Here is a 144,179-nt window from a genome sequence, read left to right as displayed (position 1 = left end):
CCAGCATTATGGTCTAACAATAAAACAGCTTGTCAGCGTTCAGTTTTTTTGCAACAGCCCAGCAGTAACCATTTAACACTTGCCACCCTCAACGTTTATTTTACCAGTGTTTGGGCAAAAACCTTGGGTTGTAAACATTTTGACATGGAAACAATTGTTCGTCTTTAAAAGCCCGCAAAATATACATTCATCCTGCATTCCTAACTTACCCTTATTCTTAGTATGTATTGCAATTACCTTTACAATGCACACAATGTAACACAAACAGAATATGAACATATTTCCACCTCATAACAATATGCCTTGAACGCTAATATACACACCACCCTTCAACATTTCTGGTGCAGTATCATCTCTCAATTAAATCCTTTAAATCTCAATACTTTTGATTGTCTCTTACTAGCCCCCCCTCCCCCCACAAGAGTAAAATCTCTCAAATTGTAGTAGTTTACAAACTTTTTCAAAATTTCTCTTAAATGTAATTTTCCTTTATCTGTCATTTTCAACAAATTACCGTTTTATTCCCATTCAGCCTCTGAAAAACTTCTGTCCATCTGACAGAACATTCATCATCCAAATTAAGGGTTGGCTTATTCATTCAGTTTATTCTTGAACATCTGTACCTTGGTCAAGAGTCTGCTGACATACAGATGAAGGAAGAGCTTCTGAAGTACTTCAAAGAAAGCTTTCAGTCTCGAGGTTAACTGAGATTCAATGCATATATCCCACCCATTAAGAGTGCACATGCAGAGGCCATGTTTTCCAGGTCATGCAGAACACCCTAGATCAGAGGTTCCCAAAGTGTGGGGCCCGCCCCCTAGGGGGGGCGCAGAGCCATTGCAGGGGGGGCGCGGTATGAAAAGAAAAAAAAAAAAAAAGAGCGCTTGGACACTGTGGACAGGTTTTTGACGGGGCTCCCACATAAACGCAAAGCAGGAGATGAAGCATCGCCAAATATGTTTCCAAACCAACTTCCTTCCAAGCCAAAGACAGGAAAATATGGTGAAGCATATCTTCCCTTTGGCTTCACCTGCACAAGTGCCGAGGTAGGATCCCCTGCAAAATTAGTTTCCCTGCGTCGGGAGCAGCGCTGGGCTCTCCAAATCACGGACAAACAGTATCCCACATTCTTGATTTTTAGTTCACAAACACTTCTTGTAATAAATGTCAGGAGTAGTTAGTTATTACAAGAAGTGTTTGTGAACTAAAAATCAAGAGCTAACATGATGTTAGCTCTTTATGCAGTAAAGTTACAGCGGGATACAAATAATATCAGGCTGATCCTTCCGTAATTTGTTCCCCGGTTCAAATCACGGACAAACAGTATCCCACAGCTGTTTATGTGTTTAAACCCATTTTGCACAGAGAGACATTTTTGAAAAATGTATTGACAGCAATGTTGAATATTATTACACAGGAAAAAAAACAACTACACGTAAAATAATTACACCGTGATGCCTCTGCCTTTCTAAATGGAGGGACAGTAACTGCGTGTGTATATGTAAGCGTGTAAAACCTGAAGATAGTCAGATTAACAGTATTTTGTCTCTATCTGCCATTCTGCAATTCATCTCATGTAAACAATAACGTGGCGCACAGCGTGACGTGAAAAGAGGCACATACCTTTGACGTTGCGTGACGAACTCGTTAATCCTCGTCCACACGTAAACGCAAAAAAAGGAGTTTTAAATAATCTCCGTTTTCGGTGAATCGCAACGCCGTTTACGTGTTGACGAAAAGCCCAAACGCATAGAAACAGCTGCGTTTTCAAAAATACCCGTGTAGGTGTGGACGCAGCGTAAAAGAGTTAGTAGTATATTTTATTACTGCCTGGGTGTGTGTGTTTGGAGGATGTGTTTGTGCGGGGGGGGCGAACATTTTTCTTGTAAAAAAGGGGGGCCTGGCAAAAAAAGTTTGGGAACCACTGCCCTAGATGGTTATACCCACATCGACTGGAGGAGTGCTGACATCAGCTTTTTCGATGGTGAAGATAGCAAGGGTAATTTGTTCCAGCTCCCTCTGAACAGCTGTAGCTGTAGCTGTAGCTTAGACACAAAAACAAAGAAAAATGGCGTCCAGTTAAATTAAAAAAAAGAAAAAAAAAAAAAAGAGCCAAAGCTACCCTTTAATGAAGTAAACACAATATTAGGAACATGCACCCCAGTGCGCCACTATTTTACTACAGATTCAACAATAAATATAAATAGTTTGGATATACAAGAAGATTCCCCAAAACATTTAAACAGGTTCCATGCAAATTACAACAACAACAACACTACAACATGCAACAACATTAGTTATTCAAAATTTGGTTTAATACAGATAAAAAACTAAACTAAAATTACCAACCAATTATTCTTTGAAGAGGATGCTTGGGTCTTCATTCAGGTAAAAAGGTAGTGCCCTGAGGACACACTCCTCCCTTTTCAATAGTTTGCTTCCGTGAGAGAGTGGCAGAGATACAGGAAGAGAAAACAGATATACTTTAGGATGACACAAACTCACATTATACGCAAAATGATGACATATTTACTGCACAGATAGACATGTACACAAGACCAACTAATCATCACATGGACATGAATAGTTAACCTGTTGGGCAGGGTCTCCACCACATTATATATGTCCATAATGGAGGTATAGACAAACTAATACATCATCTTTTTTGCATTCAAAAACTGATCTTTAACATAAAAACATTCACTTATGGTTTAACCCGAAATTGAGGGATCAGATTTTACTTATGTTTAGGTAATTTTAATTTTCCAAAGTTTTGAGTACCAAACTTTGTCTTGCTTAATAGAAATGTAAGTACACTGTGCAGCTACCATACACTAGCTGTTTAAATTTGAAAGTGATCTTATTAGCCATAATATTTTGCTACCAACAGAATAACGCACCTTTGTGGTTGGGGCCAAAATTTGTCTAATTTTCTTCACTGCAGCGCCTCCTTTTTTCTTGAAGACTTTTATGAGCTGGTCAGTGTATTGGTCAAGTTGTGCAAAAAGCCTTGGAACAAGTGGAGCAGTAGTAATCCTCACAAATTCTGCTTCCACCTGAAAACATGTCAACAAACACAACATACTGTACTGTAAATATACATACTATATGTACACATATACATACTTTATAACTGAAACTAATGTAGAAAGACCTCATTAAAGCTATAATTTTAACACAAACATTTACACAAAATGCTAATGGAGCCATTACAGCTTTTATTGTTATTTATCAAGTTCCAAAAATATTGATCACAGCTGATCTGAAAAGAATTTCATACCTGAGGTCTTTGAACTGCAACCTTTACAATGGTTCAGATCTGGAGAAGAAATAACAGGGGCATTGAATGGGTCACTAAAGAAAAATTAACTTATAAAACAGTTTTGTTTTAAAAGTATAACAGTTCACATACCACATACAAGCTCAGCAGTACCACATACACCACATCAGTATAGGAGGGAGCAGGTAAAGGCAGGATCTGAAATTTATACAGTAAAACAAGAAATTCATTACTTAATTTCAAGAAGCAAATTATTGATTGTATTACAACTAAATAAAATACTACTCAGAAGAAAAGCAAGAGATTGACACTGCCATGTGCTAACTTTCTATAGAAGCAATTATCACCAGGTCTGTCGGCCTCCATTGTCTGTCCACTCATATGTCGTGAATAATTTTATTTAAGAAAGTAAGTGTGTGATTTAACAAACTGTAATTTATAACTATGCTGATATGTATAACTCCGCTAGGAAACATGCTGTATTTACAGACCATTTTACATAATACAGATTACTGATAGAGCATAACAATGGTGTCACAGTGGCTTTTGCCCTCGACTTTTGGATTTTAAATGTCACTTTATGCTATCCTTGCTATCCTATTCGATATTTATGACTCTCGGATTACAGTAAAGGAATCCCAAGAAAGCAAATGAAAAAATAACCCCATGAACCCCTGTAGCTAATCCCTTAATAAAACCAAAAACAATAAAAATGTTTCTTACACAGTCCACAAAATAAGCATGTCCAGGACCCAGTAAAACTAATGTAGAACAAGCGACGCATAAACGATATAACATGTCTTATAAGACAAGCGCAAAATATAACCATGCTCGACATGTAGATACTAAACAACACAGTCAAAGAAAAAGTGGTCTTACCTCTCAAAGAAACAGCAGCTTACGCCAAAACAACGTTTTTAAGTTAAATTTGAAGTCTTGCGCATGAGCAGGCCCAAGCCGTGAAACCTTGTTGTTCTTCGCGGTTTCATTACAACTGTTTTTGCATTACTGCCACCTAGTGGATATACAAAGTATACCGATCCTAATTGACTTAACTTAAATGTTATGCCATCAAGTAACACATTAGTATTATGTACAGTGAATAATAGACACAATTACGTAGAATTGATTAGAAAAACATATGTTAACTTAACAAAAACATATATTTTAAGTAAAATGAAAATAAATAATTAATATACACTGAACAATCCACCTCATTCATTTTTTTGAGTGTGGACCGTCGTTGATCGCCGCCATGATTCTAGCCTACGCCACAGTGTCATGTGCGCTTTTTACATCCAACACGAAAACTGCAGTCGTGTTGCTTTCGATTGTAATCAGAACTCGGAAATTCTGCCTTCCGAATAGGAAGATGTAGGTAACATCAGACTGCAGATGAGCTGCATACAGGGCTGGACTGGGACAAAAAATCGGATAATTATTTTTTAAAAGCTAGATATTTTAAATGAGAATAAGAAAGAAAAGTATTTCCTTGTGCCCCCCTTTCCCTGTTAATGCCCTACCTGGCCCCCCCTGGCAACACTTTGCTAGACCCGCCCCTGCACAGTTACCAGCTGTCAGCTACTTAGAAAAGGATCCTGGTGTTATTTGTCTCTCAGAAACAGTTCATAACTTCCCTTCAACTCATTCATGTCACCTAAAAGGTAAACCTGTTTCTCCATCACCTGTTCAGCTCTGATGATTCAGTAAGGACATCTCCTGGTTTCATCTTCATGTTTCCCTCTCACCAGATAACCAAACCGATATCATGACCAGCAGCTTTACAGCTGTGGCTCCAGCAAACATCAGCTGATACTAGAAATTAATATTAAATAAATTCTAACAACAGCTGATCAAGCTTAATCGTGCTGCTGTTGTTTTGCGCGACATCCGCTAGTTTCCTCTTTCTGGCGCAAAGTGGGAGATAAATAAGAGAGAAAAGCCGATCAGCTGATCATTGATCAGTTTCGTGATTGAAGTAGAAACAGGAGAGAATGAGAGAAGAAGAGGCAGCTGTGCAGCTTCAGCTTTGTGTCTTTTTCATTGTAGCTGAAGTCCGGGACAAACTGTGTTCCTTTTCACCTCAGTACGAAACGCGAAATATTTTCTCTGAATACGAGACGATTCTGTTTTTTAGGGGACGGTTGGCAACTCTAATAATTAACCGTATGAAGAAAATAAAGTTCAACATCAGTAACATAGCACCCACCCAGCTGTATAGAAACTCCGTCATGCTAGCTAGTACGCAGTACGAAAAAGTCAGCATACCGAAAATAAACTCCACCTAAACTTGGTTTATATCTGACTCCGATAGACTGCAGGTCATAACTTCTTACCTGAAGTTCAGTTCACCTGACACGCGGACCGGCGGCCGCTTCGGGTCTCTCCTCCTCCTGCCTCCACTTTCTCTCATCCACCTGCTGGCCTCCACCACTTGCTAATGTTACGGAATGTGTGGAAGCTCCGCGATATCCACCACACGAAGTAACGAATAACGAGCCTATCTAAATCCCAGTAATGAGTAACGCGTTCCTGGTTTTGGCATAATAACTAGTCACCGTGCTTGTTACCACAATAATAACGTAGTTACTGTAACGCCTTACTTAATAACGCGTTAGTCCCAACACTGGTATTACCAATCCCAAAGAGTTTGATGTAAGCGGCTGTATGAGGTCAAAGGTGTTAGGAAGATAATATTTAGTCAAGAACTCAAAGATTTTCCTCTAGAATATTTGCAACATCCTGCTGTACCAGAGAAAACACAGCATCTCAAAGTCTCCCTCTCACTCTCTCCCCCTCTATCACACACACACACTAGATCAGCACTATAGACAAAAACTAGAGTCACAAGTCTGAGAAAAGGAAACTTTCATCTAAGCTTATGCTATAAACTCACACCGTATTCAATAAGGCTACAAGCCCAAAAGACAAAGATAAAATATCTGTAATGTCTGTAAACATGAAACAAAAGAGAGAAGTCGCAGGTCTTCAAAGACTGACTTAATGAGTCACTATATAACATATATATATATATATATATATCTCCTTCTCTTTTGAACACCTCTTTTTAACTTTGATTACTAAACTTAATTTAACACTGCACTAGCTAAGTACTCTATGAGCACGCTCAGAAAAAGTAGTTTTACACAGTTGTTTAACAGGTTCGCAGACACTCTGTACAACTGACGTGCATACTGCCATATTGCTCCTTCATTGTCAAAAGCTTTTAGAAGAGGTGTCAGTGAAGTGTAAACTCACCGAGTAAATATTTGCAGAACTAAATTCAGGTCATAAGGAAAAATGTATACTGCATTTAAAAAAGGTTATTCTGTGGGTCACAAGAGTGTTTTCAGATCCAAGGGATCAACTCAATCAAATGAGCCAAATCACAACACCAGTCAATTCCAGGTGCTACCCTACAATAATACAGAGAAAACCCCAACAATCAAACAACCTCCTGTGAGTAAGCAATCGGCAAAAGTGGGAAGGAAAACCCCCCCTTTAACAGGAAGAAACATCCGGCAGAACCAGGCTCAGGGAGGGGCGGGGCCATCTGAAGTAGATGTCTTTCTGAAAGTGCTGTAACTAAGTTTAAGAATATAATCCACCCACTGTTATCATCTTCAATGCCCTGTACCAACATAGAGCAGAGCAGCTATCTGAACGCTACTCCAACAGAGGTCGATTATCTTGTTAATAATTTTACCTCCTCACTACGTACGACTCTGGATACTGTAGCTCCTGTGAAAACTAAAGCCTCAAATCCGAAGTACCTGACTCCGTGGTATAATTCTCAAACACGTAGCCTAAAGCAGATAACTTGTAAGCTGGAGAGGAAATGGCGTGTCACAAATTTAGAGGATCATCATTTAGCCTGGAGAAATAGTTTGCTGCTTTATAAGAAAGCCCTCCGCAAAGCCAGAACATCTTACTATTCGTCACTGATTGAAGAAAATAAGAACAACCCCAGGTTTCTCTTCAGCACTGTAGCCAGGCTGACAAACAGTCAGAGCTCTACTGAGCCAACAATCCCTTTAACGTTAACTAGTAATGACTTCATGAACTTCTTCACAAATAAAATTTTTATCATTAGAGAAAAAATTACCAATAATCATCCCACAGATGTAATATTATCTACAGCTACTTTTAGTACCATCGATGTTAAGTTAGACTCTTTTTCTCCAATTGATCTTTCTGAGTTAACTTCAATAATTAATTCCTCCAAACCATCAACGTGTCTTTTAGACCCCATTCCTACAAAACTGCTCAAAGAAGTCCTGCCATTAATTAATGCTTCGATCTTAAATATGATCAACCTATCTCTAATAATCGGCTATGTACCACAGGCCTTCAAGGTGGCTGTAGTTAAACCTTTACTTAAAAAGCATCTCTAGACCCAGCTGTCTTAGCTAATTATAGGCCAATCTCCAACCTTCCTTTCATATCAAACATCCTTGAAAGAGTAGTTGTCAAACAGCTAACAGATCATCTGCAGAGGAATGGCTTATTTGAAGAGTTTCAGTCAGGTTTCAGAGCTCATCACAGCACAGAAACAGCTTTAGTGAAGGTTACAAATGATCTTCTTATGGCCTCTGACAGTGGACTCATCTCTGTGCTTGTCCTGCTAGACCTCAGTGCTGCGTTTGATACTGTTGACCATAATATCCTATTAGAGCGATTAGAACATGCTGTAGGTATTACAGGTACTGCACTGCAGTGGTTTGTATCATATCTATCTAATAGACTCCAATTTGTTCAAGTAAATGGAGAGTCCTCTTCACACACTAAGGTCAATTATGGTGTTCCACAGGGTTCAGTGCTAGGACCAATTCTATTTACATTATACATGCTTCCCTAGGCAGCATCATTAGAAGACATAGCATAAATTTTCACTGCTATGCAGATGACACGCAGCTCTATCTATCCATGAAGCCAGGTAACACACACCAATTAGTGAAACTGCAGGAATGTCTTAAAGACATAAAGACCTGGATGGCCGCTAACTTTCTGCTTCTTAATTCAGATCAAACTGAGGTTATTGTACTCGGCCCTGAAAATCTTAGAAATATGGTATCTAAGCAGATTCTTACTCTGGATGGCATTACCTTGGCCTCCAGTAATACTGTGAGGAACCTTGAGTCATTTTTGACCAGGACATGTCCTTCAACGCACATATTAAACAAATATGTAAGACTGCTTTCTTCCATTTGCGCAACATCTCTAAAATTAGAAATATCCTGTCTCAGAGTGATGCTGAAAAACTAGTTCATGCATTTATTACTTCCAGGCTGGACTACTGTAATTCTTTATTATCAGGATGTCCTAAAACTCCCTGAAAAGCCTTCAGCTGATCCAAAATGCTGCAGCAAGAGTCCTGACAGGGACTAGAAAGAGAGACAGATTTCTCCTGTTTTGGCTTCCTTCATTGGCTTCCTGTTAAATCCAGAATTGAATTCAAAATCCTGCTCCTCACATACAAAGTCTTAAATAATCAGGCCCCATCTTATCTTAATGACCTTGTAGTACCATATCACCCTATTAGAGCACTTCGCTCTCACACTGCAGGCCTACTTGTTGTTCCTAGAGTATTTAAAAGTAGAATGGGAGGCAGAGCCTTCAGTTTTCAGGCCCCTCTTCTGTGGAACCAGCTTCCAGTTTGGATTCGGGAGACAGACACTATCTCTACTTTCAAGATTAGGCTTCAAACTTTCCTTTTGCTAAAGCATATAGTTTAGGCTGGACCAGGTGACCCTGAATCCTCCCTTAGTTATGCTGCAATAGACGTAGGCTGCCGGGATTCCCATGATGCATTGAGTTTTTCCTTCCACTCACCTTTCTCACTCACTATGTGTTAATAGACCTCTCTGCATCGAATCATATCTGTTATTAATCTCTGTCTCTCTTCCACAGCATGTCTTTATCCTGTTTTCCTTCTTCACCCCAACCGGTCGCAGCAGATGGCCGCCTCCCTGAGCCTGGTTCTGCCGGAGGTTTCTTCCTGTTAAAGGGAGTTTTTCCTTCCCACTGTCGCCAAAGTGCTTGCTCATAGGGGGTCATATGATTGTTGGGCTTTTCTCTGTATTTATTATTGTGCTATCTACTGTACAATATAAAGCGCCTTGAGGCGACTTTTGTTGTGATTTGGCGCTATATAAATAAAATTGAATTGAATTGAATTGAATCTGCCTGCAGCTAGTTAGGGGTGAGGAAGACAGGATAAAAGACGTGCTGTGGAAGAGAGCTGGAGATGAAAAACAACTAATGATTAAGTAAGTAAGTAAAATTTTATTTATATAGCACATTTCTAGATAAAAGATCACAAAGTACTTCACAAGGTATAAAACAAAAACAGTCCAAAGTTAACAAAATGCAATTCTAAAAAGATGTGTTTTTAGCTGTTTTTTAAAAGTAATCAATGAGTGCATTAAATGCAGAGAGGTGTGTAAACAAATAGTGAGAGAAAAAAGGTGAGCAAAGAAGAAGTGCATTATGGGAAGCCTAGTACAGCACAACCTAGGCATATAGTAGTGTAACTAAGGGAGGGTGTATTGTGACCGGATCCAGCCCTAACTACTGTAAACTTGATGAAATAGGAAAGTTTTGAGCCTAATTTTAAATCTAATCTCCCGAATCTAAGCTGGTTTCACAGAACAGGGGCCTTAGAGCAACAGGCTCTATCTCCCATTCTGCTTTACTCTACGAATCACAGTACCTTCTATAATTACTATTCCCAAATATCACTCATTATTTGACTACTATAAGGCATAGATTGCTCTCCTTTTATTCATATTTGTGCTTCCCCAAGTTCCTCTGTATGCATCCAGCATTAACTCCTGCTGTGCTCCCAGTAGTTAGAGGACACTTCACCAACTGCACCTCATAATTACTGCTAATCTGGTCAATGAATGCACTCTTTGCCACGGCCCAGCTCAGGTAATTAGCATATTAATGGGCTTCATGGTAATGGGATGATGTGTGAGCAGCTCTCGACAAGAGTGGAAATGAGCTGAAGGGACAAGAGCTGGGACTGTTGAGAAGGACAAATGCTTAGGCCGTTTAAATATTTAATTTCTCTCCTTCAAGTTGCTCTCTGACTTTTTTCCTCTTCTCTTAATCATTCAGGACCTGCAGTGTTGGGGAAAAGGTGCTTGTCCTTGACCTCATGGCCACCACTCCAAGAGGCACCAGGGGCGAGTGTTCAGTTTTTTGAACCAGAACTATGGTGATAAATATTAAGTCCTTTCCTTTCCTTTCCTTTCCTTTCCTTTCCTTTTGTTGATGTTTGTGAAACAGAACATGTTTTTGTTTTGTATGGTAAAATGAATTATTTGACCCCATTTGTCATTCAATTATAGATAAACACTAGATTTGTTTATTGTGGAAACATTCCAACTTCACATGAAATACAAGCACTTGTATAACTATGTGTAAGTCCAAATGCAAATATCCCACTCTTGATTCATTTCAGTGGGACACACCTGGGCTGAACTGGTGCAGGCCGTGCAGGAGCAGGTGAGGAGCAGCAGTTTAGACCTGAAGAGGGCGCTGCAGAGCTGTGGAGCCGCTGTCCTCGGTGCTCACGGAGAGACCTCATACAGTCACGGTATCTGTTAAAATATCTTTGATAGAATCACTGCAGAAAAATCATCAGTAAATACAAATGGTGTGCTGTTTAACAACAACAACAAAACAAACAAAAACTCCGGATGTTTTCTGACATTTGTCACAATTTTATGATTACATGGATGGATGGTCAATGCCTAATAAGATTTACTCATACTTTCAAATATTTGTTGACAGTAATCAATTGAATTGTGTGTAAAGTTGAAAAAATATATATTTGAAAAGTGAGTTTTGAGAGATTTTTGCATTTACATCCATGCACTGGTAATATTTTTGGACCACCCTCCAGTGGCCACTAGATGAACTGCAGCACAGAAGGAAAGATGGTCTGTAGCATTAATGTGCTGACTTTTTATTGGTGGAAAACCATCAATTATCTCACTGGTTGTCAATATTAGTAATTTCTATTAAAATATAAAACTTCTGTTATAATCTAAGCTGCTTTCCCAATTTGTCTTTAAGGTGCAGATACGGTTGGGAGAAAAAGCCACCTGACAGCAGACATCTTTGTCGTTGCTACAGGAGAGAGACCTCAGTATCTTGGCATACCAGGGGACAGAGAGTACTGCCTAACTAGGTCAACTAACACCTCTACAGCAAAAAAACCATCTAAAATGTATTGACCATCACCTTAAAATACATTTCCTTCTTTCCTTCTACCTTTCCTGGAGTTCAGTTTTTTTAATAAAACCAAATTACAACAGTCACGTCAAGGTACTTTATATTTTAAGGTAAAGACCCCACAACAATACAGATAAACAGAATATTGAATTTAGGTTATATTATAATAAAATTGTTTAAGATCCTAAAAATTGTCCTTCTAACTCAGTTAGACGGATGTTTATCTGTTTTCTTTTTACACAGCACACATGTAATCAACCCAAACTATGGCCTAAATAAGTCCAAGGTTCAATATCTGCAAAGAACAAATGGAGGTGAAAAGTAACTGAGCAATCAAGTACTCAAGTACTGTACTGCACTACAACAGTGACTGCATGGTGTAGTGGTTAGCACATTTGCTTTGTATGTGAAAAAGTCTGTTCAAAGCTGGAGGAGACACAAATCCAGCCTTGAGAGTCAGAAGCTCGTGTGCTCCAAGCGCTGGTCCCAAGCCAGAAGCAATTCAATTCAGTTTTCTTCATATAACCTAAAATAACATCAGCAGTCACATCAAGGTGATTTATATTGTGCAGAAAATAAATGGGATGGTTGCAACATGAAGAGCGTTCTGTGCCAAATCAGAAACACAAAAGCATCTGCTGTGGCAAACCCGTGGGTCACAAGGACATACTGCGATACTGTAAAATCTCAACTTTTGCAATAATAAATGTATTTAGCCTCAGAGTGAAGAGGGACATGTGGTTTTACTCACAGTTATGAAACACTGTCCACTGCCCAATCACTTTACACTTTCTTGCTTTAATCAGAATCAGAAAGACTTTATTTATCTCCAAGGGGCATTTAACATACAACAGAGCAGCATGGCATTGAAGATAAGGACAGGGCATAAACAGGCAATAAGGGTGAGATAATAAATACACAGATAACTTAAAGACATTAAGAAGGGACTGCTTTGCTCTTACTGCCTCATGATAGAGACTTGGCAGCAAAAAGTACAGAGTCTGCTATTTCAGGCTATTTGGTCGGTGTACAGTGGATCTCAGATACTGGCTTGGATTTATATAGTGTTGTTCTGTCATTGCTGACCACTCAGAGCACTTTGGACCACAAACCCTCATACAATGCTTCACTGTGTATACTTGAAGAACTTTATCTTTTTAACATCCACGGCCAGCTTAGAATCACCAGGTAACCTAACAGGTGTCTCTGGACTGGGAGGTAGTGGGAATACCAGGGGAAACCTGGGTATTCCCACCACCTCTGTGTCTCAGGCCTAGATAAGCAATTGGTAGTTCAATGGATGAATGGATCCATGTTTGTTAATGGCTGCAGATCAGATTTAGCACATTATTATCGACTGGTTTGGGTTTGATCCCGTACAAAAAGACAGACATAAAATTTATCAGGATCAACATTTTATCAGAACTTTTGAGAAACTTTTCTTCAAATAAGTCCAAAAAAGAGAAAAAAGTCCACTAAAGCAAAGAGCAAGGATTAGATAAGGTCCCCAAACTCAATGTTCTCACCCATTAATCACCTCGAGTCCTCTGAGATTTATCTTGTGACCCTTTGGAGTGTCGGACCACAAGGCTGGAAACAACAACACTTGAATAGTAAAATGTACATAAGAATAATATATTAGTCACAGAGGCTATTGCTATGCAGACTCACTTACTCAGTTTGATGATATTTGTTAAAATGTGCTTACATATTTGTAATACACACACATGTACAATATTTTAAGATTCACAGATTGAAAACTTCTTTGAATAATTCCTTGGGTCACTGGTTTGACACCAAACCCTAAAAATAACCTTCTCAGTCCTAATCCAGTACCCAATAATTAAAAAATATCATATAATGATTAAAAACTATAATATGATATAATAATAATCTGTAAAAAAAAAAAAAAAAAAAAAAAACATACACAGAAAAGGATTTTAATCCAATTTGAGTGTGTAACAATAAAAATGTCACTGGATTGGAAAAGAAAGGATCATTCTACATGTTAGTGAACCAGCGTCTCCCACTAACAAGTAGCCTGACTTATATAATCTCTCTGGACTGTAGCCATCACTCTTATTACTTTAAACATACAAGTGAATTTGACTCAGACACACCTGCATCACCCTGCATGCTGGGCATACTCACACGTGTACTGAATGTTGATTAATCACCGTGATTTTTTTTACACAGCATCTCTTATATATCAGCTATGACTGCTGCTTGAGAATGAGCCACGTTTTATAAAGTGCCCTTTATGACAATCCATTTACCCTTTACCATTACATCTAGTACACTTGATTAAAGTTCAGGCTCTGATATTTATTTACCAGTTACCATGTCGGACTAAACTAAATAAACTCCACTGATTACGGCTTTTTGGTAACACCTTAAAATTGCAGTTTGGTAATAACATAGTGGACAATGTGGCCAAAAGGGGGGACAATCCTGCAATACTATGAATTACTAAGGTAATAACAAGTAATAGTTTGATGCTAAACATGGTTTTTAGCAGAGTAATAACAGACTGAAATTCATGTACTGGGTTAACAGTGGACCAGGAGCCAGGACAATAATGTGAAACAACAAAACGAATCCTAAGAAGCAAAAAAACATTTGGTAAAGTTTTGGTGGAAGCATGAGAAGCTGCAGCCAATAGGCTGGATATACAGCAAGTTATTCATTTCTTGTTATGAACCTGTAATAGAAACAGGCAGTTCTGCAGTCTGAAGAGTAATCACCACCAGTATTTCACACCACAGTGTTTAACATATATATATATATATGTTCATTACCTTCAAACAAAGGAGAGTGTCTTTGTGAAAATATCCTGTGAACTAATGATACAAAGTTTAACTTTGTGGAAGATTTAATTTGTTTAAAGCTAACACAGCATTATAGCAGCTGTCAAACAGAATGTGACAGTGTGATGGTCTCGGGGTTTTGGGACCTCGATGACTTGCTGTAATTGTTAAAACTGTGAAATCTGCTCTCTACTGGAAAATTCTGATAGAGAACGTCTGCTCATCAGTTTGTGCCCTGAAGCTCAGGCACACTTGGATTATGTAGCAGCACAACGATCTGAAACATGCAGGCAAGTTCACCTCTGATTGGTTCAAGAAAAGAAAGTAAAAGAAAAAAATGAAGGTTTTGGAGTGGCTCAGCCAAAGTCCAGACTTACATCTGATTGTCTGAATGAGATGCTTTGGTCTGACCTTAAACAGGCCAGTCACAATCAAAAACCCTCCAATATGGCCGAATTATTCTGCAGAGAAGAGTGGAGCTAGATTCTTCCTCAGCGATCACAAATGCTTAACTGCAGTTCTTGCTGCCAAAGTTGGCATAACCAGTTAGTAGGTTTAAGGGGCGATTACTGTTTGAAATAAGGACGGGTAGGTTTGGATAACTTTCCCCCTTACTACATGAAATCATCATTTAAGTACTGCTTTTTGTATAAAAATGTTTGATGATCTGAAACATGCAAGTGTAACAAATGGTAAATGGCCTGTATTTGTATAGCGCTTTACTAGTCCCTAAGGACCCCAAAGCGCTTTACACATCCAGTCATCCACCCATTCACACACAGGTGATGGCAAGCTACGTTGTAGCCACAGCCACCCTGGGGCACACTGACAGAGGCGAGGCTGCCGGACACTGGCGCCACCGGGCCCTCTGACCACCACCAGTAGGCAGCGGGTGAAGTGTCTTGCCCAAGGACACAACGACCAAGACTGTCCAAGCTGGGGCTCGAACCGGCAACTTTCCGATTACAAGGCGAACTCCCAACTTTTTGAGCCACGATCGCCCCGTGATATGCAAAGACAAAGAAAGACAAAGACAAAGAAAAAAGAAATCAGGAAGAGGGCGCACGTCAGCTACATGTAACATATACAGTACCTGCTTGATGCTTAGTGGATCTTTTTTCATTAAATAAATCATTTGCATTAGTTTGACCACAGATGTGGTTTTCAGGCAACTTTAACACCTTCAGCTAAGTTTTATGATGTATCGATGTATCCCTGTAGATTGCTTTGTTGAAAACATATCCTTTATTGACCAACGAGCAGGTTTATGATGCTCAATTATCTTGAGTATAATTTAGGCCATTGTTCTTAGTTGACTCACATTAATTGTACTTAACATTGTGTTTGCATTAACCTCCAATATAAAAAATTAGCCATTTTATGATGAGGTTTAAAGGCTACAGAGATGCTCACCTGTTTGTGAGTCTGACCAATACTGTAATGAAGGCCTGCCTAGCAACAAAGTGTAATGTTAAATTAGTGGATCAGTCATGAAAGCCAGTCGACTGCTCAGCAGTCTCTGCTGTCAGTGGTCTCAGTCACATGAGACATTGTGATAAATGGGTACTGCAAAGCTTCACGTGGAGGGATTCTTCTGATACTGGTGAAGATGGAGCATCCCTGTCAGGATGTCCACAAACGTCCTAATGTCCATGAATGTGATAGCCCCTTCCTTTGGATAGATGTGGGTTGGAAACTGAGTCAAGTCAGCTAATAAGCTCCTCACTCCTTAGACTTGGAACAGAAACTAATACTGACTGTGTCATGATTTATACGGCGCAGCAGAAGACATCTACATGAATCAGGTCATTCTGTGAGCTGGGCACGTCAATAAAGCTGCTTCTCTCTTCTGCTTTCATTTGTTAGCAGTTGTGTATTCTTCTGGTGTCTGAAAAGACAAAATATACACGAGCAATATACAAAGGAGAGTTCACAGAACAAACACTGGGTATATTTTCCCAGAACCTCCACAATGTGCTTCCTCAACAGATAAAATGCAAACAAATTCTGCATAAAGGTTGTGTTTGGTTCTAGACATTAGGCTGAAACAGGTTACTGTGTATCTGGGCAAATTATACACCTCTGGGAGGGGGGGTGGGGTATGTACCATGTGGGATGAACCAACCTGTATCTGCCTGACTGAAGCTAGACTGGAGTTTGCGAGTTTGACTCTAAGGGGCTCCAGCACATTGAAAACATGAAGGTATTGTAGAATTATAGGAATTATTTTAGGGTTACTGTTCATAACCATCATCTTTATCATTGCATTAATTATCATTTCATCCAAGCATTTATTGAAGTGCGGGCATTAGGTTATAATTTGTATTACAGGGGTTATCATAATCAAATATTAACAGGTTTATTACAGGTTCAGTTATAATCAGTGGAATCTATAAGTTAAAGGTTTCTGAATGTTTTATATTCTTACACATAGTCTTCAGTGGGGGAGAAGCTGAGTTGCAGGCTGACAGGAAACGGTGTGCTTTTGCAGAAGCGAAACCGAAAGCAGAGCGAGTGAAAGCCAAAGAGCCAAAGAGTTAGTATGCATTTATCTTTGATTTAAGCTTTTAGTAGAGGCTTTTGAGCAAAACATTAATTCAGTAGAGTACACATATATAGTCTTGGTTCGGACATACACGTAACCACACGCACACTTAGTTAGAGGAATCACTGATAGGGGAAAGTTCAGTTTAAGGTCAACTAAGGTTCAGAAAAGCAGATGCACACTCTGTGCACGCGCAGAGACATACACACACACACTGTTAGGGTGTAGGTGAAAGTTGACTGATGAAGCAGTAGATGCACGATGCGAGAGCTGAGCTGGCTTACGGAAACCACCGGGAGAAGATGGAAGCCAGTGTACTTTTAATTGTGCCTTAAGTTGTCAAATAGAACATTTGTGGTTTTGAAGCTGATGTATGGGATGACGCAATGAGGGGGCGTCACTAAATATACTCTGATGCATATAAAACTGTATTTTGATGTTAGGAGGATGAGATTGTGGGGCTGTCTGCTTACGGAGTCCGCTCATTCTCCCACGCGTGTCATTTCATTAAAATCATCGTCTTTACCCTTTGGACCAGTGTGGTTACTTGCATTCCTCCTGTGTTTCCTTCCCTATATTTTTGAACCTTAACAGTATCTGACTGTATGTCATTGTGCAAGGTACCAAGGATACCCCTCAGTGCATCCAAGGCCAGCAGTAGCTACAAGGATAAAACAGAAAGCAATTAGTTTGTTCACATGCCGGTGTGTCAGGGTAAGGTTTTTCTTCATGGATCAGTAGTACATGTGTTCAAACCACTCAGCGAACGTCATGTTAGTAGTGACTTTAACACAGAACCAAAAAGGGAATGAAAGGAACACTCTGAAAACACATCAGATCTCAATGGAAAAAACCATGCTTGATATGAATACTGATATGTACTGGCTAATGTGTTAGGAATCCCAAAGGCATTCTATCATATTTAGGTCAGGTAATCATGAGGGCTACTTAATGGCATCAATTCCCAGTGGGATCAGGAATTGGGTTTGCATGGTCAAAAAAAAATGTTTTGTCTCATTCCCATTTCTCCTTGTTGTATGTTGAAGCTCTATTTGGAACTTTGTTAATATCCAACCATGCAAAACATGATTTTTGGCCATTTTTCAACTTAAACTTAAACTTTTGATCAGGACTATATATAGTCTACTCATAAAAAACAGTCATTGCTTAGGACCCACTACTTGGCTGTGATCTGAATAAACCCTGTCTGTCTAATTTTACAAAATGTCTTGTTATTTTTGCCGTGCTCCAGATGGTTCAGAGCCTTATGTACATATGTATATATATATATATGTACATATATATTTAGCAGCTGGATAGCGTTTGGAGCAGAGGGTCGCAAGTTTGATTCCTGTCTGGGGCGTCTGTATCCAGTAATGGTCCTAAGGCTAGACCCCCTATGCTAAGCGAGCCTACCGCAGATATGAGCGAGACAGATAAATATGAAGGCATGCCGGCTCGGACGTCGCCCGGATCAACAAGGTCCGCGTCAGGTGTTGAGGAACCAGGGCACCCTGACGAGAAGTGGGCTACTGGAACAAGAAGGCATCGGTGGGCAAGAGACGAAAACAGGGCGTTGTTGGAATGCTACTTCGCAAGTAACCCTGGTGGAAGGGGTTACATGAATAGGATGAGGGACCTATGGATTCTTCGATACCCAACATCCACAATGACGGCGGGAGCAGTTGTCAGCCACCTCCTGTACATGGATGACATCAAGCTGTATGCCAAGAGTGAACGAGACATCGATTCACTGATCCACACTACCAGGATATACAGCAATGACATCGGGATGTCATTTGGGCTGGAGAAGTGTAGTCTGATGATAACAAAGAGAGGGAAGGTAGGGGATCGAGGTACCAGAAGGCAACATTGCAGACATAGAGGACAGTTACAAGTACCTGGGGATCCCGCAGGTGAATGGGAACCATGAAGAGGCAGCTAGGAAAGCTGCAACCACCAAGTACCTGCAGAGGGTCAGGCAAGTCCTGAGGAGTCAGCTGAACGGTAAGAACAAGATCCGGGCCATCAACACCTACGCCCTGCCCGTGATCAGGTACCCTGCTGGGGTAATAGGCTGGCCAAAGGAGGAGATAGAAGCCACTGACATAAAGACAAGAAAGCTCCTTACCATGCATGGAGGGTTTCACCCCAAGTCCAGCACCCTGAGGCTGTACGCTAAGCGGAAGGAAGGGGGCCGGGGACTGGTGAGTGTCAGCACCACAGTCCAGGATGAGACAACGAACATCCAAGAATACATTGGGAAGATGGCCCCAACTGACCGAGTGCTCAGTGAATACCTCAGGAAGCAGAAACCCAAGAAAGAGGAGGGAGACAAGGAACCATCATGGAAGGACAGGCCCCTGCACGGTATGTACCACCGGCAGATAGAGGAGGTGGCTGATATCCAGAAATCCTACCAGTGGCTGGACAAAGCTGGACTGAAAGACAGCACAGAGGCACTAATCATGGCAGCACAGGAACAAGCTCTGAGTACAAGATCCATAGAGGCTGGGGTCTATCACACCAGGCAAGACCCCAGGTGCAGGATGTGTAAAGATGCCCCTGAGACAATCCAGCACATAACAGCAGGGTGCAAGATGCTAGCAAGATGCAGGGCATACATGGAACGCCATAACCAAGTGGCCGGCATAGTGTACAGGAACATCTGTGCCGAGTATAACCTGGAAGTCCCGAGGTCAAAATGGGAGATGCCCCCAAGGGTGGTGGAGAATGACCGAGCTAAGATCCTGTGGGACTTCCAGATACAGACGGACAAAATGGTGGTGGCTAACCAACCGGACATAGTGGTGGTGGACAAACAGAAGAAGACGGCCGTAGTGATCGATGTAGCGGTTCCGAATGACAGCAATATCAGGAAGAAGGAACACGAGAAGCTGGAGAAATACCAAGGGCTCAGAGAAGAGCTCGAGAGGATGTGGAGGGTGAAGGTGACGGTGGTCCCCGTGGTAATCGGAGCACTAGGTGCGGTGACTCCCAAGCTAGCCGAGTGGCTCCAGCAGATCCCGGGAACAACATCGGAGATCTCTGTCCAGAAGAGCGCAGTCCTGGGAACAGCTAAGATACTGCGCAGGACCCTCAAGCTCCCAGGCCTCTGGTAGAGGACCCGAGCTTGAAGGATAAACCGCCCGCAGGGGCGTGCTGGGTGTTTATATATAAAACCTTGATTCACTTACCACTTAAGTGGTTATTTTGAGGTTTTTGTGACAGACAAATGTGCCTTAACTGGTAATTGAATCACAATCATCAAAGGGCTCAACCAATGACGAACTGCTGTGCTTCAACAGACTGGTCTCCATATTATGGGCCCCAATGCTGGAGATATCCTCCAGGGTTTTGTGACAGCAGCGAAATGTTGTCTCACCAAAGAACAACTAGATGCCGCTGTGAGCATCCACCCGGATCTGCCCAGGTCAGTATCCTATTTTTCCACAATATTTTAAAAACAGTTTAGAAAGAACAATTTAATTTGAAACCTATTAAGGCACCACATGACAAACTGCTGCTTCTGACACCTGCTAATATTTTTTTCTTAATGGTTTTTGTCATTAATCCTCTGTCTTCCGCTTGATGTGCTGTTACACTTGGTTTTGAAGAACTGTGCTGAGAGCTCACTTTGGAGATATTACAGTGTTCATGCCCTAGAAAAGCTCTGCTGTTTGGGGTCACTGCCACAGCAGCACATTTAAATGAGTTTCCTACTTTGGATGCAGCCAGTCTGAATTATTCATAGACAATATTTAATTAAAAAAAACCTGTCGCTCAAGGCAGCAGAGATTGACCCCACAGTACATGAGCCCGTAACAGTTGACATTTTCAAAAGTTAATTAAGAAGACATTCAATGAAGTGGTAAATAGAGGTCACTGAGCCCGCCAGTGTCAGCTAAGACGAGGTTTGGGGAGTGATGGCTAAATATATATCACGGATTGATCGTTCTGCTGTAATTACTGAATGTGACTGTGTGTAATGTGAAATGTGTCACAGTGATGAACCAGAAGTAATTATGACTCAACGCAGACGTCTGTCTGTCTAAAAATGAGCCAGAACAGGTCAGTTTATTTCATACACAGGTCAAAGGTTATGATTTAGGCTTAGATTTCTGTCTAAATGAGATGACATCATTGGTCTTTGCAAAAAGTCTGTTGTTGCAAAGACAAAGTGAAACATTTTCTCACTTTTATGGATTTTGCAGTGGAGTGGTGCTCACCGCTTTGACCCAGACCCAGCGTGTGTCCGAGGCCTGGATGCTGAGAGGAAACTGCTGAGGTTAGCGCCCCTGCTGCCCGTCACAGTCTCTTACTGCAACATTACAGGACAGCGGGCACACGTTTGTGATCAGCTGATTAGTGGAGGTGGCAGAAAGGCTGGATGACCCTCCAGTGTTGTCTTCACCTGAACCCTGACAGACACGCGGGTGACGACTGATACTCTGCTGCTAACACACTCTCTGTTTTTGTGCCTCTTTTTTCTCTTTGTTTGCATTTTTTATGAACTGGTTGCTTTGAGTATAACTTTAAAATATAAAGTCCCACTGAAGCATTTTTTTGCTTCGTTGCTTCAGGGAAGATAAGATGCTCCCTAAGGTTCTGCCTTTGAAAGCCTCTGTAAGCTTAAATTTAGTAGAATATTTTAAAGGCTGCAAGATAGTGATAAGACTGGGATTTGCTGCATTTACATGGAGTAAAAGCTCTGGCTTATACTCTGTGTTTTTATTGCTTGGTACGAGCCTCGGGGGTTTTACAGACTTAATTTCATGTAATGAACTAGACAGAAGATTATAGAATTATCTAAATTAATGGTATTCTTGGTGAAAGCTATTGCTATAGTCTTTAGAGTTCCCTATTTTTACTCTTATATTCCGACTCAGCATCACAGAGCACAACAGCTGCTTTAAAGCAACGGCTGAATATTGGTGCAGGTCACTGAGTGAAGTGTCTCATACAAACGAAGGCAGGGCACATAAAGTATCTCTCTGAAGAGTTCTTTGATCCCACATCACCTCAGGTCTGCACTCTGCATTTCGATTACATTTTAAAAAGTACGTCTGTGAGCTCACAGCATGGACGTGTCCTGTGCAAGGGCATCATTTTCATTATCTTGGTGAGTTGCAGCCTGTCTCGAGTGCACAGGTTCCCATCCACTCCATGTTGTTGCACTCATTGATGCTGAATGATTAGATGCAGATTTTCTATTGCTATCCTCCCGCCCACCTTCTGACTGCCTCTGTGACAGACCTGCCTGCAAAAGATAGATATCCTCATTAGAACAAGTGCACAGGACTACCTCTTTTTGGCGTGTGCTTGAAAATGCAATTAGAGCATAATTTGATCAAAGCAAAGCAGCTTCTATGACTTTGTGCAGGTCTCACAGCAAGGTGGAGATGCCACGTAGAGGTCTATTTATCACCGGCCTCTTGGCTTGGACTTGGTTTAAAGGTTTTGCCTGACCTTCTTACAGTACGCTCTTACTCCACTAGATGGGACTGTAGCTGTATGAAGTGAATGAAGCAGCTCCGTTTGCATTTAAGCCAAAAGCTAAAAAGCTGTACTGCTTGATTTCATGAGAAGCACAAGTCCTCATATTATTGGCTAAGGTCATTATTATATGAAACAGCGTTATATTGCTAATATTCATGTGTATAAGCAGTAGTTTAGCTTTGTAGCTCTTCGAGGTGGAGCCAGCTTTAATTCCACTGCACACAGCTCAGTAGTTTAGTCCAGTGGTTTCCAGCCCACGGAGCCCAGGAACCTCCAAAGGGTCACAGGATGAAGCTGCTGTAACATGATGAGGAGGGCAGAGTAAAGAGTCAAAGCAAATCTGTGTGCTCAGATCCATCTTTTTTCTTTGCTTTGTGAAATACTCAGTCATTTAAGCCTTAAACAATCGTTTGCGTTGCTTCTACTTCTCTGTCAGAAAAACAAATCAATCAGTTGAGACATGACGACACAAACTACACACTTTGAATGCTAAATGACTATTTTTGGATTTTTGTTATGTTTTGGTTCGAGCTGTTTCACGTTTTGTGTTGTTATCACTGGTTCCTGCCTGGATGGTAATTTTTTAGACCTCGATAGCTGGTTTGCCTAGCCTGATTCGTTTCACCTGTGGGGTCTTCCACACCTGCTCCACAGTTATTCTCTATACATTCAATCAGTTAGTCACCCACAGGTGTATGTACTCCACACATTGCTTTGTTCTCTGCTGGATTATCCTGTTCTTGTCAGTGTTTTCCTCATCGTGTTTGGCATTTTTGGACTGTTTAAAGGATCCTGTGTGCTCCTCTTGTGCTTGTTTGCCTCACTGCTTGCTTTATTTGTAAGACAGTTGTCTGTTTTAACCAAAGAATTTTTTTTTTTTGGACATTAGCTCATTTGGGCCTTCTCCCTCTGAGTCATTATAGTTTTAGCCGTCCAACAGCAACAATGCTAAAGTAAAGGTAGCAGTACAATGTAAAAATAGTGGACTATAATATAAAGTCGGTCCTGCATTCGCAGCCTGTTTTTAACTAAATGTATGCAAATCTTGTCTGCAAAATGTACTTGAGTAGCTATAAAAGTAAAAAATATTCACTGCAAACCAAGGTGGACCAATGTTGATGGATTTCTGCAACACAATGAATAAACTATTTAAAAACTAAAGAATTAGTAATATTCTTGTTATTTTGGTGGACCTGGATGGTTCAGGGCCTTGTGCTATGATAGGAGATAGCACTAGATTCACTTTTTTGAGGCTTCACTTTCTGTGATTCGTTGCATTCCTTAAGTTTTAAAATCCTAATTTGCTGTAAAGTAACATAACTATAGTTTTCAGATAAATATAGTAAAGTTAGAACACTTACCTCTGCACTAAACAGACGGCAAAGTGAAAAGTAGCATAAAATGAAAAGTATAATGAACTGTAATAAAGTGTACTTGGTTACTGTGCACTACTGCAGCATAGCGACTAAAATGTAAACTGACATTGTGGATGTTCAAAGGAAGTTAAAATGACTAGATGCAGTGGACTTAATTTTATGTTATGCATTTCAGAAGGAAGCACTGTACTTTTTAAACCCACAGTACATCTATGTAACTAATACAGACAGTTACTACGGGAGAAGAACTGACACCCAAAGCACACCACAGGGGAGTTACACAGTTAGTCTGGTGGTGGTCAGAGGGCCCGGTGGCGCCAGTGTCAGGCAGCCTCGCCTCTGTCAGTGCGCCCCAGGGCAGCTGTGGCTACAACGTAGCTTGCCATTGCCAGTGTGTGAATGTGTGTGTGAATGGGTGAATGACTGAATGTAGTGTAAAGCGCTTTGGGGTCCTTAGGGACTGAGTAAAGCGCTATACAAATGCAGGCCATTACCAGTTATTGACTGATAGTTAAAATTGGCCTAACGGTGAAAATGTTGATTACACATGGATCCAATTGTAAGAGGAGTTAAAGGCTCGTAGAGGCTCAGTATACCTTACATAAGTGTGATGTTAAGACAATATAGGTAACAACATGGGAGTGCCATTAAACATGTATTGCTACATAACGGGTGTACTTGCTCTGGATTGCAGCTCATCTTGTTTACTAGCTCGTGGTATGTTTTTCATGTAAAATCGGAATCTGAACAGTATCAGCTTTAAATGCATGCTGAGTAGTTAGCAGTACAATTGCACTCTTGTATAGGCCCAATGCTACAAAATGTTGCAAACGTTTAATCTATATCGATTTCTGTTGAGACTGGTGATATTTTTATACTTTGTTCTTATTTTAAAAGTTTTCTTGTGTTAGTCATACAGCCACGACAGACATGGCACCATAAATACAAATGCCTAAACAGCAGCTTTTCGTGGAACTATGCTCGTAAATTCAAGTGCACACGTGGACGCGCTCATTCGCTCCGAGCACGAACCCCCCTCTTTTCGCCCAGCAGTGGTACGCTCCATGTTGGATGTGTTCAGCTCATTGACCGGCGGACAATCCTCATCAGTACCACCAGATCCCCGGAGCCTCCGACAGACCGGCCCTTCATTCCCGCACAAAGCGCGCGGCATCCTCCAGCCTCTCCGTCCCGCCATGAAACAGACTCTGAGCGAACTGATGAGGATGAGCAGGATATGCCGGATGATATTTGCCACTTGTTTGGGATCCTTTATTCTGGTCATCTTTTATTTCCAAAGTATGTTTCAACCAGGTAGGATCTCGCTGCTCTTTTTCTCTCGGGTGTGTGAGTGTGTGTTGATGAATGGCATCCTGCCTGGCAGCCTCCTGGCACGCCGACACATCGATTTGTTCTGGCTGTACAGTAATGCGCCCGATAAATAGTTGATGCTTGCGCGATGTAAAGGCGTAAATCACCCAGAGTGAGTACGGTGGTTTAAATCAATCTTCCACGTGAGACCGGTCGCCTTGTTGCGCGTTCGGGCGTTTGTTGGGCTGCTCTTTTTTTGGTTGAAGTGTTTCTGGGTTTGTGTGTATGTGTGAATAACCTGCGGCTGATCACTCGCTTCCCTTCAGCTGACAAGTGGCATGGATAGGATGGTGGCAGTATAGCGGGGGGGCTTTTTGTCTTCACAAACGCGGCTTGGCGATAGGAACCGGTGTACGGGGCAGCAGTTAGGTTTGGCACGCTGCGTGGGCTCTGGCATTATGATGAAACCCTCCCTTGTGGTTCTCGCTGTCGGGAGAACAAAGAGTTAGTTTCATGTGGAATCCATATCTAAGATGGAACTGTCTTTGGGGAGCGTTTAGGACGCGTGTCCTGCCTACTCTGTGCGTCTGGAGACCAGCGTTTAGTAATTTCTTGCACAAGAAAAGACCTCCTTTCCATTTCAGCGGGGGCTCAGTGATAAAATTTGCATCTAATTATGTTAAATTATGTAATCTGATCTATTGCTTTGCCAAATCTCCGCTGGATGGATGGATGGAAGGGCTGTACAGCAGCGTCTCTGTGCGCCGAAATCACACAAGTCTGCGCGTAAAGCACAGGCGCAGCGACTATTCAGGCTCAGGGCTGCCGACCAGCTGTACAACAGGTCTATTAAAGCTTTGAACGGAAGGGCATACTTTCAGAGTATTTGCTTTCTCTTAATAAACTGAACCATTCGGAGCCAGAAATGAAAATCCCAGAAAAATCCAAGTGTCTGCGCGGCTCAGCGGCTCATTTCAGATTGACTCGATCTGGCGATGATACTTAAGGTTATAATAAACATCGAGATTTAATATCTACAGGGGTTTAATGCCATCATGTCCACTGGTGAGATCATGTAGAGACGTGGATCGGTGCGCAGGTAATGATTTGGAGACATCGTTGCTCTGTGTGATGGAGCTGCGATGAAACATGAGATAAACAGAGAAAAGCTAATATCATCCAAGGGAGCATGAAACTGCACTGACCTGCTGGTTTTTTCTGTACACACACTGCCACTGTGTGAGTCACCAGTGCGGGTGCTGCTGCCATTGATGGACAATCATTTCTGTTTCTAATCTGCTCAGAATTATTACCAGAAAACACTTTTTCTTTTTATTAATAAGTCACTGGGCTTGTTATCCTTGAGAGTTTAATCTCTTTTATTTATACAGATTAAAGTGTCACTCATTTAAAAGTGTCTTTTTTAAGGATAACCTGACAAAGACGGCACCAGATATTGTGACATTTTTAAACATAAGGAAAAAACACAAATACAAGTAAGTGAACACAACAGTCAGACTATATGACACAACACATTAGGCACAAAACTGTTTCAAATGAAGTTCACACACCAGTCAAACTGACAAAGTGTTCTTTTAAAATTTACATAAAGTCCATCCACAGTAACCAGTCGTGGCAACGCATTCAGTCCAGTAAGGCTAAATGACAGTTTTGTTACTTAGAAGAAGAAAATACATTTTATTTAGGCCTCTGTGATAACTTCTGATCTATAATTATGTCTGAATACTACTAAATATTTGTCAACAATTCTATTTCAACTATATAAAACTGGTCAAACTTTAGTCTGCTGGTTAGTGTGACACTGAGCTCTGATTAATTATGATGATTTCTTATTTTCATCCATTAAACAAAGCAGTTGTTGGTCATAGCTTTATAATTAGGATGGAGTCACACATGGAATAAAATGCAAAGATTAAATTCTACCCCAAAAATAATGTAACAGTTACGGCAGTGATGATGATAAAATGATGAAATGACATGTCCTAATAAGATGTTGGGCTGTTTGGTGCTGCCAGAAGAAGCTCAAAGAGCCTTGGCTTGATTCTGCATGTCTCTATAGAAAGAGCCATACTGAGGGGCTGAAACACCAATTACTCCACATGATATTCAGGTTTTAGATAAAGATGGTGAGAAACAAAAGACACCAGCTCAAATTATAGTAAAATAGTTGCCCAGTTTTCTGTGCAACTCCAACTTTTGTAGAGAATCAGTCAACTTAAAAGTAGTTTGCAGTGTTGTGCAAAGGTGCATGTACACTGACGCTCATGTTGAAAACTCAAGTGAAAGCTCCAGTGTACTGGGTAGCAGCAGAGCAGTACTGCCTGGCTCCAAGTGAGAGTCAAATTTTTGTTAATATGGGTGAACTCAGCCTTTAATCGTCTTGATGTATGCTCAATCATCCAGGTAAGTAAATCCCAGAAAGGTTGATTCTGTTGATCTGGACGTAGAGTTTGCAGTGAGTGACTTCTTCAGTCTCAACTAGACTTTGTGACCCTTTGTGCATTTAAAATGTCTTTTTAAGACGCCCTGTTTGCGAGGATCCTGGTAGAATGATAAGATTTATTTAAAAATTACATAACTGGGGCGATCGTGGCTCAAGAGTTGGGAGTTCGCCTTGTAATCGGAAGGTTGCCGGTTCGAGCCCCGGCTTGGACAGTCTCAGTCGTTGTGTCCTTGGGCAAGACACTTCGCCTACTGGTGATGGCCAGAGGGGCCGATGGCGCGATATGGCTACAACTGTAGCTGCCTCCACCAGTGTGTGAATGAATTGTAAAGTGCTTTGAGGGTCTCGAAAAGCGCTATATAAATGCAGTTCATTATTATTATTATTAACTGTAACCTGCGGCAGGAACATAGTACGGAGAGAGACCTCTTCTCTATGTGTATCATTAAAGGAGCTTCCAGGGCGGGAATTGATTGTAAAAACTGAACCGAGACTCCATTAAACTGTTCTCAAGGACCCCGGCATCGTGCTCCAAGAGTTGTGCCAATCGCCACAGATGTTGCATCAGCTTCTGCTCAACACACACACACACACACACACACTCTTTGAGCCTTGATTGAGATTTACAAAATCATGTGATACACAGACACAGACACACACACAGACACACACACACGCACGCACGTCAGAGAAATGCACAGATTACAAAGTGGATATTTCAGGTCGTCATGGCGATAACGTGGCATTCCATCCAGGATGCTGTGATTAAAGAGGACGCGTTTAAAGCAGGGTGTTTGTGCAGGAGCTTGGTACAAGTTTAAATGCTGGAGTGTATGTCTGTGCGCGATTACACAGCTGAGACGGGTACTGGTGACTAGCATGTGTGTTTACTGTTGCTGACTTCCTTTATGACATTTATCGTTATCTCTATCTTTGCCATCTTATCCCTCTTTCTGAAATGACTTAGTCACCCTTTTGTAAGCCCTCTGTCCTTCCCCTCCCTTTCACTCCTTTACATTCCTCTCTTTCAAACACACACGCCAGCACTGTTATTGTTCTTCCGATAAAGTTGGAAGCAGCGTCTCCGTGGTTCAGGCATGTTTAGCTGGTTTAGGAATCCCACTGGGCCTCCCAATGTAAACTCTCACCTCTCCTCCAGGGCTTGCAGGATCACGACCTCTTGTAGAAGAGACAAAGGAAGGGGGAGGAGGGTAGAGTGGTGGTGAGCTGGGTAGCGGGTTTACAGTGGTGTCACACTGTAGTCTTTGCTAATATATCTACAGAATAAGGCTTAAGAGCTCAAGTGTAGTCTGAGGCAAAAAGGTTTTGGTGTGTTCACTGTGTCAAAATGTCAAAAAATGTCAAGTTTACACTCAAAAAGAAAAATCATTTGGCTTGAATGAAAGTGTGAAGAAGCATTTTGCAGCTGTCCATAGACTGGTGTTTTACCAGTGGTCTTTTCTGCTCCCAGTGCAGTTCATAATCTCTGCAGTAGAAGAGATGCCCTGGTAATACTGGCAGTGCACTGGCATTAGCCTGCAGCTCTGTTTTCAACAGCTTTTTGAGCGCACGCCAAATGAGATTCTGTTTGGAGCGTACTGCCAGCCTAGACAAAACAGGCAGAAAGCATGGCGGCACAGAAAACATTACCAGTTCTCCTGCTCAGAGGGAAGTTAAGCTGTTTGCACCTGTGTTTACTACGAGTAAATCAGGAGAACATGTAGACTGTTGTTCTAAGGTTCGATTCTCAAGGTACATAAATAATAAAAATAAAGTTTTCCCCAAACTTGAAAAATATAAATTCTCCCACATGTTAGGAGAGAGTTTTGATTATATTTGCTATGATGTGTCATCTGTCTCTCAGATATTTTCCCTTCCAAGTATCCTGGACAATATAAGTTTTTACTGCTCAGATTAAAGGATGAAGGTCTTTTTACTGTACCATTAAACCTGATTTATAGTCAAGTGAATCCCGGCTGCACGGTTTGCACTCATACGTGCTTGTTTGTCAGCGTTGCTCTGCCAGCAGCACTGAAACTGATCCTGCCTGTCCTCTCAGCTGAAACACAGGAATGACTTTTGACTCTGCACATGGGTTGTTAGAGCTTTAAAATGGAAGATAAGGAGATGTCTACACTTGAAGAAACTGACTATAGCATTAGCAGTGGGAGCAGTCAGATATTATCACAACCAAGCGGACCAATCAAAATTGTTATGGTCTTTGTTGCTGGAACATATAATTACTGTTTTGGGTCCATAGAAAGGAAGTATAGGTGGTTACTTTGATTTCATGCTGTACTTTTAATCAGGTTTTAAGAATGTTATTTGCACGGCTCATAACGCTCAGAATCGTTATAACCACGGCCTCTCTGCTTCTTCCATTTACTCTGGCATTTAGCCTTATGACATACCGTCTTTAAATGATTTGTGCAGGATGTCAGGGGCTGTCACTAATTGTTCGCAGTATTCATCTATACTGTCCTAATACTGATTAGATGATCTGTCATTATACACACACACTAGTGTGTTCTACACACTACAGCATCTGATTTACTTGGTGCATTTGCCAAACCTCTCATCACACGCTGGATAAAAAATGGCAAAAGTTCTGAAAGCTTTGGTGGAAGCTCTCGAGGGTTTTCTTCCATACTGAAATGAAATATCCAGAGTCTGGAAAAAGGCAAAGTTAATCTGACAAAAAGACTGTTGGCGTCATAGAAAAGCCCACATTAGGATGTCGCTCAAATTATTTAGGATGCCTACGGAGAGCAGTCCTGCCTGCCTGCCTGAAATATGGAGTCATGAATTTCACGCAGCAAAAAAAGGCCGTGTAGGGTTTTAAGAAGTATGTTGGTGCAATACACATTTCTGTGATCACAAATGCGACAGCCAGACGGGGAAACAGAGGCCTTTCCTGCTGAACAGAGACTGTCACAGTTCTTGTTGTTGTATAGTTTAGCTTGCTGACAGCCAAGAGCTAGAACCTCTGGCCTTCCACCTTAATCCTGTGTTGGTGCATTCACCTTCAGCCTAAGGTTACATTGTGTCTGTGACAGATCTCATCTGCCTCACCACACTGAGTTGCTGCTGGGCCTTTAAAGGCATTGTAGCTGCAGAAATCAGCATGGCTAATACGGCCGTTTGCTTCGTGGGCTTCTCGTTTGGTGTCTTTGTGAAGCGCCTCTGGGATATTTGGAGTGTATGTGTGTGTGTTGTGAGACTGCAGCCCCGTTCGCCCACTTTTTCCTCAGCCTGTGAGAGGTAACCTGCTTGTGCACCCAGGCTTCAAAGTTGCATGCTCACATTTCACGTCTGCCACAAAGCTCTTGTGCCACTGGAGCAGCCAGCTGCTCCCTGAGACAGACCTCAGTGACCTCATTAGAAATCTCAACATTATTAGTTTTGTTCCTCATGTGTTTGTGTGGGAGAGAGAAAGATCTATAATAACAACAGAGATGGAAGAGTGAACTGATTCTATCTTAGAAAGAATAGAATATCCTAGAATGTCTACAGGAAACTCGAAATTCCTCACCTTGGATGCTCTGTGGCGGCAGGTCAGCTGTAGCTGTTGTAAAGAGAGAGCGCTGAGTCAGTGGGGTCAGTGACCTCAATTATGGGGCCTTGTAATCTGAAAAAATGGAGTGCCTCTTTAAGAAACTTGCAACAAACTGAGAAGAATGCCTTTGTAAGGGCTGCTTTTGTCTAATAGTTTTATTATTTAAAATTTTATAAAACAGAGAAATATTTTTAACCAATTCTTATCTGTGACCAAAATGTGGCTCTTTTCGCCTTCTTCAAACCGACAAAAGAACTTTTTGTCATCACTGTGCCATCATGATCCATGAAGACAGTTTCTGTGTTCTCTTGATCAAACCAGCATTTTTCAGATGACGTCATTTCCACCCCAACAAGACATTAATTGTCTTGTTGGGGTGGAAAGTAGAACAGTGAGATTCCTCAAACTGTCGTGCTGGAACGGGAAAAGAAATGCGCTCTCAAGTCCGAGCTTCTGAGTTTGTCATGAGCTACAAGTTTGCTATTTCTGTATGTACCAGACGATTAGTCTTTACTTTTGAAGGACCGAGAGACACACTCAAATTTTCTATTCAAGCAACAACAGGAAGAAAAATTCAACAGTGCAAGTCATCTGCCTGTGTGTGTTTCTTTTAGCTAGTGTTATTGATTTGCAGCTTTTTTCTTTTTATTCTGGTCAGCGTGCAGGTTCATGCTTGCTCTTTGCAGTTTTGTTTTGGACAGATCTCTTCTAACGCCTGGTTTCAGGAGGGGCTGTTGGCCTTGTCTGATTTGTCTGTTTTAGGAAACATCTACAGCAAAGCATGTGTGTATTTGATGCTAACACCTGTGTGCAAGTGAGACAAGCAAGAGCAAAAGAGTTGCACCTGAGGCTTGAGCTCCCATCATGCTTGCTGCAGTTTGCTGGTCAAGTTACCCAGTGCTGGTATGTCTGTCCCAGCAGCCTGTCTACTAAAAAGCATTTATGGGCTTTAATTCAAGAGCTTCAGATGTAAAATGTGAGAAATAGACTTGAGTAAACTTTGCAGTTTACATGTGCATGATCACTTCAGGTCCTCGATGTGTGATGACTGATCACTAAAGCACTGAAGCTGGATTAACATTTAAATGCATGGTACTCAAAGGTCAGTGATGTTTTCTTTACAGTTCAACATGTTGAGAAATCCTCCAAACAGTGCACAGATTCATTTTTCTTCTGAGGACAATAACAAGCAGTTGTGGCGACTGCAGCTCAAACTGCTGCTGTAATAAATACTGTCATAACCAAACTGCTCCCTTTCTTTTAAAGCCTGTTGCCACTTCTCAGGTTTCCTGTGTATCCTTCCTGTTTAGGGTTCCTCTCAGAACCCGGCTGATGTTATCAGACAGTGCGAGGAGATGACCCAGAAACACAACGAAGCATAGCTGCCTTCTGTGTTTGTGTCTTTAATTGGATTCAGCCTCATAGCTGTGTTTGCGTACCCCCTTCTTTACCTCCAAACTTTGTGCCCTCTCCCACCTCTCTGCCACTTTATGTGTCTGTGTGTGTTGTGAGAGTGTATCCCGGATGTCCTGTGCGTGTAATCCTGGTTCTGCTGCTGTTTTCCTGCCCTGCTGAAAACATCCAGTGCATCAGAGGCGGGGGGAGGGGAGCAGGGGATCCCTGTTATGGCTCGTTCTCTGATCCCAGTGCGCCCTGATGAACTCCCACACATAACATCATGATATGTGTGATGATCAGGGATGATCAGAGTAGACTTAATGCTTGAGATTGCTCTTGATGCATTCTTACAAAGTTTTGTGCAGGAAAGTCTGTCCCTTCAGGCACAAACATGAACCCAAGGGCCAATCTTTGGAGCTCATGGTAACTACGGCAACTTACTGAGGGCCAAAAAGGTGCATATGTACAGCTAGACATATAATTTCTTTTAGCCACAGGCGCAAAAAAATAAAGCAACAGAAATAGAAAGCACTGAGTGGTAATGAGACTGGAAATGCTCTATACAAATACTACTCTATTTTCATTTAATAAAAATATGTACAGTGGTCCCTCGTTTATCGCAGGAGTTACGTTCTAAAAATAACCCGCGATAAGTGAAATCTGCGAAGTGGCCAACTTTATTTTTTACAGTTATTATTGATGTTTTGAGGCTGTAAAACCCCTCAGTACACACTTTAGACACTTTTCTCAGACAGACATGAACATTTTCACACTTTTCTCTCTTGTTTAAACACAAAGTTCAAACCTTCGTAGAAAATATTACAGACTGAAACCAAAGGCACCCGCAGGTGACGACGTTTCATCGACATTGTTGTTTGTTGGGGAGAAAACTTACAAACATACAGTGCAGCACGTCAGAGTCACACTGCTAGGGATGGAAGATTTATGTAAATTTGACAAGCTGAACACATTCTGTACTGTACAGGAGACACGGCACGAGATTGATTGACAATGGTCTACAGCCAATCAGGACGCAGAACAAGATGCGCTGTAAAAAAAAGAAGAAGAAGAAAAAAAACATGCAAAATTGCACAAAAAAAATCCGTGAAACAGTGAGGCCGCAAAAGGTGAACCGCGTTATAGCGAGAGACCACTGTATAACAATTGATTATTAACAAGAATTTCATATCCTGCTTGGCTAACTTTAGACGAGGGCTAAATTTAGGGCTAAAGGACAATGAAATGTATTGAACATACACCAGCTAAACACCTAAACACAAACACAAAAGAGGGATGGTGCCAGCTGGTTTTTATAATCTAAAGAGTGCACAGTAACTGTGTTACTGTGCAGTGTAGGCTGCACCTGTCCCCATCACAGCTGGAGGGACGTTACAGTAACACTCGAATCCAGAATAATCTGAACAACATATGTTTATAGTCAGATATGTCAGGCTTCTAGTCAAAGGTGTTATAAGAATATTTAGAATGTCTCCTGGAGACTGATCTGAGTTATAAAGTAACAAAGATTACATTCAAACATTAAAATGGTGTACAGGGCATTGCAGCTGACTGCTCCTTTAAAATGTAAACAGTATATATACACTTATGTTTGTTGACACCTAATATTAAACAAAGGAAGGTGACCGTCCTGACTCTTTAAAATCTATAGTGTGAAACTCTGAACAGTCTGACTTTGGTTCAGGCAGCAGCCGAAACCCTGACACTGAACACTCATTCACTGGAGTTGGTCACCATCTGCACGAGCATCTGGACTTCATTAGTGACACGATGAAAGGACTGCCACAAGGAAAGACACTTGAAATCACACACACACACACACGCACGCACGCACGCACGCACGCACGCACGCACGCACACACACACACACACACACACACACACACTCTTTGAGCCTTGATTGAGATTTACAAAATCATGTGATAGAAGTTTGCCACAACCGGAAATATTTCCTCTTGACATTTTGTATCAGTAAGAAAACAATTTGCACACGAACAATAACACAACTTTTATGGCCATTAACAGACACAGTGAGACATTCCCATAGCTCGGAGCAACAAGCAGGCCTATTCTGAGTGGAAACAATGGACAGACAGATACTGTCAGAGCCAACAAGTGTGTGTGTGTGTGTGTGTGTGTGTGTGTGTGTGTGTGTGTGTGTGAGGCCTTTCTAGACCAATCCGCATCTACGTTTACCTCCCCAATAACTTCACTGGAACATCATCAGCAATGCCTCCTTGCCTCAGGGCATTTGAAATGCTCCATCCCTCCTACTTTGCACAAAGGGAACTCTGCAGTCACCCAGCTTTCTTTCCCACCCTATAAAAACCACCTGATGTCTGGAAAACTAAAGTCAGTTTTATATGTGGTCCTCTGGATTCAAGTCTGTGACTGCAGCTGGAATACAACATAAAACTGTATGGCAGAAACAGGCACTCTCTAGTTTTGCACTTTTCATTTGCACAAGCTGGCAGGAGGAATCAAGCAGACCATTATCTGAGGTGCATCCTTTGTAAACTTTGACTCATGGAGAAACAAAGAAAATGACTTGTGGTGATCAAAGAATCACTTGTAAGACACGGAAGTGCTAATGTTAGCCTCAGCGGTGTTGCCTGCACATAAACATCTGCCTGCCATGCATCATAAAATACGTCTCAGAGGATGTTTTGATGGGTATTCATCCATCTTGTGTTCAATCAATTTCCCAAAGGCAAGATTGTGTCCAAAAATTCTTCTCTATATGAGTCTGTGTTCACAGGAGGATTATAGAGCAGTAAACTGAAACATGGTTCTGATGTGCCACACATCCATGTTCTGCACTGACATCTGGATTGTCTGTGGTTGTCTTTGGTTGAAAAGGGTGCCTGCTACACTAATGAAGAGGCAACACTGCAAATGAGATCTTCAGTTCACTTCACTGAACAGCTATATTTGGTTATCTGCCTTTCTATAGGCCACGTTTTCCAATCTAATTGTGCTTACTTTGGATTTCTCTAATGTTTAGCTAACATTGGTGCTTTGAGCAGAACAGGAAGCATTGCTTTAAATGAGTCATACAGTAATATGAGAATAATCAGTGGTTAATGTTTCCATTTGTAAAATTGGTCAAATTCTTTGGGATACAAATGAATAATTTCCTTACATGCAAAGCTCATTCACAGCTAAGAATCATCCCTGTTTTGTTTTATTTTTGCTCCTCCAGTTGAAGTAACTGGGCCTGAAATATCACACAGGGTTTTTTTTCCCTTTAAATAAACCATATAATTAATTATAACAAATTGCAGTAAAATATAACATCTCAAGTATGTGGAATGAGACAGCTGAGACTGTTTAATACAGACTGATATGGATAATTGTGTAATTACAGGAAAATCCAGAGCAGCCTTAAATGAGATGTGGCTGACTGGAAGTGGGGGGGTTCAGCATCACTGGGTATGTGTATTTACTAGCATGTTGATTACAGTGTAGCTTGTAGTGGGAGTGGATGGTTTCAGTGGCTCATGCACAGCGGCCCCTTGTGCGTATATGCTGGCACAGATCAACAGCAGCAGCGGAGATGGGAATGTAATCACAACACTGCTGCAGATAAATATCGATTCGGTTGTTATGTTTTAGCCCCAAGTAGTACATCAAGACGTCTGTGTTTGCCACATTTAGGCATTAGACGTCGCAGTGCAAGACTGGGGCATATTTAGGAGGTGACAGAAGTGCTTTCAGGCCTGATCTCACAGTTAGTGTTTACCCCTGGAGTGCAAGGAGCCAGAGGAGTGTGTGTGGGTTTGTGTCTGTGCTCAAGATGACCGACTAGCCATACAGTCGCTCCTGCTGCTTCCCCAGGAAAAGTCAGTGAGTGTATGCATACATGTTTCCCTGTGTGCCTCGAATCCTTGTCTTTGGAATGTCTGTGAATTAATTTAGGAATTAGGTAAAGTAACTGGACACTGTGCTGTGCTCTTTGAAAGACAGCAAACTGCAGCGTATAGAGCATAGGCTCTGTGTACACGTGAGATAATAAAGAGGGTGACAGTGTGTTTCTGGCTGCCAGATGTACTGTAGACTTTGTGGCATAAGAGAAGTGAATCATGGCTTTAATTAAGTGGAGGAAGGCTGAGTCGTGTCTCATTAAATGGCTGGTGGAGGAACATTTAAACCTGCCTGTTCTACATCAGCTACTGGGACACTTTACAGAACAACGGGAGGGAATTTCCACTCCTCCTCCTTCGACTCTTCTTCCTCTAGCCTCTCCTGACTCGCTGTGTTTGCCAGAGAAAAGGAATTATCCGCCCTGTGTACTCTTTGAACACTGCTAAATGTCATTGCCTCTTGAACTCTTCATTATATGATAAAATGTTGTATTTCTTTAAACGTAAGTCATCCAGGTCTACTAGGAGCTTTTTAAATGATTAGTAATATATACAGTTTTAGCCCTGGCTTTCTCTGAAAGTGGCAATCCCCCAGGTCTGTTAACCCTGCCACGGGGTATATTGCTCATCCTAAAAATAAATAAATACATTGTAAAACTTATACTGTGGCTCTGGCTTTGTCTGAGAAGACAGCCATAGTGTAGCATAGCATAATGATAACTACAACAATATATAATATTAGACTTAAAGACTGTGGATTTTTAGTGGGAAAACATGGGTGGTGTATATATAGGTGGCCCATATTAGCACTTACATGCTACATGAATGAAGAAGCTCACCATCCAGATTAACATGCCTGTAAACACATAACTCCACCATGGACGGTTGAGAAAGGAGGGTTGGGCGTTGGGCTAGCGACCCACCCTGTAAAAACAACTTGCTACCGAAATGGCAAATCAAAGTTATCATGATCAAGATGGCTTTGGGATAACTTGGCATCCACCAACACGCCTGAAGGACCTCGACTTCGTGGATGTCATCTCTCTGTTGGCTAACGTCTGGAAGAACATGAAGACCATGACGGCAAGCTTGGAGCAAGAGGACTTGCGGACCAGCAGGAACAAGACCGAGGTCATGAGGATCGGTTACGTGATGGCTCTTGATCCCATCAGGGTAGGACAGCAACCGTTGGAGAAGGTGAACCAAATCACCTACCTGGGCAGCATCCTTGCAAGCGACCGAGATGCTGATTGTGACGTCGTGTGTCGGATTGCGAAAGCGAGTGGGGTCTTCCAGCGGCCTCGGCTGATCTGGTCGACCCCAAAGATCAATCTGGTGACAAAATTCGTCTGCTCAACTCCATCGTTATACCTAACAAGGTCTACGCTTGTGAGACGTAGAAAACATCAGCCCAAATCACCAACAGACTCAATGTGGTCCAACAGCCATGGCTAAGTCAGATCCTGCGGGACCATGTCACCAATGTCCACTCCATGAAATTATGACTAAGCCAATGAAGGTCACATTCTACGCCAACTCCCACACCAACTGGCCAAGATCACGTGGAACCCACTCCATGGAAGATACAAACCAGGCCGCCCCCGTACAACATGGCGGAGGACTTTCGTTGATGATTTACGCGCCTTAGACATTGCATGGGATGAGGCCAATGCGCTGAACGGCGCAGGAGAACCTAAGTCTAAGTAAAAGCATATCACATGACCACACATGTTTACTGTACTTATCTCCTGAGCACAAAATCAGTAGCAACATGATAAATGATAACGGTAATGCAGAATTTAAGTGCACAACATCTGCTATCGTAGACAGCAAGGGTAATAAATAGTGATAATCATAGTCGAGGCAGAGTCCATAGTTTTCTTCTGAAAAAGTCCATGTAAGTGAAGTGAGTGAATGAATGTGTGTGACTGAAAAAATACGCTTTCTTTGGTAGTGTAAAGGTGCCTGTGATAGTACGGTTGGATAGACAATGGAGTAAATGTCTCTGAGATTCAGTGGGGAGATGGCTACTTATATTGCCACAGAATATATTTGTACTTGACAAAAAGGAAGCAAAGGAACACATTAATAAAGTATTATTTAAGAATAAAGTATGAGTATATCCTCCTTTTGCATGCATTCTTCTTTTTACTACTATAGAGAAAATGACTTTTCTACAAAATAGCTAACAGGACAAATACACGGACATGAAGTCATTATGTGTATTACTGCTTGACTGATTGTACAGCCACTCAATGCTTTACCAGGCATTGATATCACTTTTGCTTTTTACCACAGTACACTTGTTTCAATTCCTCCACAGAGCTCTCTTTGCCACTAACCATCTGAGCTCAGTGTTGCATGAGTTTTTCCAGCCTTGTTTGTTCTGCCAGCGTGGCCAGTTTGGCCCATGGAGCTGGTGGATGGTGCCACTGGCCTTGTTGTAGATTCCACTGTGCAGCATGGCAGTACGGTGCTCAGCAGGCCATTCTGACGGAGTCTCAAAGACTCTTCTCATGTCTCTACATGGAGGTCAGGGCGGACACATTGGCAAACAAATTTCTTCTCATCTCTGACTCAGCAAGAAGTATGAATATGCATGCATACAGATACACACACACACACACGCACACACACACACACACACACACACACACACACACACACACACACACACACACACACACACACACACACACACACCACTCGCCTCTATAAACCTTGAAGACAGAGCTGCAGAGCAAATTTACAAGGCAATCTGGCTGCATCAGTGAACAGAAAGCTTATTCCTTTGCTGGAGCTGATAGTTAGTGAGTTAGCAGTGTGCTATTCTTTTGGAAGTTATCTGTGTTTGTGGCAACTGTCAGATAAATACAACCACAACAAAGTATCGCAACGACAAACATTACATGCAAGCAACAAAATTCATCACCAATAATCAAAGTACCGCGATATACAATATCCCACACCTCCCATGTGACCTGGATTTGGTCTAAAGAGACATACTAGAAGATACAAGAGATCTCTTGTATGAATAGTTTGCAGTGTGTTACCGTGTACTCCTGACCTGATGGTGGTAACTGAGGAGACGGTGTGACAGATCGCTCGCAAGGCAGTGTCACACTGTTGCTGCAGACCTGCAGTTTTACTAGATATAGTTACAGTTTGAATTGAGTTTTTTCTACAAAGTAAGTTTCTAGTTAAAGAGAAATACTTGTGTTCATTTACAACTTCAATGCAGTAAACAATTACAGCTACTTTATGTGTCCTTATTTTCCTGATGTTTAACTGAAGAAAACTACTTAATCACACCAAGGAACAAACATATCTATCTTTTTTTCCATTATCTGCAATCAAACCAGCAGCCAATGCATCATCAGCAAATGTCAAATTAAATGAAATAGTGATATAACACTTCCTGTAGTGACAGTAGATGACACTGCAGCATTTACTCTACCTCCACCAAAAACCTGTAGAAACCTGTAATGGGACACAAATGGACAGCGAGGAATCGGATAACGACTTATCTCTCGCATGCCCCACAGCTGAGCCCTCACATCTTTCCACACTTAACCCCACTGAGGCTGAAAAGATTGTCCCTGAAATGAGGGAGGGACAGATCTACAATGAACAGTTACACTGCAGAGAACAAGACCATGGAGTTCAGTTTGATTTTATTTATACTGTGTGAAGAAGGCTCCCCATGTGTCTGATAGATACGATTCAAACAGTGCAATGTAGTTGCTTTAACACCAGTGGTGTTTAATCTCTGTAGCGAAACGTGATCAGTGGTATTGAATGCTAAGATGTAGCAGAACAAGCAGAGCGAGATGTCTGAAGACAGAAGGATTAATCAACGGTGAAACTTCTTTGAACAGCTTTGTAGGACTTTGGTCTAGAGGAAGAAACCATTGAATTTAACTCTGAAAAATCGATAGGAGAAAAAGCAGTTATTAAAGTTGCTGCACCTAACGATGCATCTGTGGGATGGCTGTGAATATTTTTGCTCCAATGGTTAAAACCTTATTTGTGAAGTTATTGCTAGTTAACGTTGCAGGGATGCTTGGATTGACAGAGCTCTGACTCTGTGTCAGCCTGGCTGCAGAGCTGACAGAAACCTGGGTGCTTCCTGTTGTCCTTGATCGCCGCCAAATGTCCTAATTTCACCGACAAATTATTTTTTTAAGAATAGAATAACAAACATTTTTTCAGGTCAAATGAAGATCTTCTGATTGAGTTCAGCATCATTTCCTTTGGGAGGAAATTGTGTTGCTTTAAGATGCTTTAAGGTGCATGTTTGAAAGTTACACAGGGGAGTCAAGCACCTCTGACTTGTTGCATACTTGCATACTATTAATACAATGCTCAGGCGGTTCAAAAGAAAGTTTGCTCTGATAAAGAATATGTAGGTTACAATATAAAATACACTGCAATATAAAAGTTTGTAATGAATCAAAACACAGATTAAGCCACTGAAGACAAATAAGACAGCCAAACAAAAAGGATGAAGAAAATGAATCATCCTTTGAAATGCCTTGTTTTAAATTTTACCAAGGAAAACATAAACTGTTGATCACACGTATGTGTTTTACTGGGCTGGGTTTCAGATATCTGTATAACATGCAGACGTTTGAGTGTAAAAGGATGGATTATGTCAGGGCTGTTTATGAATACAGTGCACAGTAGTCTGAGTACTTCACTGACGAGGTGAAAGCCTAAGTGTTCCTATAATATTTCATTGGATTATGTTTTCTTCTATATGAAGAAACTTTAAAGGAAAACTTACATGACAAAAGCTAAACCTGGCGAAAGATCAAAAGTATGTAAAAACTGTTTGAAAGGTGTAAAAAATGCATATACTAACTTAGTAATAAGTTGATCCATTTTATAATTAGACAGAAATATGTGGTTTTGCAGGCAGGCTTATGGTGGAACTATTCATTTACACTTTCTGTAATCTTCTTTTTCCCAGGCTAAGTGACTCTTAGCTTGTCATCTAACTTTCTGCAAGAAGGCAAATAATTGTTGTTTCAAACTGTGGATCTGTAGTTTGAAGTCCACGGGGCCAATGGCTTCTAACAGGAATATTTAAGGTGTGGCAAGCTGTTTATGCAAAGTCTTGAAAGCATTATGGCTCCTTGGGACTCTATGATATGATCTAACCTGAAAAATGTCAACTTAGACTTGGCCAAAGAATTAGCCCTCAGCAAACATCTCTGCAACCGTTTCTCACTGCAGTGATTATAGTAATTAATATCTCAAAATGAACGTGTTTATGCTTTGCTGACATGGCAATGCTACACACAGTACCAAAGACAAGGCCGAGTCTTTGTGAGTCTGCTTTCTGTACGAGAGTCAGAGCCAGACTGCAGTCAAACCACATCCAGACAAGCAGAGCAGAACATCATGATACCAACGCTTAATAACAGCTGTCTGCTCCTCTGATCCCTGTTGTAGTCTGCTGACACTCGTCTCTTCTGTTCTATTTGCTTCTCTGCGATATTTCATTTTCCACTATGTACATATCTCTCGAGTGTTAGGGCCACATTAAAAAACATATATATATTATATATATTTACTGATTATTTTGATAGTAAAGTCGACATTTTAATATTATTAAAGACAAAATGTGGAGACAAACTGGCACAGTTACTTCAGAATCGGTTTTAGGATCAAGGTTTAGCACATAAACACAGTATGATGGAAGGATGTTGAACAGATTTTCAGCTTTATTCTCAAAATGATATTTCTCATTGATATAAATGTACCAACATTAATGATTAAACCAGATTCTGAACTGTACTGTGCTCAGATTTGATATTAATGAATAGTAGTTGGTATTTGTTAATAGTGTCACTCTGAAGCATGAATGCTGATCTCAGAGCCTTCATTTTAAACACCTGCTAAATATAAAAAGAAAATCCAGAAAGCTCTATCAATGTCCCCGTCTCGTTAAAACCACCACAGCAGCAGGCACTTTACCAATGCAAAGCATAACTGTGCCTTAAAGGAGTGTAGAAGTTAAAAGCTTTCCTTTAAGTAAATATTCAGCTCTAGCAGTTAGCTGGAATTCCAGTTGTGACTCGGAATGAGGAAAAATGGGATTAAAACGTCTGTACTTTGCAGAACACCTCTGCTCCGTATCTGCCTCTTGTGCAGCTCACCGACCATAAATGGTCAAATACTGGTGTGACTGAAACTGATATTACGTTCTCCTCTCATATTTTCTGTGCTTGCCTCTGGCTTTTCCTGCTCTTTCTTTTATTCTCCACTTTGATCCCCTTTGCTTCCTTTATCTCCTGCTTCTGGGTTTCTGGTGCTTACACCATGCTGCCCAGGAGAACCTCATCGTAGTGTCTCTGAGAAGGCCCATCTGTCCTCTGCATGTGTATATGTGACAAAACTGTTTATGTAGCCAAAGGTTATCCATCTGTGTGCTTCATGAATCACTGGTAATGGTGATTAGGAGATATTTATGAGGAATGGCTGGGCATCTGTTTACTGCTGACAAAAAGGGGGAAAGGATGGAGGCAGTGATGGTGGAAAGAAGTGCAAAGAATGACAGCGAGAGATGATAGAGGATGGAGAGGAACAAATGCACAAAGCGTTTACACCTTCCTCCTACTACCAGCTTGCTTTTCAGGCAGGATGGGGTTGCCATGGTGATGGGCGTCCCAGTTGGCTGGGGGTCCTCTTGACACAGTAGCATAGCAGAAGTGTGACTTCTGATAGTGAGTCTGGAAAGGCTTTGTTGGAATCTGTTTGGTTCAAACACATCTAAAATGTGAGAAGATAGAGAGAACGAATAAATTACAGAACTGTGCCTTTATTTATGACCACTGTCAAAGCCTCATGTCAACTTTTAGGTTATAACAAGATTAGATTAATCTAACTAACTAGATTAGATTAGATTAGATTATAACAAGACTAAGAGTTGTAGCCCTGTTTACTGCATTTGTGTGTTCACCTCATGGGGTTTGAAAGGCTTTCATTAGCACAAACCTTATATATTATATATTCTACAACCCATAAATAACAGTTGAACATGTTTTACTTTGGGTTAAAATAAAAATATGACCAAATTTAGTAACATGAGGTTTCCATGTAACAACTAGAAACTGACCTTTGAATAAAGAGAGCTATACGCCACATGTAGTATGGGCCAAACCAAGGAATTTACCTTTTAAATTTACTCTTACAGTTTGCTTTTACTGCAGATTTAAAACTTTCCATGAGCAGTGACTTCCCCTTTGTTTTATTAAAGGTAGTGCTGTAAAAAAGCCCAGTCTGCTCTGGCACTTTATATTTCGATCTCACCGTGGGCAGTTCAATGCTGACATTTTTTGATCCAGGTTATGCAATTAGCAATAAACGTCAATGATTTCTGCTAAACTGGCTCTCATTACTACCATAAAAGGGCCAAACCTTGAACCAACCAGAGATAAGTGATAGAAGCAGTGATAATGTCTTTTTTGTTGTAGTCATTAATCTTCTCTGTCAACATCTATGTAAATTACTCACAGTGCAACTTGATTACATTATTTTGGTTTGGACATAAATTGTTCAAAACATTTCTTATAGATACAAACCAAGAAAAGCTTCCCCCAAATAAAAACCTAAAAAACATTTAGATATAAATATAGTCAGGCTAAAGCTTGACAGTAAGGTTTGTTTCTTGGTTTGTTTTTGTTGTTGTTGTTGTTGTGTTATCACCTTTGTTATCTCTGGTGTATAAGAATAGTGCCATATTGGTATGGACTTCATATTTGTTTTTAATTTCCTTTAAAATTTCAACAAAACTCTGTAATCAGTGTAAGAGTGGGAAAGTGGGGCTGTATGGGTACTGCTTTGAGTGACAACTTGCATAGATCAAAGATAGAGCAAGATATTGCAGTTGTTGTCAGTGTGTATAGAAAATCAATACTGATGTTGAAAAAGAAGGGTAATTCAAATGTAAAAGCCAAAACTACTTCCTTGAATGGCTATGTTGAACTCTAGCAACTGAACGCTAGCTATGCTGGTACAGTATGTATTCTGTTGGACAAGCACAGCAAGTAGTAATCTAAATATAAACATCAGTAAGGCCATACCAAAGTGAAAATTCCTTGCATCTAAAACACCTTTATTCATAAAGCTTCTTCTTTGTTTGCATCTGTCCTTTAAGACACTGCCACCCTGTGCCTGCATTTGGCTATTGTCTCTGGAAGCAGGCTTAACTCTGCTTGACTATAATTCCACTATAATCTGTACTGAATGTGAATTTTGACGTGGTTGTCTGTTTCACTTTTAGAAATGGCTTGAGCTTGTGAAGCTGAGGGACCAGCAGGTTTTCTAGTTGTATGCAGTTGTACATTACCAGTGAAAAGTTTGGACACACCTTCACATTTAAAGTTTTTTCTTTATTATAGATACATACTGAGAGCATCACATATAAAATAAGGATGATACATGGAATTATGTAGCAAAGAAAAATTGATAAATAACCCTAGATACGTTTTATATTTTAGATTCCTGAAAGTGGCCACCCTTTGCTTTGTTAACAGCGCTGCCAACCCTTGGCCTCCTTTTAATGAGCTTCATGATGTAGTCACCTGAAATGGTTTCACTTCACAGGTGTGCCTTGTCAGGGTTCATTTGTGGGATTTCCTTCCTTCTTAATGGGGTTGGGACCATCAGTTGTGCAGCAGTCAGGTTGGTACACAGCTGACAGCTCTGTTAGAATGCATATTACAGGAAGAACCAATCAGCTAAGTAAAGAGAAACAACAGTCCATCATTACTTTAAGAACTGAAGGTGAGGCAGTCCGGAAAAATTTTTTGAATGTGTCCCCAAGTGCAGTCGCAAAAACCTACGACAAAACTGGCTCACATGAGGACGCCCCAGGAAAGGAAGACCAGGAGTCCCGTCTGCTGCTGAGGATACATTCATCCGAGTCACCAGCCTCAGAAATCAAGTTAACAGCAGCTCAGATTAGAGCCCAGATAGATGCCACACAGAGTTCCAGTAGTAGAAACAGCTCTGAATCAGGCCTTTAGCTCAAATAGCTGCTAAGAAACCACCACTAAGGGAAAGCAACAAGCAGAAGAGATTGTTTGGGCCAAGAAAACCAGGACTGGACATCAGACCAGTGGAAATCTGTGCTTTGGTCTGATGAGTCGAGATTTGAGATCTTTCATTCCACCTGCCGTGTGTTTGTACTATTTTAAAGAATCTAAAATATAAAACATGTTTTGAGTAATTGCACACTTTCTTTTTCCATATGTCTTCATTCATTGTTTTGATGCCTTCAGTGAGAATCTACAATGTAAACAGTCATGAAAATAAAGAAAAGAAAAAATAAATGAGAAGGTGTGTCCAAACTTTTGACTGGTAGTGTGTGTTGTGGACAAAGCTCTGGCTGACTGGAAACTGGCATGCTGGACAAGCTGCTTCTGGGTCTGATTTTGCTGTTCTGAGATCAGTTATAATCTGTACATTTGTGGAAATGCTGCTAGTGTTACTGTATTTCCAAATCTTTTCTTATATTTGTAAATTTTTTCTCTCTGATTTTGAGTTGCAATGAGTAGGACACGTGCTTGTTTGTCTGGGTGCCATTTTGAAGTGATTTCCCATGCCTCCCCTTGCAAAGGTGAGGCTGTGGTCTGCTGTAGTCCTGAATGGCAGAGAACCGAAACATCTAAGATGCAGCTTTTATTCTGTCGCTCACTGAATCGTGCTCACTCACTCACACACATATACTAACACATGGGCACACAGAACCATAATTTCCCCTGCCATCTATTTTAAGAGGACTTGGAAACCTCAGAAAGAAAACACACACACTGTAATTTAGCGGTATATAACTGTAGTGTTGGAGGAGCAGCCAGTATTAAAGGTATCTGAGTGCACAGAGAAAAAAGGCCAGCCAAACAAAAAGAACAGAAGAGCACGCATCAATGTATGCTTCATTTATGCTTTAGTATATTGTTCCAAATTATCTTTGCATTTCCTGTAAGTTGCTTTTATAACAATTAAAACTGCACCGTCCTCTGAAGTAGTTGTTTTGGTCTTTTGTTCATAAGGAAACATATGAGTCAAGAGCATGTCCAGTAGTCTTCCTGTTTCTGTGTGGGCTGGCATCATCAGGAAACGGACATTTAAACAAAAGAACAGAAATGAGCGCTTGTTCTTTTTCTCTGCACACTGTGTTGTGTTTTCTCTGTATGTGAAAGTGGCGCATTGAGGGTTTGACACATAAAAAGAAGTGAGTTTCATAGTGGACAGCAGCTCTCATAAAGTGTCATCTATTTTGGCTGAGTGACAGTGAGCCTGAGATCTGCTGGACTAGACTTTCGTATGTATAAAGATCTAGTCACATGTTTTCTTAGCCCAAACACTCAGTGCTCACTGTTACACCATCATTAGTTATTTTTACCATGTTTGTAATAAGAGTTTAACATAGTTTTATTTGCCAGGAAAGTCAAAAGTACCACTTCAGTATCAGAATGCTAAATATATAACTGGAGAATGTAGTGACTTTATCAGCCAACCCAGTGAGACAGGTTATATGTAATGCATGTGGGAGCTAGGGATAAGTAAAAAGCCAACATCCACATGTACCAAGAAGCACCTGGTTGCTTAGTGCAGTAACATCAATAACAGGAGCTACTATCAAAGCTGGTGATGCAGAGGCTACAAGACTGTTGGAACAATAGTGAGCAGTATGGAGATAATTTAGATGAGGCCCGGCCATCTGCAGTGGCAGATGTGTCTGCTGATTGGAGAAAATTGTGTCCAGACTCAAGGTAGGCACCTAACCAAGAGCACAACTCAGAGTTGATGCTTGCAGATGTGAACAGTACTCTATGCACCAACCCTATTACAATTATCACTGAAAACAATGTGCTCCAATGAACCTAGGAGCACTTGGGTATATGACCAAGGAGGCCTCAAGAGAAAGCTCCCATGAAAAAGAAGGCTCAGGGGCAAAATCAAGGAAACCCAGAAAGATATTAGTCGTTCAACTGAAGAGCAAAAAGGTATCACAAGAGACAGTTCCCAAACGAATAAGTGGTACAGACTGTCCTAGTCCTAAATGGTCCAAACTAGTCCAAACAAAACCCACTAACACTAGGCTGAAGAGATGTTGAAGAGGCCAGTAGAATAAATGACCTGTTCTCCAAAGATCCATGCAGGACGTACTTTCAGCTACAGGAAAACTATAGCAATAGCAATACATCTGAGAGAAAAAGGCATCACACAACACCAATGCCAAGTACCTGGTGGACCACAGAGCAGACCACAGCAACTCCCAGGGCGAAAGAATCAGTCATTATCACAAAGGCAGATTCCTAGCAATCAAAGAAGAGCCACACGGCACTAGGACGCGACATTATCCACACCTACTGTGGAAGCTGAAGAAGCTAACAGCACTCTATGAATTCCTGGCAGCAAAAATAAAGGGCTGCTATCACGGAGCAGAACAATACTGGTGTTAAGGGATCCTCAAAATTGTATTACACCATGAAACTACTGGCCAATTATCTCTTTCCAAAACACTGAAGTGTCTCTCAGGCAACACAGCAAACAAACAGTGTATGCAGTCAAGATGTGAGCATCACTGAGAAAGGCACTGGAAATGACACCAGAGGGCCAAAGCACCAGCTTATTGTTGATAAAGCATCAGGACCTAAGAACAGGCAGACAAGCGTGAGCACCGTGTTTGTCTATGACTCAGTACCAAACACATGGATACTAGATGGCCTGATATTGTCAGGTATGGTATACACCAAGGTGATCTGCTGCTGCTGTTCTGCACAGGCCTCAACCACAGCAACATGGCAAAGGTCCTGTGAGACTTTGAGCTCCAAACCAACAAGCAGCTGCTGACCAACCGACCAATCGAAATGGTGGTTGAAAAGTAATTATCCCAGCGGATGGCAACATCAGGAATAACGAGAATAAGGAAAAAGAAGCACTAGGAGCTGGAGGAACAACTAGAGCAGGTGCAGAAGGCAAAGTCCAAAGCAGTCCTAGTGATAATGTGAGTATTAACTCCGAAACTGAAAGAGTGATTCCAGCAGATTCCAGACACAATATCGGAGGTCTCTGTCCTGGAGGCCTAGGAACAGAAAAGATGCTGTACAGAACCCGAAAACCTCAAGAGAACCTGAGGTTGAGGATCACACACATCACACACAGCTCAGAGGAGTTGTCTCTCCTCTGAGGGTGGTAGTTTGGGTCTTCTTCTTGACTGTGACAAAGTATTATTTTAGGGTTTTCCCCTTACAATGTAAGGGGCAACTTGTTGTGATTTGGTGCTATATTGAACTGATGTGAAAGGAAGAGGGCAAATACATGTATGTGATTAGATAGATGTTGTGTTACCATTCTTAGTGTTGCCTGTGAGATGTGTTTTTGCCTAACCAGTTGACTAAGAGATATTAATCCCAGAAAGTCAATACTAGTACGCAACATTCAAACCTCTATCTTAGCTATTTTACTTGCATTTTTGTTTAGCTAACAAGATATTGTTTCCTCCCTAAATCATGACTTCATGATGTGCTTTTACCTTGTGCGTGTGAATGGAAACAGTATCCTGGTATAATGAAGAGACAATGAAGAGGAAAGCCAAGAAGGTAATAGGTTCATTTCATTTGGTAGCATAATGAGGAATTGATTTCCCTAAATGTAAGTGGAGATGAAAGCAAAGTGGCAGCTTGCTGCTGAGCCTTGCTGGCCTCTGAAGAAACTAATGAAGAAGAAAATGACAACATGCACTCCTCCATGTGAGGGCGAGTACTGCGAGATAAACAAACTATTAAAGGAGTTACACTTCACACACAAACACCTATAAGCAAATACACAGTGAGGAAGGTTTTTTCTCACCTGCCTAGAAAACAATTTAAAGGTAATGATGAAGACTATGAATAAATTATATGACTCAACTTGTTATCTTTATAATGCACATTGCTTTATACCCAAATATTTGAAATGCACACACACTGTTTTTCTATTCACTGTTCACTGCAAACACACAAATGACCACAGACATGCACAAATACAAACCCCCAGACACACTCTGTCATAGTGCACACACATGTAATCAGTCAAGGCTTTTTTGCAGCCACACACACACTCAGACACTCACGTGCCTGTGAACGCACACACATCCTCAGCCACATACACACCATCGATTTTAGCTCTGCACAGCCATTTAGGAGTATATACACAATGCTATAGGCTCAAAGACATACACAAGGTCCAAGACTTTTTCCATTTTCAAACAGGCACCCCCACGTGCATCATCCTAAACACACACACACACACACACACACACACACACACACACACACACACACACACACACACACACACACACACACACACGCACACACACTTCCCTCTGCTCCATGCTGATTATGGCTTTTATAATTACAACCCTCCAACTGCCCAACTTGTTCACACTTCAAAGCTGCATGTCCATGATTGGAGAAGGAAAGGAGCAGCGGCGTTACACAAGACTCATCCTATGATTTCTCTCCAATCAGTCTATCATCATCTTCTTCTTTTCTTCTTTTTTTCCTCTTTCCTGAGCCTAACATGCTTTTATGGTTCAGACCTCAATGAATGCAGTGATCAAGTAATTAAACACAAACACACAACACACTTCAAATATTATTCTATAAGCTGGGGAAGGCAAAAAGATAATGCAGCAGCAGTGAGAAGATGTTATAAATTTAGAGCAAGTACATCTGTTTCAAATCCTCCTACAGAAATAAACATCCATATTGCCTCTAACATTCTCCTTTGTCATTTAAACATTTATACATAAATACTATACAAACAACTTTAGTACTTAGCTAATGAAAAAGTGTAATGCTTTAAATTTCATGATGTTCGGCAACACACTTGAGTCATTAAATGGTAAATGGCCTGTATTTGTATAGCGCTTTACTCAGTCCCTAAGGACCCCAAAGCACTTTACACTACATTCAGTCATTAGGTTAACCCCAGATATTAAAGTGGTAAATTTATGAGAAAAACTTGGATATGATCTCAGATTATGGTGCCATGAAAACATGTAAACATCTGAGATTAGTGCCAGATACATTTTTATTCAAGAAACTACATCTTTTCCCTTTATATACCTGGATCAACCTCATCTTTTTGAAGTTGAACTGAAATCAAAATCCTGCTCCTCACATACAAGGTCTTAAATAATCAGGCTCCATCTTATCTTAATGACCTTGTAGTACCATATCACCCTATTAGAGCACTTCGCTCTCACACTGCAGGCCTACTTGTTGTTCCTAGAGTATTTAAAAGTAGAATGGGAGGCAGAGCCTTCAGTTTTCAGGCCCCTCTTCTGTGGAACCAGCTTCCAGTTTGGATTCAGGAGACAGACACTATCTCTACTTTCAAGATTAGGCTTCAAACTTTCCTTTTTGCTAAAGCATATAGTTAGGGCTGGACCAGGTGACCCTGAATCCTCCCTTAGTTATGCTGCAATAGACGTAGGCTGCCGGGGATTCCCATGATGCACTGGGTGTTTCTTCTTCACTCACTTTGTATTAACAGACCTCTCTGCACTGAATCATATCTGTTATTAATCTCTGTCTCTCTTCCACAGCATGTCTTTATCGTGTCTTCCTTCTCTCACAGCAGATGGCCCCGCCCCTCCCTGAGCCTGGTTCTGCCGGAGGTTTCTTCCTGTTAAAAGGGAGTTTTCCTTCCCACTGTCGCCAACGTGCTTGCTCATAGGGGGTCATATGATTGTTGGGTTTTTCTCTGTATGTATTACTGTAGGGTCGACCTTACAATATAAAGCACCTTGAGGCGACTGTTGTTGTGATTTGGTGCTGTATAAATAAAACTGAATGGAATCTTTTTCAATTACACGTCTTTCTTTGAGTAACTCTAATCCAACAAGTTTTCATCTTAAATTTTCTTGATTTAAATATTTTGAGTTAAACCCACAAATGAGTAAAACAGAAGGGCTTACACAGACACGTGTTGCTGTAAGGCGTGGCACAACTGTTTGCGTTCAGCTGGAACTGTTGGTCATTAGATGACTGGACGTCTCTTCTCCTCTAAAGTCCGCCTGGTTGCTGAGTGAGCGCTTGTGTAAAATCAGCCCCATTACTCTTCATGTCAGCTGCATCATCACTGAAATTTGTAGTTTTTTTCTGAAAATCTTTGATTGGTTGAACTGGGTTGCTTACTGCTTCCATTTCTGCTTCAGCAGCATCAGTCGCACCACGGCACAAATAGAGCTGACACAGGAAGTTAGCTGCCATTACCACTGCTGAGTCTAGAAAGTAATCTGAACTAAGGGCAGATTTCATTTTGTTTTTCTGCTGTTGCGTTTCGATGTTTTTGGCATGAGTAAATGTGATTTTCTAACAAGTGGTTCGTTTTATTTTTCTCCTCTTGTTGCTCATTTCTTTTGTGCTCATATGGACTGTAGGGATATGTTTTTTTTTTCTTTTAATAGCTTATCAACTTAGAGTTGAATAATAAGACATAGACATTTATAGACATGAAGGTCATTGTGATTTTAGCCTTTCGGTTACTTTTTTAAACTGTATTTTTCCCAAGGTGGAATGATTAACCACTGAAAACAACAAGAATTGGATGCACAAATTTGTCACTGTCAGTAAGTGGTGCTGAATGCTCTGCGATATCTCTTAACTTGACAAGGCCAAGGTCTGTAAACCTCAGTTAGTGATAGTGATTGATACAGAGGTTTATAGCACTCATTTGTAGATTTACACAAGTTGGGAAGGTCTCCTGGAGACATTTCTAAACAGCTGAATGAATGAAAGAAGTACACATAAGTTCATAGTGATGTGCCATCACTTTGCCAAAGCCTGAATGAAGACCCAAACTGTGACTCTGAGATGATATATGGAAATGTGGTTATGTTGTTCAGCAACAACCTAGGAACCATGACGCGTGCCATGAACTGGAAACTGCTGGAATACCTGTCCACAGTTCAATATTTCCATGAACTGAGAGGGCGCTGACCAAGAGGGGAACCCTTTGACTTGACTCAAATTCTTGGCTGCCCAAACTGAAAAAGCTTTATGGTCAGCTAAGATTGAGATATCTGGCTATGCTGATAAGAAGCATGTTTAGAGTTGGAAGGGTGAGGCTTTCAAACCTAAGAGCACTATACCAACTGTCAAGCACAGTGGTGGCAGCACCATGCTCTGTTTTGGTGCCAGTGGTATTGGTACAGGGCACAAAGTGGATGGAATAAAGGACTACGTAGAAATTCTTCAATTTCAACTCAAATAGCGAGACAGTCGAGTCTTGTATATAGTTAGGTGTTGCATCAATTAAATGATCCCAAACTGATTTTGGAATGGATAAAGGAGTTTGTGGAACAGCCTTCCCAAAACCCCAACATCAACCCTGTCCATCATTTGTGGACTATGTTCGACAGGGTTGAGTTTAAGGCTGCCTCTGTTCTAGGAAATCAACTAATTTAAATGCAGCCTGACATCCGTCCTCTTCCACTTATCCAATGGAGCCTGTCCCAGCGGTCTTAGAGTGGGAGGCAGGGTACACCTTGAACAGGTCACCAGTCTGTTGCAGGGGTAACACATAGGGACAGCCAAACATTTGCTTTCACATTCACACCAAAGAGCAATTTGTGTTGTGGAATTTTCTGCAAGCCATTAGAACTGAGGTTAAACCATAAAGGAAAGATCTGAGTAATGTATATAAAAACTTTTTAATGTGGTTATAGTCCAACATTGCCTGGTACACAGAAAAGCCTCTTTTAGTAGCTAGGTACAGAGGTTGGAGTGCTGCTGCTGCTGCTAGGAGCCACTGAGCCTTTTCAGCCTTGGGCCAGAGAGCATAGATAGATAGCGTGACCAGAGCAATCCTCAGCCATGCACCTTAAATCCCCTTAGTCCACTGTGGAGGTCAGGATTACAAAACATGCCCTGTTGGACTCTCACACTCGTCTCACTGTTTTTATTATATTTCTTTACCTTCCCTCTGTGTAATAAACCTTAGGGGTGTTATCTGAATCGATCTTCCCTTCCTTTCTCTCTGTCTTCTTCAGCCTCTGTTTATTTTTTTCTCCAGATTGCCAAGCCCCAAGCTCTCGCTCTATATTTAGTCCCCGAGGCCAGCTGTGGCTCTGGAGGGGAGTGATCTGGCTGAGAGCAGCCCTCACTACGGCTCAGCTCTCCCACAATACCCTTAATCGGATGGGCCGCACCCCAGACAGCAGCATGAATGAGATGCTGGAAAGAAGAGAGGGAGAAAGAAAAGACTGCAGACTGTTGGGAAAAAGCTGAAAAGTAGATTTGAAAGAACAAGTGTGCAAATGGGGAAAATAAAGAGTGCGAGAGAAAAGTAGAAAATGAGCCCATAAAAGCAGCTCATTAGCTTTGTGTTGAAATCTCATTTTCAGAGGAGAGAAAAGAAAAGTGCTGGCACACAGATCAGCGAGGTCCACCATAGGAAAAACACAAATACTCATTTATACTTGTGAGGACTTCACCAGGCTTCTGTGCAGCTCAAGTAGCTGCTGCTAACTAAACCCTCCGTCAGACACTTGAGTCACAAAAGATGTCATTAGCATACCCTTCCTTGACAAGTTATTAGCATCATGTATAGGTTTATTTATTCTATTTTTGGCTTCATCCATCATGTAGTTTTAAAACAGAGTCCGAAGCCATGGCAGCTGCTACGGCAACAAGCTCACAAAGAAAATGGCTAGATAACATGAAACACAGATGTAGGTACCGGGTCGCTCATGGGTGAGTGAAGCCTCGAGATGAGTGTTTCTGTCATGGCTGTCTTGGTTGACAAAACCGGCTGTGAGGCGTAGGGGTGGGTCCGACTGTATACACACTCATGATTGTGTGCTTCATTTTGCGACATGGTATGACAATGGTTTATGAAACAGATTCATTTTTTTACCAAGTATTAACCAGTGTGAATAACCCAGGCCATAAACTCAACAGTAAAATTGTAACAGAGGTCAAATCATAAAGTTATTTTCCCGTTGACCTCTATAGGACTGTAAGTCTTCTTGCAACCACACCTGGTGCCATCTGGTGGCCATCAGATAGAATGCAGGTTCTTCTGAACTGGCTTCATTTTTCTGACTTCTGAGCGACTTCTGTTGTATATATGACCTAAATTCGACTATCATTTAAACTTAATGTGTAAGAATTATAACATTTACTAAACACACTCTCGTCATTAAATGATTGTTGGTTTGTTTGTTTTGTTTAAAGTGTTTTAAAAGTTCAAACTAAATGACAAATTTGCAGAATGGCAGAGAAACATGTGGAAGGGATAAAAATGTAGCATTTTTCTCATTTCATGCACTGCATTGAAAAGGTCACAGTTTCCTCATTATTCACATTTAATGATTATTTATGTTTTCTCATTATATCCAAATTTGCAGTTACTGATACACCCATTTCTCCAATACAAATAAAAGTGAGAACTATTTTGTTATACTGGATTAAAAACAAGAACAATTCAGGGATCGGATACTGAGAAAGCAAGATTAATATACTTTGCTTTATAGTGTGTTGAGCAGCCAACTTGACTAACATATTCTAGCTAAGAAGGACGTGAAAAACTTGCATACGACATCTTTAAATTATTCACATGTCAGGTCAAATATTACAGGATGACTCATGTATCTAGAACTGGATAAATGAGCTACCTACAAGTAACTCAACAAGTATTAAGTTCTAAAATCCATCAGGGAGGGCGAGATCAATGGCAGGCGAGCAGACCCGAACACAACAGTTCTTCTAAAGCAGAAAACGTTTGGTTTCTGTCATCACTGCTGCTGCCTTCACCTACATGTCTTACCCACAGCTGAATGGATCTTCGGGTGTCTAAAAGTTTTTATAGCTCCAAAGTCAAATGTCTTACATTTGTTTCCATTTTTAGATTGTGTCATGACCAAAAACTGTCAACCGCTCTGCGCTAACATTCATCTATATTTGTTCTTATATAACATTGTTGAAGGACGGCATCTAAATTTAAGTATCACTGAAATACTCTCAGAGGTCTGCAGTCAGCTCCTGTATTAAACCCCACTAAAAATCTGAGTTATATTCTTGTGGTCGGGGCCTACACTGTGTGGGCTGATGAAAAGCATTCTGGGAAGTGTAGGAAACCACTGAGCTGAGGCAAGTTGAGGTAATGTGGGTACCTCAAAAAAGTTAATTATAAGGCTTCATTTCATAAATAACTCTTGGAATGGAATGAAGATCACATTGTATACAAGCACATATTCAACATACTGACTGAGTTTTCTCTTCGTGTTCAGATGATCTGGAGCGAGGGATGCCATCAATTTAAGCTCTGCATCTGATTTTCAAACACCAGTGTGTGTGTAGGCTGAATAACTAGAATCGTCAACATTTATCATCATTTTCGTCCACCCACCAGCCCACCTACATACTGTCAATTTCCCAAATGATTTGTTACATTTGTACGTTCTTTGCGAGATACAGACTGTACTGAATAACCTACAGACCTGTCAGCTAATCTCATTTCAAATGTTAGATTGGCAGACTGATCTTCTATGACGAGAAGAAGATGAAGACCTACCAAACCCTGCAAATGAGTTTCTTGCTGCTTATTTCCATCATTTACTGTTCACCTGTAAGACAGTAGTACAGAGAATGTAGACCATAGAAATGACTTGTGTTTGCTTTCTAGGGACATTTAGTCCAGTGAATTTCTTTGACAATAGCTTTGACTTACTTAAGGTTTGTCCTTACAGGTAAAATGCTCTGAGATCATTAGATGGAAGTATTATATGATTATAATGCCGTAAACTCAAAAGCACAAGAGTAAGATGTTTCTTGTAGTTGGTTACCAGCTTTGCAAACATTTCAGGGAGGATTTGGTCCACCTCTCTGATTCTTTCGCTTTCCTGGCTGCGTCTTGAAAACTTGAAGCTTCAGATTTACTAGAGGACTAAGGTCTGGAGACCTCCATGACCTTAATATGCTTCTTCTTTTGCCACTCCTTTGTTGCTTTGGTGGTGTGTTTTAGGTCATTGTCAAGCTGGAAGGCCCATCCATGGCCCATCTTCAGAGTTCTGAGGGAGAAAGATTTTACAGTACATGGCATCACTGGGCCCTCAGTCCTTTGGAAAGATGAACCTAAGATCAACCTCTACCAGAATGATGGCAAGAAAAACAGATGGAGATGGAGTGGAACAGCTCATGATCCAAAGCATACATCACAACATGTGTAAAACACGGCAGAGGCAGTGTAATAGGCTGCATGACTGCCAGTGGCACTGGTTTATTGATGATGTGACACAGGACAGAGGCCAATGGATTCTGAGAGACATACTGTCTCTGTCATTGCCAGCAAAAAGGTTTCAACCAAGTATTAGAAATGAACATCTTACTTTCAGTTATTTAATTTGTCTGATTACTTTTAAGCCCGTGAAATGAAGGGATTGTGTCTGGACTTCATCTGCATGTGTGTAGTGTTATTTAAAAGTTGTCTCTAACTGTATGTGTATGCAGGCATGGGTATATGTTTAGTAGATACACCTGGACCTACAGTACACTTTCAAACTTTAATATTTACTGCCAAAAGTCACAAAACTCTGCATGTTCATTTACTGAGCATGAGGCACAACAACATACCTAGATTAAGTGTGTTTAGCATTATAACTGAGCTAATCTCTGGTGCTTATTTTACACCCTCTTGTCTTGATGTGTAAAGATTATACGTCAAGAAGCCGTTAGAGAAGTGTGTGCTCTGCAGAGAGAGACACTGTATATATGCATCTCTGTGCTCTGCAGTCTGCCACTGCTACCCTCTGAAATCAGACCCCCACTAATATTGGAAACCATTGGTCTATTTCCACATGCAGCATCAATGCTGTTGTGTTTGTTATTATTAACACTCTCATAACATCATCTGTACTTGTGATTCATAAAGGACACTTAACTGTGAAATAAGAAACACTTTAAGTATATTTAGCTGAAAGTATTTATGTTATGTATTTATCCAGGACTTTATTAACATCGGGGTGTTATGAAGATGTAATACATGCAGTCACTGTAATTATATGTGATAAACTTTGAGCCCTAATGATGATTCAGATTGCAGGTGTGCATATGAAGCATCAGTATTGATTACTGATATTATGTGTGCTGCACTTCATCATTGATCAAATAAAATTCTCTGTTGCATGTGAAAATCATTAAACAGGCTGCACTGACATTTATTTCAGGTTCGAGCTGCAGTCTGAGAACATGCAGTGTGATTTAGTTTAAAGTGTCACACCAGCACCGCCCATTAATCCCAATTAATTCCAGTTCAACTTTATTTTCACCCCAGCTTCAGTCTGGGGATCAGCAAACATGACCCCAGGTCGAGCTGCTTCTCACAAGGATAAAGATACAAAGTGAAAAGAGACTCCCTTTGACAATGTTTACCTCCCTGCTGCTTAGCTCTCAAAGGTGCGTGCACTTCCACACAAACACAGAAATAGACTTTGAGAGACAGTGACGGACTTTAAAAGTGGCCTTCAGGTGAGATATAGAGACAAGATCCCTGCAGCATGAGAGCATAATAATCTGTCTATGTGTCTATGAGCCATCCCTCCACCAGAACGGCTGACGCTGAAGTGACATTGGCTTCTGACGGGGAGAAATACTGTCTGCTTCACTGCCTTGTACTGCCCTGAGACACACACTCTGTGCTTTGTCAGAATGTCATCGGATATTTTACACCCTGCTTTTCTGCTGACTCGGGATTTCCACTCCCCTTCTCTCACTCCCTCTTTTGCTCTTTCCCTTCTGAAAGACTCACTTTACCACAGCCGGTGACGTAGATCAAGGCGTCGTGTCAACAGACCGCTAACGCCAAGGTGACGTCAGCCAAACAGGCTCTCCCACAAGGGACAGTTTGTAAGCTGGAAGCACAAAGCCTTGCACCCCACAATCACTCTGTTAATGGTTATGTATGGATGTCCTGTAGTTCATTAGGCCAGAAAAATCAATAAGCTCCAAGAAAGTTACTTAATTAAGAAGATTTTGCACATTGTAGCCCATTAATTACAAACAAACACTTTACATAAATCTAAAGTACTTTACAAACCGTGCTCTGCAGTTGGTTGCCATTTATTTCATGTCTAAAACACATTTAGACAGAGTTCCAATAGTTTTACTGCTTCAGCAGATTTAATACGTATTTGTAATGTAATCCAACTTCTTCCGTCTTCTACAGCCTTACTATTTAATCACGTGTCATTGTGGTGTGACATTTTCTTCTCCCATTGCATGAACTGACTGAAACTGTATTGAAATGTACAGTATGATTATATTTGTAAGCTCAAACGCTCGCCTCTTAGGAATCTTCTTAATTTGCAAAATGTATTTATGTGAATATTTACTGGTGTAAAAAAACCATTAGTTCAGATGATGTCAAAGTAAAGCAGCTTTAGCACTACAAATAACCACGATAACCTCAGTTCTAAACTGTGTTTTATGAGTCTCGCTCTAGGCTTGGATAGAAAGGATTAATAATAATCTTCCAAGGGTAGCTGACTTTCCATTTATCTGATCATTTTAACCCTTGTATGGTGTTCGTATTTTTGTTACTCAGCCAGTGTTCATGGGTCTGGTGGACCCGCTAGAGTTTTGACTTTCCAATTAACACTATCAAACAATTTTATGTTAAATTACTCAACAGATGTTTACTTTATCCCAATTACGAGCCATGTGAACAGCAAACATGGTTAATTTTTTCCTTTTACCTTTGTTCGATCACATTTATGAATTAATGTGCTTCTCGTTTTTTGTCAATAAAATGTTATAAAAAAAATAAAATCAGTTCTAATCAAGTGTACATATCCTTATACCATATTTTGCAGGTTTTGATGGTATATACTGCCTAAAGGGGCAACGGCCTCTAAATGGCATGGGTCTCACAGACCCGAACACCATACAAGGGTTAAGCAACCTCCTCTGCATTTTTTATAACAACGATTATTTTACTTTTTCAATTGTGAGCAGTTTGATTCATATAACATTTATGTGAGTAAATGAAAAGTAGTTAAAATGCTGCAATAGGAAATAGGAGCAAGATTTCTTAAATGATAACGATCATTTTATTTGTATGAAACCGCCTGAAACTCAGCTCAGGTCAAAGGTCTTCTTCATTAGAAAGAAATGCAGTTATGTACATTTGTCTACCTTCATGGTTTTTGGTGTAGATACAGAGGCCACTGCTTGGTTTGATGACACCTATTTTATAACAAAATCCAGGAATAATAATTCTTCCAACATTGGTTAAGGCTTGATCTATTATTAGCATTTTTTTGCAAAAGAAAACTTGAAACTTTGACCTTTAAATGGAGTGTCCATCAATCAAGCCACTGTCATTAAATTAAGCTGGGACTCATGGCCAAGATCAGTTATGCGTCCAGACTCTGGCAAGGTGTATGAAGAGCAGGTCATTCTGGCCATTAGCTGATCTTGCCACGTGGACCAAAAGGAGAAATTCACTTTTTGAAAAATGGCACATTTTAATTTGATATTCCTGTAGCAGCAGCTTTTTATGAATGCACCTCCTCTGCAGAAGGATCAAACTCAGCTGGATGTGGATTTAGTGCCTGAAGGACACTCCAGCAGTGCAGGGACATGGGAAACGTTTGAGCTAAACTATGATTTTGCAATGATGCAATTCAAAAGCTGCGCTTGCGGTCCTGTTGTTGGAGACCTCCAGCGTGGCAGATGGCTTGGACTTACGCGGTGCCCCAGAGCACTATGGGAGGCCTGCATGAAACAATGCACTTCTCCACAGGGTGCAGGTCATAAACACAACAGCTCGATGGTTTGATCCAGGAGCGTGTGAGCATGTTTGCTCTGCTAGGCATCAGAACAATAAGCACGGCCTCATAATATGTGAAAAAAGTTAAGTGGTGTACAAGAACTAACAAAAATGCATTTCTACACCCTTAAGGGATTATGTAGCACAAAGACTAGCCTAGCACAGGAACAGTCCCATGGAAACATTTTTCATGTGTGACAGTAAGTTTGTTCATTGTGACCCAAATTTCCAAAAACCTTCACTGGGCACTGGCTCCATTTTACACTTAAAGGTTAATCTAATCATCATAAATGTTAGATTATCCTTCTGTGCAGCAAGCTGTTCAGTGCATCTGTAAATTCAATGCATCTTTAATTTGTCCGTGTTTTAGCTGACTTATAGTGTCATGGCAGACTTTATTAAGCCTGCTTGTGAAGTTTTCAAACTGTAATAAATTTCAAAATTTACAGTCTGAAAGTCAGTAAGTGTTGTAAGTTTACAGGGATGTTGGGGACAGAGATGTAAACCTTTCCTCAAACACAGAAAGCTGCACCAAAAGGTGTTTTATGTGTATGCAATGCTGAGCAATATCGTTGTCTTCATTTCTGAGACTGAAGTGACACCTTTCAGTGGATATAAGTCTAAAAGTTCTGGCTATGTGTATGCCTCCTTAAAAATACTGAAAATTGATCTAATTGCAGTGTGCAAAGTGCATATTTTAGCATTTTCCAGCTCATTGTTTCTTTTTTATTGCAGCCATTTCACTCTTTAGATTCCCTTCCCTGGCTTTCATCAGCTGCCAGTCACAGCAGGAAACTATTTACAGCCAAAATCATTAAACTCTGTGTACACTGCCCACCCAGTAGTAAAGAGATCAGGGACAACCTTATCTACAAGCAGGTAAAGATATAGTTGTAGAACTTTTAACAGTTAAATTTGGAAAAAGCCAAACTGCAGCTAAAGGCAGTGGGTTTGCTTCATCGCATTCATGCATGCATCTTTCTGTTTAATGTGAGCTAACAGTCTGAACAGAGTCCAAATGGAACTTTTGCTCTATGCATATCTTTGCTTTGGGGGTTTGAGCGCTTTATTTCTGCTGCCATATGGCTGACACGCTAATTCAATTTCAGTGTGTACTGGTCTGTACTGTATTTCACATATGTTGCCCCAGAAGGGAGGATTCATAACTGCCATGTCCTCAACCCATTAAGTCATTGACTGTCATTAGGACTATAAAGAGCTTTGTGTGTGTGTGTGTGTGTGTGTGTGTGTGTGTGTGTGTGTGTGTGTGTGTGTGTGTGTGTGTGTGTGTGTGTGTGTCTTACAAAGTGCTTATCCCCAATTCCTGATGCGGCTCTTGTGTGGGAGTCGGCTGGGTATTAACCAGCTTCATTTTTAATTATCCTGTAATCAATGTGTCCACTGAACCACATTAAGAAAGACTGCAAGGTCAGATGTCACAGCTCCACAGAAGTACACAGAGGATGTGGTGAAGCACAGGTAGCCTTATTTTACAAACTGTGTAGTTCTGACTTTGTGTATCCTTTGGTTTCTGAATGACTTTAATGTTTTTCAGACCAAGCCTCAGAATGCTGATAATGTTGGCTGTAATGCAAGCATTAGAAACTGGCACACTTTGGCTACGTTGAATGAATTGCATGAATCTTTCATTCCCTAACTCACTACCGAACACTTTTGGCTGAGGAACAATTGATTAAATGCTGGGCATCCACAATTATCAGTCTTTTACCACAACAACCGTCCTGACAGAGGCAGATGCTTAACTTCCAAAGAATGTCTGTAGTGACTCTAATGAGTTGTATCTCTGCTGTTGTCTGATGCTCACTGTGTAATTGCTGCAAGAAGACTTTGGGACAAAGCAAATGACTGTCTGCGAGGGTTAACAAACTGCTTTTTACCAAAAAAAAAAAAGAGTTTGATTCCCTTCAGAGGAATCGAGCTTGGGCTAGTGTTGGACCAGGGTCAGGCCCAGCAGGTGTGGGCTGTAGAGCCAAGCTGCCCATCGTTTGCCAGTAGAACAACAGAAGCCAATTAACCGAGCCAGGCTTAGAAAATCGTACCCTTCAGCAGCTACACCTACACTTCCATTTCTCTCCCTTTCTCTTTGCCACCAGCGACTTTTCAGCTGCAACTTTTTTTAAACAAATGTGATCAACTATTAATTTCCAATGCATTGAATTGAATTATCGACCAGTATGAGCCATTTGCTGATCTGTTGAAACACATAACAGTCAGCTAATTTCATGGTGACTGACAGGAACCTCCAGAAACCAGTTGCAAGTGGTCTGGGAATATCCATTTCTTCCTAGAGACTGGTGGTAACCCTGTTGGTCATTGGCCAGTGTCTTTGCCGGTGTGACTAGGCTGACTAGACTAGTGTTAATCAAACAGGCTCAAAGCCTTTGTTGATTCATAGTACAGTTCAAGTCATAGATCTATTATTATTAAACTTTAAATTTTTAGGTTAGTCTGTGTATTACCCAGGCTTTCTGTCTTACCTGTTGTGTATTTCTTGTCTGTGTGTTTCCTGTTTTTCAAGCCTGTGATGTCATGTCTGTGTCTCAGTGTTTCCTGTTTTATTTTGAAAGTCTTGTGTTTCTTTGTTCAGTGTGTTTAGTTTTACTCTTCCCCTGTGATGTTGTTATGTTCATTTGTGTCAGCTGTTTCTCCCGGTGTTTCCACTTTCCCCGATCACCTCCTGTGTGTATCTAGTCTGTGTGTTTTCATTCAGTTGTCAGGTCGTCTGTTTTCCTCCCTTCATGTTACGTCAAACGTTCAGCTACTTCATGACTCAGTTCAGGTGATGCTCATGTCTCATGCTCATGTGTCTTTCCCGCATGCTCCTGCTCTGAATTGTGCTCATGTCTTTTTCATAGTCATCAATCCAGTCTTTCCCAATTTAGGTTTTAGTTTTCACTGTTGTTCATTTTTGGCCTTTTTTGTATTCATGTTTTTCGTCCCAAATAAACGACTCGCCTTTTGTTGTAACTCGGTTCCGTCTCCTTCCGTGTCTGCACTTGGGTCTGCATCATAATTACACTGGCGTTCCTCGCCGCGACAGGTTAGGTGGAATTAAGATAAAGAGGATGGTGACTAGTGGTTCAGGTTCAGCGCTCTTGAATATAAAGAGATTTACAGACATGGAGCTAAAAAAGCATGGCAGGAGGGCAGCACTGCTCGTATAACATATCCATCTTTATGGATATATTATACCTTCATCCAATTCCCTGTGGAGAAATTTGGGTTACATCATCATAGCAGTGGTAATAAAATGTGTTCAGGGTAGCATAGTGTGCAACTCCGTTTCATGCATTTACATTTAAATCAGCAGCATAGAGCCTGGTAGTTTCACACATTACTGGCTCCTGGACTACTGGAAATGTTGCCGTTTGCTTTGGTTTCAGCACTTCTTCGGTTACCTTTCTACACTGTTGTGGTTGAAAGATTTCATCTGTTATTGAGGATTTTAGCATCACAGAGTCATTTAAAAGCTCCACATGAGGAAACGTCTTGCAAAACAGTGTCTTAAATCTAGTTTTCTTTTAAGTGATGCTGAGACAGTGCTCCGAGTTAACCCTTGTATGGTGTTCGTATTTTTGTTACTCAGCCAGTGTTCATGGGTCTGGTGGACCCGTTAGAGTTTTGACTTTCCAATTAACACTATCAAACAATTTTATGTTAAATTACTCAACAGATGTTTGCTTTATCCCAATTACGAGCCATGTGAACAGCAAACATGGTTAATTTTTTCCTTTTACCTTTGTTCGATCACATTTATGAATTAATGTGCTTCTCGTTTTTTGTCAATAAAATGTTATAAAAAAAATAAAATCAGTTCTAATCAAGTGTACATATCCTTATACCATATTTTGCAGGTTTTGATGGTATATACTGCCTAAAGGGGCAACGGCCTCTAAATGGCATGGGTCTCACAGACCCGAACACCATACAAGGGTTAAAGACATTGAATACTGACACAAAATGCGCCTCTGAAATGCAGATTTCTGGACAATATGCTTGAGTGCATACATGTAAAAGCACATCTCGTCAAAGGGAACACAGACCCAGAAACACTGAGTGATATGAATTAGATTGAAATCACAGCACGCATGCTGGAAGCTGTGTATGTGTTTGTGTCTACATATTGCTGCAGGGAAGCATGTTTAGATTGGACAGACAGCTACAATACTTTGCTGTTCAATATTTCAAAGGGGGTTGAGGCTCCAGCAACACTTGTGGTATGAATCAACTTTATTACTTGACCAACACACTTTGGCCTGTGGCCTTTGTCAGGGTCTGTTAATATTTCATGCAGCCACTTATAGACCTGGGTACAGATGATAATAGGAATAAAAGTCAAAATCTCAGTATTGCTCCCTAGAGGCCGAAGCTTTACTTAAATAAAAATGCTGAGAAATAATTTTTTTCACAGGGTCTCACTATGGGGAGAGAAACAAGGTCATGAATAGTAAAGTTTACCCATCAGGCAGCACGATACAACTCAAACAGGGACGTCAGTATTTCTGACTTACTGTTAAAGGTTAATCAGTCAAATCAAAACATTATGTTGATTATGTTGCATGTAAAGATCACAGAACATGATCTCCTGACTCTGCTGTTTCCCGTAGCTCCCTCAGCTGTGTCGTCCATTCAGCATGTTGTTGTTTGTGTGCCCTGCAGTTCTCATGTTCTGGTTTATCTCGTTTCTGTCACTGGTTTTTAGACGTTGCAGACTGCTTTTCCAATGACAGACAAAGTGAGCGACTAGCCAGTCACAATTAGAAACATTATCAGTAGGTGAAGGCCAAAGACAGATCTCACAGTGGAGATTCACTGTTTACTGGGTGCGTTAGTGTTTTATCTTTTACAGCATTTTTTGGTTCCAAAACAAAATCTATGTAGTTTTAAGTGTTTTTGAATTTCTCTGAGGACGGTTACAAACCTGGCTAATACGCATGAACTTTGTTTTAGATAATCACACGTCAGATCTTTTGACAAACACCTACCACTGCAGAAATGAACAGTGAACATAGACATCACAACATCACCCAGTCAAGGCCTGTGGTCTCATCTCTCCAAGGATGCTGACATACAGATGCTGTGTGTGCACATGTGTGTCTGCTTTCTTTGTTAAGCTGTTTGCTGATCAGTGCGCTGTGTAAGGTTGTAACCAGTAAGTGCTGTCGTACTTACGCTGATGAGGCTGATGACTATAATGAAAGTGGTTCACGTGGTGTGTGTGATGTGTGTGAGCATGCACATGTGTGTGTCTGTTTGTGTGCTACAGAGCTCAGATGGTTCTCTGTTCTGTAGCTTTTTTGTTTTGAATACCTGGTGGATATTTTTGTATCTGAGTTATGGGTGGCTGTAGCTCAGGAGGCACAGAAGGTCATCTGCTGATTGGAAGGTTGGTGGTTCAATCTCTGGCTGCCCTTGGGCACGATACTAACCCCGAGTTGCTCTCTGATGCATCCATTGGAGTGGGAATGTTAGTTAGAAAGCACTTAAAAGTAGAAGTAGTAGTAATAGAAGACAGTGTGAGTAGAAATGTGCCATAGAAGAATCAGTGTGTCTACCAGTTAGCACTGCTTGTGTCAGTCTGTGTTTGTATTTTCATTGCAGCAGCGCTGACCTCTCCTACTGTTAATCTGACACAGTGAACTGAGCTCAGTGTAAAGAGTGTTTAGCAGTGGTGTCCACCACTATCTACATCTTTATGCAGCACTTCAAGTATTAACTGGTTCTGCACTGTGGAAACATCATGCACACATGATCCATACCATTCTGTAATGGAGCAGCCATATATTTTTAGCATGAGTGGCCCCAGTGGACATAACAAAAGCAGAGGAACTTCAAAGAAATGAAGAAAGATGTGCTTAAAACATAAAACCAAGCACTGATGATTATAAACTCTTCGCCCACCCAGCAGGAAATGTAAATGCCAAGCAGGCAGTTCTTAAAAATGGCACACTGAAAGGCTGAGTCTTAAAAGAGGCTTAGACTGATTGACAGAGGTGTAAAAACTGGATGCACAAAGCTGATCTACGAATACCAAACACCATGATCTACTGTCCAGGATCTTTTTCCACCTTAATTGTCCCTTTTTGGCCAACATGCATAAATCAAAGAACATGTAGAAAAACAAGTGATCATAACTCCTCCAAAACGCTGCGCTGGTGGGTATAAGCTTGGGTTCTGTGTCTCAGTTTTCTCAGACACACACTCAAAAAGTGTTAATTCTGTACACACTGTATTTGTTACTACATAACCAAACTAAATATGAATGTTTAATTTTAACATGTTTATTTAAATCTAGTAACTTTGTTTCGTTTAATATTGATACATTGACTTCATTTAGTGAACAAGCATGTTATAAAAGATTGCCTTCCCTGGTAGGAAGAGCTGCCAGTCCGACTTGGGATTGACTAATTGGTACCTCATGGGTGGATTAATGGATGAATGGACAGATGTGATTTTCACATACTGATCTGTGGGTTTTTTGAACATTTTTCAACAAAAACAGAGTTGTGGTTGAATCAGTGGTAAAAGCATAAACATCTTTAATTCACATGGATCCTTCCCAGGGCCAGATTCCTAGAGAAGTAGGAACAAATTCATTCGTCCATTTCCTTAACCACTCATCCACACTAGAGCCTTTCCCATCTGTCACTAGGCAAGAAGCAGGGTACACAACTACTCACACTTAGGTTCCCAGTTCCTGCCGACTAACATGCATGTGTTTGGGATGAATGGAGAAAGCCGTTGCAGGCACAGGGAAAATATGCACTAAACAGAAAGACCCCACAGCTTTGAATCCAGAACCTTTTTCCCATGAGTGTTGAACACTGCACCACCACACTGAAAGGTGAAAACTCTTAAAGATGTTCAAGAAATGACAACTCTTAATTTCATGCCCTCAGATTGTCAACAGCGGTTTGGTCCCAAACCTGTGGTTTGTTTATTTGCTACTCTTAACATTATGTTGGGATGACTGCAGCTCAGGAGGCAGAGCAGGTTCCAGTCAGACAGCTGGTGGTTTGATCCCAAGTATCCTCGGGTAAAATACTGACCCCAAGTTGCTCTCTGACCCCGTTTTTGGATGTGACTTTTTGATAGAAATCACTTTGGTGAAGACAAAAGTGCTTGTATGACTGAGTCAATCAGGCATGTTGGATAAAGCAGTATAAAGAGTGCTCAGGCAGAGTAGAAAAGTGCTGTTATGTGTTTCAACAGATCAGCAAATGGCTCATACTGGTTGATAATATCAGCTCACCAATAAATCAGTTGGATAATTTAATAATCATAACAAAAACACTGTAGAACTGTAATTTAGATTTGTTCACTGCAAAGAAGTTAAAGCCACTGTGTATGAAGAGAAAAAAACACTTCCCAGTTTATTCTGAACTTGTCCAGAGTGGTCAGCCAGTCAGTATTCAGCTCAAGTCTCCAACTGTGATGCTTTCAGAATAAATGCAAGACAAAGTTTTTCTTGGTAATATTCATGCAAATAGAATCACTGAAGAGTTTTTGGGAAGCTAAAAATATTCTTCCCTAACGGCCAACAGGAGAATCAATTTACTGTAAAATATTCACAACTTACCAGGAGGTCATATAATTTTGCTCTCTTTCCTCAAGCGTCAGGTTCATCCTCCATTTCTGACAGTCTGGCGTCATGACGGTCCACAGCACAGCTACTGGAAAACCTGTGCTGATAGACTTTTGGAGCCCAGCAAGAAAGCTTTGAATGAAAGCAGAGTCACAGAGTCTGGCATAAATTTGTCTCTTTACCTTTCACCTCATACGAACTCGTCTGGCATAAACACAGTAATAGATTGGCTGTTACTCGGCGGACTCGGTACTCGTTGTCCACCTCCGTCTTTATAACCTTCCACTACACAAAAGTCCTAAACTGAAGAATCAATTTAGGAAGTGCAGGACATCCCTGCCTACAGGAGAAAAGTTCCACTGTGAAGCAGCTCCGATATTATCACTGAACTCATGGAGTGTGTTGACCAGCACACACTGATTATGTATCAGCCTGAGTGTGTGAGGGGAGTGGGATGTCTCCAGTGCTTCTGGCCTTTGCGGGAGCTCCAACCTCCCATTAGCAGATGCATTTAACTCTGAGCTGTTAGCACAAATGCAGCTCTCACTCGCAGGAAGTCGCTGGGGCATTGCTCCACCTGTGCCTCGTTCATCTTACTCTTCTTGCCACAGGCGAGGCTGCAGTCGCTCCTTATGTTCAGTTTGAATGGATAACTCATCTCTTTACCACTCACGTCACGTCTCCCTGTTCTGACTCATCTGTCTTCATGTGGCGATCCTTTGTCTCACTAAGGACACTGAAATATTCACTTCTGCTTCATACATCTGTTATCACACCCCTGTGGCTTTTCATGCTTGGCATCTATATTGTGAGTCGGTGATTTGGGGAGAGTCACGGCTTCTTTAAGCTTGCAGTTGCTGTTAAATTCTCCTGACGCTGTACAAAGCTGGAAAGTAATGTAAATGCAATAGAAGCTCTATTTGTGAGACTCCCTCAGGTTTTCTGCCTCCAGCCTGGCAGAAAACTTTAGGAAGAAGAGTTTTTCTAAATAAATGCTGGTGATAAAAACAATCGCATCCTGGAGTATTAGCACAGAATTTAGTCTTTAATATTGTCGAGTACACAGTGTTAGTGTGTGTTACTGTTGTGATCGGCTGTAGCACATCTTTAGGTGTGTTTGCAGCATGGCTCTATAGAACATCTGCTAACTGCTGTCATGACTTTTGATTTTAAGTTTTGCGATCAACAAATGTCAGTTTTATCCATCCTAACATTCTGCTGTGTTGTGCTTGTAAATCGTGCCCTTGATAACGGAGCACAACTTCAGTTATTTGAACCAAGCCAGCTCGCACATGCCTTGATTATTGCCGCTCAATATCTCCCCTTCTTGAAGGATTCTCATGGTCACAAACCCTCATGAATTTCTCACCAGCTTCTCTCTTCTGAGAGCATTTCTCCAACAAGATGTTTAATGCAAAAGCCCTTGGAGTCCAGGCAGCGAGCACCAGGGAAGACAAAGATCATTTTACCCCATAGCAATGTTGGGAATTTAGTGGCATTGCTGGTGCCTTTTCCTGTCTGAATTATTCATCTCCTTGCGTGCTGCCTGTGTCTGCCGGTGTGTGTGATGGTTTGCAGATGACAGCTCAAATTGTCAGCTTGCCTCAGAAACCTCCGTCTGATCCCAGCATGTCTTTCTTCTTCACTTAGTTGACGTTTGCTTCCATACATGCTTTTTTATTGAAGGGTGGAGTGTGGGGAGGTGGAGGGTGAAAGATGTGAAATGTGTGGATGTGTGACTCCCACAGGGCATGTGTGAAGAGGTTCAGTGAGTTCAATTTGAGCTTTCCAGCCTGTATCCAGGCAGAAGTGTCTCCGTCTCCTCCACTGTCTGACTCGCACCGTCTCTCTCTCTCTGTCTCCTCATGTGTCTGACCTGCGTGTCTGAGCCCGGGGAGCTCCAGGTTTTTTTGTGTCTGCTCCAATGCCCCTGGTTGGCCTCACTCATGTGACTGGCTCTGTCTCCACACTTGGCCACCTTTCAACCAGATTAGGCTATATATGTGTGTGTGTGTGTGTGTGTGTGTAGGTGTGTGTGTGTGTAGGTGTGTGTGTGTGTGTGTGTGTGTGTGTGTGTGTGCATCTTGAGGGGGAGGTGGAGTATAAACAGTCATCATTCCTGCCATTCATCAAAACCTACATGAATCTCCGTCTCCCTCCACCTACTGAAATCATTATTACATTGCAAAATGTTATGATGGAATACTCTCATAAACTTTCTGTTATTTGCATATTTATTTGCTAACTTGTTTATTCAATAATCATTTTGGAAAAAAAAACTCCAAATAAGTATATGATTTCATTTGTGGGAGATTTCCCATCATGCACTGGTCTAAATTCAGGTTCCAAATCTTTCCTTTATAAATAATTAAAGTCTGGAGACTCTAAAAGTCTGGCATGCAAACCATCAAGTTTCCTCTGTCTCACTGAGTAATGCTCAGTTTCCATGCTGACACTTACTCAACACATACATAGCTCGACTATGATACCAGCAAAACACGTGTGGTCGGTTGCCAAGCAAAGACTTAAGTGGACGTTTGAGGTCTTCGTTCCCATCTGAAGGCCACTGAGTACGAATTCCTTCCCTTTTTTGTCGCGGGAATGTTGAGTCATGCAGCGAGCTGTGACTCAGCGCTTCTGGAGCAAATGTGTAAGCAGCATGGTGGCATCATGGACAGTAGTCTGCAGCTGCACATGGGTTGGACTTTAATACTGATGTGTGAAGGTTTCATAACCGTTGGATTCATATGATAACAAGAAATCTCACCAGATGCACATGAAAGTTAAAAAACAATAAGGAATATTTATGACATATTTCTGGTTGAACGCAGCTCTTAGATTTGCATTGATAACACACACACGACCGTCACACACACTAAATATGCACCGTGCTGCTTTTCTTATCAAATGTCTTTATTTGACACTGTCAGCTGAAAGCTTTGCTCTAAGAGCCACTTCAACACGTAGAAACACGCGAGAACGCTCCATTGACTGAGGAAGGTGTGGGTGACTAACAGTGAGGAATACTGACACTGAAGGCGCACCTGCAGGCTGTGGCAATGAAGTGGTGGAGCTGAGCCTTTATGTTTACATCCCAGCATGAGGTCATGACCTCATGTTGCAGATGCAGGTGAGTAAACTGACTCCACAGAGTCAGAAGGTCACAGGTTAGGAGAGAGGCCAGTGGAGATGGTTTAGGGTGCCTAAGTGACTCCTGTTGTTTGTGTGCTTCCTGCCTGGAGTCGTAAGCAGACGTTGGGGATATCAGCCACCTGTACTGATTGGAGGTGTTTTTCTTTCAAAGCTGGGATAAAATATGCATAAAGTTCTTACAGATACATCCGATTGCAGGGTGGGGATGTTAAAATTCACATCCTCGTGTGAACTGGTCCCTTGTATATGAATGAAGTCGTCAGTGTCAGTAGAAGATGGCTAAAAGGCAATAAAAAAACAAGAGTGTTACATGTTGTTCACTTTTTCCACTCTCTGCCACCTTAGAGATATCAGTGTTACCAAAATATGAATCTATAGTCGTTTAGTGCAAATTATTAATATTGTATTAATTCCCCCATCGATTTTTTAATTATTCAGCTAATGAATAAAACTGGCCTTGAAGCTATAAATGTAATATTTATTATTTCTGAGACAAAGGCCTCGTCTAAAAGCTTCTAACATAATGACTTTATTTATTAATCCTGTAGTTCAGGATCCATGAATTCCTCTGGTAGATGTTTTTGGTGCATTGAGGTGAGAGCCAGTGCAGAAGTGACAGCGATCAACATCAGTACTGGATGTAGAAACAACACATCGGGATTTGATTCTGGTTCCATGTGCATTATCTACGTGTGTGTACTGCAGCAGTCCGGTTCATGTTCCTAGAGTAATGCATCAGGGATGGGATTCCTCATGCTGAATGAAAGAAAACTGACGGTAGGATGATGCCCAGGTTATCTGCGTGGCTCCTCCTGACCGGCTGCCACTTCTTTGTGTTTCATGCTCTGTTGTGCTCAGTGACAGCTCTCATGTGTTAAAGGAGGCCTGAAAAGTCTGGACCACTGTTCATGTAGTACAATGTAGATGTTTTTAGAAGCTGTCAGGTGCTGTCTTTGTCTGTGCTGCTCGTGGATTCAGCAGAGTAGGCAGAACAATGATCCGACTGAGGGCAGCTCTCCAAAAGTGATCAAGACAAATGCTTTTTTTCTTACGTAATATTAATAATTGTCAAGCTAGATTTGTTTTGGATTTTCAATGTGACTTTATTAGAAGTAGTCTTGATTTTTGGACATTCTGCTCAGACACCACGGGTCGGTTCTTGTGATACCCTCCTTTGTGGCTGTCCATAGACAGCCATGGACATGTCTGCTGTTCCACTCATTTTCAGTCCAGTCTTTACAGAAGTTGTTTGTTTCTTAAGCCTCTTGATGACACTGACCTACAGATCATTTAAGCATAAAGAGGCACCTAACTTAAAGAACGAACCAGTGCTGTGCCTGTGCCAGAAACCTCACACAAGATCTGACAGATGCATCTGGACCTTCAGCTGATCCATCTAATCAAAGCCTTATCAGAAATGGGCTCAGTGGCAGGACGGCTGTCAGGAAGCTTCTCTTAAGGATAGAAACAAGGCTGAGGATGTCAAATTATAAAAGAACTGGACTAAAAAACCCGTGGCAGCCGGTCTTATGGAGTGATGAATCCAACTTTGTTTACAATTCTTCTCGTTTACCACTTTTTACTAGTGTTAAGATGTGAAGGCATTTCATAGAAGGCTCAATGTTCTCGTTCCACAACCTCGTCCAGTCAGCTGTTCTGTTTAGTTTGAAAAAGAAAGGGAGAATAAAACTAACTGGGTGAGATTTATATTTTCTTTATAATGAGAGAAACTCTGAATGTGTCTCAGTGATAACTTGATTATATCTTCAAACCATGGTGATTGGCATTTCTTGCCCCCTGCTGTTCTCACAATCAGTCAAAGCTTATTATGATGCATACTGATAATGAGACTGAGCAGAAATGGAGTTTGGAGAAATATTAGATCTTTTTTCCCTCCTGACTCTGCCTGTAAGCCTCAGGTGAGGACTGTCACAGCCATAATTGCTTGTGTATTATCGTCGCGTTAGTAATCATCATTAAGGGGATTAGACTGAGCGCTCCAACCAGGAAAAGACACATGCAGTCAATCATCAGTGGAGACTTGATTGGTTTTATAGCCTACCCACTCACGCTGAGAAAATCACTTCCCCAACTTCTTATTGAGCTTTGTTTAATGAAGTTGTGCCAACATTGCTAATCACCTGTATCTCTACTTCTCTGCTCCAGTTGCATTGTTCATTTAAATCCCAATTACACTGTGGCACTTCACTTTTGTGTAGGACAATAACAAACACACACACACACACACACACACACACACACACACACACACACACACACACACACACACACACACACACAGAGTGTCATAAAGTAGCATACTTAGACCAAATCAGCCCTGCATGTGCATCTGTGTGTGTGTGTTGGCTGATTATTATGTGCGGGCGGCCCAGTGTGAATTGTCTCTCCTTCCTTTCCTACTGTGAAGGTAAGATTAGTGACAAGTTAATCCTCCAGTGGACCATAATCCTCTGCTGATAGATGATGGCAGATGTTTTGCTTGATTGCAGGCCCGTACTGAGCATGTGCAGAAGCATCCCTGCTGTTTATAAGGTGACTCATTCATAATCAGATGGTGACAAAATTGAATGCAGTGTAATACTTGCTAGCTGCAGTGCTTGTTTTGCATTAGGCCACTTTAAAGCTTGTCCGCTGAGACTGTTTAAACTGCAGCCTCATTTTTAAAAAGACATAATTTTCTACACTGTGCTTTTATTTTTTTAACCACATAAGATTAACTTTCAAAAGAAAAGTAAATAAATCTTAACCAGATCTAACTCTCAGAAGCCTGCAGAAGGATACAGATGTTTCACATGCTGATGTGTGTGCATAATGCACATGATAATGTCTGACCTTGTTAAGGTTCATTTTGAGGAGAGAGAGATGGTGGAGATCGGAATAACACACTGACCCAGTCAGTTGGAGTCAACGAATGATTTAATGACACATGTGGAGAGATAAATCCTGTACGCAGACAGCATTGATCTCTATCTCCAAAACTTCAGAACACAGTTTTATACATCGGGGTATTAGAACGCCCCCTCTTGCGTAAATTACATGGATACGTCAACTCAAAACCACAAATGTTCTGTTTGACAACTTGTGACACAATTAAAAAGAACACTGGCTTCCATCTTCTCCCGGTGGTTTCCATAAGCCCGCTCAGCTCTCGCCTCGTGCACCTGCTTCTTCATCAAACAGTCACGTACACCAACCTAAAACTGCAACCCTAGCAAAACATGCTTAAACTTTCACCTACAAATGATTCCCTCTAACTAAGTGTGTGTGTGTGTGTGGTTACGTGTGTGTCTATGTGCTAACCACAATCGCACCCCATTTCACCTCGCCGACTAGCTCCTGGCCTCTCCCCAGACAGAGAGACAGAAGCCGCTCTCGTGTATGTAATAACCGAACCGAAACTATGTATGTGTACTCTACTGAATAAATGTTTTCATCAAGAACCTCTCCTAAAAGCTTAATCAAAAGATATAAAAGTATAAAAGATAATAGCATCATCGAAACTGCTCCTCAGACTAACTTTCACTCAGACTCTGGTTTCGGTTTCACTTCCTGCAAAGCATGTAACTTCAAAATCATGTAACTTCCTGTCTTATTTTGGCACAGAGTTACTCAGCGTTAGGCCTTTTCTTTCACCACGCAGTCTGCATATAAACATTTAAGATTATAAATTCAACTCAACAGTTTAAAGTAGTTATAACTGCACCTGTAATAAAGCTTAATTGGGTGCCAATATGTTTAAACATCTAAATGCAATATCACTATTAATAAATGCGTCAATGCAGATGCTTGTTATATGATTATGATGCAATAGCAATAACAAAATAATGAAACTAGAAATAGTAAAATGAAATAATAAAAATGGCAGAAAAATAACACCTCATTTCCTTACAACCTAAACTGAAAAAAGTGAGCTTTTTTTCATTAGCATTATTTTTACGTGTTTTTTTAGGCTTGATGAATTTAAGCCTTTAATTTAAAACAGGCATCTTCTAGTCTAGAATTTGTTTACTGATAGACTTTTGGTCCTATCCTGTCTTTAAGTGATGACATATGAACCCTGCTTCTGGGCCCAAACTACTGTGTTTATTAAGGCTGGTGTGTTTTTAACATGTTTTAATGCTTTGTATCTTGTTCTAGTTCACATGAACAAGCCCCTAAAAAAGGCAGTGATCACCGTCGGCCTCTGTGGGATTTATTCCCACTGTTCATTTTAAAGCTCAGTTTAAACCTTATGATGTAACTACAGCCCAGCCCATGCAGCAGTATAGTAACAATATGTTCTCATCCCAACGTCTAACACACCAACGACAAATCGTCCGTATGTTACACGTTAGGAGGCCTGAGAGCACATCATTATATACCAGCTAGCCCAACTTCAGTAACCCTACAAACGTCACTGCTGTTTAGTTTTCTGTCTTCATTTATGTTGGAAGTGATAGCAGAGCTGTACGTTTGAATGTTTCAGAAATCTCTCAGTCAGAACATGCTATATCATGTTTAGGTGGAAGCTAGTGAGCTAACTTCCTGCTAACTTCCTGCTAACTTCCTGCTAACTTCTAACTCTGTGAAATGTAATAAATCCTGTTTTCATGGATGCCTGGATGTTAAACTTAATTGTTACACCTGGTAAAGCAGCAACGCTGATCATTTTATTAAAGATGAAAGAATTTAGACAGTTTGTAACTCTCAGTGATGCCGCAGTGTTCGTTTGACTTTGGGACCTGAAGCGGACGGAGTTTAGGACCCAGAAGCAGCTAATGACGTCACACTTAAAGAGCAGATAGTTTTGAGCTGTAAACTTAAAAAAAAAAAAAAAAAAAAAATCCATCAGGACTTAAAACAATATGAGTACACATGAGGTGCTTTAACTTGATTTTTCAGTACATTATAAAACCAAAACACAACTATATGTGAAGTGAAAGTTTCCAAATGTACAAAAACTAAGATGGAAATATCATTTAAAAATTAATCTCAACCTTTTTTTCATCTCCCTTTTCACTCTTAATCTTTGCCTTTCAGAGATTAAACCAGTTTCAGTTTGAACAGACAGGGTTATGAAAGCCCATTTCAAATAAAAGTATATATACATGAATAGTTCTGATTTTCAAAAGGCACATTGTTTACTCATGTACAGTAGCATACACCATTCTGAGCACTCTCATGTTTGTCTCTGCTGACAGTCTATTAAATCCTGTCACCGGGCTGAGAAATCGCTCCATGGTACTTTCAGACAAAAACATCTTTACTAGCAAGTCTTTTGTTCTGTCTTTTCAGTAAATTGTGAAATGAGTTTGTTTTTTGTTGCTTATTTTAGAAAGCTGTTCCTCAGGAAGCAGCATGGAAACATTTCTTTTTACTTGAGAATACTTTCAGTGATTTGGCTTTTTCTCCACTTGCTTTTACAAGAGCACACACTTGAAATCAGAACATTTTTGGAGCATTTTCACCAGTGGGATGATGGTGACAGCAAAGAGGAGGAGAGGAGAAGGCATGTGACAGAATGCTGAATGCTGTGTGCACTCTTTATCCGTGGTGCGTATGGATGTTTGTTCAGTGCGCAGAGCGTCTCTTAGTTTCGAGGTAACGCTGGAGACTGCGTGGGCTGCTGCCATTTGGGCTGGCAGGGGAGGGAGTGTTACTGAATGAGGAGGAGGCAGGAACCATGTCAGTGGTGGAAGCGGAGCTATGTCTCAGTCTGCCTCAGTACCTCTGATGGGTTTCAGCTGCTTCTAACCAGTACACTCGATCCTGGCTCTAAAAAACACTTCATGTATCACAAGGAATTAAAGTGCCAGTTTGGAGCTGGTGCCTTATCGCACACCAGTTCTCAGCCAGCAATGCCAGTTTGAGAAGAACACAGAGTGGATGATCTAAAAACTACTAGCAAGAGGGACTGGAGAAGGGATCGTTGTGACTAGCAATACCAAAATATGGCAACCACCAACTATTAAAATCTACCAGTAATTTATTGTCTAATATGTCAAAGAAAAAGATGAAAAACAGGAGCTATAGTAGAAAAGTATACATTTAAATAACGGTGTGGCTGGATCGACTCTGTAAAGCAAACCAGTTCGAAGTTCCAAGGCGTCTGAACAAACTCTCAGCTGGGTGAAGGGGCTATCAGATCGTGGCTGGGGTTTGATTTAAAAGCACATTTTTAACCCAGAACAGTTTTAAGTTCGCTGACTCATGCTTGATGAGACAGCAGACTTAGAAGAACTGCATCTCAAGGAAAATGAAAGTGAAATAGCATCTTAATGGCTCAGCATGTTCTGCCCAGATCCCCGGAGAGCAGAGGCCAAATGAGGCAATGTCCTTAAGCTACAGAAGAAGAAAGGACTATCTCACAGCTGTAGACTGCTGCTTATATGCCATATCATATACACTAGAAACTATATAAGTTATTTACCACTTGTAGTTTAGACCTTATGTTCTCAAGTGGAGCACTTAAGTACTCAAAGCACTCAAAGTCACACAAACATTCTTACAGTGCTTTTACCTAAGCCTGAGATTTACACACAGTTGTTGTAGTTTAATGTGGAGCTGAAGTCTGTCTGCACACAGAGTGTAGCCCACAGAGGTAAGGCTAAAGCTTGACCTCATCCAGGAGATACTGTTGGAACTAATGTAAGAAACTATTTCATGAAGACAGAGTAAAGGCTATTTTTTTAAAGTACATTTTAACTGGTTATTCAATTAATCAATGGAATAATCAATACAGTACTCAATGACTAAAATCATCAGTAGCTGCAGACCTAAATTATTGTGATAATCTGCCATAGACTAATCGACAGGAATTGGCTCCAGTATTTTCAGCTTTGGCCAGATAGAAAAAACAATCCAACACTATTTCTGTACCTTTATTGTTTTGGACCGAGATATCACTGCAGTGGTGCACGCACTGAATTGCTTGCAACAGTGGGCCACCTCCCTGCCCAGGCCTGGTGCGGGGTGAGCCTCAGTAACCCTTTATTATAGAAGAAGAAGAAGAAGAAGAAGAAGAAATTGTAACAGCTTGAAGAGATAGGAGAAAACTTTGCAGCTGTGTGACATGCAGAGTGCCAGTATATATGTGACAGCTGATGCACCACACAGCTAATCAATAACCAAGGATTTACTTTACTTAGTAATTCACTAACATCCACATGTACTGTACAATATGAGATGGAACTGTTAAAAGCAAACTGTACATATCAGAAATGTTTACAAATAAAGGGTAAAAAGCAGAGCTGAAGATCTGGTTATTGTAAAAGTTTATACATGTTTGTTTATACAAACAAACCATTGCCGTTAAATGTCAAGTATCTCTTTCAAACACATGCAGGGGTCCTGCATTTTTAACATGCTCTGCTAGCTGTAGCATTCGAAATGTGGCATTAGAAATGTACATGTTCACCAGTACGCTGAGAATCTGTGAGTCTGAAAGCTTATTGGCATCCACATCGTGTGTGTGCGTGTGTGTGTGTGTGTGAGTGTACATTATGATGGTGCACAATCAATACTGTCAGCACTGAGGAAATGAATAAGGTTCTGCTTTCCCATGACCTTACCTGATTCCAGAGCTCAGGCATCCAGCCAGCTGGTGCAGGTGATGGTGGAGGTTCAGCTCAGTTCCCACAATTAAGGAGCCAGGTACTGGTAGAGGTGACCTTGTGTTCCTGTTGACTGGATTACATGCAGAGTTCTGGAAGCTGGTTTTCAGCCTTGTCGCACCAGTCCCAGGGCCTTCATGCGCTGAACCATTACTTCAAGGTAACAGACCACATGCAGGAATACTGGCAGATTAAAAAGTTCATTAGTACATCTGTGCTTGGTGGCTGTGTATATGATGCCTGGAGGCATCAGAGCAGAGAGATAAGGCCTATGTGGACAGATTTAATATAACTTGTACATTATGGTTTGTGTGTCTGTATGTGTGCTTGGGGCAAGTTCCGCACCAAGTGAGGGATTTAGAAAGATGAGCTTTTCTCTCACTTCTTTCTCCAGGGTGGTCTCATTTGCACAAACCTACAGAGAAATTAGTTTTACCTTAAAAATGGAAACACGTAGGCTGAATATAACAGTTCATTCCAGTTGATTTTAGCAGCTTCCATATATATGTTCCTTCTTCCTGATGTTGATGTCATTTGGTATCGCTACATCGATCACTACGGCCGTCTTCTTCTGTTTATTCACCACCGCTATGTCCGGTTGGTTAGCCACCACCAGTTTGTCCGTCTGTATCTGGAAGTCCCACAGGATCTTAGCTCGGTCATTCTCCACCACCCTTGGGGGCGTCTCCCATTTTGACCTCGGGACTTCCAGGTTATACTCGGCACAGATGTTTCTGTATACTATGGCCGCCACTTGGTTATGGCGTTCCATGTATGCCTTGCCTGCTAGCATCTTGCACCCTGCTGTTATGTGCTGGATTGTCTCTGGGGCATCTTTACACAGCCTGCACCTGGGGTCTTGCCTGGTGTGATAGACCCCAGCCTCTATGGATCTTGTACTCAGAGCTTGTTCCTGTGCTGCCATGATTAGTGCCTCTGTGCTGTATATATATATATATATATATATATATATATATACGTGTATATATATATATGACAGTTGGTCAGATTCTGTTATACATCTTTTTCTGTTATACATATAACTAATGCACTTTAATGGCTTTTACTGGATTTATTTAAATGCTGTATTATATTTTCATCCTCCCTGTAGCTTCTTTGTGGTCACGTTGTATCTATTGATATAACATGATAATAACGTTATATCTTTCTACATATTAACTAATATCCACGTTGTTAAAAAGTAAAATCATTTCTTTCATTGATTCACTGGTTTGTCTCAGGTTTTTTCACCTTCGTGTTTTTTTGCTGTGCTGTTTGTGGTTGCTTTCAGCCTCCTCTTTTATTTTATTGCATCCATTTGTCAAAGAGCATGTGCTTAGATATACAATCATTTTCACCGAGGCAGTAAATAAAATTTGTTACATGTGTAACTGTGCTCTTATGTGAAGTAACAAGTGAAAGGTCCCCGCAATAACACTAGCTCATTTATGTCTATTCAAGCAAAGCTCTTTTTCAATTGTAGTGACTGTTACCGATGCCTGATTTATTATGGCATCCATTCTAGTTAGCACTGGGTCCACTGGTGCATGTGGATAAGAATCACCCCAGCTGTGTAATCTGTCAGTGAACACAGTGCAATCACACACCCACACAGACACTAAATCCTTATTACCTTGAGACCCACCTCAGGGCTGTGTCCACAGCAATCAGCAGTGGCCAACCGTCTGCTGATTCAGCTTGTACTGACTTCCACTGGTGCTGGAGATGTGTGTGTATGTACTGGGTTTGAGCTGGCCTGTGAAAGCATGCGTAAAAGGCAAATACTATGCAACTGCGTTATTGTGCTGCGAGCTTTTGTTCTCCAAGCCAGCATTAATTGCCTATTTACAACGTCCACAGCAGGACGGAGTGCTGAACTGCATCATTAAAGACCAGCTTTAGCAAAACTATTATCAATCACGCTCTCGTGTGTGTCTGTGCATGGTTAATTGCACATAGTGTGTGTAAAGGCATCCCTCCTCTCCCTGTCTAGCATTCCCTTTGGTGTTGAAGGTCATTGCTGTCTGCTGGGGCTCGTTACACTAACAAGCACCCAGCTCACTCCCTAGGGTTCTGTCAAAGGATTCATGTGAACAGAGGGATTACACGTCTCTTACAAGGATCCAGGGTAGATCTGTGCTCAGTTCCAACCATCACACCCAATTCTTCAATTTTTAAGCAGGATTTGAAAAAATCAAGAGTCTCCTTTTCTGTTTTTTGCTTTGATGCTCTTCTGACGCGGAGGACGAGAGAGAGGACACGCCCCTCAATCAGTCCTGAAGGAAAGTTCTCCACGCAACAGGAAAAATAAATAACTACATAATATTCATAATAATAACAATGACACTCGCAAACAACATCTTCATCAGATATTGTTTACACAGGCTACAGCGCAGAGACAGATTTACATGTTTGCGGTCAACAGATTTGTTAGATGCTGTGGAGATGAGCAAATATCCATTTTGACATTATCAGCTCTGCACGGCAGATTTGCAAATTTGCAGCACGTCCAACTGGCAAAATGAGCACACAGACACACACACTCATAAAGTGTAGGTCTAATAGGACAAAGGTGTTTAACTGGCTTCTGATCCTGAATCATTAACCAATAACTGATAATTAATCAAAGGATTAATTAGAAGCCACGCCCTCCATGTCATGCGCAAAACTGACAGATTCACAAAACGAAATAGCATCTCTTTGTGGTCCAGTCGCTGCACTTTGTAGCCATTTAGTCTCTTTTTTGTCTCTCTTTGTGTGTTTTGCAGCAGGACTTTTGTGATTTTGTCTGTAATCACATTGTGTCTCTCGGTCTTTTGTGTCTCTCTGGTAATTTTGTCTTTTTCATCCCTTTGGACTTTGTTCCTCTTTATTGCAGCGCCTCTGTCTTTCTGGGACTTCCTCAGCCTCTGAGCCCTGTGGCCTGTGTGCAGTAGGCCTGTAGTCCATCCATTTCAAACATACAGTGTATATAAAACTGTGTGTTTGACTGCAGATGCATGCTTTTGTTTTCATATAATTATCGTAGATTTTAACCCATAAGAAGTCTGTTTAGAAACAGGTCTGGCTTTTATTTTAACCCCTGATCAGCTGATCGTTGAACAGTATCAATATGCTTTAAACGTAAACAAAATAATCTGTTGTCCACATATAATCCTACTTTGTTGCTTTGTGATTGGCAAACATGCAGTGAAACCTGATTCAAGGATGGAAACTCGCTGTAGAAACGAATGCACATCTCTTGTTATTCTCATCGTTAGCTTTCCTGATGGCAAGAACACACATTCATCCACGAACACGATGACGTGCAGAACGAAGTGCTATTAAACCCTCGGCTTTCTCGTTAGTGGTTCGTTTCCTTTCCTGTTGATCCTGCGCCGTTCTTGTGCGCTTTTCCGTCCAGAGTAATTGGAGAGAGTGTGCTGGCGGAGGCAAAGTGTTGCGCTGGCTGCTCCCACTGAGCCGGTGCCAGCAGCTACTGCTCTGTATCGAGTTGTATAAAGAGCTGAGATCCAGCCAAATAAACACTGAACTGTGGCTTTGCCCTTGGCATATAGTCACTGCTCTCATTATTTATCCCTGTAGCTTTCTGCTTGCCACTTGCAGCAGTTGGTTGTTCAAGGCGATGCTTCCAAATGTGGTATATTCAAGGAAGGGAGTAAAAAATAAAGGAAAGCTGGAATTTAATCTTTCATCAGTGAAAGGATATGAGCCCCCTTGGATATAGAGAGACTCATATTCAGTGTGAGGAATAAAAGGCATTACTATTGTGTAATTACCACATGTGGCCACAGTCACCGCCGCTGAGCAACTATGTGGTTGATCATAGACTGTATAGAAAGGATGGATGTTAACAGGGATTAATTCTCGCTTGCAGCCAGCCTCAAGTGTCAGGAACAGTGGTTGGCGTTTTCACACTGATATCTGCACGAAAAGTAATCCAACCCAAACGATATGTGTTGTATAGGATGGCGTCTGTTCTGCACTGCATGCTGTCAACATGATTGCTGTGTCAGAACTTTCCAGCTGCAGTAAGTCTGAATGTCCTCCATTCTTACTGGAGCATCATCTGTTTTCCAGTCATGCGGAGGAACCCCTTCATGGTGGAAGGCTGCTGTAGGAAAGGATCCCGCAATGCCCTGCAGGAGCTCTACAACCCCACACAGGTAGGATGCTATCTCACTTCCATAAGCGCCCTTGTCAGCTACTTTTCACCACCTGCATCTGTTTTCATGTTTGTATTTTACTCCTTTTCTGGTTTTCACCTGAAGAACGCAGTGGAAGAAGGCCCATATTTGTTTTTGCCTGCATGTTTAGAAGGCAGGTTTTTGCTTTTCTAACTGACTGTGCCCATACAGGATTGATGCTCAGTCTTTACATCAGGACCTGAGGAAACACCTGACTGTTTGTGAAAGCTCAGTATAATGGCCGTTGATGATTCTCTTGGTCAGGAAATGTTGCCGGCCTCAGGTGATAAAGTCATCCTGAGTGTATCATAAATGAGAGCAGACAATAAATCGCAAGAAAGGACAGAGGTTTTTCCTCAGGTCTCACAATTTACCCTTTTCAAGGACAGCGATGAAATGACAAACTCCTACTATAAGCTCTTTTCTGCAGTATTTTTTACATATCCCATAAACAATGAGACTATTACAGTGCTGTCAGTGTCTGTCCCAGCCAGTGAAACCTTGCTTCATCTCATTTTTCACGATTTAAAACGCTTTACAGAATGACGACCATCTGATCGCATGCTGCCTGCTGTAACAGTGTGATTGCCAGCATGAAATTAAAGCATATAATGTGATGCCATTTTAATGACTCGAGTTTTACTGGACAGTTTACAGTGAAGAGACTGACACAGGAAAAATCAGAAGGAGATGCAGACACAGGCCTCAGCCTCGTCAGCTAGTTTATGCTTATAATTAAAGAAGCAAAGGACATAAAATAGAGGAAGACGCCTACCATATGAATGACTTTACAAGCAAAGGGAGGGATACAATCAAATGAATCAAACCATATCAGTGGTTTTGCACATTACTCCTGAGCATATGCTATGTTTGCTATGATTTCCTATCACCCAGAGAGCTTTTTAATTCAAGGGTAAAAAGAAGCTTTTGGCAGCACTTTAAATGTAGCTGCCAAAAAGTGCTGCGTTCATAAGCTATACTGAAGGGGGACCAGAGAAAAGCAAATGTTTTAAAATGATGACACTAACAAAGTAATTGCTAACTTTAATACCAGCTATGGAATATTCTTATAAGTTTTTGTGACATTTTTTTATTTCATGTAAAAATGAGTCTTGTGAAAACTGCTACAATCTGTGCACAGTTAATTCTCACAGAAGGAGAAGGATTCGGCAGTGATGGCTATTATTTTGACCTCAAAAGTCTAAAATTCTCAAACAACCCATAAAGTAGAAGAAATAAATAATAAAGTTCAGCACTCGGTCTAGTTCAGTCTGTCCCTCTCAGATGAATCTTCACTTGTGTCTGTGTGCTTCTTCAAACACACGGTTAAAAAATGCTCCAGTTTGGATAAACATGCATTAAAGAGAATGCAGCATACAGATAAAGTATAACCGAAATATAATGGATGCAAGAGGAAAGGAAATGCTAACATACAAAAATGTGTTTAATTTAAACAAACTCATTCAGCCAACCTGATGAGCTGAGGAGGGCTGCTGCAGAGTTTAGGCACTGCAACCTGAAAGGTGTGGTCACCTCTTAATTTAACCCTTGTATGGTGTTCGTATTTTTGTTACTCAGCCAGTGTTCATGGGTCTGGTGGACCCGTTAGAGTTTTGACTTTCCAATTAACACTATCAAACAATTTTATGTTAAATTACTCAACAGATGTTTACTTTATCCCAATTACGAGCCATGTGAACAGCAAACATGGTTAATTTTTTCCTTTTACCTTTGTTCGATCACATTTATGAATTAATGTGCTTCTCGTTTTTTGTCAATAAAATGTTATAAAAAAAATAAAATCAGTTCTAATCAAGTGTACATATCCTTATACCATATTTTGCAGGTTTTGATGGTATATACTGCCTAAAGGGGCAACGGCCTCTAAATGGCATGGGTCTCACAGACCCGAACACCATACAAGGGTTAAACAGACGTGCATGTACACAGAACTGAGTACAGCCAGGTTGGTGGAGGAGTGCTGGACGTCACACTCTGTCAGTAATACTGTTCTCAAAGCTGAACTCTGCATGTGCTGCCAGCAAGAGAGAAACTGACGCTCTTATGATTGTTCCCTTTGTGTAATACCAGTGGCTCTATAGTTTAGGGGTTAGCACACCACAGATCTGACACCTGGCACAAATGGGGCTTGAAGCGGGGCAATGACACCCTCTTGTAACAAATTTGCTTGGTTTAAAAAGAAATGAACTATTAGCTATGTTTTTGGATATTGGATATAACTACAAACATCACTGGAATACTTAGTAATCACTGGATTAGAATTGTTTTCTTTAATTACCAGTAAAGTTTGAAGCATGTGAGTCCACCAGTGGCTTGTTTTTTGATGAGCATGAGGAATAGACCTTGACAGATACAGACAAATAGTCAGTAACATGTTGTCAGACATGTGGCGTTACTTGGCTAGCATAATGAAGGATCTGGTTAATCTCACTAGCTGGGTTAGCCCACATAGAGTTTTTAGTAGATAAAGGTGAACAGCTTAAACATGAATTGAGTTTGGGGCCTGGCAGGTGCTCATGTACTAATGAGAAGTGCAGGGAGGCTGGGGCACGAACACGAGACGAACAGCTTGTGTGGGGAGGGGAAGGGGCGTGTTTGGAGGCGTGGTCCCGCTCCTGAAATTCACATACTTTATCTAAAGTTAGAATTTGAGTATTTTACCTTCTTGGAATCCAAATGTAACTTTTTCTCTGGAAACATTCCTGTGCGCCTTATTGCTACAAATACTGACGGTGTATCATCAGTAGGTTTAGTTTTCATCAGAAAACTGGAAGCTACAGCAAGTAAAGCAGGCCGTAGCTGAACCAGCGAGTGTGGCTGCACAGGTGTGAGTCTTCTTGACTTCAAACAGCCTGCATCAGTGAGGAGAACTTTCAGAGAAACACTGCTTGCTGTGATAATGAAACTGTGCCTCGATGTTCACTGTGATGGATTACCAATCTCAAGCAAGTGAGCTGAAACCAATGAGTGCCTCGAAGGTAGAAAATCAATTCAACAACTTAATGTTCAAAAAATGGTTGTAAAGGATGGAAAGTGCACACATTTTGCAGTATGTAGTCTTAACTAAATCAGGCATATTTTGGAGCACTGTGGAGATCCACATTTTGTGCAGCTGTGGCTCTCGTGGTTGAGCCGACCTGCCAGCAGTGCAGTCACTGAGGAGAGGAGCATGACAGGAGGACACTGCTGGAGGTGATGCTATCAGGGTGATAGATTGGATAGTTTCTGCTCCTCTTCTGTTCTCTGATCAATGTCCTACCATCTATCACTTCCTGTCTGCCTGCCTCTTTCTTCTGCCGCTAACCCCGACCAGTGTCTCACACTTCCTGTTGTCCTTTATTCACTGTGTTCTGCCGCGTGCTGTCTCAGGCTGCCCTATCCGTCCCTCATCCTCTCCCTCTCTCCGTTTCATTTCACTGTTGGCCATTTATCACCCAGGACCTTTTAAAAGCATACAGCAGGAATTTAAACGGTTTGCTGGACAGCTAAGATTAGACCAGGTGCACATGGGCCCGGCATTAGTTGATTTTTCCACGTTTTCACTCATGTGAAGCACCATTGATATATTTCTGTGTAGAGGAGGCTTTTAGTGCAGCTAGGGTAAATTTTAGCAGGGTGCTTGGGGTCAGTAGTCAAAGAGAGGTGTGTGTGTGTGTGTGTGTGTGTGTGTGTGTGTGTGTGTGTGTGTGTGTGTGTGTGTGTGTGTGTGTGTGTGTGTGTGTGAGAGAGAGAGAGAGACAGTCTTGGGCGTCGAGCAAAAAAAAAGAATCATAAATAGAAATAACAAATGTAAGACTCATATAAATCTAAAAATGTCACTTTGTGTTTTTAGTGCATGCATCTGTAATCCAGTTTTACAAAAAATAAACTTTGCAAGCTGCAGCCTACACAGTGGCTACGCAGCGACCTCATGCATTTATTCACAGTGACAGTAGCAGGTTTACACAGACTGTAGGCGTGTTTCTATCTGTTTTTATTTTTAACTGCTGCATGATAGAAATGATAGAAATGGAAATGCAGAAAATCTAATGAAACTTCAAAATATTGGGAACAGTTTAAATAGGTGGCATCCTTGCTAGTGAACAACATCATGTATACAGTAATATGACAGGATCCATGTAACTGTCCTGTCCTCAGACTGTTCTGTTAGCAGGCCGTGCTGTCTGAGGTATGATTCATATTTGACTGGCAAACACAGCCTGCACACACCAGCATCACTGCTGACAGGCCTGCAGCTTTACTGTCATTATTTGCATGTAGAGATTTACACATATTCATATCTATAATTTCACAGCGTCACTTTTAATACACAGCTCCAGAGTTTATTAAACAAAAGTAAATGAAAGCTTCCCTTGCAGTATTCTCATTTACCCACTCAGCTCCTCGCAACCCTTTAATATGCTACTCTGTAATAATCTGCACTCCTCTCTCTCTCCTCGCCTTTCTTTTCTTTTTGGGTGTTTTTGCTTTCAGCTAATACATGCTCGCTCATTCTCTTACAAAAAAGCTCACTTTAAATAAATCTGAAGTCAAGTGTTTAATTCAGGGCTTAACTTCCCTCTTATTGAGCCCTGGAGGCGCAGAAGGCAGGGAGCTACAAGGTCTCGCTGAGACTTCCAAAAGCTCAATGACACCCTCGTCTTTGTGACTTGAACCTGTGTGTTTTTAGAATACGTTATTTTAAAGCTAAGCTGTGAATCCTCAGGGCTAGTTTTATTAACCACAATTTAAATCAGATGCTGAATGTAATAAAGTCATTTAATGTGGCCACACACGTGGTCAGATTTAATCTAAATACAGTAAAGAAACCTGCTAATGATCCTTCTTCCTTTTTAACCTCCAACCAGTAATGACAGGCTGGCTCACAGAGGCAGTTATAACAGAGCCAGAGCCCAGCTCACTCATTATTGCTGAATCAGAAATCAGACTTGAGGCTGGAGGAAAAGGATGCTCAGATCTGTGCCATAGTAAAAGGAATGACTCAGCTAACATCGTCTATGTGTGTTCATTGTGTGTGTGCTGAGCGATCCAAGGATACTCAGATGTTTCAAGTTGTTTTGATGATCCATACTTCTGTTTGGGCTTAAAACATTAGTTTGCCTTAATCGCACTGCCATCGTCTCCTAATCACATCCATATCCACCACTGACATCACCTAAGTCCAGATGCCAGGATTACTTCTAATAAAAGTTAGAGAATTATTTTCTTGTTGTTACTACAAACTTTGTGCCATTTCTGCTGCCAGAAAACCGATTACATGGGTTTGTCCAAAAGTAACAGGACAGTCTGATAGGAAAAAATAAACTCGTTCAGAGTTATGCAGGTTTCCTGGTTTGTCTGTGACTTCTTCTCATCAACATTAAGTTGAAAGCCGAACAGTTCAGATATGCATGGTTGTAATTATAGTTTTTAAACAGGAGGATGAAGGTGGCCACAAGGTCAGCGGTTCAATCCCCAGCTCCTCCAGGCTGTGAGGCGTCCTTGGCAAGTCCTGACCTGTGGGTGTGTGTTAATGTTCAAAAAGGCACTTAGGCATAGAATCAAGTATTGCATTAGTGTGTGTGTGAATGAGGCTTGTAATAAGCACTCAGTAAGAGTCGAAGTATGTAAGTACCAATCCATTCAGCATATAAATCCAGTCCAAGAACTCAGCTCGCTAGAGGGGCTCAAGGGGATGGCACCACAAAAAATGTCATTTCCCAGATTGATGTGTGTTCATTTTAAGAGAGTGAAACAGAATTAAACAATGAATACTATGAAGAATGCATGTTACAATCTACCGTTTCCATTATGATCTGCTTGTGTTGTTCCTTTGAATCTCTTTCCCTTCAGACTCTCTTATGCTCCTTTTCCGTGTCTCTATCATGCTCTTTGTTTCGCCTCTCTTTTTGGAACGCCTCCATTCAGCACAGCCACACAGGAGCTATTTGTTAGATGCTACCTGGGAATGGCTGTCACTGATGTACAAGCAGTGTGTTAGTAAAATTCTATTTAAATGTTTCTTGCATCGCATTTTGAGGTTTAAACTACCTGTTAGCTTAATAGTATATTTTTTGAAAAGGCTTGTTATCTCTGTGTTGGTGTCTCACTTTTTTCTCACATTTTCTGTGCTCGGTGTGGAGCACCGGTCAGCTGACATGTCAGAGTAGCTTCCACTTGAGTGTCAGGATCCATGTTTTCACTCACTTCACTGGTTAGCGCTGGCTGATAGGTGCATTTATATTTACATTTTTGCTTGAAATCCTTTTTATTTGAATGGAATGACCTATTTGAAGAGATGCATATGTTGGATTGAACTATGAGCAGCACTGTGTTAAAAGAGGACCAAAAGAACCGATGAATTCTTGCTCTTTCCTAGATTTCCTCAGCGGTGACGGCAGAATTTAAATGTCCCGAGAAAACATCTTAAATTCTGTGGCTCAGATTCTGTGAAAGTCTCTGAGAAAGTCGAGTACAGCACAAAGAAGCCTGAGATGAAACCCATGTGAGGTCCACAGCAGCACAGAGAGCGGTTAGAGCAGCTTTTCCAGGAGGAAAAAAATAATCAAACAGCAGATTTGATCAGGTTTCACTGGCAGTTTAAACATGTACTGTTTATGGCTGTGGAAGTTAACTTAGATAATGCCAGAAAATAACTGACTGGAAGGAGGTGTTTCAAGATGACAAAACAAAGGCTTTTTATAGGGAAACTTTTATCCCAGGTATCTGGTTTTCATAAAGGTTGAATAAACTCCGTACCTGCTGAGGATACCATTCTGCCAAAGGATACTTGGTGTTTTAGGAGTGCTTTTTACAGCTCTATTCATTCATCCTCTTTCATTTCAGCTTTATACTGACATAGCAGAGAGACCCATGAAAAGATGGGTCAATGATGAAACCTGAATCTGACTAAACTTTTATCACCTGCTGTTCAAACTTCATCAGTAACGTGCTGCATTCTGGTACAACAGCCCTTTTGTAGTAACTTGAAATGGTTTCCTTTCTGTTACTGACATAATTTTGACGACTGAACAAATAAATTGATTTGAAAATTAAAAGGAGGTTAAAGTCAGTGGGTTATGTGTTAAATGTAAAAGTTTGAAATAGGAGGATTTATTACACCCACATCAAGATTCAGAGAATTCTGAACGACAGAAACTCGTGAACCAAAAACTTAATTTAGGTTTAAAAGCTGCGTGAAAGGGCAAAAAATAGCGGTTCCATATATGAGCATCTCAAACCTTCTTCTTGACTCTGACCTCTGTCCTGATAATCACACTCAAGTTGCATTTTGTGTCCACACACATTTCTGAGGAATATCACATTAAAAAGTCTCAGGCTGTGAATTGTCATTCTTTCAGTAAATAGTCAGATCCCAGGGTAATGACTGGATGGTACAGTTGACTAATAACGTGACCGTTAATCTAGTAATCTAGCTGTTACAGTTAAGTTACAGTTCAGATGAGCGTTTGACAGGTTTGACAAAAATAATGAGGTCATCATCAGAAAGGTGAAAAAGAGCGACTCTAATTCGAAAAAGTTTGAGACGACATAGTGCTCTATGACTCATTACACCAAAGCAACTGACCAATCAACAAGGCTCAACACAAGAAGCCCGCCTCCCACAATAAATGATATTTGTTGTGTCAGTCGAACTGGACATTCATAAACAGGGTCCACCTCTGACAAGCAAAGAAGGCTGTTGTAGACAAAACTGTACATTAGTTCATATTGAACATCATGTAGGGTTGCACATTTCAGACCAGACGTTTTAGGCCACATCATTAGACTTTAATCGTGTTATGGAGACACGTCGTTTTACTGCTTCATAAATAAATGTAATCAGTGAAAAGAGGAAAGTGTCTCGGTGTGTCTCTGCCACTAGATAATACCTGTCTGGCTGTTTCACCAGCTGCAGATACACCTCTAACCCTGCAATCCACTCACTGCAATCGTGTGTGTGTGTGTGTGTGTGTGTGTGTGTGTGTGTGTGTGTGTGTGCGTCCTCTCCTGCACTTCCTGGAATTGGCACCCTGGGCCAGATTATGCAGGAACACAGCAGCTGAGCCTGGCACAGACTTGAAAGAAGCGTCACACCTTTCACCCACAGCAAAAAGCCAAAGCAGCTGTCTTGAGTGTTCCTCTGCTGTAAAGCCATCAGACCGGAGCACAGCCATACGCTGTGGGTGTGGGTTCTAAGATGTGTGCGCAGGAAGCTGGATAAGTCACTCTGGGTTTAAAGACAAAGGGATTTAGAGGAGGAGGCTTTACTCTTTTTTGTCTCTGCCTATCTCTACAGGCTGCATATAAACAGGGCTGAAGAAAGGCGGTGAAAAGAGAGAGACAAAGGGATTTAAAGGAGATGAGTGCTCTGTTTTGCTCTCAGAGAAGATAAACTGTGTGCATGAAAGAGGAGCTATAGTACAGAAGGCTGCAGAGAAATGGATTAGAGAAATGCATAAATAAGACTTTGTGTGTCATCGAGATCAAAAAGCAAATGTTTCATGATCTTGAAATTACAAGCTTGTTTACTTAAAACCATAAAATAATTATATTGTGTGGTTACACAGAACACACCAAGTTCAAACCAAGCTCGATTCCAGCAGACGTCCTTCCAGAAGGTTTTGGCTCACCACTTTGAATTTTTAGAAAAACTAATCTTGAATTGGTTTTGTGATTCCACTTTAGTCTTCTTTTGTATGTAACTGTGTATTAAAGTAGGTGCTCATTAACATTACCTGCTCCACACTAAGCTTTCATAGTGCAGTGGAAAGTCCCTGAAAGTGTGAGATGCACCTACTGCAGGCAGAAGAAAGCACAGCCATGTTTTTCATGCTGTCTAAAGTCTCTGTATGCGATGGATTCTCAGAGCAGAATATTTTACAGCAAAAGTGATTCAGCTGACAGATATTTCGATCTATGCCAAAAATTAAAATACTGCAAAATGAGAGATGCTATACCTGAACTCAGGTCATAATGGAATGTCTGATTCATCCCGAATTGGGTGTGACGGTGTCCAAGGAACAAACGGGAATATCTTGAATTTTCTGTTGGTTGCTTTCCATAGACAAACACTTGTGTTCTCTAACCGAGTGCTTTCTGTTAAACATTCATACTTCAGTGGATGCATCAGAGAACTTGGGGTTAGTGCCTTGCCCAAGGATATTTGGCATCAGACTGGGAGCAGGCTGGGAGGAGGCCCCGGGGCAGACCCAGGACACGCTTGGAGAGATTATATCTGTCGGCTGGCCTGGGAAAACCTTGGTGTTGTCCCGGACAAGCTGGAGGAGGTGGATGAGGAGAGGGAGGTCTGGGCTTCTCTGCTTGGGCTGCTGCCCCCGCAGATGGATGGATGGATGGATGGATGGATGCATGGATGGATGGATGGATGGATGGATGGATGGATGGATGAATGGATGGATGAATGGATGGATGGATGGATGGATGGATGGATGGATGGATGGATGGATGAATGGATGGATGGAGGGATGAATGGATGGATGGATGGATGAATGGATGGATGGATGAATGGATGGATGGATGGATGGATGGATGAATGGATGGATGGATGAATGGATGGATGGATGGATGGATGGATGGATGGATGGAGGGATGAATGGATGGATGGATGGATGGATGGATGGATGGATGGATGGAGGGATGAATGGATGGATGGATGGATGGATGGATGGATGGATGGATGGATGGATGGATGGATGGATGGAGGGATGAATGGATGGATGGATGGATGAATGGATGCATGGATGGATGAATGGATGCATGGATGGATGAATGGATGGATGGATGGCTGGATGGATGGATGGATGGATGGATGAATGGATGCATGGATGGATGAATGGATGGATGGATGGATGAATGGATGCATGGATGGATGGATGGATGGATGGAGACTGGGAGCGGGCAGGGACCACTAACCTTTCAGATGAACAGAATCAGCTTTCTGTGATTTCCTTCCCTGGATTATTAAAACTAAAGATAAAAGAGTGAAATAGAAATACTTGGAATAAGTCCTGCAAGATGATGAGTTTGTATTAGTCTACATAAAAGTAGCTGACAGTGGAGTTTTTAACAGCTATAATCTGACTGCAGCAGTAGCTATTGTGTTAAGTCTCAATTGTAAAGGGACAGTTTTCCCATATTTTATCTGGTCTGTAGTGCTATTTATCCATAAAGAGTGTTTTGGTGTGAGTTGCCCAGTTTGGGAGATAAATATGTCTGAGTTCTGTGAAATCAAAAAAAGATATTTACAAGCTCAGCAGTAAAATCTCAACCATTAATCAAAAACAGAAAATCCACTTTGATTTGAGCAGTGTCATGTCAGTAATACACTCAGGGGCCACTTTGATTAGTTACACCTCGTTACTGTGGGGTTAGAATTGCCCTTATTCTTCATGGCCCCTCTTCTCTGGCCTCTGGCATCAACAAGACATTTTACCCATAGAGGTGCTGCTCTCTGGACATTTTCTCTTTTTCGAAGCACTCTCTGTAAATGCTAAAGATGGCTGCTTGGGAAATTCCCAGCAGTTTAGCAGTTTCTGAATTACTCATATTAGTATGAGTGGTACCAACAGCAACACAACGTTTGCTTGGTGCTCAGTCTGAACTTCAGCAAGTCATCTCGACTCTTTCTGCAAGCCTAAATGCACCGAGGCTGCTTTCATGTGATTGGCTGATAACAAACATTTTTTTTTTTTATTTTATTTCTTTCTTCCTTTCATTTATATAAATGCATTTGCACTCTTTTACTTTGAAAAATATTTATTTTGAATGCTCTCCGTTTCACGGTTAGTGATCGGTGCAATGACTGAAGAAAACTTGGACGACCTAACAGCTCCCCAAAATTAAGCCAAAACGTCTCTATCGCCCCCTGGTGTCTGGCTGCAGTATAGGTCATAAACCCCGCCTCCCTGTTAGCGGATGGGACTGGGCTCAGACCAGTGACTGTAAAAAATGTACTCTACTGCAGTCATCGGATTATTATCCGTGAGAATAATGTCATTTGTGTAGAAACAATATTAGTCCCACCATGCATTGAGTATCAAGAATATTTGCGCTTAGTAAATAAGACGGGCTGCAGACGTCCATGCTGAACTATCGGTCGTCTTGTTGATGGGAGCAGGAGCTAGAGGGGGCGTGTGGTTGTGTCCTTTGCCATGTTCACACTGATACCTCATCTTGGCTAGGTTTTTTTTTGGTGTTGGTGTAAAGCAACTGGAACGGATTCCTGGATTCTCTCCAGATGGAGATGGCGAGCCTATGCCCAGACCGAACTAAACTCTTGTTTAAGAAACTCATTCTTCTCTCCTGAGAAACACCAAACCAAAGCAAAAAAAACCCAACAGAACTAACAAGCAATCCTGACTAATGACCAAAAAGGACAAACTGAAATAATGAGCTCAATAGGACTGTGTTTTTATTATTATTGTTATTTTTGTAAATTGTATCTCATTTCATTTTCACTTTTCTACCAAAATAATAACTATTGACGCTGATTTCCTGCCTCCAGCCATTTCATTTCACACTCACCTCAGTTCCTGTTCTAATCAAACCTAGCAACCTTCCTGTACATTTGGCTTGTCCTAGACTGCTTACCCTGAGTCACACAAGCATGTGTGCTTAAAAAAGTGGTCAGTGAGTGCATGTTCTTACACTAAAACCAAAGGAATCTCAGAGCTTAGCTTTAGCAGTGTTACCGATCTGAAGATCAGGACTGGACTGATAACACGCAGCTCTACTTTACACTGACAGCAGCAGAGTTAACAGTGCATAATTTTCTTGATAATAAAGACTTCTGAACCCAAACAAATACTTGTTTGCTGCATTTGAGGCCAACAAATCACAAACTCGAACAAAAAAAACAAACAGAAAAGAGAATCTAGTTGTCACTGGGTTTTATTGAAATCCCATTTCTCAGTTTTTCCTTTGACGTCTCTTTTCTGATTTTTTTCTCCCTGAGGGGTGAAACACACGATGCAGAGAGAAAAAAGTAAAGTGCTCATGAGAGGAAGAAGAAACTTTGATTGCACTGAGGGAAAGTCAGAGCACTTTGTCATTATCTTGTCTTTGGTGCTATAATTATACCCCACACTTTTCTCTTTGCCGTTTAGTCACACAGACGCACGCTGGTTCTCTGCACAAGTGTATATTTAAGTACAACACACTCTCGATCCAGAGATGTACATGAGCACACACGTTCTACATATACAAACAGTAAACACATATCACTGCACAGTGACAGCCTCTGAGTTCATTTCATTCTCTCGTGTCACTGCGCCGCCTGCATAATTCAAACTCTTTGTTGCATTTTAACCCTGGAAACTATAACAGACAAATGTATTCTGATGATAAAGACAAAGCCAGAGGCGGCCACCAGCCTCGTATCCAGAGAGGAAGATAAATAACAAAGTAAATATGAGTAAAACTTTTTTAAGGCTCATGTTTTAACAGTCACAGGAATGCATTTTTAGTCATTAACCTCTGAATCCATTCAGATTAAATAAATCCAATAGCTACGTTTTTAAAAAACAAGGATATACTCTCCGCTTTCACTCTGTTAAGCAGTCGGTGGTTCTTCTACAGACCGACAAACTAAAATCGACACTCTCCCTTGTGTAATTTTTCCTCGTCAGGTCGGGTGTAAAAACGAATCAGCTGGCAGAGCAGGTGTCCACAGCATAAAACCCTTGCACATCCAAAGAGTTTACAGTATAACATGTACATGTACATCACACCTGCAGACACTGTCATGTTCTTCACATGAACTTTAAAACATTGGGCTGACATCAGAGATAAAGTGTAAAGACTTATCTCTGTCTTTGTGGGTTAGCTTTCACCTGGGAAGGAGGTCTGTCTCCGGGCTCAGGTTGCTGGTTTAACTTTACCGTGGGATAGGGACGGCCGGCCTTACCCAGGTGTCGAATATCCTGGAGTTTAAAGAATGAAATGGCCATGCTGCAGAGTTCACTAACCTCCTGTCCTCCTGTCACATGCAGGCATAAGTAGGATCCGGTGCCTACCCCCAGAGTTACAACACTGTTAGGGTTGAAAACCTACAGATCGTCACAAAATATTAAAGACTCTCCATAAAATCCTCTGCCAGTTAAATTCTTATGATGGTTTGTTAACAGCTCCCTTAGTGAGGGTGAGGCCTCCAGGCTCCACTGCTGCTTTTACAGACAAACATCCAGGAAGGCTGTGTGTCAAACTGTAGCCTCTAATGCAACATCTGTGTCTGACTGCTCAGGGTGGTGTTTTGGGGATTCCCAGATTATTTTTACTTTATTAACAGTACTTTCAACTGCTACTGCAAATGTCTTAAGAAGTGAACCCTGCAGCAAGTAGCATCATATCGAGCGTGTATATGTGTGTGTTTGCATGTTTACTTGACCTTGATGGCACCTGGCAGGAAAGCTCAGCGCTTCTGGCCCCTGGCATGAACACTGTCTCCATTCATGGCCTTCCCACACTGCCCTTATGTAACAGCGTCGGCACAAAAATCATGAATCAGTAGATTCACAGATTTAAAGCTGTAGCTTAGAAAGGCTGTTTTTGTGATGCTGGGTATTTAAACATTGCACCAGCTATGTTTGAGATAAAACACAGATCAGTCCGAGTTTAGGCATCTATGGTAAGTAAGTGCATTTTGTTAACTGAATATGAGGCTGACAGGCAGACTGGCATGACATCAGTAAATATGTCAGAATCACCAGGAGCCAATTTATGTGAGTTAGTTAACTGATTATATCCAGCTAGTAGGATACAAGGTTGAGAGCATTCTTGTTCTCAGTTTCTCACTGGAGATGCTTGGTACAAACCCCTACTAATGCTCAATTTTCAAAGTATCACACAGGCAGAAGAGAAAATATGAAAAACAACAAAACTCAACATCAGGAGAGAGACGCTGGACTGCCAAACAGACCACTAGAGCTTGTGTTGGATCCAGAATCACTATTTTGGGGCTTTAGTTTTATTTTCATTTTTGACTTTTAGTCTTTAGCCACTATTTTTGGGGTTTAGGCCCCAAATTTACATGGATACACAGAACTTACGGTTTAGGCTCATGATCATTATGGTGACCCACATGTCAAAAGGGAATAATCTCCCATCTGCCACAGTATTGACAACATGACCAGAAGAATTGTGGCATCTACAGTGCTGTGAAAATGTATTTGCCACTTTCCGATTCCAATTTTTAATATTAGGCAAAGATAACCCGAGTAGATACAAAATGCAGTTTTTACATTGTTGACACTACAACTGAAGCACTGTTAGTTGCAGCGACTTATATCATAAGAAGAATTCGTTTTTTTCATTCTTTCACATATACTGCTTACTCTGCTTTCTTGCCTTTAACACTGCTATGTTATCCAAAAATGTGGTGGCTCTTTAACTCTGCTGTACGTATTTGGGGAAATGTGGGCTCATCTCAAACTACATGCAGAAAAATGTCCCTTTCTTCCCGTCTCACCTGTGGACTTCTTCAGCTTTAAGTGGAAAGTTGTTGGAGGCTCGACTAACAGATGTCAGCTTGTAAAAGTCTCGGTTCCTCTGAATCTGCACAACCGAGTCACAGAGTTCAACGTTAGCATGACTCACAGAATAACACTGATGGTGGGAAACATGCCTCGTATAAGTGTTTTACGTTTCCCTGAGAGCTGTTGACGTGAAGTTGCCGGCTGCTGTTGTAACTCAACACATTACTGAAGAAGGTAATAACCACGACCACAGCTTTCCATAAAACATCAAAGCGGGACAAGAGCTCAAAAACAAACTCATTTTAGACTTTCTCAGTCATCCAGTAATCTGATTTTCCAGTTTCAGTGTAGCAGAGACAGAGAGGGCTAAGATGTGTTTAAAATGTATCCAGTTACACTGTAACAGTCACACTTGCTACTTTGAATGAAGCTGCTATCAGCAGGTACACCTGAGTGCTGTCTGTGTAGAAAAGCCAGCAAGACTCAACAAATTTAGCATTACAAACATTCTGCTTTACAATGAAATATTTAACATTAAGCTTAATTTTTCTGCAGTTTTCTGTATTTGCCTGCTCCTCCTTCAGAGCTGCTCAGTAGACAGCTGGGCTCTTTTTCTAGGTATGAATGTGTGAGGAATAAATATGAAGCAGAGTGCTTCAGAAAAAGAGTGTGTGTTCTCAGTTATCCCACTGGAAAAATACAGGTAAAGAAAAACTTTTCCTCAGATCCAGTCGGTGTCTCCGTGGCTGCAGGCGGTTATTGTGTCATGGTGACTGCTACTGGACTTCTCATAAATGACATAGTGGAAAAGTCCATGTACTGCTGGTCTTATTGGAAAGGATGAATCTGCCTCATAAAGCTTTCATAGCAGAGCCTCATCTTGTTACCTTTCACGCAGCGACCCGTTAAGCTCTATGGTTGAGAATCAGGTGTTATTTGGTACAGTTGTGGCACACTGGCAGCTTTATGCCTGCCTGCTTTATGAATGCCAGCCTGTGCGCATAGACACAGACTGCCTTTAGTGCTCAGTGTGTGTGACAGAGAGGTGCTTTGATGAATCCTATTGATCTTTGTTTAGCTGTCTTCACAGCTGGCGAGCAGAGAGAGAAGCTAATTCAGCGACTCAAGACGAGGAGTGCAGACGGATGAATTTTTAGGAGACAAAACGGAAAAGGCATTCTTATAATATTAAGCACCATCGAGCTAAAGACAGGACACATGTTACATGTTGCTGCACTTCACCCTCTCGACATTGGACTTTCTTCTTTTCACACACCCACTGTCAACTCTTCAAAAAACGGAAGACATACACAAAATAAATAGGACGGTTAAATGTACACAGCAGTAATGACTGTTGCAGTGTTTAAATTGCAATAAGGAGCACAATTCTAACTTCATGAATGAACAATGCCTCTAAATTGAGGTATAAATCAAATTCATTAGTTTCTCTCTTTCAGCATCATAGGGGTCACCACAGTGGAGCGTCTGGCTCCCACACTGACCCTCTGCATAGCCTCTATATTCATGTGGTCTGCTTCTTCTGCACGTGTCCAAACCATCTCAACCTTGCCGCTCTAACTGTGTCTCCAAAGCACTCTGCCTGAGCCGTCCTGATGCACGTGTTTCTAATCCTGTCCATTGTGGTCTCACTACTGTCTCATGAATCTCCCCTTTAGCTTTTGCTGCTGTGCTTCTGTCACATATTTTTCACCTCTCTTGTGCATCGTCCATTGCTTCACACTGTTGACCTCAGGTATTTAAACTCATCCACCTCCACTACCTGTACTCCTTGCAGCAGTCACACTGTCGTCCTCTCGTTCACACACGTATTCTTACTTGCTTCTAATGAGCTTCATCCCTCTTCTCTCCAAAGCATACCTCAATCACACCAGGTTGTCTTCTATCTGTTCCCTGCTGTCACTGCTATCTGATCTCATCTGTCAGCCATCACCATTGCAAAGGATTAGAGGCTTAGAGCTGATTGCTGATGTGATCCCATCCCTACCTTAAACAGATCTGTTCACATACTCACACATATATGAGATAATGTGTGACACTCATATATGTGCTGCACCAGCCTCACATACTTCTTTGCCACTCCTGATTCCTGCAGTACCACAGTTCGTCTCCAGGCATGCTATCATATGCTTTCTCTCCGTCCACAGAAGCACAGTGCTGCTCTCCTGACCTTTTCTATGCTTCTCCATCAACACTCTCAAAGCAAACATTGCATCTGCAGTGCTCTTTCTTGGCATGGCTATACTGCTGCTCACTGATTATCAGCCCAGCCAGCAACTCTTTCACATATTTTCTTGGTATGGCTCATCAGCTTTATCTCTCTGTAGTTACTACAGCTCTGCACATCATCATTGTTCTTGAAAATTGGCACTTTGTCTCCATTCCTCAAGCATTTTTTCATCCTCCAAGATTGTGTTAAAAAAGTCCACTGCTCTGTCTCTCCTACACATCCCCACACCTCCACAGGTATGTCATCAGGACCAACCACCTTTCCACTCTTCATCCTCTTCATAGCTGCCCTCACGTTATCCTCACTCCTCCTCTGCACTTGCTGATTCACTAACTGCCCTCCATCTGCCTCTCTCTCTTATTTTCTTTATTCACAAACCCCTCAAAACACTCCCTTCAATCATTAGTACATTTCCTTTCTAGCTGTCAGTCTAGCCAGTAAAGTCCATTTCCCCCTGTATCGACACCATTGTAGACCAGTTTGAGTCCATCTCCTAAGCTCCTAGCCTCCCCCTTGTTTACCCTGGACCTCTGCACGTACAATATATCTACTCTCCTTTTCACCAGTTGTTACCAGTCATCCAGCTCTCTCTCTCTTTACCAGTCATAGTCTTTCCTAGGCTCAGGGGCGATCGTGGCTCAAGAGTTGGCAGTTTGTCTTGTAATCGGAAGGTTGCCGGTTCGAGCCCCGGCTCCGACAGTCTCTGTCGTTGTGTCCTTGGGCAAGACACTTCACCCGTTGCCTACTGGTGGTGGTCAGAGGGCCCGGTGGCGCCAGTGTCCGGCAGCCTCGCCTCTGTCAGTGCGCCCCAGGGCAGCTGTGGCTACAGTGTAGCTTGCCATCACCACTGTGTGAATGGGTGGATGACTGAATGTAGTGTAAAGTCCATAGGGACTAAGTAAAGCGCCATACAAATACAGGCCATTTACCATTTTACCATTTTCCTTCTCACTCACTGCATCCTTGTCCATTTTGTTCTTTTCCTTAACCTTTTGGTCCTCAGCATTTAGCTTATGCTGAAGAAATATCATCAGGTCATTAATATGAGACAAGCTGTGAATTTCTTACTTTTGCACCATGAAAATTCATGACCACAAGCTCTAACTGGAACATTCGAGTGTATTTTTAGTCATCTTATGGTAAAAGTCTTTAAGACCTAATCTGTACTAAAACTGTTTGATTAGTAACAGAAGATGATTTACTGTCAAATAGAAAATATGGTTGGTTTAATCTTTATTTTAGCTTTCAGAATATTTTACACTTGTCTTAACTTTGTTACAATACAGTAACACAGGTTATAGTACACATTTATAAAACCCTAAAAATCCCTATGAACAAGCACTTTATGGCTGCTGGGAGGAAGAGCCCCCGTTTGACAGGAACACATTCTAAATACTAACTATAAAGTTCTCAATATTCAGTATTATTTATACACTGCCAAATTGTGATAACAGTTGTGTGCAGGTGCTTAGTTTGAAGAGATTTAGTTTCACCAGAAACATTTTTTTTTAGAGATATACAAAATGTATGACATAAACCACCTGACCCCTCCCTCACTTGACTGGTCCCTGTACTGGGACCAGCTTATTAATGACTAAATACATTTGCCAACATATGCTGATATTGCACTTTACTGTCAAGGATAACCAAGGCAGCCAATCAACAGTCTGATGAAGGCTCTGTCAGAAAGTGTCAAAGTGACCAGAGTGATGTGGAGTAACCCTGAGACTTCTTGTGTCCCTAACTTGCTTTGCTTTGTTGATACTTTAGCCTTGGATCTACATTTGAATGTAACCTAGTTTACAGACTTTCACTGGAATAAGTTTCTTCTGTCCTTTAGTAATCACTTCCTGGCTTCCTTTCTTTATCTCTTTCTTTGCTACCATCAGCAGATTAGGAGGAAGCTATTCATTACCACCGCTGCGACAAGCCGCTCAGCGCTGATACAAAGATCATATTTCAAACTCATAACAACTTTCAGAGACAATAACACAGTTGTGGTGAGGAAATGACGACTTGAAATATTGAAACACAATCTCCGTGTTGCCCTTTCATCACTTTCTCACACATTTTAACAACAAATGTGCAACAAGGAGAGCATGTGCATTTCCCATCAAATCTCAGGATAAGGAAGTAAAGTCTTCCCTGTTTGCATATACGCTGCTGACAATGACTTGGATGGTGGGATTAAGGATTTTCAGCCCCCCAGTTTTCTCAAAGTTTTGATGGTGTTTGCCAGAGAGAAATGGGGACTACACCTTCACTTCCATATCAGTCATAGTACCTGTAACACTAATTCATCATCTAGTATACCTGCATGCAGAAACTGCTGAGCTGGATGTTTGAGGCCCTTATTGGAACAGATCAAACTAAATTAGCCATAAAATGTGACGCTGCTAACTACTTTTATAGCTGTGGTTTTATGACGTTTTATGACACTGGCTCTTATTTGGTGCCGTTTCACTAGCTTGTGTCCACAAAGTCTCAGTGAAGAAATGTGCAAGCATATTGGCTAGTGCTATAGTCTGCTGTCCAATGGGAATAGCTCGACATGGCCGGAGGTCAGTGACCTCCACCACATCTCATCTCCTCCTCCTCCTCCTCCTTTTCATCCCTGTCCTCACTCTTCATAAAAACCCCATGAGAGACTTCACAGAGCTGCCTAAAGATGAGATAAGTGGTAGAAAGTGATCCCAGAGAAAGAAGAGAGATGAGAGGAAAACTGAGGCCAATCCTGAGAAGATCCCCTTGTCTCTTTTCTCGAGTTAAATACAGTTTAAAGTGTGCTGAGATGGAGGGTTGCATGTCTGCTGCAACATTTGAGGGAATTATAGCTGGATGCTCCCACTTCTTCCTGTTCTCTAAGATTTTCATCAACAAAGAGCTGTTATGCCTCAGTGGGCTTTGATGCTTTGCAGTTGATGAACATGAATAACGACGACTGGAATATGTACAAAAGAGCAAACAAGTGGGAGACGCACAAAAGGAGGACTTCATCTTGAGTGGAGACTTTCATTGTCCATCCTGAAAAAGCTCCACTTCCCTTTCCCAAAGCAGGAGTAACAATGGGAATAAAGGACGCCAACTATTGCTTTAATTCTAATAAAGACAGCAAAGTTAGAAAATAGTCTTTTATCTTTGCCCAATGAAGAATGTTTATTTTAAGAGATCTAGATATTACTGTTTCTACAAAAGATCTGGTGGGAATAAAATACTGTGTCTTGTGCAAAACAGATCTAAAATCAGAGCAAAACATTATAGTTTTGTGCAGCAATAAGAGCTGTCTAATATGACAGGAAGTAATTTTTTGGTCAGGGAGAGCAAGATTGACATGTGTATTTTATTTATTTATTTATTTTACTACACAAAATTACATTTGACTGCAAAATATCGTAAGTGCTCGGCAACCTTGTTTTTGTATAGGGATATAACCAAAATACAACCAGTTGGCAATGTGTTACACAGAGACCCAGTCAGTGTGAGTCAGTGTGACTCAGTGTGAGTCTTATAACTGAGACACTACTGTGCAAACCTTTGTCAATCTGAGAGCGACTGCGGTCAGTCAACAGCTGTCAGAGACAGGTCGGACCACCAGGTGACTCACAGTATGAAACTGCTTTGCAAACCTGTGAACAGAAAGATAGTCAGCAAAAACTATTGTAAATACTTTATTTTTTAGTTTAGTTCAAGAAGTGTATTTTATAGATATCATTGTCAAATGATTCTGATTTTAAGTCTTATGGACTTGTGGGGGCAGCACGGTGGCATTAAGGCCCTGGGTCCGACTCCCCCAAGTAGCCGGGGCCTTTCTGTACTCCAGCTTCCTCCCGCAGGCCAAAGACATGCAGTTAGTAGGGTTGGGTTAAATGATTATAATTGCCCGTAGGTGTGACTATCTGTTTCTGTGTGTTTGCCCTGCGATCGCCTGTCCAGGGTGTACCGCGCCTCTTGCCCCAGCTGGGTTCGTTGTAGGCTTGTTAGCTACGGGACAACAGGAGCACATCATGCAGTCCCCTACTGTAAAGGATTAGCTTTCTCCCATGATGCCGTATCAAGCTGCGCATGTGATGAACTGCACACTTGGAGACATGTTTTGAAAGCTGGCTTCAAAGAGAATCACATACAAACCTCTTTAGTCAAAGCTGTCTTCATGTACAGACTCCCTGTTAGCCCCAGTGTTGTTTCATTACTTCATGTCAGCATCTGTCCCAGCCTCTCAGCCCCTGACAGTGTATCACTGAAAGGCCATGCCTGTGTGGAGTGGGACAGAGTGGTAAGGCTGCAGGCCACAGTGAAATCAATCTAGATACTGTGAGGAACCCAGAGCACTGCCCTACAGGGGAATGTAGACCCAGAGGAAAAATAATCAAGAGGCATGAGCAAACACTCCTGCCCCTAAAATGCAAAACTTCCATACTGCTCTTAGTATTCTCATTCCTTTCTGTAAACGCATCCTTTCTCTCCTGCCACGGTCTGCTTCACCACAGGCATCACTGGGAAGGTGAAATATGCCTCCGATAAATGATTACCGACTGGAGCCACTCATACTGAACTCGCAGGATCTGTAATATTCTCCAATATCATTATTTTCCTCCACACCCATGGACTAATCTCTATCACAGTCTGTGGAATGACTCAAATAAGGCAAAAAGATAGAGTGAATAAAGAGATGAGTATGATAATAAAGCCTAAGATTGATAACTCAGTATCTAACTGCCTGTCTTTTCCATATCCGTCTTCATGCCCTCTTTCTGAATCATTTCAGTTGTAGAGTGCTCTGCTGGAGCTGACACATTTTTCTCACTGCCGTGTTAGTGACCGAGAGCATTAAAACATCTTTAAGTTTCAGAACAAATGTGTGAAATAATATTTTATTATTCTGCTGTAATAACTAGGGTAGTGAGTTAAATATGAATGTTGGTGACTAATATAGTACGTTCCCATTCTTGGGAAAAGTTTAGTTGAATTATTGTCAACAAAAATCCCACAATTGTCACATTTTGTTACATTTGGTACAAATTACTTGCACAGAGTTTAGCTAATGATAAAGTGTTATTTCATTTAGTTATCAGAATCTCTATCAACCTATTGGTAATAAAACCAATAGGCAGCTCATTTTTGTTTTTTTGTTCATCCCTTCACACAGATTACAGCCGGGCTTTCATTGGGACACTTCCAAACTAGTAACATGGGAATTGGAGCTTTTCATTGGGTAAATGAAAAGCTCCACTAAAACACAAACTACTGTATCTTTAATCTTGTGGTTAGCTAAACCCAATCAATCACAACTGAAAAAAAAGATTTATTTTTTACATCATTCTAAAAAGGGTTCGTTAGTTTATCTGGTAATTACCCTGAAAGATAAGTTGGCCAACCAGCCAGTTTGAGCTGGGAACCAGTGTTTGTTCAGGGACCTTTGTTGCACATCACACTTTGTTTACTCATGGATTCTTTGCAACTCTGTGCTGTAAACTACATAATTAAAGTAAAACAGGCACTGACTGTTCACATCTTATGCTATACTTACCCTCCTGAAGCCTTTTATTTGAATTTCACAGTAGTCCTTCTCTCTCTCTCTCCCAGCCGGAGCTATCAGGAGCTGCTGTCCTCCACCAGGCCAGGAGGGATCAGGTAGTCGATGCCTGTCGGGTCTACAGCGCATCGAGTCGTAAGCGGAGAGTTCTGACACCCGGAGACCTCAAACACCTCGTGGTGGATGAAGACCATGAGCTTATCTACTGCTATGTCCCCAAGGTGGCCTGTACCAACTGGAAACGTGTCATGATGGTGCTTACAGGCCGGGGCAAGTACAGGTGAGTTTGGTACTGTACCTATTAGCCAGTAATTAGAGAACAGACAGAGAGGAAGGAAAATAAGTTCTTCTGTTGTTCTTCACTGTCTCGTGCCTCTCTCATGCAGTGACCCAATGGAAATTCCTTCCAATGAAGCCCACATTCCCTCCAACCTCAAGACACTGAATCAGTACAGCATTGCCGAGATCAATCACCGCCTCAAGAACTACCTCAAGTTCCTTTTTGTTCGTGAGCCCTTCGAGAGGCTGGTTTCTGCATATCGCAACAAGTTCACCCTCAAGTACAACTCATCCTTCCACAAGCGCTTTGGCACCCGAATCATCCGCCGCTACCGCAAGAACGCCACGCAGGATGCTCTGCTCAACGGGGCTGATGTCAAATTCAAGGAGTTCATTGAGTATCTGGTGGACCCGGCCACACAGCGGGACGGACTCAACGAGCACTGGCAGACTGTGTACCAGCTCTGCCACCCGTGTCACATCCACTACGACATGGTGGGCAAGTACGAGACACTGGAGGAGGATGCAAACTACCTGTTGCAGCTGGTGGGTGTAGGCGACTCCCTGCGCTTCCCGACCTACGCCAAGTCCACTCGTACCACGGATGCTATGACGGCTCAGTTCTTCAGCAATATCAGCACTCAGCAGCAGATCCAGCTCTACCAGCTTTACAAGTTAGACTTCCTCATGTTCAACTACTCCATACCAAGCTACCTGAGGTTGCAGTAATGGAGGACAGAGATGGGACTCTGAGAGCGGCTGATTCGGTCAAACAGATAAAAGAAAATGAGTGAAGGGCAGAATTTTATGGGAACAAACTTGATTTAAAAAACTGTAAAATTGATGTGTAAACAGGTGCCGAAGGTGTGTGATTTTCTTGGAATAATTCAGAGGATGTTCAGTCAGCACTGACTGGACAGGGATGTGGGCTAAATGGACTAGACGCATGCAAAGACTGAAATGTGTGGGTGAAGCAGGTCTTCAAGGTTGTTATCCTCAGAGGATGGACTGGATGAGGGATTCTCCTGATGTTGTTCCCTACACGTTTAAGTAAACTGCTGACAAATTAGGCTGCTTCAGATTCTGCAAAGCAAACAGCGTCCTCGCACGTGCCCTGACCCCAAAGCATTATGGGAGCTAAGCTTGTCTCCCCCTCCTTCTGATCAATATAGAAACTCCGCCAAATTGTAAGACACACTTCACGTCTTTCACCGAGCTCTCGGCGTGGCGAGCTAGTATCCATTATGCTTGCTCTCATTAGATTCATACAGCTGAGAGGGAAACTGCCTCATCACCACCTCGAGGATTATTGCGGTCGATGGCTACGATTCCACTCTCAAGACCTCCACATCTGTAATGTGGCGGTGCAGCCTGCAGCCGACAGCTCGCCGTCACTGGTTTCTAACATTAGTTTGTCGGCCCTTCTGCCGCAGCAGTGAAGTGCTTACGTATCATTGCCTGTAACACCAAGCATCCTTAATACTTTGAGCTACAGAACGTGTCTGGAAAGGTACAGGATTCGCTCAGCGGGCGCACCAGCCTAGCCTCTAACCTACAGGACAAGAGACGGCCTGTGTGGCTGCTAAAGGGTTAAAGGCACTGAGTCTCATTACCGCCATGCCCTGCATAGAGGAGCTCAGTGGACGTGCCCCGGCTCCAACAACCAAACCTGTTTTTCAGTAAATGATCCTCTCTTCTCGTCTTCATGCTTTATTTGTTTGTAATGTCTTATGAATCATTGCTGCGAGCAGCAATGTAAAGATTATTTAATTTGCTTTGTTGTTTAAACTAAGGTGGAAAGAATTTAATATTTTATTGTCATGGGCTGAAAAACATTTAGGACACTTTAAAGAAGTTCAAACTTCCGTTGTGTCATTCTGATTTCCTACGTCACCGTTTGCCTCTGATACACTGTCAGCGTTTTCATTTCTTGTGGTACATTTTTGGCCCTTGGCTTTGTCTTTCTGTGCTTCAGATCATTAGAAATTTATGTTTTTTTACATTTCTATTGTCAGACGTTTGGTGCCATAATGGCTGAGGGCCTCGGAGACCCACAGTCACTGTTAAGTACACATCATTGACATTAGGACATCCCAAAGAAGACATGCTTCTTCTAGTATACATGTCAACAATCGACATAACAGAAAAAGGATCCTGTAATGTGATTAATGTTGTGTAATGTCAATAACTACACTCTTCATCACAGCCTGGTGTGTAAGCATTTATAGAGGAGGGAGGAGGGGCTGCCTGTCACACACTATAGCGACAGAGGGAGTCGTTCTGTCTTTTACACCAATTTGTACATTTTAATCCACTCCAGCTTCCAATTAAGAGACCTTGTTTCTATTAGCAGTGCATATGAGTGTACCAGAGATGTTCTCTGTCTCTGTGCTAGTGAGAAGACAATGGGAAAAAAGGTGTTTTAATTGTGAAGCTCTATTAGTAATGATAACTAACCACCTATCAGAGCTCATATGCTGTACTGCCATGTTGTAAACAAATACCAAACTCCCGGGTCCTGCTCTTGATTGTGATGATATTGCATTATCAGATGTAGTCATAGTTATTTTGATGGTTTCTTATCACAAACCAGTCTCAAAGGGCTGTGAAAGCTGTATAACATAAAGTCTAACATTACACACAGCGTTAGAATATTTTATTTATATAGCACCAAATCACAACAACAACAATCACCTCAAGGTGCTTTATATTGTGAGGGAAAGACCCTACAATAATAGAGAGAACAACAACCCCATTTGAAGCACTTTGGCGACAGTGGGGAGGAAAAACTCCCTTTTAAGAGGAAGAACCCTCCAGCAGAACCAGGCTCAGGGAGATCGTCAGATCTGTTTGAGGGGGGATTGTGGTTAATATCATCAATTTAATTCAATTCCATGTTTTTGTATCGCACCAAATAACAACAACAATCACCTCGAGGTGCTTTAGGTTGCAAAGTAAAGACCCTCAAAATGTGAAATCTTTGGCTTTGACGAGAGCTTTCCAGCCGTGATGACATCCTGACATTAGGGTTATCACAGCCTGGGCTTGATCTCATCCTGAGAGATTAGCAAAACAAACGTAAATATATATTACACTACTGATTGTACTTCATTAAGGATTTTGATGGTTTTTGAGTCCCTAACTCTTTGGAGTTGCAGTATGACAGTTTCTTTCTGATTGAATAAATCCAGGTCCACTCTACTTGAAAACTGTCTCGTTATGACCCCTGGTTAGTGAACTGTCAGCACATCTAAATCAGATTACACATACACTTTTCCCCCCTCGGGCTGGATATTTTAGCTGCAAATCCCTTCTTGTTGCTTTGGACTCATTGCTGGTGTCCCTTTGTGCACACGCCCGTGTCTGGAGGTTCGAATCAAACAGCCTCAGTTTTCCTTTTTAACACCCACAGACAGCTGGCTCTAATAAAGGAAAGAGTCTGCTGGGCTGGCTTGTCGCCCCGGTCCTCATCCTCCAGCAGAAACAATGGTTATATTCAAATACACTCACACACTCACACAGACACACACCAGCACTGCTGCTGAGGTTAATGCCACGCAGCGTCTTACTCAGCAGTTATAGGAAAGGCAGAGCCTCACACTGTCAGAGCTCAGTGTAAACTGCTCATTTTGCGCCCAGAATGAAAGACAAACAATGCACAAAGGACCTCTTAAACTGCAAACAAGCCATTACAGCGGTCTCTCTTCGCGCTCTGGTTTCTCTCCTCCTACATCGCTCCAGAAGTGGCCCCCTGGTTCAAAAACAAAACCAGAACAAAAAGGCTCAGTGTCAGTGATCAGTACTGTCCATGCAGGAAAACACAACCTGCCTAAGCAAACAGAGCTGCTTTAAAAAGCCCGCGGGGACTCGAGCAGCCCTGAGAGGCCCCCGCTGTCTCGGTCGCTCAGTTACAAACAACATTTAAAGTTATTTTTCCCCCATAGTTGTGTCTATATTGAAGACGAGCCAGTGGGTATATTTGTGTTGTTTCTGAACGACGTCTGCTTTCAGACTGAACTACACATTTGCTGTCTTCTAACAGCAGTTTCCCTCTTAAAGATGAGTAGATGTTATTTTTCTGCTTTACTTTTATTTTATTGTATTGACACGCAGATTTTGTAATTACAAGAAAGAATCGTTTCAGAAGCAGGAAAATTGTGTTTGAAGTGAAACTTCCTGAAAATTTGATGGTAGAAAGTTGAAATGGAATACTGACTCAGTTCTGTGCTTTGGGGTGGTTTGTCTGTGGGCCTGGCTCATGATATATACAGTGTAAAAGATGGACATATCTATCATAATCTGACGTATTTGTTAGTGACATGCAGCTATGCAGGCTGGAGCTGAGCGTTTCTGTCATTCTGAGTGTTTTGAAACTGAACCTGAGTGTGAAAACAACACCTGGATCCAAACATCTGGATTGGCTGAGAGGACTCTTTGTCAGTGATGATGTCAACAGGTTAACTCTTTTAGTGTAAATACACTTATTTGGTCAGGTCATTTCTTTGTTTTTTACTTTCAGAGTTCAGATTGTTAACGTGCTAAAAAAAGAGCTGATTATAAAGGTAGAAGATCACATTTAAGTGGGTGAGCACGCTGCTAGTTTGGCTAATGACCTGCCCGTTTTCTCACCTGTTTCCACCCAAACGCTGCAAGCTCTCAGTCGGCTCACTCGCTAACTCACAGCAGTGGAGACACAAGGGTAGTTTCAAACTTGTTTTCTTAGTGTGTAAACACAGTCTCTCTCTCTGTGGGGATGCTTTTCATCAGCAGAGACACCATATTTGAAAATAAGCATCATATCATCAGCACAGAAGGACAAAGCCAGGATGATTCCTTACATTCGTTCTCTGCCTGTGTCGTGTCAGACATATCTACAGGATATTTTTGTACAGTCCAAACATGATGTCATTCATTCTGCTGTTGTTTTTTGAGCTGTGAGTTTGTATGTGATATTTATGACTTACTTTGGTTGCCTCATACATACACACACAGACACACACCACTACTCTCATTTTTCTGTGCCTTTCATTCAGAGGCGACAGAGACACAGTGATGCAGAACGCCTGTTTCCTGCAGTCACATTAGGACAGAAGGCGTACATGCTCAGTTATAACCTTACTCATACCTGCAATAAAGAAGTGACACCATCAAGTTTGACTTCAGCTGATACTGATAACTTTGTTATAATTGTACAAAATTAACTATCAAATTAAAATCTTTCTAAAGTGTTTATGAAGTATACAGGCCAAAAATGGCACCTACATAGTAAAGTCAGATTTCCAAAAAACTTCAATCATCTTTTCCCAGTTATTGATCCTATTTAAGATGCAAATAGTTTACTTGGTTGTAACACTGTTACTCTTGCCAATAAATATTTGATAGCAATGACTCCAAAACTAACAACCCAAGTTATAATAAACTGAGATGGTGTTTATCATAAGTGATCTCAATCAGTGTTTGAAAAGTTAGTCGAGAGCCTGAGTAGGCCTGCCCTTCATGCTCAGTGACATCTAGGCACGTTTTCAAATCAGTTAGCATTAGCATGGGCATGACCTTACCTGGCCAAGCAGGTTTCACGTGTCTCTGTGCCGCCCTGACGTTGTGTACGTCCTCCTTCAGCAGAGCTCCCACACCTCTCGTGATTGCAGCTGCTTCCCATGCTGCCAGGTGGCACGGATGTTGCGCTGTAAAGTGTAGGTGACCTTTTAATTTAAATGATCAGTGTCTGATGCTGCGTTATCCCAACATCAGCGTTTGCCACCATGTGTGCTGTATCAAAGAGCTATGTGCACGTGTGTGCGCGCTACCACTGCTCCAGCAGGTCGAGACCCTCATTCCAACAGGTACCATTAATTTATTTATTTATTCCTAGATACCGGCCCATACTGCTTTCCTGCTCACGTTACCGTGGCAACACACCCAAACTTTCTATATGTTGCTTTTCCTCGTGGCACAGCCTCTCGCTGTGCTCTTTTACTCTGTTCATTTTCAGGTGTACTTTCCAAAATCATGAATAATTAATAATGTACACTGTGTGGGAGAGTGGGGTGGATCCTACAGCAGCGTGACCCGAGGTTTATCCTGTTTTCACAATAAAATGACACTGAAATTCACATTGTCTGTGTCTCCTTCTGTCTTGTGTGGAACTCGTGTACGCTTCCATCTACGGGGTTGGTGAATATCTAGCTCCTAACTAGTCTGGCCATTTTTATTGACATGCTACTTCAGAAAGGCGATGTCTCTGTCCTGATGCACAAAGTAATTTACCACACTTGTCAATATGTTTTACTGTTATGGGTAATAACTGACCATTCCAATCGCAGGGCATCGATTACTGCTGCTCTGTCAGGTGGTGCTCGGATAGGATCAGAAATTTTACTGAAAGTATGTCCCATCACAATAATCTATGCAGACAAGCTGTAACACGCTCACTGTGATTAAACCTGACTTTAAGTGTCCATATGGGACAGGTTCACAGTAACAGACCTGTTACAATAGTTATAGTGTAATATAGTATAGTTGAAACAGAGCCATCTTAGGTCATCTCACATTACACCGTTTAGGATGAAACGTGATTTGGAAGTGCCGGCGTGTCAGTTGACTGAGAAGCGTTAGGCAGGTGATTTGAACATTTTGGAACTGTTTTCCTCCTGCAAGAACAGGAAACTACAATTCATACAGAGTCACCAAAATTAGAAGGAAAAAGTTTGATGATCCTTCATTTTAATGGTAGGGTTGATGTAAACACTATGGCTCTGTCATTCCCTGTTGAATGGGTGGTGTAATGGTGCGAGCTTTGTTTTTCAGCACATCACCATCTGAGCCAGCCTACCAGCTGACCTACGTATGCATTATTTTAGAACAACTTTTTACAAACAGCTCTCCTTCACCGGCCAGTTATCCAAGACCATCCAAAACTTCCCAGAGCTACAGTATCACTGCGTCTAGGCAGGGTCCTGGTTTACAGTCAAGCAGGTAAACCAAATTTCTGAGCCTGTGTTTCGTCTTGTAAATGGTAAATGGACTAGCTCTTATATAGCGCACTCAAAGTGTTTACTTACTTACTTACTATTGCAACAACACATCATCAGTAGGGTAAAACTAACCATGATGGCCTAAAACCAGCTCATATTCCCTATTAATGGGTGAATTCTGCTACAAAACAACAGAAAGAGCCGACATCGAAGGATTAATATTCCATAGGTCAGTTCAAATGAAGGTATTATTCTGTCAGTAAGTCAGCAAGTGTCTCTAAGTGTGTAATTTTTCTAATGTGTTACTGTTTAAATTTTGGACAGTGAATTTGCATCAGCTGTTATTGCAGAGCTAATGTGATGTAATTATTTATAGACAACAATCTGTGTCAGGTTTATATGGTTGATTGTCATTTATGCTTAGAAATATTTACTCATATGCTTAGAGTTTATAATCGATGGCATATTGATAGGGGTCTGATCCTTAGTAGTCTGCAAAGACTTTGTGTGCATTCCAGAGTGTTCTGGCATACACACTCACACCCTAGGGTCATGAGAGAAGTGTATCTTCTCTTGCTGATATATGGTACGGCAAACACACGTATATCTGTTTTAGTATAAGTGCCTTTTGTTTAGATGAACTGCTGGACTTCCAGACCAGCAGGATTAGGGAAGTCGTTTATGGAGTCACATCTTGACCCCACACACGCACACACGCAGACGGTACTCTTTGTTCACATGTGTACCTATGTTAATGAACCTATGCATATTCATGTAACCTCAATAAAAGAGCAGGGTTACGAGGGAGCAGACGAGTGCAACTGGGGTCAAGCGAAGGAACGGCGCTCGTCCAATCCTCTCCCTCATGCATGAGCAACACAAAGAGCTTTGCCTACTTGTGTCTTGCTTTTGCTGTGTAGTAGAATTGTCTTGAACGTTCCGGCTCGAAGGATGATGAATTTGAACTGTGAAACCATTAAAACAGCATATCATGTAATGTAGCTCCAGCTTCCTGTTATCCCACCACATGGATATAAACTCACAATAAAAGACATTCGTGACCCGACATACTGACTCCTTAGCCTGCAAGTCTCTATGTTCTTTAACAGGCTCTCTCCAAACGGCAAGCAATTGAATGCAATTCATACATATATAAAATGATTTTTATATTTTGCGCACCTATGGTACAGACAGTGCAGATATACAGCTGGTGGAAGACTGAATAGTCTAAATGTTTTCTGGACCATCTACTTTGCCAGGAAGAGGAATTAGAGGGAGCACATGGCATCTTTTATTCTGGATACTTGATGACACATTTAGCTTTGATGAAAAACTCTTAGCCACTGTGCAAATTTGTCTTAGACAAGAGGGTGATGATGTATCACATTCTCAAGAAGCTACAGATGCAGAGCTAGCAGAATGATGCATGAGCCAAGACAATTGGCCAACCCTCTCCTGAATATGACACCTCCTTACTTCCTCATGTGATAGTTGATGGATTAGACCAAACTGAAGCCAAACTTCACCAACAGCAAACATCACTTGAGAAATTAAAAGAGATTGGTGTCCTTCTTGCAGAAGTCAGCAGAGTTATAAACATGGCATGCAGGCTATTAGCTAATCAGAAATGAGTTAGCACCCAAAGTAACAACATTTTCAAACAAAGTGATAGTTCCATAAAGATCAAAGCATATATGATTTTACACTGAGATATTTGATGCTTTGCACATTTGAAGAGTAGATCCTGTAGTCTTTTGGTTATCTCATTGCAGTGGGCCACATAGTTGGGGTTTCAAACAGGCATCTGTGTTGTAGCTGACTTGGATGATTCGTTCCACAAGTGAAACCTAACTCAGGTGCAGGTGGAGGTGGAGGGTGGAGACTTTGATGTTATTTACAGTTTCCTCAGACAGTTTTGAGGGTCCGGCTGCACCCTGCACGTCACACAGCGAGATAGAGGAGGGGTCTGAATTAACAGTGGTTGGGGGAGACTAACAGGGGTCTTGCAATCCACTGGGTGACCATACACCCGCACACACACACAGACACAAACAACCTACCATTGTGAGCCTGTCTCTCTTGATCGCATTGTCGTCCTCACTAAACACATGCTGGAGTGCTCTCCAGTCTCAAACCAAGACGTACATTCTTCAAGGCCTCTGGCCACAGTTACACTCTCCGTCTCGTTACACACTCAGAAAAATAAAGTCATCATCAGACCAACTAAAATGATGTGTATCCACACAAAAGAGCTCAGACTCTGTGGGGCCAGACTTTGGGAAACCTGGCTGGTCCCAGTCTGGGCAGGAGCCCCTAGAACCATCCTAATATTTACTAGTCCAAACAACCAGTCTCAATAATTGATCAACATATTGATTCAGCCTTACAGACACATGGTTACAGCAGGGTGAATGCTTGCAAGAATCAACACCCCCGAGTCATGCAAACTGTCAGAATGCTGGAAGCACAGCCTGAGGAGGAGTGGCAGCAATCTGTCACCGTAGTTTATGTGTAACCACAGATTTAATTCAGCTGAAAGCCTGACTCCTTGTTCATCTTTACTGTAAACTCAAAAACCAGTAAAAGACTATTTCCTGAGAAACCTCTTCTGTCTCCCCATGTTTGGATAACATTTCCAATAATAAAAAAAAACAGGAACAACTCACGATTCAGTTTTAATCTTTATTAACATGCTATGTATCACAGACATATAAGGTGGCGGTGATTAAGCCATTACTTTCAAAGCAAACATCTGACTGTCTTAGCTAATTGTAGACTTATATTATAAAGATTCTTGGAAGAGTATTTGTCAGACAGCAACAGTGAAGGTTACAAATGATCTTCTTATAGCCTTTGACAGTGCACTCATCTTGATGCTTGTCCTGCTAGACCTCAGTGCAACATTCAGTTCACAATACAATACTGTTACAGAGAACAGAACACAGTGATGCTATTAAAGGAACTTTGCTGCAGTGGTGTGAATCACATCTATCTGTTAGACTCCAGTTTGTGCATGGACGTGTGTCTGTAACACAAAAGTTAGTCACAGAGTTCTGCAGGATTCTCTGCTGGGACCAGTGCTTCCCCAGTATTATTAGCAAAACTGCACACATTTTCATTGCAATGCAAATGATACCAGCCTTTATATATCACAGTCACAGAGACTGGTCAGTGACCCCTTGTTGCTGGAGTAAAATCTGTGTGCTGACTGTTGCAGGGTGAAACTAGTCATAAAGATCTCCCTTGTGATTATTTAGGGTAATAGCAGAATTGATGATAATTTGCATGAAAAACTCTCCGCAATTACACTGTGGAAGTAGTGAAAGTGACGCAAACAAGAAATAAAATTAAAGTTAGACCTTGGTGCTGCAACCAACGCATTTCAAAAGGTGCAACTTTTACTTTGAGCCAAAGCGGTCTCCATTCACAGTGTCACTACTCTTAATGAGCAGCTGAACTGCTGGAAACCTGCTAGTGACCAAAGGAATCTCCAGGTGATTGTAAGTGTAACCAGTTTCAGACTGTGGTAGCAATCTCAACCAACCACTCGTCAACTGGTCAGGTAATACAGACTTTTCCAGTGAGAGACACTGGGACTCTGAACTCTTACAGACGCTGTCAAAGTGTTTGTCTTTGCCTGATGAGCAGCTTTCTTTACTGTTCTTCAATTTTCCCCTTACTCTGCAACAAGTAAGATTAAAATACCTTTACTGTTGTGTAAGCATAACAATAATATCCTAAAATAGTGAATTTAAATCTTGCTCCTAGTTCACCTTACATACACTTTGCATAACAGCCGATCTACTCATTTAAATTCAGTTTTTACTTTTGTTTTTTGTTTTTAATTTTCTCTCAAACACCATTATACTTGCATCTGAATGAAAGGGGCTTACAGTATCTTGTATGCCATGAGGAAACCTTGATCTCAGCAACACAATAATTTGTAATTCCATGTGAAAATCCGTCTTAATGATGGGATTGTGATGCTGATAAATCCAATAACTGACAAAGTAATCCTTTCTTCACCAGTTTTTCTTTCTTGCTGTCAGCAGATTGTATTTACATAGCAGTCTCCCAGCCTTACAGTCATACATGATAAATCCATGCAGAGCTTGTTGTGAACACACTTGCACACTGCAGCCCTTCTTTTGTCAAACGTGATGTTCTGCTGTCAGTGTTTGTGATAACTCTTATGCTGCCATTAGCAAGATTATGAAATCCTGGGTTTACTTGTCAAGTTGATCATGTGATGATTAGACTGACTGTCAATTTTGAAGTGAGTGAAACTAGATAATGAAAACACATGTTTGTGCTAGAACACAGGTCCTGGAATGAGAAAAAGTTATTCTTTATAAAGCCTGGATGTGAGTCAGACTGTCACTGAAGGGGCAACAGAAAGTGAGTGGGCAGTAAAGTTTGGTGAGAGCCAGGGCCCCAGAGACATGGAGACTGCTGGCTGTCAAAGTTCTAGAACAAGAGGAGAATCAAAAGTAAGTGCAGGGAAATACAAAAGCAACTTGAAAACAGTTGAACAAGCTAGCACTATGGCTGCTGTAATGACCCGGCACAGAGTGGGTGGATAAGTTGCTCCTTCAGTACTGCAGAGATGGGTGATTAGATGATGAAGTGCAAGTATGTCAGCCAGAACTCGAGCTGGAAGCAGTGAGAAGCCACACCTCTGAAAAGACCTGACAGACACAGATACATTAGGTTCACTCCAGAGGCAAAAGGAGACCACCAACCCCCTCAGAGACAGTGGGAGGGAGTCTACAAAAGTTCAACCACAGCTCATAATGACAGAGTGCAGGACTCGAGGACACAAGTGCATTATCATAGTCTCGAACTGTTTAGAGATTCATTTTTTAAAGTCTTATGTGGATGGTTACAATAATGTAACAAGGTGATGGTTTCTGTGGAATATCTGTAGAGTGCAGTCAAACTTTCTGACCTGGTGTCCAATCTGGGCAAGAGTCTTCAGCCTGATCAGCCAGTCACCAGTAACCAGTGCTGGTCTCTCTACACTTTCCAGCAATGCTGACAATGATGATGCAGGACGGCAGGATGCCCGACAACTTCTGGCCTGGAATTAAATGTGGCTGACAACCTAGAGTTTATTCCAAAGGTGATAATCGAGTAGCCATTGAGGACCTTCATTATGTGGGTAGACTGTCCACTCAGTGAGAGTTGTGTGAGCAATGTTTGGAGGCAGTGACAGAACAGCTACTAGGTCCTGGTTAGCTCTGTCTGATTGCTGGTTTGTGGATGAAAGGCTGACCTGCACTTACACAGCCCTACTTTTCAACTGTAGAGTTTGAGAAAGAACACCGTTAGTAACATAAAGTATCAGATTTACCAGAAGACCTGTAGTCTGAGGGTGATGAAGTACTTCCTGGACATCTATAGTACGCTGAGGGCTAATGAGAAAAAGAACCAAGGATGGTTTGTCCTTTGTTTTGTCTTCCTCCCATTACCCCCAACTGGTCACAGCAGATGCTGCCTGTCCCTGGGCCTGGTTGCTGGAGGTTTCTTCCTGTTAAAAGGGAGTTTTTCCTTCCCACTGTCACCAGGTGCTTGCCCATAGGGGGTTGTTTGATAGGGATTATCTCTGTAGAGTCTTTATCTTACAATATAAAATGCATTGAGGTTGTGATTTGGCACTATAGAAAGAAAACAGAATTGAATTCAACTGTAATAAGTACATGGAGTATGTTTTTTTGTGTGATATGGGCCCTTAACTGCTTTTGACATTTTTCTCTTACTGTAATTAAATGATCCTTTCTGATAGGCTAACACAGCTGACTGGTTAATGCCAATCTAATATTCACACAGTCCTGCCTGGGCATTAGTGGTAGCCTCAGCAGCTCGTATTGTTACTGCCTCCGATGCTCCTGCTGGTTCTTACTCCTTCTCATTAGAGCTGCAGCAGCTGTGTTTGTATCTCAGCCTACATCTGTGTTTCTGCATCACTGCAGAGACCATCATCTTTTTCATTACACCAACACTGTACTCTGCCACACTTTGTGGTTTCTTGTGCCAGCAGTCCAGGGGACAAAAAAACACCCACATTAAAAACAAGAAGACAGAAAAAGTTTGCTCTAATCTGTGACCCCGACACACAGTGTTTCTAGTACATATACAACCCACTGACTGACCTCTGACCTCTCTGTGCTTAGGGACCCCAGATCAAACTTAACTGTTTAACCTCCTCAGGCTCAATGGAGAGAATCGTTGACCTAATGGCTGCATATTTAAACACAGTTTATAATCTTTAATGCATCTTGAATGACTAAAAAAAACTGGGAACAAGAGTTTTTATTTACTTTGATTTTCTCTAACTTACACGGGGTGAAAAGTATTCATACACTAATATTTGGTTTCATGGCCTTTAGCAAGCTGAACTTCAACCAGAAGCTTTCAGTAGCCGTCAACAGGCTTCTGGCATGATCCCAGCTGGATATTTGACTCCTATTGTTGGCAGAATTAGTAGAGCTCACTTATATTGGTTGGTTCCCTGGCAGGCCTAAAAAAGTATTCACAGCACAGGTACAGTATCTGAAAATTAGCAAGCTGGCGGACACAAAGCCATTCTATAGGAATGAAGAATTTGAAGAAAAGGCTGAACTATGCCAAATGACACAAGAAGTGACGAAAGCCAGAGCATTATTGATGCAGTGTGGGATCATTTTGATGAAGGATGCCAGTCAAACATCCAAAGATCTTCTGAATGTCCTTCAAGAAGAAACCTGCAGAACTAATCCTGAAGACTATTCTAAAAATTACAAGAAAGCTTGTGCAGGAGAGTTCGGTCAGTGTTGAAGTATAACGGTGGTCATACAGCCAAATATTGACTTTTAAGTTTATTATTATACAAAGTCTGGTTTTTTTCCATGTGCTGGATTTGCACCCATTTCCCATTTTCAAGAGCTGAGGTGACTGATACCAGGTTTGGACTGTAATGCAGACACAACAGGCAGCATTATACTCAGAGTGAAAAGACTTTATTAAACACGGGAGACTTGCTTAACAGGTAATCATCAGGAGTGAGGTCTTGATGCATGCTCAATCATCCAGGTAAGTAAATCTCCAAAGGTTGATTCTGTTCATCTGGACGTAGCGTTTGGTGGCAAATGTCCTGTTTATAAGATTGGGGAAACCTGCAGTCAGATGAGACTGAAGAAGTCACTGGATGAGTGACGAAACATTTCTCCCACAAAACGCTACGTCCAGATGAACAGAATCAACCTTTGGAGACATCAGGAGTGAGCATCAGAGAGGATGGATTTACTGAAAGAGGACAACTGGGTTACTCCACTACATCTGAAGTAACTGATTTGAAGGAGACTTGGGAGATGGAGAGCTGAGATTCCAGGGGAAGCAGCCAGGTGAGTGTCCAACACGAAGGCCAGCATCTAGGAACCAGGTGAGTTGTAGATATTGAGCCCAGTGCAGGCAGCAAACAGTCTGGCAGGGAGTGAAGGCTCGAGTTGGTCCTTAAATGTTGGCTCGTAATCAACAATGATGACCTGCAGGTGAGATGAACCAGCAGCAGGAAAAGCAGAACTCTGCCCAGGAGGGATAAAACTGGATCCAGGGGTAAAGATGGAAAAACAGTCTCCACAACCTGACACTCACCTGGATGATGACATTTTCCTAGAAAATAAAGAAATGAAAGAGCTTGAAAGCCATTATTTGGTATTTGTTGGTTTTGGAAATTTTGCATCACAGCAACTTTAAAACTTTGTGAAACTTTTAAGTCATTAAGAACTATTAAACTTGAACAGACAGGTCTAAGCCTTAAAGTGTGACTGGACACATCAGTATCCATGTTTGCAGTCAGACCTCTCACATAATAGCTGATATTCATTAATTATTCAGTCTAATAACTCTGCGAGCTGCTGTGACCTTGAGTAAGATACTAAATCAAAAGATTTCCAGTGATGACCTGTGTGTGTGTGTGTGTGTGTGTGTGTGTGTGTGTGTGTGTGTGTGTGTGTGTGTGTGTGTGTGTGTGTGTGTGTGTGTGTGTGTGATGTTCTGGTGGAAAAACACTATATCACTGCACTCATTTACCCTGGCGTTTAGTTTTGGCCTTGAATAGAACTGCTGACAAACGTTTCTCACCCCCACACAGCACCACTGTAGTAGTAGCACTGTAATATAATATGTAAACACTCCTCCTTGTAAACAAGGCGCACCGAAAGGACAGGGAGTGTATACAAGGACTGTATTTTGATGGACTACTGAGTGTACCAAGTGTAGCACTGCCTGTCCTCCTTGTCACCACATACGCATTCAGAAAAACACAGACGTGGAGGCGTTCCTCCTGGCTGACCTTGTGGTCCCAACTTTGAAATACACACTGCCCTCACTAGCCTCTTAGCTACACACCCTGTCATTAGAGGGAGGCCCAATAGCAACTGTGTGTGTGTGTGTGTGTAGGTGCATGTGTGTGTGTGTGTGTGTGTTTCAGTGAAGACTGAAAAATAGCAGTTTCATTTTTCAACAATGAGGAAAAACAAAGAAAGGCAGCCTAGTAGTTTAAAAAAGGAGTTTTAGTATCTAAACCGGAGTAAGAAAAACATTGAGTTTAAATCTGGATCCAAATCTGAGATGACACATTAGTGATAGAGCTTCACCCTCCACTGCTCAGCCTGCCTTTTAGTACAGGTGTTGTTGATGTACCTTTGGCAGGTACAGTACAACATCAGTGCCAGAGAACAGAGATAAAGGAGCCGAGGTTGACTGTTTGAGCTTTACTAAGTGTGGGTGAAGAAAACAGTGGAAGGGGTTCTGGGTCACCTCTACTTTCACTTTAAAAATTCATACACACAAACTGATAGACTAGTGGAATTCAGTAAAGGCTGGCTTTAAAGCTGACCTTAGTAAGATCGTGGTGGGAAGGGTATTAGTGCCTGTATGTAAGATAAATAGATCTACAAGTGTGAAAACTGGACTACTGAATGGTATTAGGACAGTAGCTACGAAGTCAGCTTGGCCAGCCAAGCTTGCAGAGGGGTGTATGCCCTTTGCCCGAGACAGAAGGGGCCTTACATTAGTTTAAGGCTACAGAGTTTAACGCCAGTATGGGGCACAGTAGATTTATAAATACCAACTGCAGGGCCTTGTGAGGCTTGGGTTAAAACATTATGAACAGTCTTTGCTTTGATTTTTATTTGCATAGCAAATAATTTCCTCTGAGAACAAGGAATGGAGCATTTCAATTGTTATATCATCCATCATGTCTATTTTATGCAGATTAAAAAGTTGTGTTTTGCACATTTCACACATTTATTGTTCATTTCACTCCACAATGAAGCTACCAGTTTAAGGCTAGCATGGAGCTCTCAGCTCTCTAAGGAAATAAGCCACTGGCAAATCAGTGCACACACTTTGGAAGTGTCTAGCAGCAAAATGCAAAACCGCTTGGATTACAGATTTGAGCACTGCTCATAAACCAGATTTCAGATTTGCAGGGACGTTTTTCTTACCCAGGGGTTCCAGTCCCATACCAGCAGGGACTTCCTGTACACATGAATAGGATGTAAACAGCTTTGTAACTCTCTTTAACTGTCCTTATATTATCAGACCGAATGAAGGAAATTATAATATGGAAATATTTCTTAGAAAAAAATGTACTCACTGTTTTTGTTTTTGTCAGGAATTAGGTCAGTCCTTAAAAACAGGACAGCAGTAAAGTCAAGAGATTTTAATGAGCTTAAGAGCAACATTACAGAAGACACTGCAATTCAACCAACAGAAGGAAAACAGGAAAATAAACCCAGTATAAGAGAACAGGAACCAGGGCAACTGAGATATCCCTCATATCTGTTTGTACATAGCTAATGTTATAGAATTGCATTAGTATGTATGTTCCTGGTACATCCTAATGTTACTCTAGTTCTGTCATGTATTTGTACCCGGGTGATCACAGAGGGTAGAAATGATTTGGGCCAAGGTTGGTACATTTTATAATAATACATACAAATCTAATCGGAAATTTTATTGTCAAGTTTAACTGCAAATGGACCCAAGAAGTAAACTGACAATTGTCCGTAGCATTGAAAGGTTTATGGAACACATGATGGATATTTGTGGAGAGCAGCTGAGTGACTAAAGAGTGTTTAGTCACTTAGAGAAGTGTTTTCTCTGCAGGGGGAACTTCAGTCTGTCCCTGAGCAGAGGATGAGCAGGTACGTTTCTATTAGTTAAGAGTATAAATGCTGACTTTACAAAGGAAATGATCCCCATGAGTGCCACCTAGTCCGGTGTTGTCAGATGACGATAAAATCTTTAAAGAACAAAAAGGACACACGATTATTGCTGCAGAAACTCATTAATCTGCTGATTTGGCGCACAGAGCAACAAAATAAACACTTTAATTCAAGTTAATTTTATAGCTGAGTGCGCTCTCAGTGCTGCTATTACGGTGACTGCTGCACATCAGACATCTGAAACTTTACACTGGAGACATTAAAGGTTACGATCCCACATCCTAATAAATGAGACCTGTACATTACTTTAGTGTGTTAGCAGAGCAAAGTGACATTCATGTTATTGACTGAACAGGTAATCTTGGTGTGTGTCCTGTGTTCTAGTGGCTGGAATTTCAGGTTTTCTTAATCATCAAATGAACACAGAGACTTTTCTGCACTGTTTGCGCTTCATTCAGTGTTTTTAGTGAAGTACGGATTAATGACGTATAAATATAAGACTTAGTAAAAACATGGTGTGTAAAGTTTTGAGAGTAAATGTCAAATATAAAAACAGATTTCAAACATAGCCTTAGTCTGAGGTCAGCAAGTACAGTGTATGTGTCATGATTATATTTTAATGCTTACAGAAATATCAAATCATTGTCAAACTGAATAAAGTTTCGTCTGATAATCTATATTCATTTCTGAGCTCTTCAGCTAAACATAAAGACTTCATATGATACTGAAAAAGTTTACAGCCTCCTACTGTTTCTGCAGACGTCTGAGAGAGCTCCCAAGAACGGTAACTCTGTTTTCTAGAGAACTGATTAATCAGTGGGCAGTGAGTTCACACCTGCTGATCTCTAAATTAATCCTCACACTATAAGTTATCATGGTGATATGAAGTGAACCACCTTCATGTCCACCTGTAATGCACGCTGGTATTGCCCATTCTTCTCTATGGATCCGAGACCTGGGTCATCCTCAAGCACGACCTCAACAAGCTCGAGGTCTTCCAAATGTCCTGTTTGCATCAGGTTCTCTGAGCGTCCCTCCGTGACTGTCTCAGCAACAGTGTGATATGTAGTGTCACCAGCAGCCCTCGATGGAAGAGCTGCAATGGTTTGGCCACGTCTGCTGCATGAGCAACCACCGCCCCGCCCACTGGATAATCAAGCATGACGCGCCCAAGAAGATGACCTTAAACAACGACGTCTAACCCTCGAGCAAGCGAAGGTCAAGGCCACAGATCGCAAGGCCTGGAAGTGCATCGTTGACCAAGATGGAAACCCTACGGCACCCACAGCGACGTATTGGCTTATTGACATACCACCATTATGGTGACAACGATCTGCCCAGTCATTAAGATCATGAGCCGATTAAGTGATAAGCAAAAGGTTTGGGAGATATAAGAGCATTTTGCAAGGTAAACGTATTAGAGAGGGAACCCCAGTGGTCACATGATCCCTTGTGAGCGAGCACTTGGTGACAGTGGAGAAGAAGACCTTGCCTTTAACAAGACGACAGCCCCAGCAGAAGCAGGCTCAGGGAGTTTGATCTAGCCGTTATCTCCGTGGTCGGTTAATGATGCTACGAAGCCTCAAGCAAAGAATTTGTGTTCACTTTGATGTTCGGAGCGCTCTGAGCTCTGACAGCGTGGAGCAATTGGGAGGAGGCGGGTTGCATGACTAAGACTTTGACAGGCGGAGTGACAGAAGATCACTAAGTTTAAAGTTGATTGGCTCAAAGAAAGCAGGCAAGAAGATTGGACCAGAGCAATAACGTCAGCACTGAGCTTGGCAGCGTGGGAAATGGAACAGACTAGTAGCCTAGATCTTCCTTACTGCACTAACATATAAGCTTCATTAAAATAAATTAAGATAATAAGATACAATTTTCATGCCTTGTTATCACAGATAATATCAGTTAGGATCAGAGTGATATGGGTGCAGGCTTACACCAGCAACTTTTGAGTGGCTTTAAATCTCAGTTTCTCTACATAAGCTCATACGAGACACTTCCTCCCGTCCTTGAGGAAAGAACATTAGTCAGCAGCACAGATTTGTCAGTGCCCAAATGTTAGGGAGGATTTTGCTGTGAAACAAAATGCAGATGGTTGGTCAATTTTTCTTCCATAAAGATGAAATGTGTTGGCAGGACATGCAGACTGAATGGATTATCTGATGTGATGATGAATCACCCACTGATTTATTCAAGTGATGACATTTAGATTTGAGGTCCCAAAGAACAGAGGAGCGGCAGATCGCAGCAAGCACATCACAAGCATTCTGCTTGCTGATGGCTAATGTTGCGATAAAAGTGTCATCAGTCACCGAGAGGAAGAATTTATAGTATGAGATGGCCTGGTGGTCAGAGAGGGAGTCAGTGGTTCAGAGTGGGAGAAGCTCTTCTATTGGCTGGTGTGCACAGTGTTGATGTAGCTGCCAGTGGGGAGACTGGGTTTCTCCCAGTTATTCTGAGGCTGTTTGAACTAACTACCACTAACTTACTGGTCTTCTCATTATTCTTGCCCTGATTCCACAAAATATCCATGACATTCTTCATTCCAATGAAAGAAGCGAGGGATCAGAAGTGTTTGTACCATGTTGGGAATGTAACAGTATCAAGTTTATAGTTAAGCGCATTTTGTCTGGAAATATTCAACATAGTGCTGTAGTATGGTTATTTGTATAGTAATATTATTATGTTAATCAAATAATAGGGACTTTTTTGGCAATGTTAATATTTATATTGTTCAGTCTTTCTATGTTTCATTGTTGTTGTCTTTTTGTAGAAGTCGTCCCGACACACTGGCATGTGTTTATGCTGGAAGCGTTTATTGATGTGACACTCGTGTACGTTCACACCCTGCTCACACACACCTCGCTCTGGTCTCCGGCTTTGCTGCATATAAAGGGAGGAGCCTCATTGGACCGATTGCCACCACCTGTCCCTCCAGCTTCCTTGGCACCGCCCCGTTGAGCTCCTCCCCTGCAGCTGAACCAGAGACCACCACCACACTTTTAAAAATTACTTCAAACTGGTTTTTGTTGCACTGCATTAAATTCTGATTGAGGAAATTCTCAGATCTTTGTAAAAGCATTCATTGACTTTGATGCATTTCCAAGCCTCCTGCCCCTAAAGTAAACCATCAGAACTGAGTGCCAAACCCTCAGCATATCTGTAACCTAGAGCTGAAATCAGTTTTTAATAAAGCCTGCCCAAAATGCCAAAACAAACTGCTAATGAAACTCCTTTAAAATCCCAATTTGTTCTTATTTTTCATTTCCTATCCTACATCGAGCTTATGTACAAGTGTGTGTGCGGGTGCTCTGCTATGAGTCCTTATGTTGAGCTGCTGCGATGCAACGTCGATATGGACCAAAGTCTCTGAGGAATGTTTCCAGAGAAAAGTATTTATGTTAATGTTTGTATTATGGGGGTGAAAGCTGCTTTTTGTTGAAAAGACCACCGTTAATAATCCAACTAAGCCGCTTTCACTTTTGAATGTTCCCATTTGGTGTTATCACACTTCAACTTCCTGTTTCAGTTGGAAACGCCGTACTACGACATCCTTCATCTAAATCATAGATAGAATATTTATTTCTGAACAGTTCTTCCTTGGTCCATTTGTTATTCAGACGTGTTCTTGTGCTAAATAAAAGAGTAAAACCAAACTTTGGTCAGACACGTCTCCTGTCTGCATCCATATATCTGCTGCTCTCACCATCTGTTTGTCCAGGCCTTTCTCAGCGCAGACAGCTCGTCAGGAATGAGTGGCATCTGCAGAGCATCCTGAAGGTGAAAAGATGCATATTACAGCTTATGGGGCGATTATTCATGCTGAAGATGTAGCTGTCCACCCTCATTTCCAGTCTGGCAAACAGCTTGTAATTGTAGACCTGCTGCTGGGGGAATGTGTCTCCTGACTGAAGTCCGATTCATGGGCAACAAAGAGCCATAAGGCAGATGTAGTCTAATTAAACGTGAACTCCAAAAACCTGACTGAATTTAAAAATAATGAATAAAAATGAAAAAATAAAAGAAGACTTTACTCCTTTCTTCCTGCTGTGCTGTGTTTAGCTGCCCTGCAGTCACACCAGCTATGCAGGTTGTGGTGACTGTGAAAGTGAAGCATCGTGTAGATGTGTTTTAGAACAAGCAGCAAGAGGAAGGAAGAGAGGAGGACGGAGATCCCTCAGACAGAAAGGGAGATAAAGAGTCATCAGCACTGTTAGATGTTAATGTTAATGTTAGGTGTTACTGTTCATCATAGCTGTTACTTTAGCAGGCTGATTACCTGTGGGACTATATTCAGAGATTCAAATATAATCAGTCAAATAAATTAGTTTATTGGAAATGAAAAAATAAATCTTAAACATGAACTGTGAAAAATATCTGAATATAACCTTTTTACACTGACTGTCAAATCCATGTTTGATTTAAACACATTTAAACAGCAGAAGTTGAGTGAAAGTGCTTTAAAGACGAGCACATCTAAATTCCAGGTCGCCAAAAAAACACTGGAAGGTTTTTATTTTGCTGTGTTCAAAAATTACAGTGATTTAGTCGTCAAATGGTTCAAATGTGTTGAGAATTTGCAAACAGCTTGTGATACACTGTCTCTGTATAACCTGCTGTTAAAAGTTAAAAGTATCAGTAAAAGTACTCTGTATCTACAATACTGGCCTTGTGGCTAGGTGGAGGTTGGACGGCTACTGGCCATTTCTTCTGGATTCACGTGATTGCAGATGAAGATTAGAGGAAACACTGCCACTCACTCTGAAATGTGACTCACTTGTGTCCCTCTGGTCGTGTGCAATTAGTATGTGTGGAGTGTTCACAGAGTGGCACAGCTGTGCATCTCCCCACAGAGTAATAGCTGCCAGCCTCCCCCTGCTGTCTGGGTTTGGCTTTGGTGCCAAATAAGATTGATAACAGTCTAAATAAAGACCGATCGACCGGTGTTTCTCTTCAGGAGCGCTGAGCGCCCGCTGCAGGCTGAGTCATCTGTCCTCACAGCACCATCAATATCCCCCCGTCCAAAGTACAGTTACTGTCAGTGTAAAAAATAGAGCCCACTATGGCAGAGGTGCACAGGTCACGGTGCCATATCCAGACTGGCTACCAGCTGTCTCTGGGTTTTTGTGAGAAATGACTCAACGTTTAAGACAGCGATGATGTTTCCCATGTGAGCAAGAACTCATTGAAGAGGACAGAGAACCGCAGGTCAAAGCACATCAGCATGACAGTTTAATCCTTCAGTGCATACAGCCTGGATGCAGAGGAATGTCACCCTGGGGCATCAGCCAGACTCAGCTCAGACACAATGAAGGCTGACATGATTTACATGAAAGTGCAGATTCCCTTTCATACTGCATTCACTCCCGTGACAGGATGTGTACGTGGTTTTGTGGTGTTTGGTCCCAACAAACAGGAATAGCTTATGGCCAATCAAAAAGCCTTTAAAGCCTTCTACTTGTTGTGCATTTAAGATAAAAATATGATTTTTTCAAAAGATTCTTATACTTGTGCCGCCTTTTGCGGCTGGATTTACAGTGAGGAAGACCAAGAGGCGTTTATTTGTCCACATAGCTCTAAGGCCATGACAGTCATTGGCATGTCAAGCCCTGTCTAATGACAACTGGCAGCCTTACTGTAAGACGAGTTTTCCAAATTCTAACCTTCCACCAACAGTCGACAGTAAAACAGTTTATTAAATAAATATATACACACATTTTACATTTTCATATGATGAAATATTTTATATAAATTATAAAAACACTAAAACCTCATGCACAGAGATTCCCCACACTCCCTTAGCCCATGGCCTCCCGCCGGGACCTTTAAATGGTGTCCGGACCCTCGGGGAAACATTTGCCCAAACACCCTGGAGAAAAGACAGGTGAGTAATCACACCTCAGCAGCTACTTTTTTGCACCACCTTTACCTTGCACACACATTTTCCTTAGTGGTAGACCTCATTCGCTCCCAGTAACAGTTCCTCCTCACAGAAAACCACCACACCTCTTGATGAGGAGCAGCTGTGCAGGACCTGGAACCAAAGGCTACCTGCTAATTATTAAAATACTCAATAAATATTCAATAAATAATTAAACCTCTTGTGTAAATGTTATTGATGTGCTTAAAGTGCGATGCTACATAAAGTGTGCTGTAAAGTGCTGTACAAGTTATAATAAATAATATTAGTGAGGGAGTCCTCTTCCTTACACACAAACATCCACTCTGCCACCGTCAGATGATGGGTATGTTATTCTCACTCAATGTTCATGAAGCCAACAAAAGAAAAGAAACAATTTGTTTATTTGCTACAAAGTAAAAATGATAAAAGCACAAAGTGTTGTAATTCCCCACTTTGGGGTTGCACTGTAGGAGACTATTTGTTATGTGCACAACAGTAAGTCATCCAACAGGCTAAGGACTCGTGCTTTCTCAGAGACTTTTTGAGAACCTCTAAAATTAGGTTTGTGTAAGTTGATGACAAATCATTTAAAGACATCTAAACAGTTTATAATAACTGATCTAAGATTTATCATCTTATGCTGCAGGTCTCTAATTTAAGTCTGAAATTAATGCCATCGTACTGCCTTCTGCTTTTCCCAGGAACTCTCTCTTATTTATCTTAATATGTATGAATGAACAATAATAATCTGTTAGAGGTTCAGAGAAAAATTCAAATGTTGTTTATTTGTTTTCCTCCCCAAACAGAGTTTAAATCACTGGTTCAAAAATGTGTTGCAGGCCACTCCTGCATGACCTGAACGCTTGAAGAGCTGAACAGCTTTGCAAAGAGGTGATTATGCACAAACATATACAGTTATGCAGACCACATAATACAATGGTTTGATTGTTGTCATGGTCTCAGCAGTTTTGCTTCATGATGCAAAGAGTGTTCTCCTGGAAAAGCTTCCGGCTTGCTTTGGTGTGTGCCGTCTCTGCAGATATGATCTATAGAAACGTCTCCTTTACCCTGGAATATAACGAAATAAGACTACAGTCGCATACAAACTGAGGTCTTTTTCTATAAATCACGACACAGTTACTCAATAAATAAAAAAGATCAATATTAGCCACGTTTGGCTGCTCCCAAGAAGCTGCCAAAGCAGATGGATCTGCATGTGTAACTTGATTTGACAGTTTACAGTTTTTTATCTGGAGTTTTATCCTCACCCACCAAACAAAGGGAATTTTTTTACATCCTGTTCTAATGTCACTAGAATGAGCCACTCATCACAGGTCAGGCATGCTTTATTCTACACAGTTACAGTTAGTGGCTGTAGTTCAGTAGACAGGAAATGGCTCCTACATGAAATTTCACACAGTGAAGTTAAAAAGTACATTTCAAAGTGGCTGTTTCCAAAAATTAGGCAGTTTTTACCAAAACAATCTAGCAGGCTAAAGAAGGCAGAGTGAAAATACATAATAATGATGTGAGCTCAACAGTCACCTCAGCTTAAACAGCAGGACGCACAGGCCTCTGGAGAAACGTGTTTCCAATTATGGTGTGAATGAAGCATCTATTGTTCTCCTGACAACCTCAGGTAGCAGCTCAGTGATTCACACAGGCTGCCAGCCATGCCACACTTCTGCTCCATACTAACACACTCCAAGCTAAGAGTTGTGGGTTGACTGAAAGAGCACGGTGGGGCTTGAGAATTAGTCTTTATTGCTGGGTCAATATTGCCCAGCTAGCAGTCTGCAGAAGGTGTATATAGCCACAAACTATAAGCATTCAGTTTATTAAGCTAGCAAAATGTCCCAGTCGACCTTGTTAAAAAGGAACCATGTAGACTCTCACAGAGGTGCGTCGTTAAACTGCATATGAATCAAAGCTTTGCCCTTAGATAATTCAACAATACACCCTGATGCATGACTGGCATAACAAGCCTTTTTTGTGTGCTTGTGCTGTTAGTCGATGCAAACCCCTCATCTAAAGTACATCTGATCTCATCCTCTCAGCCAGCAAAGGAAAATCCATAAACATAAATAATCTATATCTGCTGCTTCTGAGCTTGATCACATGAAGGGCAAGAAAATCTTCTTGACAATCCTGGAAAGTTGTGAAGACTGCTGGGATGCTCCTCACCAAGTTCAAAGAGATATGGGAAATCCATCAGTTATACATCCCAGACTTTGAATTCAGGCCACGCAGAGGATCAGCCCCCCCCACCCCCCTCCTTTTGATCCTCTGTTCTCCTGCTTCCAAGAAATACATGTATTGTGACAATCAACATTCAAGCTGCATCTTATTTCTCGCTGCCATCATGTTAGAGGAACTGTTTTCTCAGGAGCTGCTTGTTTCCTTATCAGTTCACTGAGGTACAGTCGCTTCTTGGCTCCAGCGAATAAATTCTGTTCCCACTTCTGAAAAAACTTTGATGTTTTGTTGTTTCAGTCACAGAGAGAAGAAACCCAACAGTTGGCGTCATGCTTTTAATCATCATCAAACCGGAAGAAAGAGATTTCAGGAAAACTGAAGTGACACGGCACACCCAAATAATTACTGTCAAATATTATCATATTCACACTGCCTGTGTTTTCTTTGGTTGTAATAAGGACCCATACATGATCATGCTGGGTTTTCAACCTGATGGTCTTGATGGGATTATTGTTAAACTGGTGCAGATAAATGAATCTCTCTCTTCTGCTGTCTGTAGAGCCTTAGCCAATGATGCCTAATGAAAAAGAGTAAGCTGCAAAGCAAGTTCAACCTGTTAAATTGTGCTTCACTCACATAAAAATGGGGATGTCACATGTGCCTCTTCTTCTTCTTCTGGCTTTCCTGCGTACTCAGACATACAAGATACTCAAGCTGACTTCAAAAATGAAGTCTGATAACTGATGTGATGGCTTCAACAAAAACACCCAGAAATAAACTGCTTTTCAAATCAAGGATATTTATTATTTTTGAATCATTTCTGGCCCACATGAGCCACAAACCTAAACAAAGGGTTTCATTCCAAAAAACAGTCCCAATCCAAGAATGCTTCTCATTTCTGCATGTAGTTTCCCACAATTAGGATGGTGGATATGCTGTTTTGGAATGAAACTCTCCAAAAACTAAGAGTACAAAAGAAGATCATTGCACAGTGTTACAATACAGGAGAAAGAAAGTTGCATTAATGGTGTGACAGAGTGAAAAATACCTCGTCAACCAGTAAATCTCGAGAGGCACATTTTGGGTTTAAAGAGAACCACTGGCTACGTTCACATACGCACATCACTTCAGGATAACTTCAACGAGTGGGTTTGATCTCCCATCTCATTCCCGGAGGAGCTACAGGGAATGATTTAACATCAGGCTGACTCAGCTGAATCACTGCTCTCTGAATAATGAAACAATACATTTGGAAAAAGAATCTTTTCAAGGTGAAATCTGCTGTTTAATCGGGATTCTGAGAACTGATGATTCATCGTGTAAACAGCATGTGACTGGCATGTGATCATCCACTGTGGAACGTCAGTGGTCCCACTCTGTTTCACAAACCTCATTTCACAAACAGACGACAAACAAAAAGCAGAAATTAATTCTTGGTCATATTTGACAGGACTAAAAATGCCCATAATGTCTTTTTTTAGCCTAAAATTTGATGACTTCACTTAAAGTGACCCAAAATACACAAAAATGAAAGTATTTCATTTTTTTTTTTTTACAAGTGCTACAAACGTTTGCACATTCAGGCTGTTCTGGGTCAAGTTTGCCCCGAGGTGGACTTTTAGACCCAGCAGTGAGGCTCCGAACAAAGAAAACGGTTGTTGTAGGGATTCTTGAAGCTGTACACGCCGTGTCTGTCTGGACTTTTTATGAGACAGTGGTGACAGAGCTCATGTGGACCCTGTAGTGAGAACGCTCTGTGCTCCCACATTTGCCAGGTTCCCGCAGGGACAGGCACCTGCTGGTCTTTGAAGGAATATGAAGGAAAATTCCAAACAGTGGAATTGTAAACCAGCATCAGAGTGATGATACATGAGGAAGAGAGGTCAAACAGAGGTCAGAGGGCGCGCTGACACAGGCACAAGATCTGACCTGGGAGGCGGGGCTGTGGGGTGGTTGGCATTGTTGGTTGCCAAGGTTTACAGGTAAAAAGGACGTGACATTGTGACAGTAAAGAGTGTTGTACAACGTAAGAAATACACTCCCTGCTCTCTGGAACATTAACTATTAATCCTGAATATATAAATGTCAGACGGGCTGTTTATACCTTCTAAACTGATATTTAGTTCAAAATTGGCTGTATCATTAAAAGTGTCACTGTGCACTTGCAGGCTAATTATAGTAATGTTTGTGCTGTGATTATCACGTGTACACATGAAGCATGTGTACACGTGATAATCATCTGAACGTCCCTGCACAGGTGGTTAAAGTGCTCGCATGTAATGTTATGCAGAGTTTCTTAGGCTTCCAGTCTGCAGTTGTCAGGTTTCCAGCATGAGGTCTAAACAATATGTTTGGTAAATGTAACGTTACCTCAGCTAACTGAAGTCTACAGCATGAACAGACTAAGACAGGTATGTTACTGGTAGTCTCACTGAGTAACTTCATAAACATTAACTCTGAAACTAGCCAGCTGCAACATGGCCAAACATGTAGATCTTAGATTATACAACACCTGATGCTTTCCTGTCACTTTAGTCTTGTGAGTGTAGGTGTTGGAATAGTAACAAAAGAAAAAGACCCCTCATCCAGAACCCACCCACACCTCCACCCCCACTCCCACCAAGTACTGCTCCAGGTAAGTCGTGGGTCAGGAACTTAATCACAGGTCCACTATCAGCAATCTGGCACAATCTGTTTTTACCCCTGTTCACCTTCCAATACAAGCATCTTTAATAAGATGATTCTTGGTTTATAACTTTTAAATTCAAACCAAGACAGGTACATCAATGCTGAGCAGACTTTTTGGTCCCCAATCCACAAACACTGAGAACACAGAGAAAAAAAGTGACACCAGTGGCTCTCCACAAAAACTGATCAGAAAGAGTCGGATCCACGGGGACGCCATCTGAAAACAAACCACACAACCTTAGATTTTTGCTGATAATCCCACACACCGCAAGCTGGCCCCAGTATCCAACCCTGACAGCTGATTGGTGATATTACAAACGTATAGAACACAGGTACAACATAGAGAGGAACGTTCCTTAAATATGTAGAGAACAGAGAAATCCAACACAAACTATGAAACAACTAAAGACAAAAATACACAGATGTGGGGAGACGTTTCGTACCATCAGTACAAACTCACGCTGTTCTCTTGAGTCTGTAGCAGTCACAAGTTCATTTGCTAACAGTCACATCAGGTTTCACTTGATGATGTTACTCGACATGATAGCAGACACAATCCCCCCCAAATATTCCACATATAAGACACGCTTTTAATTTTTCACTGAAGACCTCTTACTGACGCTGGGCTGCAGAGTCCACCAGTTAAGGTTTCTTCGGGTTTGTGGGCAATGGCTGGTGATTTCCTGCTCCAGTGAAGAAAACCAGCAGTGCTTTGGTGCAAATGATGCAGGTCACAATCGCTACACAAAAGCATAAATTTAACGAGTACGATGTGGTTTGCATGTAGAAATAAACAGGAACAGTTTTTAAACCATCGTGTAGATTAAAAGTTTCATCCAGGATGTGAAGTTAAGGAACGTGCTGACCAGCAACAGGGAGCACCCAACGGTACAACAAGGCTTAAGGGCATTAGAGGCGTAGAAGTGGCACGCTTTCAGTCGCCCACGTCGCTGTCCTGATCTCCTATGAGCCACAGGAAGTGAAAGCTGAGTGCCAGCAGGGCGGTGCCCAAAAAGTCCCCTAGCGCTGTCAGGTAAGGGATGGAGAAACTGTCTGGGTCTTTGCCGCTCCTCCACATTGAGTGCACCATCCAGTCTGCTATACACAACAACAGTAGTACCTAGAAGAAGAGAAGAGAAGGATTAGAAGGCAGCGTCTTTGATCGAGAGCGTACAGACAGTATACATGCATACCAAGGTGGGCTCACGGAGACAAACATGGAGCAGAAAATCTATTATCCCTGTAAGAATGATATGAACGATGAGAATTTCAGGTAGTCTCTGTTTCCTTGCTACGATTAGAGGATTAGAACGTAGTTATTATTATTGTGGGGTCTTTACCTTACAATATAAGTGCCTTGAGGCAACTGTTGTTGTGATTATATAAATATTAGTGCTGTCAAAATTAACGCATCATTGAAATTAATCCACAATTAAAATTTTTAACGCTAATAACGTATCTGGAGTGCAGAATGACTCAAAATCCCTGAAATGTTTCTATCAATGCATTTTGGGCAGTTTGTCCAAGTAGAGTTACCTTCGCACATGCACGAATGGGCAGTAGATCTGGTGACGGGCAGCTGAACCAATCAACTCAATATGAAGATGATAAACGCACATTGGCCCTCTCGATGGGAAATTTGAGTATTTAAAAAAATAACAAGCTGGAACAGTCGACCGACAGAAAGTATTATGCACATTGTGCAAGAAGGAGTTTTCTTTTCACCGAAGCACTTCCAGCTTAAAATATCACACTGACGCCAAGCAAACGTTAGCCGGGGATGCTGCTAGCACTTTGGCTAACGCGACCGAAAGAACGAGATTGTGAATACAAGCAGCGGAAGTGGGTTTCCTCCAAAGGGTGGCTGGCCTCTCCCTTAGAGATGGGGTGAGAAGTTCGGCCATCTGGGAGGGGCTCAGAGTAGAGCCGCTGCTCCACATCGAAAGGAGCCAGTTGACATCTGACAAGGATGCCCCCTGGGCGCCTCCTGGGTGAGGTTTTCCAGGCATGTCCCACCGGGAGATGGCCCCGGGGCAGACTCAGGACACGCTGGAGAGATTATATCTCTTGGCTGGCCTGGGAATGCCTTGGTGTTCCCCCGGACAAGCTGGAGGAGGTGGCTGGGGAGAGGGAGGTCTGGGCTTCTCTGCTTGGGCTGCTACCTCCGCGACCCGGCCCCGGATAAGTGGAGGAAAATGGATGGATGGAATTGCCAAGTGGACTGCATCAAACTGCAGACCTGTTAATATTGTTGAGAACAGGCGCTGTACACAGCTTTGGTTCCTCGTTTCAAGGACTTGAAGCCTCCCCAAGAGTGACAGAGACAGAGCGGATACATGTTTACAGAGTTTTTGTTAACATGAATGTTCAAGATGTTCAATAAACATGTTAAGTGCGTATATTTCCCCTTTTTTCTGTTTGCTCATGCAAAATGAAATGCAATTAATATAGAATAAAAATGACTGATAGTTAATCGTGATTAATCAAAATGAATCCACAGTAACCCTGTGATGAATCTGATTAAACATTTTAATTCTTTGACAGCACTAATTTATATTATATATTAGTGTATACTTCCCTATTAGTATATAGGTTTTTTAGAAAGTTGTATTTCACAGGAGAGAACCTGTGTTCAAAGACACACTTTGAATTCAAGCATTTAACATTCTTTGTGTTTAATCTGCATTTACTTCATTATATTGCATAAATGTCAGTTACAAGCTTAAATATAAAGTTGAACAAATTTAACTGCAACCAAGCTATTGATCAAGTAATTACGATTAATCGCGATTAATTACAGAAAATAGTGCGATTAATTAGTTAATTTTTTTTTAAAACAGTACTAATAAATATATTTAATTGAACCAGAAGTATATCACACTTAATGGCTGTGTTGTAAAATATATAACCAGATACTAAGCTGGAGATTCGTGTTGTTACTCCTTTTTGTCTAAAACTATGACAACTAACTTGTATTTCTCAGTGTCAAACTACTCCATAGAAAGTATAATTATACATACATGCATGCATACATGTTATGAGGAAGGGACTGGCTATCACACTGGTGAAAAACAGTGCAGTACGTAACTCAACAAATGTTCAAACTCTCTGAGTGAAGTGGCAAACATAACTGCACAGCAGCATGTTTATATAGCTCTAGACTCTCAGACATGCTGCTTTCTAAACGGCAATAAAATGTAGATAATAATCATAATTATGATAATAGCAATTTTGGGAAGTCTTGACTTTTCCTTCTTTCTTTCGACTTTTCAAGTAGTATTTTTCTATTTTCTTGGCAATCATAAGAAAGAGAAAAGCAACCTTAGAACTTTAAATGAATAGGTGCTTTAAAATGCCAAGCAGAGTAGCGTAAACACTTAAAACTGCAACGGCCACAAAGACGAGGAGGAGTAATGGACAGAGCAGCAGACCGAGAGACGAGTTCTTAGAGTGTGATTCATAATTCAAGTTTCCACACATGAAGTGGAACGGTGGTGAGAGGAAAAGAAAAGTCTATTAAAAGATAAGGACAAGTCTATAATTTAAGAGGAAATGAGCTGTCCAAGTTGGCAGTGAAAACATTCGACAAACAAAGTATTGCAGACATTGATTGATACCATCATGCAAAGTATACGATCAGGGATGATGATATCAGAAGAGGGGGAACGATTTGATTATGACAATAATGTTTTGTGTTTAATAACATTAAAGTATGAGTTCTGATAACCTGTTGACAGCCCTGCTTTGTGGTACAATGTGGTCTGCTGCTTTCACATCTAATAATCTTCAGTCATGACCCTGTGAAGCGTCTCTCAGGTAAATAACAAGCTTTCAAACCTATTCACAAGCACGGGCGTTGTCACTTTGTCTTTCATTCATGGTGACAGGGCAGCACATCCTCTCAGCTGCTGAAATTGTTGCTTTTGAACCATCCTGGATCTAAAAATGCCGACTACAATCTATCATTTACAGTTCACAGCTTGGCTTTGGTTTTCAGGCAGGAGGGGAAGGAGAGGCTCTTGTGTGCAAAGCTTCAGGGCCACGTTTTTTCAACGAATGAGACATCCAATTTAAAAACTGCGATAAACCAAATGAAAAATGAAAGAAGGAACTCCAGCAGAGTGCCGATCCATCAAGCGGTCTCGATCACAGCATCTGTACCTGGTTCCTTAATCATGCCTGAGTGAAGAGGAATGATTTGTCTACACAATGAAGCTGTTTGATCTCCGGAGATGGCCATGTCTGACTGCGTCTGCCTTTAAGTCAGTTTTTCGATTACAGTACACTTACACAGGTGACTGAAATAAAAATATAGTTGAAAGAAAGAAGAAATTATGCTGTTCTCATATTGTTCCCCTGCCGCTGAGCGTAGACCTCGGCTAGTTTCGTGGCTACAGCTGCCTTCTTTTTCTCTGGCATACCTCCTCGAGCGGCTGCTACAGCGGCTGCCCAAGCCTGTGAGTCTTTGCTTGGCAGTTTCCAAGGCCTCAGGTATGGACAGCCTGCTGTACTTCTTAGGCACCTTCTTTATCGCACCTTTCTGCAGCTCTGATAAGGCTGTCCATGTTATAGCCAGGCATCTCACTGATCACTGCTGCCATGGTCAAGATCAGCTGATTAGCCTCAGTGATGGTTGCAGCAGGGATCATCCACAGTGCTGCATTCACAACTTCAGGCAGACCTTCTGAGGGTACTTAATGTAGTGTTGGTAACCAGCCACAGAGGGTCATGATCCTATCGTTCAGGTCAGTTCCTCTCGCACTCAACGCTCCTTCTTCCATCGTACTTGGGGCTTGGTACTCAATCTTGGGTTGGAGTAATGATACCCCCCCGACCTGTTGTCCTGGGTCCCCCTTGCCCCCTTGTCCTCTAAGAGCAGTCCCTTCTTCCGAATGTTGGAACACTGAGCTACTATTTGTTGGGAACACTGCAATTTTAAATGCCTGTGTATGATCTGTACACACGGTTTTTGACAATAAAGCTGATATTTACTTTGACTTGACTTTTGCTGTCAGTCTGGCTGCTGGGTATTGAAGATTCCCAGTGTCCCAAGGTCCCACATCCTCTTCATGCAACCCCTTCCACTGGGGTTACGTACATAGTAGTGTTTCAACAGTGCCCGGTTCTCATCTCATGCCCACTTGTGCCTTCTTATTCCAGTAGCCCCCCTCTCATCAGTGTGAATGAAAGTAATGAAGCAAGGAACATGGAAGCTTGCAGAACTCTTCCTGCATCCTTCACTTAGTCCATAGGCTGTTAGGTCACAGTCAGACTTTGTTGTCTTGTTAATAACAGCACTCTATCAGGACAAAATAAGTTTAAAATTCTGTTTGCTTTGTAGCTTATTTAGTTCTGGGGCACTGTGGGTTTTTTCAGTTGTGCTACATGGACACACCTGCTCATGTCCAACTAAAGTGAATACAAGCTTTCCAAGGTACAGACTAAACTGTATGAGTGTAACCTAAGAGTCTTTGCTTCATTAAAAATATCAGACTTTACTTTTAACTTGGACCATTTGCAGAAAATGCAACGACTGACTGACTGAGACTCTTGAATGACTGGAGGTTTGCCGAAAAGGACTCTTTATGTTTAGTTTGTGCAGTTGCTGGTGCTTTGCTTCAAAGAACTATGACGACTTGTAATGTTGCAAACACAGAGGAATTATGAGATTAAGAGACAATTCAGGACGCTGCTGGAATCGTTGAATGTCTTTCATGTAAATCCTTTAATCCTGTAAATAACTGGACGTTGCTTGTTACCAGACAGAAAGTATGGACGACTGAAAGTGTTTCTTCTGATACTGGTGAGACAATAAAAAGACATGCAAACCCTGTAAGGTGGTCTGTAATGACTGCAACAAAGACTTGTGCTATAGTGACTCATATATTTATACCTGCACATTTCTCAAATCATTCAGCATACTGAGTACAAAAAACAGACTTTCACGTAACACCGAACACATTCCAGACTTTGACATGAATACATGTTCTGAAATAATCAATGTTTAATCATCTCTGAGAGGTAAAGTTAGACATTTTTTTGCTTACATCTCTGAGCCCCTTGTTCTCTGTATCTCAGCAACATATATGCAGTATATATGTCACCCCTGTGCTCAAAGAAACCTGCAAATCCTACAGTAATACAAACTGTATCACTAGAAGCCACTTTATTAGATACTCTAGTATTTATCATCTGGGCAAACATAATTGGATTTTGCTGTACTCTACAGTAGTGCTCAGTGAAATACTTGATTTGTGGACCACTGCAAGCTGCTTTATTGAGCCATTATTGAATAATCTTTTCTTTTTCTAGGCTATAACAAAATTAAGTTTGAGAATGACTTGAATACACAGACTTGGGTATTTTATTGTAGCATTTCATTTGTATTCATGTGTTTTGAATTAGAAGATTTAAAATGGAAGTCATTTAATACAAAAGTAGACTGAAAGATCTTTTTTAAGTGGCAAATACTATTAATTTAAGGGAGCTCATTGTATCTGGGAGCATTTCTTATATTCAATATTTTCTCCTCAACATAAATCAACTTTCTTTATGATGCACCTGGACACAGCCTTGGTGCATGGTTCCAAGTTTGCTGCTATGAAAGTCTACTCATTTTTCCAGCATTTTTTTAACCCTTCTAAACTCGTAAGTACAAGAAAGCTTTATGGTCTTCATTTGGACTAAAAACCTTTATTACCAGCATCATGTTCTACATGTGACTCTCCACCAAGTGATCGTAAAGCATAGAGCTGAGCCCAAGCTAACTGTTGTGTGCTGTTGAATGCAAACTGAATGACAGTCTCTGCAGTGATTAATAACGCTTCCACGTGTTCACTTATAGTACATAAACCTTGTGAGATTCACTGACTCTAGATTGATCTTGTTCACCAGTTGTTCCCTTCTAGTCATCCTGCTCAAGCTGCACTTAAAAATGAGTGACCTTGAGTTTTTTGCATGCAAAAGGAAAGAGTGCATTTGACTTACATCCACAGAAAAGAAGAAGAGCTTAATAGTAAACGTTTTTGCAAAACAACCCTGAACTGTTTTATTACAATGATTTTCTTTTCACAATTGTGGGAGCCAAAATCACGTCTGAAAGTAAGCTGGTTCTACCTCAAAATTACAATACTGGCCATACTGGACTTTTGGGGATAGGTATCGGGGGCAGATATCACCAAGCCCCAAGAGCGATGGAAGAAAGAGCGTTGACTGCAAGAGGAACTGACCTGAAAGCTTGAAACCTGGATCCTCCGTTGCTGGTTACCAAGACTACGTGAAGTACCAACATATCATCTACTAGATGATGTGAATGCAGCACTAAGTACAATACGTACCACTATCATTACAGAGACTAACCAGCTGATCTACAGTACAGTAGCAGTGATCAGTGAGATGCTTGGCTACAAGTTGAACAGCCTTAAGGAGGAATGTCCTCCATGGAGGAGGCTAGACACCAAGATCAAGGTAGCACGGAGGGAGGTTAGCCAACTATCGGAGCTGCAGAAAGGTGCGATGTAGAAGGTGCCTAAGAAGTACAGCAAGCTGAGGCCTTGGAGACTGTCAAGCAACAACTCACAACCTTGGCCAGCCGCTTGAAGAGATACACCACAGAGATCGAAGGCAGGAGAATAAACCAGCTGTTCTCCACAGAAGCAGCCAAGGTGTACTCTCAGTGGCAGGGGAACAATATGAGAACAGCACCACCAAGACTGGAGACAGAGCAATACTGGAAGAGCATATGGGAGAAGGACGCAACCAGTAACAGCAATGCTCAGTGGCTAGTGGATCTGAGGGCAGACCACAGCAACCTCCCTGAACAGGGTCCAGTAACCCTCATAGTGGCAGACATCCAAGAAAGGGTCTCCAGTATGAAGAGTTGGACAGCACCAGGCCCCGACATGGTTCACGCCTACTGGCTAAAGAAGCTGACTGCACTCCACAAGCGTCTGGCAGCACAAACGAACCAGCTTGTAGTCGACGAGAGACACCCAGAATGGCTAATCGAAGGTCGGACAGTCCTGATCCTCAAGGACCCCCAGAAGGAACCAGTCCCCTCCAACTACCAGCCAATAACCTGCCTCAGCACCACATGGAAGCTCCTGTCAGGCATCACAGCGGCTAAGATGAACAGGTACATGGCTCTTACTGCAAGCATGATAAACAACATACATCCAGAGATTATATGGATGCATATTACAGAGGCATATATAAATGTCATTAGATTTATATGTCTGTATCAAATCTATGCCATAGGAATGTTGTAACCACAAACCCTTCTAAAACCTTATGCCCTAACCTGATGTGCACCTCCCTTACAATGTATCTGCTGTTGATGCAGCCCACTCAGACACCGGCAACAGCATTGCCACTTGTGTAGTCTCTGCATAGATCCAGCACAGAGGGGCATTAGTGCTAAATTTTACAATAAAATACATGAATTTCATTTACCCAGCAGCCAGGTGCCTTCTACAGTTATCTGTGCCAGCAGCCACAGCCCTAACTTTAAGCATTTATAAAGTTTAATAGTGTGATTTATTAAAAAGCAGTCATCTTGAGTACAGTTGTTATGATACACTTTAACATGGAAGTCTAAAGGGACTGACTGACCCTTGGAGCCAGCCTCAGGAAGCTATTAGAGGAACTCGAGTTTTCAGCATGTCTGCAAAGGCATAATTTTTCAACCCCAAAGTTGCTGCTGGTTGTAAAATATCTCCGATTTTACCATTACAAAAATCGAGGCATTGTTTGTTTTTGGATTCACATTTCAGCCGTCACTCACATCACACAGCAGTCAAAGCCAAATCAGGAAATAAAATCTGTTTTGCTTTGGTGAATGATGATGATGATGCTGATTTCACATCTGAAAGTGTTAAGCTGGCTACTGAGCGCATTCAGAAACACTCCTCTGTATTTTGCCTCTAGGCAACCTTTCACAGCAATTACTCTATTAAACTAGCAAAATAAGATTCTGCTGCTGCTGAGCACTGCCTGACAGACAGCCTGACTGCGTTTGAGCTGACATTCATACTGCAGAACCGGTGTACTTGATAGGAAAATGTCATGCGTAACCTCAGAAAGCCTGGCCATTCTGTGTTTTTGATACATGCATGAAGCTGACTGGTTTGCGGACCAAACGCTTGCTGACAGATGAGAGCTCAAACTAAGTTCTCCTGAGTTGGATAATATCTGACACTCACTGGAACAATGAGGTCATGTCTTCAGAGTAAGAGATGATTACCTCAGTTATTACTGATTCATATTTTCCTGCGTACCACCTTTGTGTTATCCAATAACTTGGCTTCCATTAACATTATCATAGACATGCATATGCTTCACTATTAAACTTTGTTTAACCTCATCAGACCAAGTTGCTCCAATCCCAATCTGTCAAACTCTCTACTTTCCCTTCACACCACCACTGATTGCACTGTGTTGCCTTAGTTTGTTTAGTATTGCCTCATTCTTATACTGGATATGCTGTGGGCTAACATTACAGCGTGCTGTCTTGTGTGATTTGTTTATGTTTTCATGTTTCATCTCTTGCCATGTTCCAGGCTTTTTTTAATCCCTATGGATTTATGTAAAATTATTAATCACCGTATGCCAAAACATGCAGAAGCCCATTCTTCCTTTCTAACTAGTGACTGTACTGTGAAGCTGGCAGAGATAGCACAATGAGTCGGGCTATTTTGTAGGAATGTTTCAATTTCTCCCCTTATTTTCTATGCTTTCACTTTCAATGGAACACTATCAAACTGTACCATGTGCAGTTTCTGCTTATCACTGCTATTAAAGGAGCAGACTGCTACAGTTAAAGTAGAACTGAATGACACTATCAAATTCTGCCATGTTACAGACTTTTTTTGCCAAATGGGGTCTCGTGCTGCATCGAATGTGGGAGAAAATTTGGAATGACATTGGAAGGTGTGAGAAAAATAAGTCCATATTGAATCTCAACTGGGTATTCGCACAGCCAGTTTGAATTGAGCATTTATTTCTTTAAAAAGACTTACTGGCAAAAACCAAATGAAATGTATCCGTGTGGATAATGTGATTTCAGTTTCCGATGTGCAGTGAGTGCATCGGGGTCTTTTAAGGGCACTGACCAAGGCTACTTTTTTCTCAGAGCCAGTGGAGAAACAATGTTAAAACTAATGTTCCTCATGAAATCAGATATTATGCATCTTTACAGTAGTAGACAGCCCTCCCTTTACAACCTTAAAGTCTCAAGCTTATCCTCACATGTGAGTTTGCTGTAGGGCATTGCATCATTTGCAGTGGTCTGCATTACAGGCGGAGGCTCGCTGAAGATGAAGCTGCTATCCCCTGCTTATAATCCTCAAACACCCACACATTTGTTTTCCAGCCCTGCAGTCCTGCTCACTCTTCTGCAAGTGCTATTCAGGTTTCCACAATCCTCCCAGAGACACACGACTATTCCTGGACCCCCTGGAATGTGAGATTCTCAAAACTGCTGTTAGTGACTGCAGCGCTTTGCTTCATTAGTTCTCAGTGTAAATACTCCATGATCAGTTTACTGTGCTGTAAACCAACACTGCTATTTGGAAGCCCCATGAGGTCATGTTTGACACAACCAAAACAAAGACAAAGCACACAGAAGTATTTTCTTATTCTCCCTATAAAAAAATATTCACTCTTTTTCGACAGTTTCCACTGCTCATTCAGACGCCATCTGTAGCGGCTCCATGCGCCGCAGTTTGAGAACCAGTGTTCCAGTTGTATTAAACCTTCATCAGGTCATTTTTGTTGTAATATTTGGTCCCTTAAAGCTCCTTTCTAAATTCTTTCTGACTCTTTAGCTACTAAACGCCCCACCATGCTACCTGCGTGTCATCAGCTGTGCCTGTCTGCTGTTTGGAGCAGAGCAC

At 41.5% G+C, this 144,179-nt stretch overlaps 3 protein-coding genes and 2 long non-coding RNA genes across 8 annotated transcripts in view; 3 read left to right on the top strand and 2 right to left on the bottom strand.

The window, feature by feature from the left end:
- Positions 1-1,643, bottom strand: part of nfyba (nuclear transcription factor Y, beta a) — a 15,005-nt gene extending 13,362 nt beyond the window's left edge. Inside the window, exon 1 of the mRNA XM_039601334.1 lies at positions 1,624-1,643. The gene's annotated coding sequence lies outside the window, so the exon portion shown is untranslated. The remainder of the gene's footprint in view (positions 1-1,623) is intronic.
- LOC120433993 lies at positions 993-11,641 on the top strand. The gene is made up of 4 exons (XR_005608880.1): positions 993-1,046; positions 10,403-10,502; positions 10,749-10,883; positions 11,366-11,641. It is a non-coding gene; the product is annotated as an uncharacterized LOC120433993 (long non-coding RNA).
- Positions 11,642-24,872: 13,231 nt separating this feature from the next.
- chst11 (carbohydrate (chondroitin 4) sulfotransferase 11) lies at positions 24,873-111,426 on the top strand. 2 transcript variants are annotated; one of them, XM_031743794.2, is made up of 4 exons: positions 24,873-25,050; positions 82,652-82,737; positions 105,085-105,314; positions 105,421-111,426. In XM_031743794.2, the coding sequence occupies exons 1-4, from the start codon at positions 24,948-24,950 to the stop codon at positions 106,040-106,042; spliced, it is 1,041 nt and encodes a 346-aa protein (XP_031599654.1). In that variant the 5' UTR covers positions 24,873-24,947; the 3' UTR covers positions 106,043-111,426. The 2 variants fall into 2 exon arrangements, with proteins under 2 accessions (XP_031599654.1, XP_031599653.1); XM_031743793.2 differs by having other exon boundaries at positions 24,873-25,065.
- A 16,947-nt stretch (positions 111,427-128,373) lies between these two features.
- Positions 128,374-131,054, top strand: LOC120433870. The gene is made up of 3 exons (XR_005608806.1): positions 128,374-128,385; positions 129,243-129,294; positions 130,897-131,054. It is a non-coding gene; the product is annotated as an uncharacterized LOC120433870 (long non-coding RNA).
- Positions 131,055-131,378: 324 nt separating this feature from the next.
- slc41a2b (solute carrier family 41 member 2b) overlaps positions 131,379-144,179 on the bottom strand; it is a 35,437-nt gene continuing 22,636 nt past the window's right edge. For all 3 annotated transcript variants that reach the window (XM_031743795.2, XM_031743796.2, XM_039601414.1), the window contains exon 11: positions 131,379-134,407. In XM_031743795.2, coding sequence (XP_031599655.1) covers positions 134,222-134,407 — 186 coding nt within the window. In that variant the 3' untranslated portion in view covers positions 131,379-134,221. The remainder of the gene's footprint in view (positions 134,408-144,179) is intronic.

Source organism: Oreochromis aureus, linkage group 17, assembly GCF_013358895.1.
Source record: "Oreochromis aureus strain Israel breed Guangdong linkage group 17, ZZ_aureus, whole genome shotgun sequence".
In the NCBI taxonomy this organism is placed as follows: Eukaryota; Metazoa; Chordata; class Actinopteri; order Cichliformes; family Cichlidae; genus Oreochromis; species Oreochromis aureus.
The sequence above is the reverse complement of the archived record's forward strand: the minus strand, read 5'-3'. Positions and strand labels throughout refer to the sequence as shown.

What these genes read in the sequence shown, in the direction of transcription:
- chst11 (XM_031743793.2), top strand. Translation starts at nt 24,948, where the DNA reads ATGAAACAGACTCTGAGCGAACTGATGAGGATGAGCAGGATATGCCGG. An exon ending in CCAAAGTATGTTTCAACCAG is followed by an intron (nt 25,066 to 82,651) that starts GTAGGATCTCGC and finishes TCTGTTTTCCAG; the next exon opens with TCATGCGGAGGAACCCCTTC. An exon ending in AGCTCTACAACCCCACACAG is followed by an intron (nt 82,738 to 105,084) that starts GTAGGATGCTAT and finishes TCTCTCTCCCAG; the next exon opens with CCGGAGCTATCAGGAGCTGC.